The sequence below is a fragment of the Staurois parvus genome, unplaced genomic scaffold (assembly GCF_062004578.1).
Source record: "Staurois parvus isolate SC_StPar_1 unplaced genomic scaffold, SC_StPar_1.0 ptg000129l, whole genome shotgun sequence".
Lineage (NCBI taxonomy): Eukaryota > Metazoa > Chordata > Amphibia > Anura > Ranidae > Staurois > Staurois parvus.
The window spans coordinates 5475286-5619464 of record NW_028317925.1 but is presented as its reverse complement, the minus strand read 5'-3'; the positions used below and the strand labels follow the sequence as shown (position 1 = coordinate 5619464).

At 40.0% G+C, this 144179-nt stretch overlaps 1 protein-coding gene and 1 long non-coding RNA gene across 4 annotated transcripts; one reads left to right on the top strand and one right to left on the bottom strand.

The window, feature by feature from the left end:
• Window positions 1–40312: 40312 nt before the first annotated feature.
• On the bottom strand, window positions 40313–95934 carry GNB1L (G protein subunit beta 1 like). 3 transcript variants are annotated; one of them, XM_089672477.1, is made up of 8 exons: window positions 95775–95870; window positions 93757–94020; window positions 91873–92001; window positions 83526–83651; window positions 74525–74681; window positions 60279–60374; window positions 46189–46404; window positions 40313–41953 (listed from the first exon to the last, which is right to left on the bottom strand). In XM_089672477.1, exons 3-8 carry the CDS (start codon window positions 91980–91982, stop codon window positions 41687–41689), a joined length of 972 nt encoding a protein of 323 aa, XP_089528603.1. In that variant the 5' UTR covers window positions 91983–92001; window positions 93757–94020; window positions 95775–95870; the 3' UTR covers window positions 40313–41686. The 3 variants fall into 3 exon arrangements, with proteins under 3 accessions (XP_089528603.1, XP_089528604.1, XP_089528605.1); XM_089672478.1 differs by lacking the exon at window positions 93757–94020 and having other exon boundaries at window positions 95837–95934; XM_089672479.1 differs by lacking the exon at window positions 93757–94020 and having other exon boundaries at window positions 95775–95880.
• LOC149466465 (uncharacterized) lies at window positions 95924–106118 on the top strand. The gene is made up of 2 exons (XR_016312064.1): window positions 95924–97029; window positions 102847–106118. It is a non-coding gene; the product is annotated as an uncharacterized LOC149466465 (long non-coding RNA).
• The last annotated feature ends 38061 nt before the right edge of the window (window positions 106119–144179 follow it).

The following is a 144179-nucleotide window of genomic DNA, read 5'->3' as shown; positions in this document are numbered from 1 at the left end:
GCGCACTGTGCGCTCAGCATGCGCTGAGTTGCTGTTGTTCCCAGTTGCTTCCACTTTGTTATAATACCACTAATAGTTGACTGTGGAGCTACTAAGAATGACCCATTCTTTCATACATGTTTGTAGAAGCAGTATGTATGCCTAGGTGCTTGAATTTATACACCTGTGGCCAAGGAGGTGATAGGAATACCTAAATCCAATGATTTAGAGGAGTGTCTCAATACTTTTGGAAATATAGTGTATATAACATGCCTTTAGTTGCATTTACAACAGATATTGAGAAGCCTTGGTTAATGACTGTTAACTCTAAATTTTAAACCATGCTGAGTATGCACATCAAAATGCATGTAAATACCCAAGGGAAACAAAATTTACACATGAGAGCGCATCTGCCTCATGTTACAAAAAAAGACCCTGAATATATATAGGCATCGTCACTGGGAGAATATAGGAAAATCTATCACAGTGTTAATGCAAAGTTCCAGATTGTGGTTTCCAAGCAGAGAAAACTGTGTTTTCAGCTTTCTCTGGGTTCTGTGGTACTTGATCAAACTTTCAATCCTGTGTCTGGGTTTTGCCAGATGCCTGCAACTTGTCTGAGGTGCATAGGTGTGCAGGAGTGTTATACAGTATGTACAGGTCTGAGAAAAGCTCAGTGCTGTGGTCAGTTTGGAGACCTCTCCCACTGTGGGAGACGGAAGGTCTCAACCCAGGGTCAGAGCAGCCAGAAGCCAAGACACAGTGGGTCTCATCAAGGAGTTAGAGGTGTCCCAGCCAGAAGCCGGGAGACAGCAGGTCTCAGTTCCAGGAGTGAGGTCGGCTCTTATCAGGATGTCAGGAGAACCCCAATCCATAGGCCTGAGGTGGACTGTGCAGCAGGGTGCTGCGACTAAAGGCTAGAGAGCCAAGTGTTCCAAGAGAGCTGGACAATACAGTCAAAGGGACTGGTGCTGCCAACAAGTGAGCCAGGTGGCTTGATATTTTCATTTGTGTATAATGTGTGGAAAAACCCTTGCATTGCCAATCGATGTATACATGAACTTTCGATTTATTTGAATAAAAGTGGGCTGCCATGCCACAAAATACAGTTTTGGACTGGTGCAACTAATTGTAAATGCACCTGCAGCTTGAGTTTAATCTCCCCAAATCCCACAATATATATCTATATACAGTCAGGTCCATAAATATTGGGACATCTACACAATTCTAACATTTTTGGCTCTATACACCACCACAATGGATTTGAAATGAAACGAACAAGATGTGCTTTAACTGCAGACTGTCAGCTTTAATTTGAGGGTATTTACATCCAAATCAGGTGAACAGTGTAGGAATTACAACAGTGTGCCTCCCACTTGTTAAGGGACCAAATGACTGTATCTATATAGGACCTTAAAGTAGTATTAAACCCTCAGTGTTTTTTTTATTTTAATACATTGAGCACAATTAATTAAACATTCCACGAGTAAGCTTTTTGTTAAAACTCTTGCCCAAGCACTTTCAGTTTACAACTTTCAACTTGCTGCTGGCTCTTGCTCAATCAGTGCTGCTTCCCTTAATTTACAGTCTATATAGGAAATAGGTAACGGTGGACAGTGTAGTCTTGAGTCAGTCTGTTAGTTTGGAGAAGGATGGGGGGGAGGAACAGGGGAGCTCCTTGCCATCCTGAGCTATGAGACTGAGGGTTTCCTTTCAATAGATTTTTATTGAAAAATTTTTGTTTTTAGAAGATACAGTGGCAACCACAGTCATGTATACAGGTAGGAGTGTGAAATCAATGATTGACAAATCAAATGTGGTTGTGCATAAAACTATAAAACCTTAACAAATGTCAAGATAATTGTCATTGCAGAAGATACAGTAATCATGTCATAACAATGAAACAGTATGGATAACAAAAATATAACCATACGCCTGTAACAAGAGAGCATTGGTGAGGGAGATAAATGTGTATAAAATACCCTGTGCTAGGGATCAAACAAAAGAGCATGTAAGAACAAACCAAAAATCGTCCCTGCTGGAGAGACAAGTCAAAGAAAAGAAAGAAAAAAAGGGGGTGGGAAGAGAAATTAAAGGAGCATGAAAAGAGTAACCAAAGGAGGACGTCAGGAGCACCCGAGCCTGAGCTGTAGGGTCTCTGTATTTATAGAGATGTAAAATTGTCTGTTGATATAGAAGAATGGGCATATTGGATCCATGGAGTCCATATTTTAAGGAATTTTTCATGGGTATCCAAAAGAATACTGGAAAGCTTTTAATTGACGAAAAAGAAGTCTAGGCGGTGGTGAACTTCTATAAAGGGTATGAACTGTTGTTTCCAAGCTTTCACTATGGTTTGTGTTGCTGCCAATAGTACATAGATAGCCAGTTTAATTTGGTGAGGCCCGGGGGTCTCAAGTGTAGAAGGACATGCCACGGGTCCCTTGGGAAGGGACAGGTACTGTAAATAAACAGTGTAAGAGCTTAAGTACCTTTGTCCAGAATCGGGAGAGCATAGGACACGTCCACCACGTATGGAGGACATCTCCCACGGTAGGGCATCCCCAGAAACAGGTGCCGGAGGCTGATGGATGAAGGTGTGCCAGGCGGGATGGGACCAGATACCACCTCGTGACACTTTTGAAGGTTGATTCAATAGTAAGGATAATGATAGAGCAGGTAGTCAAGGTAGTCCAAATTTGAGTACATGAGTACAATCATATGCGCAAACACAAATAAAAAAAAAAGGGGGAGGAAAAATAGGAGGTCGCTGTCCATCCAAGTGGGGCCAAAGATAAAAGTGGTAGTGGGGTGTTTAGCTCTTAAGGTCTAAAGCGGTGTGGTAGGTAAAACTGTGAGTTGGCCTTACAGTAAGGCCTTACTACTGAGCCCGTTGAGATTAAAAATTTGGAAGACTTAATAGGGTCCCCATGGATGGCAATAAGCTCCCAAACAATGAAAAATATAATAACATGTAAAGCAGAAAGCAAAAATACAGAATAACCTTCATAAACATGCATAATAGCTAGTATGTCTAAAACAATGGAACTGTCCTTGAACACCCTGGAGGTGGGTATATGGGGTCCAAAAATGGTGAACCAGCCCCAAAAAAGAGGAAGGAGCAAAAATATGAAAGTGATTCAATCTTTGTCCGGGACATCAGGTCTGGAGGTTGATCTGGTTTGCCTTGACATGGGGTGTTGTCTTCGAGGCAAAGGTTCCCAGAGAGGGGTGAGATGAGGAGACTTGTGGGAGGAGGATTGGAAGGTCTGTGAACGGTGGAATCTGCCATTTGCAGATAGACTGTCATTAGAGGAGTCGTCCAATTGGGACATGAGTTCCCGGGATGAGCGTGGATGTTCAGGTGAAGGTTGGGGAGTAGCCATTTTGGATGAAGGCAGCAGTGGCTGAGGTCTTGGAGGAGCCCGCAGACGTTTGGTTGGTTTGGCCGGAGTAGCGGTAGAGTATTTCCCCATGGACCTGGAACAGACTACCAGCACTTGGAAGGAGGGCATTCCAAAAGCAGAGGTGGTTGGTAGCAAGGATAGTTCCAATAAGTTTCAAAACCTACAGAGCTAAAAAGAAAGGGCTCAGAGACAAAAACCCTCCGCGCAGGGTAGGGCAGAAGCCAAAAAGTGTTACGAGCCATATGTAGAGGGCCCCCAAAATGATGGGGGAGGGCAGTACCTGACAACAAGGTCACCCTCAGGTCAAACAGTGGGACCTGGCAGGGAAAGTAGGGCTAAAATCCTCAATACAGTCCCATGGTGGATATGGTGACAAAGGCTCCCCTGGATTTGCAGGGGGTACTCCCTGCCAAGACTCACGGAGGGCAGATTATAGGCAGAGATCTAAGGTGGGGCACAAACAAGCCCAGGTTGTAGCAGGAGGGCAGAAGATCACAGACAAGGGGAGCAGGCAGGATAATGCCGGCTTGTGAATGGACGCTTCCTTATGGTGGCAAAAATGTCCATTTCTTCCCACCAGTGCAGGGATATTGAGATCAGGAGTGCAGCAGACTACAATAGATCTTCGGTAGCTCACAGTGGAGATAGGGTACAGTCCTGGAGAGCACAGCCTATGTGTCAGCTGATCCAGTGTGGCTGCAGGGTACCAAGGAACTTGATGGCCAGCGTGGAGGCGGGAGACAGATGTGATGTAGGGCCAGTCCATGCCAGCTCAGGCCGCACCAGCTGGGTAGAGAGTAGGAGCCCGACAAACCAAGATGGGCCAGGTGGATGCCCAGGCTGTCAGAGAGACTGCGAGTGGAGGTGGGAAGGGTGTATTCCTCCTTACCGTGAGATGTCAACCGCCGTTTCCCCCGCTCAAGGGGAAGTAACGCTGGTGGCAGGAGAGTTCCGGGAACCAAAGGCCGATGGCACAGCCATCAGAGGTGGCTGAATGACCCAGACAAGTTCACGAGGAGCCAGCGGTGTTGAGGGAAGGATACAAGGTGTCAGACTCTATTCTGGAGGACAATAGAATATGTAGTACACCCGGGCGGCGAGGAGCTGGTTCAATGTGCGGCCATCTTTGTCACCTGCTCAACAGTCCCCCCCAAGACTGAGTGTTTCAATTGATGCACACAGTGTAGGGAGACACAGTACTAGTCACTGCATGAAAAGATGGCTCCAAAGGATGCTGCAAGAGAAAGGAACCACCCTCAAACAGGAAACCTGAGGCAGCGGTCATGGCACCAGCTTAAACAGGAAAGTTGGTGAGCATTACAAGTTCAAAAAGCTGCATAATCAGTAAGTCATTAAAATGATTGTAAACCCTCACCTTGTAAAACAACCAATTTAGTTTAAAATAGAAATGAAAGGCAGAACATTTTTGTATAGATATAAAAAAACGTAGCTAGCGGAGGAGAAACAGCAACACACTGAACTTCCCAGTGAATGGCTATGCAAGGAGGGCGGGGGGTGTTATCAGAAGTCTGACCATTGGAGGAGATCAGGCTGAGTTCCCAGCACAGCTAGAGTACTGATCATGCTGTGCTCTCCTGCCTAGTGTGGTCAGTTTTTATATCAGGAATATGAAATTTTGAGCTTATATATTCATTAAGGCCTCATGCACATAGGATTTTTGATGCTGCTGTTAGGGGTATCTCACATTTTTTTTTATGTTACCCTATGTGTTCATGCACATGAAAGTGAGAGTGTCCATGCATTTAGATGAATTCAGAGGCAGGAGGGTTTAGAGGCAGAAAAAAATCCTCACTGCCATCATGCCCAGGAGGATCAGCGTTTTTGCAGAAAAAATGCTTGATGTTTGTAAACGTGTCTAAATGTTCCTTAATGTAGTTGCATTTAACAATTAAGAGTTAATTTGTTTCAATGGCCAATCTATTCTGCCCAGTTAAATGAATAAATGCCCAAGAGCACGACACACCTAAGCACGTCTAAATGGCTTATACACATTTAAATCGTGAAGCAATTTTTTCTGACAAAATGCTGCTGCCAGGAGGAAAGGAGTCTAGAAGAGATGGTCAAACATTCAGTGTGCATGAGGTCTCAATCAGCTGCTGAAAGTGCTTAAAAACCGAGGGTTTAATATCACTTTAGGATTCTCAAGTAACTTTTTGGACACTGCTATACACACTTATATTTCTAGCAAACCTTTGCATAAAAACAGAATATTGCAATGCATGTTCAAATTGGCCAATTGTTTCAAATCCCTCTCTGGCCAGTCCCTACTCTACTACACAAAATGCCAAACAATGACTTGCTCATAGAATACTTTAATTTTCATATAGTGCCAATATGGGGTAGACAGTTGGAAGAGAGCAACAGACCCAAGTCTAGCAATGGATTTCACTTGGACGTAGCAATTGCAGCTCCAGGTGCTTTATCAGCCCACAACATTCAGGAAAAATAAACAGGAGTTTTATTATTTTATTTATTTATTTCAGGTACTTATATGCAGCGCTTTACACATATATATTGTACATTAACATCAGTCCCTAACCTTTAAGGGGCGTACAATCTAAGGTCCCTAACTCACATTCATACATACACATACTAGGGTCAATTTAGACAGGAGCCAATTAACCCACCAGCATGTCTTTGGAGTGTGGGAGGAAACCAGAACCCATGCAGGCACAGGGAGAATATGCAAACTCCAGGCAGGTGGTGCCGTGGCTGGTATTTTTTTTTTTCATTAAATGCACACAGTGATGAAAGCACACCAGTGCCAAGAAGGAGAAATGGGAGCAGCACCTGCATATTGTGGTGCAAGGAGCGCCACCTGGACAGGTGCCTGCTAAAATCAAGTGCTTACCTGGTCTTACAGTAGAATATCTCAGATCGGCTTCTGTTGGAAGGCCAGCTGTACACATGGTCCCTATGTTGGTCCGTTCCTGCTGAACCAACTGATATTCGGACCGTGTATACCCAGCTTTTGGAGCCTATTATTCATCTATGAATACAACACACATGTAAGCTGCCATATACAAGGTTGGATTACTGACTATAGGCAGCAGAAGACCTCTACTACTGACAATCTAGAATGAAATTCAGTTGGATAGGTAAGACAACCTTGTCTAATCACAATTGTCTCCTCTCAAATAAGCTGCCACCACAGATATCTGTCTGAATGCTTTCCTCTAAGCTCCATAAGCATAAGGACAACACCAAAGTTCCCCAGCATTCAGCCCCACAAGTCATGGCTAGAGTAGAAATAAAGACCACACTGTACAGAGGCACCATGATGCTGGTACGTTGCTTTCCCATATATTTTGTTTTTATTTCCAATATATGAGCAGATTTGTGCAAACTGAGGCCTTCATTACAAGTGCATGTATACTCAAAATGTTTTTTTTTTTAGTTTTGGATAGTGCAGAGAAGAATCAAAACCCCTGTTACGTTTTACTGCAATTTGTAAATTAATTTACATCAATTTCTCCTTACTGTTCCAGGTAGAACCTTATCTCCAGAATTAAGGAAATTCTCCAACAACAACAATGCAGACAGAAGTAAATTTATTTTAGGTTAGGTAAGAGAATAATAGAACGCCTGTCAGTTTTTAAGGTTGTCTGTTTTACCGTTAACGTTTTTCCCTCACTATCTGTCTGGTCAAGAATTTGCCCCCAGATCAAGAAGTGAGGGAACATCTCTTTAACGGAACCCTGGATAGCAGTATAACCGGCATGGATTCTAATATTTCCTTATTCTATTAAAATTAAAAAAAAAATGTTTGGGCTGTATTTACTCTTTTTTATTTTAAATTGAGTGATTTTTATTGCAAGGTTTTTGTATATAAAAAAACAAAGTTACAAACGATCCCGTTCACAGCATACAGATGCAGAGATGTAATATTCCATATAGCATTCCAGTACACTTCAGATAACAGCAGTCATTGCGACGGCTATACATAAACCACAAAATATAGAAATTTTAAATGTTTGGCGAATCTGGACGGGTTATGATTTAAAAACATATAATATATCCATACAATCTGTATCAAAAATGTACAGTATAGTATTAAGGAGATATACAGGATAGGTTAGCCATGAAGACCATAGCTTATGAAACCTTTTGGGACATCCCTATGCTGTTCGGCCAATTGTTTTCTTTCATGAATGTTATTAACGGCCTGCTCCCATTGCAGGAATGTTTGTGGTGTGGGAGACAGCCATTTTTGAGCCACTAATTTGCAAGTTCAAAAGAATAGTACAATTACTCTTTAATTGAATCTTATTATCAGGCTAACAAGAATGGGATCTGAAAATATGCTGTGATTTGTATATCCAGTTCAGCTTTTTGGACATACTACATACGTCCAAAGATTGAACCTTTAATTACAAGCTGATGGCTACAGTAGCAGCCATCAGCTTGTGTGTTTCTTTGTTCAGCCAGCTGCTGGCTTCAAAGTGAAAGTGATGCAGCAGCTCCATAGCTGCCAAGTTGGCAGTGCGGTGCCTCCGCCCCTCCCGCTGGTGGCCCCACGCCTCCTGTGGTTTCCGGGATCTCTGCTCTTACCGGAGCCTGGGAACAAAACCACTGGGAGAGAGAGCGTTGTGAGACCAAAGCAAATCCATGTCTCGATCTCACATGCAAACAATGAAACTGGAAGTGATGTCACTTCCAGTTTAAGATGCACAATTTCCTGAACAGTACACCCAGGGCACACATTTAACCAAGCCAATCTGTGACCCAGGGCACACATCTAACCAAGCCAATCTGTGATTAGTTAGATCAGTGGTCTCTAAACTATGGCCCAGGGACCGGATGCGGCCCTTTCCTTGCCCTTATCCGGCCCTTGGCGAACTTTTTTTCCTACTGATACAAGACACTATTCCTCTTACTGACACCAGCAAGAGGGCATGATTCCTGCTACTGACATCAACAACAAGCACTATTCCTCCCATTGACACCTACGATGAGGCACTATTCCTCCCATTTACATCAACAATTTTGTACTATTCCTCTCACTGAAACAAACCATGAGGCACTAATCCTCCCACTGACACTAACAATGGGGAACTAATTTTCCCACTGACACCAATGATGGGGCACTATTTCTCCAACTTACACCAAGAATAGGGCACTATTCCTCCCCCTAATGCCAAAGATACATTGTTAACTCCCAAAGATGCAGGACAATTTCTACTCCCAATGACCACAGTCCGGCCCTCCTAAAGTCTGTAAGCCAGTAAACTGGCCCTTGGTTTAGAAACTTTGGAGACCCCTGAGTTAGATGGCGTGAGGGGCAGGGGAGATATTGGAGTCTATTAGACCCCGTGGGGTTTATTTACTAAAGCTGGAGAGTGCAAAATCAGGCTCACTTCTGCACAGAAACCAATCAGCTTCTAACCTCAGCTTGTTCAGTTAAGCTTTGGCAATAAAACCTGAAAGCTGATTGGTTTCTATGCAGAAGTGAGCCTGATTTTGCACTCTCCAGCTTTAGTAAATAAACCCCCTAATGTCTCTATAAAAAGTACCTGTCATCTGCCCAATTTTATCACATAGGGGTTTGTAAACCGCGATCGCACCAACACGTGTAATATATCTCAGTGAACGTCAGAGTGAGACTAATTCTAGCACAACAGCTCCTAGTTAACTCTAAACTGATGAGCTGTAAACTCTTTTAAAGCGTCACCTATGGTGATTTTTGGACATTGTCGTTTTTGGTGATATCAAGGGCACACTCAATTTTAAGACATGGGATGTTTGGTATCTATTTACTCGATGCAAACTCATATTTTATATTTTAGCCAAAAATGGGTATTCTATTGTGTGTTTTTGCACACTTTATTATATTTTTTTCCTGAAAATTTGCATTTAATAAACAGTTGCGCAAATATCATGTGACATAAAAATGTGCAACTATCACCTTTGTATTCTACATGGCCTCTGCTTTCAGAAAATATATAATGTTTTGGGGGTTTAAGTCATTTTAATGCCAAAAATTTAAATTTTTACATGTATGAGAAAAACAAAAACAAAATTGTTCTGTAGCCTATAGATATAGTGTATGACTGCTATCGCTGTTCATTTCTCTAATTAACTGTAAAACGTCCTTACCATTTGTCTGTTTGTCATGGCAAAAGCATGCAATTGTATGCCTGAAGCTGCATAACAAGCCATCTCCTGACAGCCAGATCATCCCTGATCGTGTTAACACATCAAACTGTCCTCTGGTCTAGGGCCACTTTTATGAGTCATAAATTACGCTACTTGAATTTTTTTAATGATAAACATATAATGAATGCCAAGTCCATATAAAAGATATATTTTTCAGGACTATATATTTTTTGAGGAATCTCTGTTTCTAAGTCCCCTATTCCAACCATGGAACATCAAACCATGTCCAGAAGTCTAACTTTCCTACCACTCTTTCTGTAGAGTAAGATTGAATAAAATTAATAAATATGAAAAAACACAAAAAAATTTAAAAAATAGTATGAAAAAAAAAAAACAAAAAAACAACAGACCATAATGACCACAGCAGAAAACAGACCCGTGAATTCAGACACTAAGCTCTTGGCACAAAGTCACCTAGAGATATTAGAAGTCAGCTGATGATTTAACTGAAATATCATTTTTGGCTGAGCTGGAGTTTTAATCCTAGTCACAATGGAAAATATGTATTAGAAGAAATATAGCAAAGAATAAACCAGAAACATGACCTTGACTAGATGTGTATTTTTCTAGAGGATATTTTAATAGCAATGGGGTCCATAAAATATAATTGCTATGCATGATTTAAAGTGGAACTCTGTCCAAATTTTTTTATCTAACCACAGGTAGCAGAGAGAAGGGTTATGACCTATGTCTGCTTATTTTTTCTTGCTGCCTGTGAAAAAATAAGCTTATTTTTTCAGCAGTTTTACACTTAGAAATAAAAGAGAAACTTAAAATCGTATACCAGAATAGGAGCTGAAGGCAAATCTTCTAAAGGGAATACTGCTCACTTTGATGAGATTTCCTCTCACTTCTTGTTGTGTCTTTGGGACAGGAAGTGAGCAGCAATCTCCCCAATAGGAACATGAATAGTAATAAAATGCTTACAAAGGTTGTCATATTTCCCTGTTTTACCCAAACCTAGAAAAAAGTCCAGAAAAAGAACTGTACATTTGAAATCTGCATGTTTACATTTGAACACCTATAAAGTGTATGTATAGCCAAACCTTTTTTTCAGTTTTAAATAGAGTATGAAAGAATTAGAACTCCATTCTGTCTTTATTGCTTTCTGTGTCCTCAATGAAGAGATTCGACCTCTGTATTTTACCTGGTGGTGGACCAGAAAGTGATGGGAATTCAAAATGGTACAGTAGTCATCTGCTGAAGTAGGGTAAATCTTTCAATGAGGTCACCTGTTCCAGTAACACAGCTAAAGAGGGAATACTCTTAATTTTTTTAGAGATTTTCTCTCACTTCCTGTTGCATCTCAAGGGCAGGAAGTGATAGGGAAACCTCCCCAACAGGAGAAAAACAACAAAATTAGGCTTATAGAGGATCTCACCCTTCCCTATTCTAATCAAAATGTAAAAAAAATTGACTATAAGTACATTTAAATATTGGCCCTTGAAATATGAATTAATAGCTATATACAGTTGTGTTCAAAATAATAGCAGTCAGACATCACTAACCTGATCAATCACTGTTTTTGGTAGAAATTATATTTCTACATGGCAAATAATTTATTAGCAGGTGTAGTAGAGTAATGGAAATCCAACAGACCCAACAGTCATGACATGCATGCTGCTGATTCTGTGTAATTGAATCACTAATTGAAAGGGGCATGTTCAAAATAATAGCAGTGTGGAGTTCTATTAGTGAGGTCATTCATTCTTTGAAAAACAGGTGGCAATTATTGCCTTTATTTAAGGAAGGAAGGCAGCAAATGTTGTACATGCTGGTTACAGTGCATTTCTCTCTGAAATTCTGAGGAAAATGGGTCGTTCCAGACATTGTTCAGAAGAACAGCGTACCTTGATTAAAAAGTTGATTGGAGAGGGGAAAACATATAAAGAAGTACAGAAAATGAAAGGCTGCTCAGCTAAAATGATCGCAAATGCTTTAAAATGGCCACCAAATCCTGAAAGACGTGGAAGAAAGCGAAAAACTACCATTCGAAATGGATAGAATGGCCAAAATGGCAAGGACTCAGCCAACAATCAGCTCCAGGAAGATCAAAGAAGGTCTAAAGTTACCTGTGAGTACTGTTACAATTAGAAGATGCCTATGTGAAGAAAAGCTATCTGCAAGAAGCCCCCGCAAAGTCCCACTGTTGAAAAAAAGACGTGCTGAAGAGGTTACAATTTGCCAAAGAGCACATTGACTAGCCTAAAGAGAAATGGCGCAACATTTTGTGGACTGATGAAAGTAAGATTGTTGTTTTTGGGTCTAGTGGCCGGAGACAGTTTGTCAGACGACCCCCAAACACTGAATTCAAGCCACAGTACACTGAAGACAGTGCAGCATGGTTGTGCAAGCATCATGATATGGGGATGTTTCTCATACTACGGTGTTGGGCCTATTTATCGCATACCAGGGATCATGGATCAGTTTGAATACATCAGAATACTTGAAGAGGTCATGCTGCCTTATGCTGAAGAGGAAATGCCCTTGAAATGGGTGTTCCAACAAGACAACGACCCCAAACACACCAGTAAACGTGCAACATCTTGGTTCCAGACCAACAAGATTTACGTTATGGAGTGGCCAGCCCAATCCCCGGATCTTAATCCAATAGAAAACTTGTGGGGTGACATAAAAAATGCAGTTTTTGAGGCAAAACCAAGAAATAGAGAAGAACTGTGGAATGTAGTCCAATCATCCTGGGCTGGAATACCTGTTCACAGGGGCCAGAAGTTGGTTGACTCCATGCAACACAGATGTACAGCAGTTCTCAGAAACAGTGCTTATACAACTAAATATTAATTAAGTGATTCAAAGGAAAGCAAAATCTTCAAACATTTTTCAGTTTATATAGTGAATGTTTGAGTTTGTAAAGAAGAATACAAACACTGCTATTTTTTTGAAGTCTAATATTCACTTTTCTTCAATTTTTTTAGAGGAACAACACAAATTTGATATATTTTTCTTCATGTTTTGATTTGGAATAGAATGTGTAGTGTTCCCAATGCATTTGTGTGTATGGAAATAAAAGCTATTAGAAGGATTTTGAGCTTTATTCACTTTTTTCAACACACTGCTATTATTTTGAACACAACTGTATATTGCATCGATCTACATGTAACCATGGCCCATTGTCAATGACTATGCTTTATAAAGAGATCCTAACACCTGACTATTCAACTTTGAGACTATTTTCAGTATGCTTTAAAAACATCTTGAGTTTGATTTAGCAAAATACAGGAAACAAAACCTTAGCAACCAACCAGCTTTTAACAGATTAGTATATTTATACACATTATTGGACTACTACATATTGCTGGCAGCTGCTGTTGATATGTTAGTTTTCTTTATACTAGAACATAAAACAACGCCAATAAACTATTTAGATCATTTTTGAAATTAGTGGAATCAGTAGTGAATCATATGTTTGTTGAGCATAGATTGATCTCATCATGCTTGAGGTACACCAAATTATTGTTTTGTGCAGTTTAGTTATGTAACAATGAGAACTCTTTTATATTAAGGCATGTTTTAATGCTATAAAATGCAAAAAACCTTGGCATAAAAGAAATTTTCCATGTCAGTTTTTGCTTTAGCTAGAGGAACGTGTCACGCTGTTCCCTGTTTGTAAACATTTCCAGTAGAAAGTAGGATATTTTAACTCACTGTACGTCCTTCCTTATTTGCTGTATTAGAAATAGGGGCTCACTAATTAAAAACAGAGACTTGGGGACCACCCAACTTGGATATTGCAACCCCCTCTGGGGAGGTCACAACCCCAGCTTTAAGAACCAGCGGGCGATGACATACGATCCTGGAATATTTTTTCCATAATCTCACTGCATGTTCATCTAGGAATGGTGGGGCTGCGTGCGCTGTGTTCACAGAGAGCAACATATGCTTTTCAGGAAGCCAAAAACCTTTCAGGACTCATTTGATGGATAAGAAAAAAATCTGTCTAAAGTTAAAAACCTGCCTTGCATCTCTGGCATATTATTGTATGTCATATAAATAAACAACAAACAGCAGCCACAAAATCGATTCTTTTTGAAACAATATTTCTTAAGACTTAAAATGCTCAATTATTTAAAATATTTAGTTTGTTTGTCTAAATAATGCAACTGCAAAGACCTATTTATCATACTGAAAATATTGTCTACATTAGAGGAAAATAAAAAGATTATGAACAAATGCAAGTTTATTGCATCAAAAAATAATGCAGTACAGTGCATCAATAAGAGATCATTAACTTACCCAACGGTAAGCATACTGGCCTGGGCTTCAGGAGAATGAAACAGTTTGTGAGTACAAAGGCCATGGCCATTTAGAAGGAAGGAATTTTAAGAACTCTCTCTGTATATTTTGACTAGAAACTAATGCCCAGTTGACAAGCTCTACCAGTTTTGGATCCTTCTTTTTCTCTTCCATCCCCCCACCCTTACGCCACATCTTTGGCAGGAAACTCTGCAGTCCTACAAGCCAAACCTAGCCTGCTCTCAGCGCCTAAATGATTAATGAACCTACAGGACAAGGCTTTTTAAAGAAATGTTTTTCTACCCATCAAGCACTACCACTGCAAAAAAACATTATTATAGGGAGTGGAGACAAGCCCTAGGTAGTCCTGCTTTCTAAACAAGTGTCTAATGTAATGTTTGGGATATATGTATGAATGAGTGTATGTACACTTTGTATATACATTTTATGTGTGTGTGTATATATGTGTATGTATACAATCAATATGATATACAAACACACACATACACTTATATTACACACAGGAAAATAAATAAAATGTCACAGGTTCTTCATAAATATATTTGCAAGTGCACAGTTAACTCAATTCCCACAATTGTTTTGGATTGGCTTAAGGCATGGGAACAGATCCACCAAAAATAGCGTAAACTGTGAAACATTAGTATTTGGGAATCATAAAATGTATAAAAAAGGTGGTTTTTCAATATATTTAAAGGTGTTGTGTTATATCATTGTAAAAAGAAAATCTATTTTTGCCATTACAGTATTTTTTTTTTTTTGCTTTAGCCTGACAGCCATCTGTAATATTCATATCAGGTTGTACAAAAATGAGTCTAGGGCAAATAATCTGCAAACCCAAAATATTGGTGGGGTATTAATGATATGGGCCTTTAACACTAGTCCTAGCAGTTCAACTGCAGTCAAGCTAACAGCAACCATGGGATGGGGGAGATTTAATCACCAGGCTACTGCATAGCAAAGAAGACATACAGTATCAAGGGATAGGGCCTGGCTCTCACTCAACCCAGAAGAAAAAAATTACATTTAAGACAATAATCTTTAAAAAAGATAAATTCCCTTCAGAAATTCTGAAGTATTTCATTAAGTACAGTGTATACAATGTTCAAATATGCACTGAGACAGCATCTGAACAAAATATTCTCATTAGACCTCTGCTTTGGTATTGGTACAGCAATCCCAAATGCTGCTCTGCTTACAACTTCAGGCTGTTTTACAATTTCCATTTTTACCTGTAAATTACGTGTCTAAACATTCAGTCTGTTGCAGAATAGTGGCTGAATGGCACCATTTGCCTGTTTTAGTGACTATGTTCTTACCTGATGATTTGCTACTTTGCTTTGGTGTTCAGTCTGCTTGACTTCTGTCGCCACTGGGCATTACCTAGACTTCATGCCTTACAGGAGCCCAGACCTACATGGATGGCCCAAAGAAGCCTGTTACATTCTGTGAAAACAATGTATTCCAATCTGGCAGGAAAAGACTACTGTGTCTATATAATGGCAAAATAATGTTTAAGATGCTCTTGAGAATTTCTTGAACTGTTATGAAAGTTGACATTTAAAAAATCAAATGACTGTACAGTGAAAAGCTGACCTTTTTATCAATGAGCTGTGTTTGAGTCTTTTATGTACTGTATGTATTTATACATGTCAGCTGTGTAGAAACTTACAGTACTCATAGTAAGGGCTAAAATAAGCCACACATTATTATTATTATACAGTATTTATATAGCGCTAAAAGGTTTGCTCAGCGCTGTACATTATAGTGGGGGACAGAACATGAGACAATACAGTAACAAAACAAAACACGAGGGGGTCAAGGGCCCTGCTCTTTCGAGCTTACAATCTAGGAGGGAGGCAATTGTCTTGCTGTATTTAGATCAAATTTGCCTATTGTCACTTTATTTTAGACATAATGCTGTTGGCTTATTGTATTTATAATTTTTTTGATACAACCAATTCTTCAACCTCTCATTTTAAATTTGATGTCTACCAATATTTTATATATTCATTTTAAAATAGAAACTGTTTGGAACAGAATCAAAATGATAATGAAGAATAGCTCAGTAGTGGCATCTGTGATTGGGTCTCTTTTCCAAGGGGCTGGACTCCCTCTGCTGCCATCTGCATCTGAGCAGAGAGGTGCTGGTGGACATCCTACTGAGTCGAGATATGCAGAGTCAAGGCAGATCATAGCAATTAACTCAACATCCCCTGAACTTATTCATGTGACACCACAGATCACATGATAAAGCATACACTGGAGGAACGTGACTGCAAAAAGGCTCAAAGAAGATTGCACAGCTCTGCTCTGTGGGATATGGCTGACAGGTAGGCCAAGACGTGTACTCTAGCCCAAACATTTGCAGCTATGCCAAACACACTGGAGAGGGAACACTACGACTAAGCCCCACTACAAAGCAAAATGCATCAGAGGGAAATAGTCTGTGGGATGTTACATCCATTTTTTAAATACAGTTACTTGAAAGCTGAGCAGATTTTTGGTGTGCAGCCTTGATTGCCTGTTTGCTATGGCGTGATCAACAATAATGAAAATAAACAGGATCATTACTTATAAAACAAAGTGCAGTATTCTAATAACAAGCATTCATCTTTAAATGATTCATACAGTAGCAGTGCACTTATACTGTATGCACTCCCCATGTCTGGATTGATTTTTATTAAAGGCACTGGAACAGCCCAAGACACAAGGTTAAGTTATCCGGCTTCTGTCTGAACTGGTTGTTTTGTGTGTATGAGATGTGAATTTTCTATGTAAAGTGAAGGAGTACGCTGCCTTACATTAGAAGGTGGTGGGACACACAGGGATAACTCTACCACTGGAAGCCTGAAAGCAACAGCAATCAACCAAAACTACCTGACACTCCCAGTCAATATCCCCACAGCTCTGGTGAGTTGGAAGTTTGTGGAGCCATACGTTGGTTCCCCTTGGACATTGGAACCATTTTCATACTTGAAATTAACTGGCTATGACAAAAAACATCTAATGTCTATGAATACCTTTAGAAATATGATTAAAATGAACTGGTTATGTTCCCATCAGTAGTGTAACTTTAGCTATAGCAGCATACTTGGATGTTATGGGTCCTAAGAGTGAGAAGTGGGCCCCGCTACAGAGGCTGTCTCAATTCCAGATGATATTTTTTGAGATGCATAGGATCATGCTGTTCTTAGTCACAGATCTCTTTTGCATTCCCCTTATCTGTCATTAGATGTATTGCCTATACAGCATCTGATCATCCTGGCCAGAACGTTGATATTACCAAGCATGCCTAACAGTCTTTCTGAGGCTGAAATACCCCAGAGAGTCTTCCCAGCTCTAAAGTGATAAGATATTTGAGACTTGTAATTCTGAAAATTGCCACAGATTAAAGAACTTTGTATTACGTTTATAGAGTAACTTTAACACTTGTTCAACACTTGTTGTCTGAGTAGGTAAAAGGGGTGGGATGACTTAGAATTTACATCAAAACCCTAAGATTTTATACTCCAACAAAGAGGGGTTGATGCCAAAAAATGACTGTAAGTTACTGAGAATCTAACTGTGGGATCCCTGTAGAAGCTGGAGATCATTGTAGTAGTATCCGCTACTTCAGTGATTGCCACCATCTTCCAGGATCCATGCTCCTGTCAGGTGAATGACAGGGGCACAATTCACAGAATGCCTTGCAATTTCTCAATACATGCAAGGAGTTCTCTGGTGGTGTGGTGAGGTCATGATGTCCACCTAGACCCATCAGAGAACACTTTGTATTCATTAAGAAGAATGCAAGACGTTCTGAGAATAGCGCTCGTGCCCAATGAGCTGACCCCTGTGTCCACAGCATTTACTACTACAGTGATATCCAGCTTTCACAGGCATCCAACAGGTATGGAATATGCATACTTAAATTGTTCCAAACAGGACCAATGGAACTATGCTAAAAAATCCACACCTGAAATTTAGCTTTAAGTTTAAAAGTGAATTTCCTGCACTGCTGTTCTACTCCAGCAAAATCTATTCATATCACTGATCCCTAGTAGTGTATGGAATACGTTTACAACTCTCCTTATGTCTGTACTTGATTTAGATATACTTTTTGTTTAATTACACTATTGCCCCAAATGACATTGCCAGGTGTCACAGAGAGAGGTCATTGGGGGAGGGGTCTCATGATTTATAATGACACCCCTGTTTCCCACTTTGTAAAAAAGGATAATCTACATTTACAAAAAAAAACCCATTATTAATGTCTGCTTTTAATATATGACTAATGTAAGACAAGTACATGAAAAGAAAAGGCTCTACACACAATTTCAAGAACATAAACATTTCAGTACTATAAAGATATAAATTAGACTGCAGCACTACATGGCACCTTTTGGCTCATTAATTTGATAGATGTCCTTACTAGCCAATTGGAAAATGTGTAAGCCGGGAGAGGGCAGGGTCAGCTCTTGAAACTAACAAGAGGTGTTTACATTTGCATATTACAGTGACCTGGAACCTAGTCACCTAGGGCACTACAGGAGACCTCCAAAGCTGTGTGCTTACATCGTAGTTCTGGAACCATTATTATGGTACTGACAGGTTTACTTCAAGAAAAATGATAGCCTTGAAATGGACCTCCCCTCACAAACGGAAAAAAATATAAGTCAATTAAAAAGATTGAGTTTAAAATGCTGGACTGGAAACTGGTTTCTCCCTGCAAAGTAGATTTTCTGGTAATATTTTTTTAAACATTATGAAGAACTTTTTTTTAAAGTTTGTTTTAGCAATAGACATACCACTATGACTATATGTAAACACATATGCACACACATTTTTTAACATTCCTTTTATTATTATAAATGCATATGTGTTAAGTATTACATTATAGTACAAGCTGCATGATGAAAAGCACATTTCTATGAAAACATTGTTTCATGTGCTAATTAGTAAACGTCTATAAACTATACTCATTTGAAATAAAAAAAACCAGCATGCCTGGGGAGTGACAGGCTTAATTTATCATACAGCTCCCATAACTCAGGTCATGCAGAATAACAGAGTGAGTCAGCACCACCCATTCCAGATGCATAGAGCACAGTAACTGCCCAGTGCTTTACATGAACTTTCAAACCCAAGTCAAAGCCTATACAGTTTCTATTAGTAACTGAAATGAAATCTAGTTGAATTTTTAAATACGCATTTAAAACTGGAGAGGTGTAATACCAGTCTTCATCAGTGAGCATTTTCCTAACAGAATATACTTTCCGAAACCAAGGGGCTCTGGACACTCCTTTCATTTGAGCATAAAGCCCCAGATATTGACAAGTCCTACAGTGAAATGAATGGAATCCATGCCATGCATGCATGTGGGGCACAATTATCATCTGGGAAGACTTTGAAGAAAATGCTGTGCAGTAACAGGCAAGGACATACCATCATCATTGGAGAACTGCCAATCAGGTATGTCCTATTAAGGGATACTTTATATGGGAATAGCAGAATCTAATTTTGGTGAATTTGGAGACAAATATGGAGGCTGCTATTGCTTTCTGAAAAAGCTAGCTGCCTGGCTATATCTGGATTCAATAATTTTGGGTAATTGACTCAGACCAAGCATGATCAGATCAGCATTTAACTGTCAAATACCAGAGACTGTGTAGGCAGTAGAAGCTCTGTCTCTTGATGGCTAAATGACTAGCAGTGGGGCTCAATCTTCACTATGTGAAATGTAAAGACCTTTTATACAGCCTGGGCTTGGATCCAAGGAGCTCCAATTTGAATCAAATGGTAGACACCACAAGGTACCAGAACTTTAGAACTGCTATTACCATGGACATATTTTAGGACTGGTTAGAATCACTTTAAATAAAACGTCTGGCACAGAGAAAGCTCTTAAGATCAATGGGTGGCAATGAGAACCATACCTTTACTATGCCTTTCTCCAGTAAAGAAATGGAGGAGAGGAGACCACACACAACAGAGCAGACAATTCAGGCAGGTATAGAAACCCACAGTCTACAAGAAACTTTTTTATTTCACGTTTCTTATATTCAGCAATGTGGACATCCATATTTTCTTTCTTTCAAGCCAAGTCAAATAATGTTTTTTAAATATCTGATTTAATGTGTATGTGATAAAAACAAGAATTTGATGATTAGATGAATAAACAAAGACTAATCCTCAATTATTGCTACATGTAATAAGCAGTACCTGCAATTTTGCATTTATGTAAAAAGGAATTTCATTAACGCCTATGGGCTGCAGGGCTTTAGCTAGCCATACACATGGCAGTTTTCAGTCAATTTTAACCACCTTCCAACCAATGAAAATTTCAAATATGATCAAAAGTAATTACTGGAAACTAAACAATATACAACCTATGAGTTTGACTGACCACCAAAATTACTCTCTATATTTTTATATACAGTTGTGTTCAAAATAATAGCAGTCAGACATCACTAACCTGATCAATCACTGTTTTTGGTAGAAATTATATTTCTACATGGCAAATAATTTATTAGCAGGTGTAGTAGAGTATTAGAAATCCAACAGACCCAACAGTCATGACATGCATGCTGCTGATTCTGTGTAATTGAATCACTAATTGAAAGGGGCATGTTCAAAATAATAGTAGTGTGGAGTTCTATTAGTGAGGTCATTCATTCTTTGAAAAACAGGTGGCAATTATTGCCCTTATTTAAGGAAGGAAGGCAGCAAATATTGTACATGCTGGTTACAGTGTATTTCTCTCTGAAATTCTGAGGAAAATGGGTCGTTCCAGACATTGTTCAGAAGAACAGCGTACCTTGATTAAAAAGTTGATTGGAGAGGGGAAAACATATAAAGAAGTACAGAAAATGATACGCTGCTCAGCTAAAATGATCGCAAATGCTTTAAAATGGCAACCAAAACCTGAAAGACGTGGAAAAAAGCGAAAAACTACCATTCGAATGGATAGAAGAATAGCCAAAATGGCAAGGACTCAGCCAACAATCAGCTCCAGGAAGATCAAAGAAGGTCTAAAGTTACCTGTGAGTACTGTTACAATTAGAAGACACCTATGTGAAGCCAAACTATCTGCAAGAAGCCCCCGCAAAGTCCCACTGTTGAAAAAAGATGTGCTGAAGAGGTTACAATTTGCCAAAGAGCACACTGACTGGCCTAAAGAGAAATGGCGCACCATTTTGTGGACTGATGAAAGTAAGATTGTTCTTTTTGGGTCTAGTGGCCGGAGACAGTTTGTCAAACGACCCCCAAACACTGAATTCAAGCCACAGTACACTGTGAAGACAGTGAAGCATGGTTGCGCAAGCATCATGATATGGGGATGTTTCTCATACTACGGTGTTGGGTCTATTTATCGCATACCAGGGATCATGGATCAGTTTGAATACATCAGAATACTTGAAGAGGTCATGCTGCCTTATGCTGAAGAGGAAATGCCCTTGAAATGGGTGTTCCAACAAGACAACGACCCCAAACACACCAGTAAACATGCAACATCTTGGTTCCAGACCAACAAGATTGACGTTATGGAGTGGCCAGCCCAATCCCCGGATCTTAATCCAATAGAAAACTTGTGGGGTGACATCAAAAATGCAGTTTCTGAGGCAAAACCAAGAAATAGAGAAGAACTGTGGAATGCAGTCCAATCATCCTGGGCTGGAATACCTGTTCACAGGTGCCAGAAGTTGGTTGACTCCATGCAGCACAGATGTACAGCAGTTCTCAGAAACAGTGGTTATGCAACTAAATATTCATTAATTGATTCAAAGGAAAGCAAAATCTTCAAACATTTTTCAGTTTATATAGTGAATGTTTGAGTTTGTAAAGAAGAATACAAACACTGCTATTTTTTTTGAACAGTCTAATATTCACTTTTCTTCAATTTTTTAGAGGAACAACACAAATTTGATATATTTTTCTTCATGTTTTGATTTGGAATAGAATATGTAGTGTTCCCAAAGCATTTGTGTGTATGGAAATAAAAGCTATTAGAAGGATTTTAAGCTTTATTCACTTTTGTTGAATAGAAAGTATCAATGAATACACCAAACAAATCCATTTTACACAGGTCTCTCCTAGCTTTGCCATTTTAAGTCACGGGATATGTAACATGTTGGAACATAGCTCATGATCCAAAGCACACAACGTCATCTGTAAAACATGGTGGAGGCAGTGTGATGGCATGGGCATACATGGCTTCCAGCAACACTGGGCCATTGGTGTTTATTGATGATGTAAGAGAAGACAGAAGCAGCCAAATGAATTCTGCAGTGTTTAGAGATATATTGTCAGCCCAGATTCAGCCAAATGCACCAAAGTTGATTGGACGGCGCTTCACAGTACAGGTGGACAATGATCCAAAACAGAGTGCAAAAGCAACCCAGGAGCTTTTGAAGGAAAAGAAGTGGAATATTATGCAATGGCCGAGTCAGTCACCTGATCTCAACCCAATTGAGCATGCATTTCACTTGCTGAAGGCAAAACTGAAGGGAAAATGCTCCACAAACAAAGAACAACTGAAGACAGCTGCAGTTAGAGCCTGGCAAAGCATCAGAAAGGAGGAATTCCTAAACCCTTCCTCCAATTTGGATGTACATACCCTCAAATTAAACCTGAGAGTGCGCACTTTCAGCCCATATCCATTATATAACTATAGCTTGAATATGTTTTGGTAAATACCTGAAAAATCTAAAATTGTGCCTGTGTCCAAATATATATGGACCTAACTGTATATGTGATTTTGCGCACCATGTGCCGCCCTGTAGCAGTATTTCTGCTATAGGGTGGTCGGGAATCGGTTAACCTATTAGCATTACCGGTATCTGCTCCATTGTTCAAGGAGGAACAGGATGACCACTGCCAGAGCCCTACAAAATTACTTCCTGATAAATACCTGAAAAAAACTAAAATTGTGCCTGTGTCCATATATGGGTGATGATTATTTTGCAGAGGTCAAAACAGACAGAGAGAATGACTAAAAAAGATTGGAGTGTAAAATATTATTCCATTCTTGGTTATCATCACAATACCAGCAACCTATTCTCTTTTCTGAACAATAATTGGAAACTGCTTATATGTCTATAAAATGTATGTTTGCTGTCCCTGAGATATTCAAGGTGAACTACTTACAATGCACAAGTAATACGTGAAGAATATTTGAAGATACAACTTAGACTGACATTACTAGTGTAACAAAATTGTTGTATTTAATATAGGAACATACAGATCTTATGAGCAAATCCTCCTCTATTGTATATGGGATGTTATCTCTTGCCATCAGCATTTCTGGGTGCAAAGGACTGCAAACCTAGCACTGTGATGGCGTCTGAGGCCGCTAGTTACCTCTGCTGATGTCATGCTCTTCTGGAACCTGGGTTCATCTGCTGGACATCCAAATATTAAGTGTCTACATCACATAAGCAGTGAGATGGAAACCCGAAGAAAAACCCATGCAGAAAAGAAACAGAAGAGAAGACTCAGGGCTGGAGCTCCACATCACATTACACTGGGAAAAGATAGTGACAGTAGTCAGCATTTTTTTTTTGTTCAGCAGATTGGCAAGATTCCTCTGGGGTAAAAAGGTTAAAAAAATTAATAAAACTCTAGTTTTAGAGGAAAAAAAGCAACATCATACAAGGGACGTTCAAGTCAAACCAGAACTTTTAATGTTCTAGGGATGCTAGAGTGGCGATACTACATGCAGTAGTAAGTGGCAAGTGTGTTCTATTACCGATAGGCAGTGCACATGTCGCGAACCAGTCCAGGGACCGTTAATCCAGATGGCAGACAACAGCATTGGTGCATGCATGGAACAATGTTTGGTGATGAAAATACTCAGCCGGAGTAAAACACTTGAATTCTGTAAACCTTTTAAAGATGGCCATACGTGTCAGCGACGATCTTGGCCGTAGTGGCTCCCAGCCCACAGCAGTCATTTCTGTGAACATTCAGTGCGTTGAAAGCCTGATCCTTCTTAATCGATGCATAACCTGTCATGAAATTGCACAAGAAACATTTCAGCACTGATGATGAAGTCAGGCAGGCTGTCCTAGGATGGTTCAGGCGTACAATCTTTCTATGCTGAAGCTTTCCAGGCATTAGTTAAACACTGGGATAAGTGTATAAATGTAGCAGGGGAGTATGTTGAAAAATTTCTACATTTAGTTTCCATTCCTTGAAACTTGTTCTTTTATAATATAAACTCAAAAGTCTGGGTTTGGCACCCCTCATTTATTACTAGTACATAGTAAATAGTTTTAAACCAATATTATTGGCTGTGGAGACTAGAGCAAAGTGATCTTTTTTAGAGATGACAGTTTTCCTCAGGAATTCTAAAGTAAAGGCAAATATTCTATATGTTTTTATATTCATCTTATATAACTAGTATTATGACTACGTTCAATTTATACTTTTGAATTTGACATAGTAAGTAGATAAACTCAGGGAACGTACAGTATATATATATCAGTGAATGTGAGATCACCAAACATTTACTGCAGGTGAATCAATCACTGTAATTTAAAATACATGCACCAGGTAGATACACCAGTAGTTTGGTAAATGTCTGTATAAGAATCTAAAAATATCTTCTTATACTTTTTTTGTACATGTTGTTCTGTAAAACTAAATAGTACACTGCTCAAAAAAATTAAAGGAATACTTTGAAAACACATCAGATCTCAATGGGGAGAATATCATGCTGGATATCTCTACTGATGTGGACTGGGTAATGTGTTAGGAACGTAAGGATGCCCCATCGTTTGATGGAAATTAAAATTGTCAAAGACACCCGAAAATCAAAGTGAAAAAATTATGCAGCAGGCTAGTCCATTTTGCTGAAATTTCATTGCAGCAACTCAAAATGGTACTCAGTAGTCTGTATGGCCCCAACATGCTTGTATGCATGCCTGACAACATCGGGGCATGTTCCTAATGAGACAACAGATGATGTCTCATTTCCTCCCAGATCTGGACCAGGGCATCACTGACATCCTGGACAGTCTGAGGTGCAACCTGGCCTCCTCGGATGGACTGAAACATGATATCCCAGAGGTGTTCTATTGAATTTAGGTCAGGCGAGCATTGGGGCCATTTAATGGTATCAATTCCTTCATCCTCCAGGAACTGCCTGCATACTCTCACCAGGTCGGGCATTGTCGTGCACCAGGAGGAACCCAGGACCCACCGCACCAGCGTAGGATCTGACAATGGGTCCAAGGATTTCATCCCGATACGTAATGGGAATCAGGGTGCCATTGTCTAGCTTGTAAAGGTCTATGCGTCCCTCCATGGATATGCCTCCCAAGACCATCACTGACCCCACCACCAAAACGGTCATGCTGAACGATGTTGCAGGCAGCATAACGTTCTCCACAGCTTCTCCAGACCCTTTCATGTCTGTCACATGTGCTCAGGGTGAACCTTCTCTCATCTTTGAAAAGCACAGGGCGCGAGTGGCAGACCTGCCAATTCTGGTGTTCAATGGCAAATGCCAATCGAGCTCTATGGTGCCGGGCAGTGAGTACAGGGCCCACTAGAGGATGTCGGATTCTCAGGCCACCCTCATTAAGTCTGTTTCTGATTGTTTGGTCAGAGACATTCACACCAGTGGTCTGCTGGAAGTCGAATTGTAGGGCTCTGGCAGTGCTCATACTGTTCCTCCTTGCACAAAAGAGCATATACCGATCCTGCTGATGGGTTAAGGACTTTCTACGGTCATGTACAGCTCTCCTACAGTAACTGCCTGTCTCCTGGCATCTCCTCTATGCTCTTGAGACTGTGCTGAGAGACATAGCATATCTGGCAACAGCATGTATTGATGTACCATCCTGGAGGAGTTAGACTGCCTGTGCAACCTCTGCAGGGTCCAGGTATCGGCCCTAGCCAAATGCAAAACTAGTGAAAAACAATCAGAAAGATGAGTAGGGAAACAAATGTCAGTGGCATCCACCTGTAAAACCATTCCTGTTTTGGGGGGTTGTCTCATTGTTGCCCATCTTTTGCACCTTTTGTTAATTTCATTAACATCAAAGCAGCTGAACTGATTAACAACCCCCTTTGTTACTTAACTGACCAGATCAATATAACAGGGGTTTAAATGACTTGATGCTATACTCTGATTAAAAAGTGTTCCTTTAATTTTTTTGAGCAGTGTATAATAATACATTATTGATAGTAATGTCCCTCGCACATGACAAAAGTCAGTTTGACTGACTCTGTCCAACTAAATGGATAAGTGATTGAAGCATTATTCTGAAAATAGGACAGCTGAATTCCTCTCTGGTCTGTTTCTAGGAAGCAGGAAGTCAAAGGACAGCACCAAAATACAGATTGTTACACCAAAATGTTCTGATTGTTATTCAAAAGGACGAAGTAGATTTTGACTTTTTATTTCAAACAAACTGTAGAAGAACATTCCGCACCTCACTGGTTACAGGAAGGTTCAACATTTTATGTCCCTTGAGGTTGTATGCACTCAACATGAGCACCATGTGTTGGGCAAAAAACAGCAAAATGGAAGACCATTTCTTGCCACACACAAATCAAATTCTTGGTAGTAATTGAATTCACAGCTTCAACGTTTTGACATCTCAAATCTTGAAGAGAAGCAGGCATAGGTGGGGGGCAAACTCACTTTCTTTTATGTACCCCCACAGGTAAACAAAATCTCAGGTGGTAGGGTCTGGTGACCTGGGAGGCCACAGAAGATGAACAAGATCTTGTTGTCCACCTCTTTCAACCTATCAACCTGGAATGATGTCCTCAGATAATGCTGGACCTCCAAGTGGAAGTGAGGCGGGGGAACCATCTTCCATGAAAATGAAGTCATTTGAATATTTTTAAAAGTGGGGAAACAACCAGTTTTATAGCATGTCCATATATGACAATCCTGTCACAGTTTGTTCGGCAGAAAGAAAGGTCCATAATGTTTGCTTACAGAAATGGCACAAAACACATTCAGTTTCAGTGAGTCTCTTTCATGTTTGATGACTATGCAAGGATTTTCACCGCCGCTGTCTGGCAATATACTTCTAGGCGGGCTTTAAATTTTGAAACGTCTTCTATCCAGTGATATTCCTTACAGTTTGTTTGAAATAAAAAATTAAAATCTCTCCCAGCTTTTTGAATAACCCTGTACAATAGAAGGGCATTTATCAGGAAAATCAATTGCACAATTAGATGCAAATCAGATTCAAATTCACTTCACAATGTCTCTGTGGCAGTTTGTGTCTATTTGCCACCCCTGCACCTAGAAAAATGGGAGGCCAACTATGGCAGATTTGCAAAAGTCTGCAACAGATTCATCACTGTAGATTAGACATACGGTATTTTAAATCTAAAGAAAACATAAGTAATAAGTGGACAGGGCCAGGGTTTATTCTGTCATAGTCAGGGGCGGACTGACCATTCGAGCAAACGGGCACTGCCCGAGGTCAGTAGGGGGCCCCATAAAATGCCCCTGGTACCTTTTATAGGCTTTTTTGGGTGTGTTTTGAGTGTGGGCAAGGACACAGGACCCCATGATCCCCAATTGCCCGGGGGCCCCATGAGTTGTCAGTCCACCCCTGGTCATAGTATTTCTTTAGAGAAGCAAAGAGAGGAATTTATGATTGACTGTAACCTTGTAATAAATCTTTAATCAAGGGAGTCACTGGATTCATGGGAAATGCAGTCATCTTTTTTTTTCCTGCAGTCTTCATTGGTATACAGTACAGTCAGATGCTACTCTATCTATATGATACACTATGCTACTTAGAATAGCACCACCTGTATTTAACTATCTATAAAGTGGTCGTAAACCTCAGACATAAAACCTTAACAGAGCATATCCCTCTATAGTGTGTTCTTGTCTCAATCCAGAGCACTAACTGTCATTTTGTTCCTGTACTGTCAGCATGAGGTGCTTCTGAAGAGTTTTCCTGACACCAAGAGAAAAATAGTGACAGAGGAGGGCACAGGCTGTGACTGACAGCCTCAGCTCTATTACTGTGTGCCATGTGAAAGGGGTGTGTCCCATCCCTTCAACCAGCCCCCAGCTTGTCATTGAGTTCTGCAGTGTATAACTTCAGCTCTTCGCCCTTTTTTCTGGAAGCTCAGACAACCTGTATACATTCAGTACTTTGAATGACTGTAGAGAAGAGATGATGTGGGATAAACAGGTACAACTTATGTGGGATAATTTGTTTCATCTCTGTGTATCACCTGAGGCCAGTCACTTCACTGTGTACATGTAAGGGTTTACAGCCACTTTAACCACCTCCCGCCCGCCATATAGTAATATGACAGACGCAAGGTGGTTCACTCGTTCTGGGAGGACGTCAGATGACGTCCTCCCATTCTAATCACGCATGCGCGGCTCCAGGAGCGAGCAGCGCGGTGATCGGCGGTGCGCTGTGTCCCTCGGACACCGCGGATCACCGATCAACGGAAAGAGCCGAAGATGTTGGCTTGGTCATGTGATCAGCTGTGTCCAATCAAAGCTGATCACATGTAAACAGGTAAATGCCGGTTATCGGCATTTCTCTCCCCACGAGCTGTCACGCTGACAGCTCGTGAGGAGAGGAGAGCCGGTATTCGGCATTCTTCAGAGGGGACATCTACACAGCTCATCAGAGCACTGCCCTGATGATCTGTGTAGCCCCAGCAGCGCCACCTGTCAGTGTCCATCAGTGCCAGCTCTCAGTGCTCATCCATGCCACCTGCCAGTGCCCATCAGTGCCACATCAATGCCAGATATCAGTGCCCATCTGAGCTGCCTTTCAGTGTCACCCATCAGTGCCAGTCAGTGCCTCCTATCAATGCCAGTCAGTGCCACCTATCAGTGCTGCCAATCAGTGCTACCTATCAGTGCCGCCTAACAGTGCCAGTCAGTGCTGCCTATCAGTGCCACCTATCAGTGCCATATACGAGTGCTGCCTTTCAGTGCCCATCAGTGATGCCTGTCAATGCCCATCAGTGCCACCTACCAGTGCCTATCAGTGTCCATCAGTGCAGCCTATCAGTGCCCATCAATTCAGCCTCATTAGTGCACATCAGTGAAGGAGAAAAATCACTTATTTACAAAAGTTTATAACAAAAACTAAGAAAAAACTTTTTTTTCAAAATTTTCAGTGGTTTTTAGTTTGTTTAAGAAAAAATAAAAAAGCCAGAGGTGATTAAATACCACCAAAATAAAGCTCTATCTGTCACAAAAAAATGATAAAAATTTCATATGGGTACAGTGTTGCATGACTGCGCAATTGTCATTCAAAGTGCAACAGCGCTGAAAGCTGGAAATTGGCCTGGGCAGGAAGGGGGTATAAGTGCCCCGTAGGCTAGGGGTTAAATTAAATCTTTGTTGAGTGAACTATGGTGTTGTGTTCAGTATAGTGCAACACGTGTTTTATTATGCACGGTTGTTTAAACTGAAGTATACAATGACAGTTATTTTAAGACACAGTTATGATGGTTTTTGCATTGACTTAAGCTGTATTATTGTTTGACCTTTTTGTTGTTGGTATGATTATGACAAAATATAGAACACTTTTCTAGAGCATTTTTTTCTGTATAGCAGCATACAGGAGGGCTAACCCATTGCTTTCACAAGTTTAAAGAGCAAAACTGTTATAACTGACTATAAATCCTTAGCACTATTTTTTTTAATTCAGCACAGATAATTCTTTATGGTGCTAGTTGAGGAAAGACAGTTTACAACAGATGCACCCTACAGATAGCACAATTTAACAATTCCATTTAGTGGGCTGCCAAGCCTGCATGCCATTAAAAGCATGGATGATGGCCACGTTTTTGAGCAGAACAAGGACAGTATGAATTGTTCTGAAAATAGCCCAGGTAAGGATGGGATCAGCCAAAAAAAGACATATGATGACTGAAATTATGATTGACACATTTCTGCAATTTCAAAAAGAGGAATTTTAAAGTCTAAGGGGAAAAATGTTTTAAATAATTTTCATATTTTTTTAGATACACTAACAAATTGAAGCCAGACTCCAACTAACACTTTATTAACAGTTTATTATTTATTTGTCTCAATTCTCTATGGTTACATCTGCAGGAAAGCTTGTTCTTTTGAAAAATAAAAGACTCACTGGGGGAGATTTACTAAAACTGGAGCACTCATAATCTGGTGCAGTTGTTTATGGTAGCCAATCAGCTTCTAACTTCAGCTTGTTCAATTAAGCTTTGGAAATAAAACCTGGAAGTTGATTGGTTTCTGTGCAGAGTAGCACCAGATTTTGCACTGTTCAGTTTTAGTAAATCCCCCACTAGGTAGATTACCAGGTTAAAATAAAGAAAGCCTAAACAAATAAACACAATACAGTCATCACATCTACTAAATGGTAAAATGCAATGTAATACGTTTTTAAAAGATAATAAAAAGATTATTGTTTTTGACCATTTGCCAGAGGATTTATCTGTCTAAAACCTTGGATGTCAGAGGATCAAACAGGAATTTAAAGTTTCTACCATTTCCGGATTGTCTAGGTACTAAGCGATACTGGGGTAAATTTACAAAAACAGCTTCTAAAATCAGCTTCTAACTTCAGCTTGTTCAATTAAGCTTTGACAATAAAAGATTATTCGTTTCTTTGCAGAGCTGCACCATGCAGTTTTAGTAAATAACCCCCACCGTGTATTATAGACCTTCCAGTGTCTACTTGGTATATGTATTGCTTATGTTCTCAGACTCATAAGGTACAAGTGCTTACCATGTGACTTTTAATCCAAACAAATCTTTGTACTTTTTTTTTGTGTGAAAACAATACAATTATTGCAAAAGAAGATTCTAGTTTACAAATGTTTACCCCTATCAGCCAATTACAGTGGGGATCGAAAATTTGGGCACCCCAGCTAAAAATTTGTATTAATGTGCATAAAGAAGCCAAGGAAAGATGGAAAAATCTCCAAAAGGCATCAAATTACAGATTAGACATTCTTATATGTCAACAAACCTTAGATTTTATTTCCATCATTTACACTTTCAAAATAACAGAAAACAAAAAAATGGCGTCTGCAAAAGTTTGGTCACCCTGCAGAATTTATAGCATGCACTGCCCCCTTTGCAAAGCTGAGACCTGCCAGTGTCATGGATTGTTCTCAATCATCGTCTGGGAAGACCAGGTGATGTCAATCTCAAAGGTTTTAAATGCCCAGACTCATCTGACCTTGCCCCAACAATCAGCACCATGGGTTCTTCTAAGTTGTCTAGAAAACTGAAACTGAAAATAGTTGACGCTCACAATGCTGGAGAAGGCTCTAAGAAGATAGCAAAGCGTTTTCAGATGTCAATATCCTCTGTTCGGAATGTAATTAAGAAATGGCAGTCATCAGGAACAGTGGAAGTTAAAGCAAGATCTGGAAGACCAAGAAAAATATCAGACAGAACAGCTCGCAGGATTGTGAGAAAAACAATTCAAAACCCCCGTTTGACTGCACGATCCCTCCAGAAAGATCTGGCAGACACTGGAGTTGTGGTACACTATTCCACTATAAAGAGATACTTGTACAAATATGGTCTTCATGGAAGAGTCATCAGAAGAAAACCTCTTCTACGTCCTCACCACAAAAATCATCGTTTGAACTTTGCAAATGAACGTATAGACAAGCCTGATGCATTTTGGAAACAAGTTCTGTGGACCGATGAGGTTAAAATTGAACTTTTTGGCTGGAATGAGCAAAGGTACGTTTGGAGAAGAAGGGGCACAGAATTTAATAAAAATAACCTCTGTCCAACTGTTAAGCATGGGGTTGGATCAATCATGCTTTGGGGTTGTGTTGCAGCCAGTGGCACAGGGAACATCTCACGAGTAGAAGGAAAAATGGATTCAATAAAATTTCAGCAAATTTTGGATGGTGACTTGATGCCATCTGTGAAAAAGCTGAAGTTAAAGAGAGGATGGCTTCTACAAATGGATAATGATCCTAAACACACCTCGAAATCCACAGGGGATTACATCAAGAGGCGTAAACTGAAGGTTTTGCCATGGCCTTCACAATCTCCTGACCTCAACATAATTGAAAATCTATGGATAGACCTTAAAAGAGCAGTGCGTGACAGACAGCCCAGAAATCTCAAAGAACTGGAAGACTTTTGTAAGGAAGAATGGGCAAAGATACCTCAAACAAGAATTGAAAGACTCTTGGCTGGCTACAAAAAGCGTTTACAAGCTGTGATACTTGCCAAAGGGGGCAGTACAAGATATTAACTCTGCAGGGTGCCCAAACTTTTGCAGACGCCATTTTTTTGTTTTCTGTTATTTTGAAAGTGTAAATGATGGAAATAAAATCTAACTTTTGCTGACATATTATAAGAATGTCTAATCTGTAATTTGATGCCTTTTGGAGATTTTTCCATCTTTCCTTGGCTTCTTTATGCACATTAATACAAATTTTTAGCTGGGGTGACCAAACTTTCGATCCCCACTGTAGTCGGCAGATGTCTGCCCCAAAAACATTTCCTTCAGCCCAGTTAAGATGGATCAGTTAAACTTAAATTGAGAGGGATCTTTAGCATTCGGTAACATTAAACCCCACACAGAAGATGTTGAGATTAGAGTTGGGCTTGATGTTCAAGTCGAACATAAGTTTGATTCAATCATCGGCTGTTTGTGTGCTTGGTGAACACATGAACGGTAAGGGCGTTCAGCGAGCTATTTGCCCGCCATGTCCCACAATGCACTGCGCCCTGACAGTGCATTGTGATTGGCCAAAACTATGCACCTGAACACAAGTCAGGTACAATGCTTTGGCCAATCACAGAGAATGATGATGTCACATGGGGTGGGGCCACAGTGTGACGTCAACCGGCACAGCTGTCAGACGGTGGGAGCCAGCGTCAGGAGCGGAGCATTTTGTTTTCTTTTTTCAAGTTGGTTGTGGCAGCAGGCATCGTGTTTGATGCTGGATCTACTTTGGTGGATATTTTTTACATTTTTGTTTTTCATAAATGACTTATCAAAGACTGCATTCTGTAATTTTTTACACTATACTCTTTTTTTGTGTGTGTGAATGAGTAGCGGTACCACATACTCATTCACATGGGGGGGGGGGGGGGGTAGGATCTGGGGGCCAATTGTTAAAGGGAGCTTCCAGATTCCTATAAGCCCCCTGCTCATAGACCCTCACAACATGGGGACAACGTGCTTTGGGGGAGAGCCCCCCTGTCCCAAAGCACCCCCATGTTGAGGGCATGTGGCCTGGTGTGGTGCTCATCCCCCCCTTTTCCTGACCTGCCAGGCTGCATGCTCTGTAAGGGTCTGGCATGGAATTTGGGAAGACCCAAAGGGCTTGGCACTGATGGGGGGGGACCCCATGCCGGTTTAAAAAAAAAGTAATTGCCAGCAATTCTTTTTACATTCAGCTGTCAGCGAGGAACCCTGCTGACAGCTGAAACATTAAAGAATGTTTTCACTACTAAAATACTGCTGACTTAATAATATAACTCATGCAGTATATTAGAAGCTGTGTGGTACATACTCGGATGTGATAAGATACCTTTTAGTGAATTGTCCCCTCTATTCGAAGTTCACAGTCTAACTTTCGTTCGGTTCGAATGTTTGACCGCGAACCAAACAAGGGGGTGTTCGGCCCATCACTAGTTCAGATGTTCAAAAGATTTATACAGCAGAACTTAAAGAGGAACCAAACACATTGATTTAATTGTTTATCAAAACATTTACATTTCAAGGTGTGCTGTGAATGATGACTGTCACAGCAGCTTGTACTCTCAACTGAACTGTCAATCCATCCAATGGCTGGTGTTACTGATCACATGCACAGCCCCACAGCAATTACAGATGAAACAAAGGCTAAGAAGGCTTCCTCGGCTGTAAAGGATTGGGGGGTTTAGTTCCACTTTAAGAGAAATATATCATTCAAGGTCTATTAAAGAGTGATAACATTTGTTGACAGAGAATAACCAAATAGATATTTTGGAACTAATATTATATCCTTCTCAGTAGCTCAGCATAGAAATTTGTCCATTCACAACAGAATACAGAAATTGGGTGTTGATTTACTAAAGGCAAATGGGCTGTTGATTGAACAAAGGAATTTTCCCTTACATAAGTGAATGCGGTGAACATTCACTTTGCACAGAACACCCTATCAGGTGCCAGGAAAATACAAAAAAAACCCAGTATTTTTGCTTGCACATGATTGGTTGATAGAGGTCAGCAGAACAACACCTCATTCGTCCCTTGCAAAGTGAGCCTATATGCCTTTAGTAAATCAACTCCTTGTGGATAGAGGCATCAATTCTTTGTCACATCCCTGTGGCCTGGATGTGAATGCTGAACAGAAAAAAGCTGGACCTTTGGGTGTCCAAGCTTTTATGCTATTTCAGCTAAGTGGAAGTTATTTTGTTTTTGTTTAGCCACCTCAATACCGGACACATTCGCCCCCTTCCTTCCCAGGTCAAATTTCAGCTTTCAGTGCTCTCAGGCTTTGAATGACAGTTACTCAGTCATACAACACTGTGCTCAAAAGAAATTTTTATAATTTTTTGAGACAAAATATAGCTTTCTTTTGGTGGTAATCACCACTGTTTTTTTAACTTTTTGCTATATACAGTCAGATCCATAAATATTGGGACATCGACACAATTCTAAAATTTTTGGCTCTATACACCACCACAATAGATTTGAAATGAAATGAACAAGATGTGCTTTAACTGCATACTGTCAGCTTTAATTTGAGGGTATTTACATCCAAATCAGGTGAACAGTGTAGGAATTACAACAGTTTGCATATGTGCCTCCCACTTGTTAAGGGAGCAAAAGTAATGGGACAGAATAATAATCATAAATAAAACTTTCACTTTTTAATACTTGGGTGCAAATCCTTTGCAGTCAATTACAGCCTGAAGTCTGGAACGCATAGACATCACCAGACGTTGGGTTTCATCCCTGGTGATGCTCTGCCAGGCCTCTACTGCAACTGTCTTCAGTTCCTGCTTGTTCTTGGAGCATTTTCCCTTCAGTTTTGTCTTCAGCAAGTGAAATGCATGCTCAATCGGATTCAGGTCAGGTGATTGACTTGGCCATTGCATAACATTCCACTTCTTTCCCTTAAAAAACTCTTTGGTTGCTTTTGCAGTGTGCTTTGGGTCATTGTCCATCTGCACTGTGAAGCGTCGTCCAATGAGTTCTGAAGCATTTGGCTGAATATGAGCAGATAATATTGCCCGAAACACTTCAGAATTCATCCTGCTGCTTTTGTCAGCAGTCACATCATCAATAAATACAAGAGAACCAGTTCCATTGGCAGCCATACATGCCCATGCCATGACACTACCAACACCATGCTTCACTGATGAGGTGGTATGCTTAGGATCATGAGCAGTTCGTTTCCTTCTCCATACTCTTCTCTTCCCATCACTCTGGTACAAGTTGATCTTGGTCTCATCTGTCCATAGGATTTTGTTCCAGAACTGTGAAGGCTTTTTTACATGTCGTTTGGCAAACTCTAATCTGGCCTTCCTGTTTTTGAGGCTCACCAATGGTTTACATCTTGTGGTGAACCCTCTGTATTCACTCTGGTGAAGTCTTCTCTTGATTGTTGACTTTGACACACATACACCTACCTCCTGGAGAGTGGTCTTGATCTGGCCAACTGTTGTGAAGGGTGTTTTCTTCACCAGGGAAAGAATTCTTCGGTCATCCACCACAGTTGTTTTCCGTGGTCTTCCGGGTCTTTTGGTGTTGCTGAGCTCACCGGTGCGTTCCTTCTTTTTAAGAATGTTCCAAACAGTTTTTTTGGCCACGCCTAATGTTTTTGCTATCTCTCTGATGGGTTTGTTTTGTTTTTCAGCTTAATAGTGGCTTGCTTTACTGATAGTGACAGCTCTTTGGATCCCATCTTGAGAGTTGACAGCAACAGATTAAAAATGCAAATAGCACACTTGAAATGAACTCTGGACCTTTTATCTGCTCATTGTAATTGGGATAATGTGGGAATAACACACACCTGGCCATGGAACAGCTGAGAAGCCAATGTGTCCCATTACTTTTGGTCCCTTAACAAGTGGGAGGCACATATGCAAACTGTTGTAATTCCTACACCAATCACCTGATTTGGATGTAAATACCCTTAAATTAAAGTTGACAGTCTGCAGTTAAAGCACATCTTGTTTGTTTCATTTCAAATCCATTGTGGTGGTGTATAGAGCCAAAAATGTTAGAATTGTGTCGATGTCCCAATATTTATGGACCTGACTGTAAATGAACCCCCCCCCCCCCCCCCCCCAAGGTTTTCTTAGTTTCTTTTTTAAAAATTTGCAAATAATCGTTCTGCATAAATTTAGGACAATATTTTTTCTGCTACATTTCTTTGGTAAAAATAACTCAAATCATTGAATATTATTTAGTCTTTGTGAAAGTTATAGAGTCTACAAACTTTGGTACATACAGTATATGAAAATTGATCAGTCCTGATGTACTCCACTGCTTGAGGACTTAAAATAACAGGGAGCAAAAGTTGGTGGGGTGTAAAACAAAAAAAAAATGTCACAGCACATTAAATTGGGATTTGCATTAGCTGTAGTAATAGTATAGATATCCAAAACAAGCATTATACTAGTGTGCAAGCACATTTAAGGCCCTTTCACACAATGCTGCTCTGCTCCATTCAGCGGCCATTTTGTTGAAGCCAATGTGGTGTCAATACACGGAGGCCATCTTCCCAAAGGTAAACTAATAGAAAGTGACTGGCAGCCATATTTTGTAAGGTATTTTAGATTCTGGCAGCCATTTTAAAGGAGTCCACAACCCGCATTTGGAACACCATTTCTAGGGGACAATGAAAATACGGCGGACATATTCTTATGGCTAAAAATGAAAGAAAATGGCCACTATCCCATTAGATTCAATTCCATATTTAAGGACTGTCTGTCTACCCGGCTATTCTCCCTTAGGAAGTCACATGACTGTGATGGAGCAGAGGTAGATGCAGACTGGAAGTGACACAATAGGAAGCGTGCACTGGTATTTCATGTGATTTTACTGCGATTTTAAAGTTATTTCACTGCAAATATGGCTGCATAAATATAAAGGAGATTTAAAGGGACCGCAGAATACGACTCACAAGGAGGAGTCCGAGTGGGCAGGAGGCTTTGGTGTGTCTAAACAAAGGAACTGGGAGACCCTGGTGGCCGTATAAATATATGATCTGATATCTTATATTGGAGGTGAGAGTTCTAGGAGCACAGTTGTGGCATGTGTGGCATTTTATAGGAGTGGTCTACTACCAATGTGGGAAATTAATATCAGGAAACACTGAATTGAGTCACCATACACTTGATGCGATTTTGGTTTAAAGTAGAGACTGATTCGTGATTTCTTTGCACAGTGTTTGTATATACTGCATAATCTGTTTACACCATATTGGTAATAGTACTGTATGTATAAGCATTTGCTTGTATTTACTTTTATGATTTGACCATTGTGGAGATTACAGATGTGCATAGAGGAAAACTTTGTTCCATTTTGTTTCTGATTCGTTCGTTAAATTAATAATTTTGTTTCAACATATTCGCTATGTTAGCATGATTCGTTTTCAGAATTTGCTTCGTACATTCAGATTTGTTTTGTATATTCTTTTTTTTTTCAAATCAATTCTAAATTAAAATTTCAGAAGATGACTATATTAGTTCTATTCTATTTTTTTAATTCTATTCTATTATTTTATTTTCTATTATTTTATATTCCATTCTTTTCCTTTATTTCCTCTTCTAGTTTGTTTTATTCTATTCTATTCTATTCTATTCTATACCTTTATTTTCTATTCTATTCTGTTTTATACTCTTTTCTATTCGGTTTTATTCTATTCTATTATTTTCTATTTTATTCTATAAACCAGTCAAAGTAGGAAAAATTCACTTTTTATACCTTGCTGTATTTATTGCAATATGTTTCCATTACAAATCAAATTTCAAATTCTAATTCATTCTCAAATCCAAATTTGAATAATTAGTTTAATTATAAATTATTTCTGCTTCATTGAAATTCGCTACTATTGTGATTCGAAAATTTTGATACATCCGAATCATGAAAATTTTGTTACAATGATTTTGTTATTATGAATTTTGATTCGTAACAAAAAAATTGCACGTCTAGTGGTGATTGTTTTCTCTTATCTTTTATTGTGTATTCACATTATTTATGTATTTTACACAGATTGTTGAGTCATCTGGCATCTAAACAGCACAGCAGCACTATGTTTTGGGTATTTATCAATTTTAATTGCGAGAACACAATTGGTGTTAGCAGCAGCTGGATAAAGTGGTCAATTTGAGGTTTATATTCATTTCACACTTTATTGGTAGCGCAGGAGTTACACGTTTTAGAACTTTTCTAAAAGATTTGCTTTGAGATTTACGGTGTTCCTTTCTCATAGACACACAAGACTCCTCCACAGATATCATATGCAGCATCTCATAAATGTGCAGAAGCTACCAACACAAGAAAGGCTCAGAAGGATGATGCTGGCAAAATGTTGGTAAAATGAGAACTGTCTGATACATAATTCCTAGATGATGGCTCCTCTCAGCAGGTGTATCAGAATAAGCTTTTGGACTGTCTTCTCAGTCATATTTTAAAGCCCCAAGAAAACCTCTTCATTTCAAATACAGATTTATGACAGCCAGCCACATTCTTATAATAAACAAAGAAGCAGTCTATGGGAAACTTGGTTAACAGTTTCAGATGTCGAAGACAGTTTTTCAAATTAAAAAAAAAAAGTGGTACTGGTAACAAAATTCTGGTAGTCACATTACCTTCAACAGAATTTCTTATTTAGACTGTTGATATTCGGAATCATAAACATGACTTAACTAAAGCCAGACATCATTTTAATAAAACTAAAACATCAAGGTTCACAAAACATTTGTATCATATGCCACCATTTATCCCAAGAAATAATAATTACACATTACATTCACTCATTACTATATACAGTATATGCAGTAAGGGATATAATGATGTCAAACATTATCTGTCAAGTATGGCAAATTCCTTTTTTTTTTTTTTTACAAAATATATTTAAACAATACATCTGATAATCTGGTATTTTGTATATGAGCTTCCTATGTGCTATGGAAACCCAGACGTTATTTTAGTAAAACTAAAACATCTAGGTTTGCTCATAACACAACGTATACCACCATTTATCCCAAGGAATATTGATTTAAAATTATATTTACACATTCCAAGCATGGCAAATTTGTAAATTTTATAAATTATATTTAAACAATACATCTGGTATTTTATATATGTGTTTCCTATGTGCTATAGAAATGTGTTTCAGAAAGCAGAACATAAGCAGTAAAACAAATACTTATTATTACTTTGTTGCTTCTACTATTGTCACTGTAGATTATTTCATGTTTTTTATTATTTTTAAACAATTATGCCACTGTTTTAACCTTAATTTCATTCAAGCACATACTGCATCATGATAGATACTTGATAACTATGTCCGTTGTGATTTTCGGTTTTATTTGCAAGCAACATTTACATCATGGCCTACATCATGATCTACATCATGGCCAATACTGTTCATGTGAACATCAAATTTGGTGTATCTGATTCACTTGGAACAAGATATATACATTTATTATATACACAAACCAGTGCACAACTATTCTTCACAGATCTTCATATATTCTCACCAGAATCTTCCCAATAATAATGCGTGTTTTTTCATATAATCTTCTCTATCGCTTCTCTTGATCATCTACTTGACTGCTCCCAATCTCCAACACAAAAAACAAATATAGTGTAGTAATTCCACACATATTATGATATTATTATTATAATACAGGATTATATAGCTTCAACTGTTTGTGCAGTGCTTTGAAGGTAGACATTACAGTTACAAAACAATTTGGTCCAAGAGGAAACAGAGGGCCCTGCTCGTTAGAGCTTACAATCTAGGAGGAAGGGCTGAGTGATACAAAAGGTAATAGCTGTGGGGGGAAGAGCTGATGGAGGAAATATATGGTGGTTTACTAGGTAGAAGCAGGATAGACTTCTTTAAAGAGAAAGGTTTTCAGGGATCGTCTAAAGGTGGATAGATTAGGAGATAGCCGGACAGATTGGAGTAGGGAGTTCCATAGGATGGGAGAAGTTCTGGAGGCGAGCATGGGAGGAGGTTACACGGAAACTAGAGAGCAGAAGGTCTTGGGAGGATCGATGATACCCGTGTATAAATACAGAACACTTTCTGAGTTGTATCCACCACTATCCACACTGGTTACTATTACCCTTACAGGGTGAAAATGTGCATAAAACTCTCCATCAATATGACTTGTCCTCTTAATTTAAAGTGCAACCATGCACCATCCACCTACAATGTGCAAATGAATCCACTTGCTCTTCTCTTCCCCTTTAGGCATCCACAGTGTAATCTTCACTCTGTTTTCTCCTCACCCATTCATAAACTCTCAAACGCCGTATAAAAGCAAACATACGAGCCCGTAGTGCAGTAGTGTAAAATGACCAATTTATTGTTAAAATTGCGCTTACATGAAAGAAAAGGACAAACAACCTGTACCAAAATGGCCACCGTAGCACTTCCTGTTACGTCTGACGTCACATACGTTGTCAAATTTACTTCCTCATAGGCAGTAGACACATTTTTGCTTCTGCATAAATGTTTTTCTTAGATTTTTTTTGTATTTGATTGGGGTCAACACTGTATTGTATTGTATTGGTTGCCATTTTTTAAAATACAATTTTTAGATACAGTAATTACAGTCATCAATGGACCACTATTGTTTTATTTTTTGTAATAAACAGGAAACGTTTGGGGCAAGGTATATACACGGAACAGATTACACTGGCAGTGATGATTTATTGATTATTTAAATTGTAAATGGAACACTTTGGGGAACAAATAATAGTAATGATGTGAAAAATATAACATTTAATTGCTGAAAATATTCACACAACATTTAGAGAATATTGCAATGCTGAGAATTTCCCCTAGTGAGAAGATCCACCTGTATAAGTAATCTTTTCTTGGCTGGGACCTTACAACAGGCTTATATTTAGGGATAAATGAAGTATTTACATATATGAAAACATGCTATCCTGACATTAGTGTGGGACGATCCAACATCTTAACTGTCAGAGAAGAGAAGCAGTAAAAGTCTTCACCATAGTTATATTTTTAAATAGTACAAACTTATTGTACTCAAACTATTTTCTAGTTTACCATCAAATAAGCTTAGTCTGCTCAACACAAGCCTCAATAAATCGGCACAAACATGTAGACTTTTTGGAATAAAGCAATATACCAGTCAATGCACCTGCTTGTAAAACTAGACAATTATTCTGGTCAGTTTACATGTGAATACCTCAAAATGTAGAAATATAAACAAACATAAATAAATGCAGGGCTTTGAATGCACTGGAAAAATCTATGGAAGAATAATTAGTTAAAAAATGTTTTGAAGTAATAATTACTCATTAGGTAATAATTGTTCTTTATTTGATGTTCCCAACATTGGACATCAAATAAATAGCAACAAACTCCTATCAGCATGGCTTAAATACCAGGCAAAGATATGCAAACAGAGTTCAGGCATGTATCAGGAGGCATGGTTGTAACAGAGAAAGGTCTATAGGCTAGGAAAATGCAGTCATATGTATTGAGCTAAGGCATCTTTAGTTGCACATGAAGGATGTTTTGCTGCAAAGAAAAACTTCTTTACTGATATGTTGCTACATGAAACTTAAGGACTTTATCATCCTTATCCATCCAAAAATACAGGACTCAACACCGCTTAGCTGTTGTAGTTTTAGTGATTTGCTGAAACTCTATTTTACTAAATATATTGGTGAAGCAGTTGTCTATGTTTCTGAATATATTGACCATATACTAATACGATGATCTTTTGATCCAGCAGCCAGCAGTCGTTCTTCAGGTATAATATGGTCTGAAAAAGCCACACAGTGCACACTTGCTGAATGGTACTGGAGAACAGCTAATGGCTTCATCTTCTTCCATCCAAAAATGCGAACGCGGAAGTCCCAACCTGCAGTTGCCAGGATCTTCCTGTCTTGCCTCAATGCGACATCAGCAATGCCTGGATTGATGATTTCCTGGGCTTTACAGGTCTCAATATCAGAATAAAATGTTAAGGATCAAAAAGCTTAACACAATACTACATAGCAGTAATTAACTCAAAGATGTCATGTAAATCAGTATATGTTAACCATATAAGTAACAGCTTGTAATACCCCTTCATTACCACACTATTTTTCAATTTTCAGAGCTGACAATTACTGTCACTGTACCAAATTAATTTTATGTCAAGAAAGAGAAAAAAATAATAGAATGGACTATTAGGCATCATAAAGATATTCACACAGCACAAATAAAATAATTAAATCTTATTGAACAAACGTCATTACAAAACAAAGTCTATTATATATTTATGTCGTGTGTATTTTATAATAGTCTTTGTTTTTTAATTACTTTTGTGCAAGGAAAATTATTTTATTTGTGCTGTATGAATATCTTTACGGTGCCTAAAAAGTCAAATCCATTATTTTTTCTTTTTCTTGCATACCTGTTGAAGGATGTGGCAACGTGTTATTGAGGAGTATGGATTGACTATAGGCTTTAATATAATTTTATTTCATTTTTTGAGAAAGATATAGCTTTCTTTTTGTGATATTTAACCACTTCAATACCGGCACCTTTACCCCCTTCCTGCCCAGGCCAATTTTCAGTTTTCAGTGCTCTCACAATTGGAATGACAATTGCACGGTCATACAACGCTGTACCCAAATTCTAATTTTTTTCACACAACTACAGGTTTCTTCTGGTGGTATTTAATCATCACTGGGTTTTTTATTATTTGCTAAATTAACAAAAAAATACTGAAAATTTTGAAAACCCCCCCCACATTTTTCTTTGTTTCTGTGGAGGGCCAATCTAATTTCTTGAGGCCCAAAAATGTCAGGACAGTACAGACATCACCCAAATGACCCCTTTTTGCAAAGTAGACAGACTGAGGTATGGCAAGTTTTTTGAAGTTGTAATGATTTGTCAGAATTTTTTTGGGAAAAATTAAATTAAATTTTTTTTTTCACAAATTTTTTCTTTTTTTTTTTTTTTTTTACTGCCACCAGTGCAGTACAGCTTCATCATATAGCTGGTATGGAAGTGATCAGGCACACTGACTGGTGAGAGTACGATAGGAAAAAAACCATTAACATTTTTTTTGTATTAAATTTTTTTCTTTTTTCTTTACGATTTTTTTTCCATAACACACTGTGAACACTGTGTGTAGTATAATGTTACCATAGTAACATTTAACAACTCTGGCGAAGTGATCAGTATTTTTTTTTTTTGCTTATAGCAAATCATTTCTTAGCTATAAACAAGCATTTAACTGAATGAAATCGATTCATTCAGGTTTTTGTTGTGATTAGCTGTGATTGGTCACAGCTTAACACATGGCACAGATGGGCTGTGATTTGCCTATTCTGTACATGTGATCACTGTGACCAATCACAGCTACTGACTCAATTGTATACAATGGATGGCATGAAAGGAAGCCATCCATTGTTTACAATTATCATGTGACCTGCTGTGATTAGTCACAGCGGTCATATGGTACCGGCAACGGCCCAGTACATAGATCTGTCATCAGGTGTGTCCGAGGTACATAGCCGGTGACAGATCTTGCCACAGCGCAGCCCCACGGTCACGCACGAGGCTCGATCTGGAAGGACGTCATATGACGCTCACCTGGATAGATAAGAGTCCCTACCAATAGAAAAATGACATCCTGCACGGCCTCAGGTAATAATCACTGGGTTTTTTTAAATTTTACTATACAAGGGAAAAAACACCAATCAAAATGCCAGGACAATACGAATGCCAGGACAGTACGAAATCCCCCCAAAATGGCCCCTTTTTGGTTCTCACTTTTGCCATGATTTTTTGGAAATGAAGAAGCATTCTGCTATTGAGAGGGCTAAGCACAGAGCTTGGGAATGGTGTACTAGACACATTAAAGTTCAGGTCATACACTGTGAAGGAGAAATTGAAGTGGTTAAGATAATAAACAAAATTAAAGCAATAATCCCCCTGCGCTTTATATGGACCTATAAACCTTAATAAGCTGCTAACACCCAATCCTATACCTATAGGTGCATAAACACAAGATACTTAAATAAAATGGTGTAACGCTAAAATAAGCGCCGATAGCATATGAACAAATATATAATCATATAAATGATAAATAAAATGGTGATTAGATCCTTCAGGGATACCGTAACAGGATGGAGATGAAGAGGTTAAAATTCAGATGTGCAGGATAAGGGAAATTAAGGATATAACATGTGTAGGAGAAGAGGGGGATATGCAAAAAAAAAAAATCTCTGTGTCAGTGATACAGAATAAATGGATCTGCAGCTGAAGATCCATTCATTCCTTCCCCATCAACAAGAACTTTATCTTTCTCCTTCCCTGTTGTAAGAGGAAGGGGAGGGATCAACATTGTAAGCAAAAGCATGTAATCGCTGTAATGATCAATTGAAGCAATCACATGCCCAGCCCCACTGTTTTAAGACCCTGGTAGAAAGGGGGTTAAGTAGGCACACTGCGACTTTATCTTGGAAAGTCTTGCTGCAAAGATTACAAATAGTGAGCTTTTGGCTATTATGAAACGTAAACAATTTACTTCCTCTGTTTAATTCTTTCCTATGATATTCAGATATATCCTAACTTTGTGACATTATTTTTTTTAAAAGTATAATATTATACACATAAACAAAGCCATGTACTGAATATTACAAGCCTTCTAATACATTGTTTTCCCATTAATATACTCAACGGCATGTAATGCTTATTAGAAAGTATTTATTTATTTTCATAATGTAACTGCAGTTGGACTGCAGCCCAGGGTTCTGTTGCTGAAGTGACTATACACAAGCATGCCAATTGGAACATGAGAGGAGCGAGCCACTGTGCTCATTTCCACATGATGTCATTAGCTCAGGTACCTGGAATGTAACATTCCACACATCTGCTTTGCATTATTAATGGATGAGTGGGAAAGGAAACCTGAAATCATTCACTATCCCTATCATTTATGTGGGAGGCACATCTATTTATTTTATTAATGCTCACTAAATACCATTTAGGGAAATACATTAGATAGCACATGGAAATGATCAAATGTCAAAACTGTCGAAAAGTGTTCAAAAGCCAACACATACTATCAAACTACTACCAAACACTATGAAAAGAAGAAAAGAAAAAAAACACATATCAAAACGTATATACAATTTAACAAAATATACCATTCATGAGAATGAACCATCCCTATATAATGACTGATAGTAGTGTAACAACTGTACTGTCAGCCTTACAAGCTTTAAAGTAAAAGCAAAGCCAATATTTGTTTAAATATTTGGGACAGTATGATGATATGTTGCTTTCACTGCTGGGGAGTTTCAGCATTTGTCTTGACAATGACCACTGTCATTAGAATAGACAGTGAGGGTAAATATGTCAATGGGGACACCTGTTCATGTAACAACTGAACAACCGTCCAAGAGAGAAATTTACTCTCACCTACTGTTATGTCCAGGAGACAGGAGGTGAAGGAAGATCTATCCAATGGGCTGAACCCCCCCCCCCCAAAAAAAACCCAAAAACCCAGGGTTTTAACCCATCTTACTAAAAAAGTTTGGGCTTCAGATATACTTGGTGGACATTTCTCCAAAGCCTTATAGCTATCCAATATTGCAAAGTAAAATCTTAAACTAAACTAAGTTTCATTTAGCAAAATTTATTTTAGGTTCCACATAAAATTTAATTAGATTTGGGCTTCATTGTTTTGATTTAATACATATTTGCTTTTCTGTTCATTTCACTTTATGGTAGGATCAAAATTCTAATCTTTTTTTTATTACACTTCAATTGATCAATTTTTATCTGCATGCTGCAAAATAAATGAACTTAATACATATTCGGCATACCACAATGTTTTAATCCCACAGAAAAATATGGAATTATTTTTGAACCAAACATCAACCTTTTTTGTTCCTTATTGGGCTGATTACAAAGAGATTGAAATTTACTACTAATTCTCACAGCTTGATTTTTTATATAGAATTATACAAGCACCTTTTGAACCTTCATGGGTTAAAACAAAAAAGATAAACAAAGCAAACAGTGATACTGTATTATTTAAGGCACTCACTCAGAACTATGATGTTGTAAGCAGTCAATGATGAATTGACAAAGGGCTGCTAACTTTAAACATTATTGTAGCAGCAGAACAAGTGTTGTATGGTAGAATGGGTAAACCAGATGGGATGGTAGTTCTTACCTTGAGGTTCTGCTGCTCGTCAAGAGCCCAAACACTCAGTGTTTTTTCAGAGGATCCCGATACCCCCTTGGAATTCATGAAGTCAAAGTCAAGGCTCATAATAGGTTCCTTGTGGCACATAATTCTGCTCATTAATTTTTGTTCAAGGACATTCCAGAGGACAACAGAACCATCTTCATATCCAACAATCAACAAGGGACTGGACCCTGACTTGGGCTATTGAACAAATAAAAACAAAAATGAATGAAGAGTATAAAGTAGTACAAAGAAATGGAAGTGCACCTCCAAACAGATAAACTGAAAAGGTTAAAGCTGAAGTCTTTCAGACAACTATTAAAAACATTGTGTTAGGTTTGTCTTGTTTTCCCCAGTCAGCTGGTGTACCAGAATATGCCTTGCTGTGTCTAAGGATTCTCCAGTCTGGCCCATGCTCCTCACCCTTGGCTATCGGTGTAAAGCAAGTCAGTATGGCGATGCATGCTAGTGGAGGAAGCTAAGAACTGTGTTCTCTGGCTGTTCCCTCTTTTAAAAATATGTCCATTGACTGAAGCAAGGAAAATAGGAAGTTTCATTGGCAGTACTGTTTTCAGTCAGGAATCTCTTACAATCATATAAAGAACATCCATATCATTAGCTAGCTGAAAATGCTGATGAGATAAGTATTCTGGGAAACCACAGTGGCATCACAAACAAGAACTGCTGCTACATCTTTTCTTGTGACACACATTTTGAAAAAATAATGAGACCACTCTTTAAATAGTTTATATGTTTATCTTAATCAAGTCATATCTACTGCTCAATGGTGAAATAAACTCTGTTTGTTTATCCTGGTATTAAGCTTACAAAATATCCCATTGCTTGCTTCAGAAACACCATCAAGCATATAAAACACAATTATCCATTGTTACCTAAAACAAGAATAATGTGAATAGATATTTCACTAAAAAGTATCTCACTATTTCTGATGTTTGCTATAATTATTCCAATGTGTCTACTGAGACAATTCTTAAGATGAACTTAGAATTAATAGCGACTGTGTTTTGCAAAAATAAGTATGGCGATCCTTTCTTCAAAATAAATACTTCTATTGAGGGGTAAACATAGTCTTGGTCACTACTGTAACCAATAAGATATCATGTGATTAATGATGCCAAAGGTCAAAGGCCATGACATGATGACCAGACACCTCATTTATTTTAGCCTCTGAAATAACTCAAAGGAGATGGAACCTTGGTGGATAGTGTGTCACATTTCAGAGAAAAGGATTCATCATCTCACCAGAGTGAATTATAATAACCAGTCAGACAGGAACTGGTCAAGCCAGGATAAATATCCCTAGGGAACGTCAGGTTTAAACCCTCAATCTGTTGTACTATAACTGTCATACACTCAGCAGAGCTATAGAATGAATTGGATAGAGTGATGTATTCAGAGAAATTGCACTGTCATTTATTTAACTTACATGATGATTTTTCATTCACAACTGGTCAAGTGCCACAATGTCTAAATGGCAACAACTTGATAGTGTAATACAAAGGACAAAGATTGTGATATCAAAACAAGGTGAAGAAAAGCAGAACACAATATTGTACTTTTCCAGATGACTTATTAAAAACGGTGGTATACTATGTATACTGATACATGGAGAAGAAGACCCTTTGAGGAGACTACTTTGTAAAAAAAAAAACGTGTTCCCCTTTCTACATCTGACTGTTCTTGTTTTCAGCATTAGTTGGTATTTTTTTTTTTTTTCATATTTGTGTGTATTCTGCACTATAGAGTTTTTATCGTTCTGTATTCAAACAAATTTGCTGAGAGGTTGAGAAGCAAAAATAAATAAATAAATAGATTGACGATTCTCTGGGCTTTAATGCAAGGAGTATGCAGGTAGGAGAAGAAAGCAGAATGGCAGAGATATAGAGATGATGGGAGGGTGACTGTAAGTGAAAATTAAACTGCAGCAGAGGAAGATCTGGTCCCCTCCCCGCTGTGGTGAAGAGCTGCGTAGAGTTCATCTTTAACTATAAACACCCATGCACCATCTCAGGTTTCACCTATCTTTTAGGCCTGGTTCACACAAGTGCGATTTCTGATGTGACTTGAGCTACACAGAATCACTTGACAATGGAAATTACATTCTCAGTGGTGCCCGTTCACATCAATGCAGCACATCAAGATGCGCTTTTAAAAAGGCTCCTATGCTACTTTGATGCAATTGCAGCGTGATGTTGGTCCCATAGACCTCAATGGAAACATACCAAAAACTCATTAACATGCTTTTTTTTACATGTTTATATGTTTTTAGGGTCCTTAACAACCAGCATTCAGTCTCCTTCACCATCTGAAAATGCAATAATATCAAAGAATGCAACAAAATGACACTACATAATTGCACTGAAAAATCTGATCAAATTAAAACTGCACTAGTGTGAATCTAGCCCAGCCTTTTTCAACCAAGGTGCTTCAGGTTTCTTCAGGGGTGCCTTGGCAAAATGCCTATAAATTACCCAAACATTGTATTTAAGCCAGCAGATGGACGAAGCCTTCCTTTTGGTTACACTAAGCCACAGGATTTCATCTTACATCATTACAAATTTCTAGCCACAAGCGTCCTAACAGCCAGTGATCAGTTGACAAGAAGGATGTTGGACCCCTATACAGTATCCTTGTTTGCCCTTCCCTTGCCCCTCTCCATCAGCACTGGCGTCACATTAGCTGATTGAGGGAGAGAAAAGCTGGAATACTAGTCAGTACCAGTGTGCAAAGGTGTATTTGCTTTGGAAGAATGAATTACCTCTAATGTTGTGTCCTACATGTGTCTAGGTTGCTGTTTTATGTAAAACTATTCATTTAGTTTTTTACATTTTAAAATGGGGTGCCTTGAGATTGTGTATAATTTTAAAGGGTGCTTTGACTAAAAATAGGTTTAGTAACACTGATCTAGCCTTAATCCCTAATACTTTACCTTCCCCTTAAAATTAAACATTTAAAGCTGATCTCCACCTTTTGATATACTTTACATAGTTTGTTTTGGCCAGCTTGGCCCAAATGAACTACGTCCCTCAATGACCCGTGAGGCCTCTGGATGTGCAGTATAAACTGTATGTAGCTGTGGCTACATACAGCATATCGCACTGTGTTCTGGGTGTGAGCTAAAACTTCCAGTCTCAGACCCAAAACACAGCAGAGTCTATCACAACGGTGCTCAGCCATTCAGAGTAAGCAATGTATGCTAGTGAACTCATGTGGGTTTGCTCCCAAGCCACAATGTTTGCATCTATTGATACAGCTCAGCCTCTTCCCTTGCTTTCTCCTCCCAGGCTGTGATTGACAGCAGCAGGAGTCAATGGCTTCCGCTGCTTCTGAGCCTCCTCTAAAAGATGTGCACGAGAGCCTTGGCTCTCAGGGGACTTTACTTTCTCATTGGCTGGAACAACAGTGGGAGCCATTGGCAGAGCAAGCCTGCTTGGGTGCCCTCAGAGCAAGCTGCTTGCTCTGGGGGCATCCTGCAGGATAGAGGGGCAAGGAGCACCGGCAGGAAACCCGAGAAGAGGAGGATCGGGTCTGCTCTGTGCAAATCCACTGTACAGAGCAGGTAAGTATGACATATTTGTTATTTTAAAGAAAAATAATTTCCTTTAATATGTTCACATCCTTTCAAAGGATGTCTTAGGGCTTGTTCACCCAGGATGTGTTAGGGCTACACTGGCAGTTATTTCAAGAGCAGCCCCAAGTCACAGACAAGGCAAAATACATTGTTTACTATGGTTACATAGTTAGTCTGGCCGAAAAAGTCCATCCAGTTCAACCAATAGAAAGTAAAAAAATGTATACAAACCTATACTCACAGTTGATCCAAAGGGAGGCAAAAAAAACAGTAAAGCATGATCCAATTTGCTCCTGCAGGGGAAAAAATTCCTTCCTGATCACCCAAGAGGCAATCGGATATTCCCTGGACAAACCTTACCCATGAATGTTAGTATCCAGTTATGTTATGTGTATTTACAACAGAATCCAAGTCTTTTTATAACGTAATCTACTGAGCTGGTCAGAACCAGTTCTTGAGGGAGTCTATTCCACCTTTTTACAGCTATCACTGTGAAAAAACCTTTATCTATTTGAAGATTAACCACTTCCCGACCGGCCGTTGTATATAAACGGCCGGACGGTGGCACTGCAGGGTCGGGTGGCCGTCTATAAACGGCCTCCCCGCACCCTGCTTGTGCGCGCTCCCTGGGAGCGCGCAGCACCGCGATCCGGTGCCCGCTGTGTCCTCCGGACACAGTGAAACACCGATCGTCGGGCGGGACCTCTGTACGAGGTCCCGATCATGTGATCACTGATTGGCCAATCAGTGATCACATGCAAAGTAGTAAGGAAGATGTCACTTCTGACATCATTGCTTACTATGTGTGAAATCTGTGAATGAGCACAGAGGTCACATGGTACAAGGCTATTCACAAAAGCCTTGTACCATGTGACAAGCTGTGACCAATCACAGCTCACTCAGTTCTTCTCAATGAGTGCAAGAATGCACACAGAGAGAAAGAGAAATGATTGCTTTTACATCCTATCAGTGTAAAAAAATAAAATAAAAATCTTCATCACCCCTCACAAGTAGTACAGTGTCACCATGGTGACACTGTACTGCTAGGGTGACAGTATGTAAAAAAATAAATAAATAAATAAATAAAAAATAATAATATAAAAAAATAAAATAAAAATGTAAAAAAAATGTTTAAAAATTATAATTTTTGCTTATAAACTAATTTGGATTTTTTTTTTTTTTTACTAAAAAGATAAACGGAATAAATTTTGGCTAAGATTTATGATGAAATATTATTTATTTGCAAAATTTTATTAAAAAAACACTTTTTTTCAAAATTTTTGGACATTTCATTTACATAGCAAAAAAAATACAAATCCCAGTGGTGAATAAATACCACCAAAATAAAGCTTTATCTATCTCAAAAAAATGGTAAAAAATTCATTTGGGTACAGTGTTGCATGACCGCGCAATTGTCATTCAAAGTGTGATAGCGCTAAAAGCTGAAAATTGCCCTGGTCAGGAAGGGGGTAAAAGTGTACGGTCTGGAAGTGGTTAAAGCTTTTCCTCCAGACTTAAAGAGTACCCCATTGTCCTTTGTGATGACCTTAAAGTATGTATTTATACATGTTGATCATATAATTTTGTAAAGCGCTGCGCAAACTGTTTGGTGCTATATAAATCCTGTTTAACCACTTGCCAACCGCGATATAGTCGAATGATGGCTACAGCGCGGTTGTCCAGTTCTGAGAGGCTGTCATATGACATCCTCCCGGAACGCGCCTTCCTGCACGCCCCCAGCGATCTCTGTGATCGCTGTGTCCTACGGGCACAGCTGATCACATGATGTAGTAAAAGGCCAATAACAGTGGCCTTTTACAAGGTGATCAGCTGTGTCCAACGACACAGCAGATCACCGGGTAAATGTAGTTTCCGGTTATCCACTGCACTTTCCTCACGCTGTCAAAATATAAACAAAGAAAACCTTTTTTTTTGTTAAACTTTGCTATTTTTTAGTTTATAGTGCAAAAAAATAAAACACCCAGTGGCGATTAAATACCACCAAAAGAAAGCTCTATTTGTGTGAAAAAAATGCTAAAACTTTCATATGAGTACAATGTTGCACGACCGCGCAATTGTCATTCAAAGGGCAACAGCAATGAAAGCTGAAAATTGACCTGGGCAGGAAGGGGGTATAAGTGCCCAGTAGGCAAGTGGTTAATAATAATATCCCTCCTTAACCGTTTCAATACCGTGCAAATTTACACCTTCCTGCCCAGGCCAGTTTTCAGGTTTCAGCGCTCTCACACTTTGAATGACAATTGCGCGGTCATACAACATTGTACCCAAACTAAAATTTGATCATTTTCTTCACACAACTAGAGCTTTCTTTTGGTGGCATTTAATCACCGCTGGGGTTTTTATTTTTTGCTAAATTAACAAAAAAAGACCAAAAATTTTGAAAAAAAAACACATTTTTCTTTGTTTCTGTTATAAAAGTTTACAAATAAATAATTGTTCTTTATAAATTTAGGCCGAGATGTATTCTGCTACATGTCTTTGGTGAAAATAACCCAAATTAGGATGTATTTTTTAGTTTGTAGGAAAGTTATAGAGTTCACAAACTATGGTATATATCTGAATATTGATCAATCCTGAAGTACTGACAGCCAATCTAATATCTTGAGGTCCAAGAATGTCAGAATAGTACAGATATCCCCAAATGACCCCTTTTTGCAGAGTAGACAGTCCGACGTACTTCATAAGAGGCATGGCGAGTTTTTTGAAGTTGTATTTTTTTGTCATAATTTTTCGGAAAATGAAAAAATTAAAAAAAATTATTTTCACTATTTTTTTTTGTACAGCGTCATCATATAACTGGCATGGCGGTGAACAGCGACACTGACTGGTGACAGTATGAAAAAAAAAAATATTTTTTTTTTTATTATTTTTTTTTTATTTTTTTATTATATTTAATTTTTTATTACATTTTTTTTTATTTTTTTTCATATTTTACTATGACCAAAATAGTACAATGTTACCATAGTAACACTGTACTACTTTGGGGAAGTGATCAGTATTTTTTTTTTACACAATTTGCTTATAGCAAAGAATTACTTTGCTATAAGCAAGCATTTACCTGAATGAAATCGATTCATTCAGCTTTTTTTTTTTTTTTTTGTGCTTAGCTGTGATTTGGTCACAGCTAATCACATGACATGTGCATGTGATTAGCTGTGACCATTCACAGCTAGGCACTAGTATACAATGGATGGCATCATGAATGAAGCCATCCATTGTATACAACTGTCATGTGACCTGCTGTGATTGGTCACAGCAGGTCACATGGTACCGGCAACGGGAGCCGGTACTCGGATCTGTCATCGGCCGTGTCCGAGGTGCACGGGCGGTGACAGATCACACTGCTGCGTCGCTCTGCAACCACGCAAACCGCGCATGTGCGGGAGCACGCCAAATGGCGTGCACCCGGAAAGCTGCAGCGCTTTTCAAGCCGCCAAACGGCCATTGGCCGGGCGGCAAATGGTTAATCTCAAGAGAGAATTAATTCAGTTCCGCTAATCTTTCCTCATAGCTGAGTTCCCCCATGCCTCTTATCAGTTTGGTTGCCCTTCCCTGCAGTTTCTCCAGTTCCCCAATGTTCTTTTTGTGAATTGGTGCCCAAAAGTGAACTGCATATTCCAGATGAGCTCTTACTAATGATTTGTATAGGAGTAAAATGATCTTTCTCTCTCTCTCTCTCTCTCTCTCTCTGGAGTCTATACCTCTCTCAGTACAAGAGAAGTTCAAACTGCATCCAATCTGCAAATATCTGAACGGGCACTTACTGCTGTTCAGAGACTCTGGGCTCCAGCAAAATGGCAGACTCCGGCAAGAAGAAACAGAAACAATAGGGTTAGGGACTGATGTGAATGTACAATATATACAGTGGGGATCAAAAGTTTGGGCACCACAGCTAACAATTTGTATTAATGTGCATAAAGAAGCCAAGGAAAGATGGAAAAATCTCCAAAAGGCAACAAATTACAGATTAGACATTCTTATAATATATCAACAAAAGTTAGATTTTATTTCCATCATTTACACTTTCAAAATAACAGAAAACCAAAAAATGGCGTCTGCAAAAGTTTGGGCACCCTGCAGAATTAATATCTTGTACTGCCCCCTTTGGCAAGTATCACAGCTTGTAAACACTTTTTGTAGCCAGCCAAGAGTCTTTCAATTCTTGTTTGAGGTATCTTTGCCCATTCTTCCTTACAGAAGTCTTCCAGTTCTTTGAGATTTCTGGGCTGTCTGTCACGCACTGCTCTTTTAAGGTCTATCCATAGATTTTCAATTATGTTGAGGTCAGGAGATTGTGATGGCCATGGCAAAACCTTCAGTTTACGCCTCTTGATGTAATCCCCGGTGTGTTTAGGATCATTATCCATTTGTAGAAGCCATCCTCTCTTTAACTTCAGCTTTTTCACAGATGGCATCAAGTTACCATCCAAAATTTGCTGAAATTTTATTGAATCCATTTTTCCTTCTACTCGTGAGATGTTCCCTGTGCCAATGGCTGCAACACAACCCCAAAGCATGATTGATCCAACCCCATGCTTAACAGTTGGACAGAGGTTCTTTTCATTAAATTCTGTGCCCCTTCTTCTCCAAACGTACCTTTGCTCATTCCAGCCAAAAAGTTCAATTTTAACCTCATCGGTCCACAGAACTTGTTTCCAAAATGCATCAGGCTTGTCTATATGTTCATTTGCAAAGTTCAAACGATGATTTTTGTGGTGAGGACGTAGAAGAGGTTTTCTTCTGATGACTCTTCTATGAAGACCATATTTGTACAAGTATCTCTTTATAGTGGAATAGTGTACCACAACTCCAGTGTCTGCCAGATCTTTCTGGAGGGATCGTGCAGTCAAACGGGGGTTTTGAATTGTTTTTCTCACAATCCTGCGAGCTGTTCTGTCTGATATTTTTCTTGGTCTTCCAGAACTTGCTTTAACTTCCACTGTTCCTGATGACTGCCATTTCTTAATTACATTCCGAACAGAGGATATTGACATCTGAAAATGCTTTGCTATCTTCTTATAGCCTTCTCCAGGTTTGTGAGTGTCAACTATTTTCAGTTTCAGTTTTCTAGACAACTACTTAGAAGAACCCATGGTGCTGATTGTTGGGGCAAGGTTAGATGAGTCTGGGCATTTAAAACCTTTGAGATTGACATCACCTGGTCTTCCCAGACGATGATTGAGAACAATCCATGACACTGGCAGGTCTCAGCTTTGCAAAGGGGGCAGTGCATGCTATAAATTCTGCAGGGTGACCAAACTTTTGCAGACGCCATTTTTTTGTTTTCTGTTATTTTGAAAGTGTAAATGATGGAAATAAAATCTAACTTTTGTTGACATATTATAAGAATGTCTAATCTGTAATTTGATGCCTTTTGGAGATTTTTCCATCTTTCCTTGGCTTCCTTATTTGATACTACTGCATTTTCAGATGGGGAAGGAGACTGAATGCTGGTTGTTAAGGAGCCTTAACAACTTGTAAAAACATATCAAAAACGTAAAAAAAAAGCATATTAATGAGTTTTTTGTATGTTTTCATTGACGTCTATGGGGCCAACATCACGCTGCAATTGCATCAAAGTTGCAAAGGAGCCTTTTTCAAAAACGCATCTTGATGTGCTGCATTGATGTGAACGGGCACCACTGTGAATGTAATTTCCATTGTCATGTGATTCTGTGTAGCTCAAGTCACATCAGAAATCGCACTTGTGTGAACCAGGCCTAAAAGATAGGTGAAACCTGAGATAGTGCATGGGTGTTTATAGTTAAAGATGAACTCTAGGCAAACAACTAAATACACAGATATAATACATATTAGGGGGCTGCCAAAGGATTTGTACAGTATATCTGTCCATTTAGTACTATGATTTATGCAGCTCTGTACCACAGCGGGGAGGGGACCAGATCTTCCTCTGCTGTAGTTTCACTTTCACTTACAGTCACCCTCCCATCATCTCTATGTCTCTGCCATTCTGCTTTCTTCTCCTACCTGCATACTCCTTGCATTAAAGAAACCCTAACTAGCTCCTTATTATTATTATACAGGATTTATATAGCGCCAACAGTTTACTCAGCACATTACAATATAAAGGGAGACAATACAGCAACAATACAGTTCAATACAAGAGGGATAGTAAGGCCCTGCTCCTTGTGCTGTTTCTTCCTTGCCCTCTCTGAGATCTGCTGTACATATTGTACAGTAGACTGCAAGAGAGTAATACTAAGTGAGATTCAGATAGTCACACTGCTTGCTGAATAAAAAAGTACATTTAAGGCCCATTTACATTTTGAGTTGAGTTAACATGCATTATGTCAAGCATTAACTTGCTCTGTATTCAGGCAGCTAATTGAATCAATGGGCTGCAAATGCATCAACGTTTTCCCCAAAAAACAGATGAGCTACAAATGTTTTTCTTCCATGCATGTGTGTTGCTTTTGTGCATTGGAGGTAAGATTCATAATGAATGGCACTGCAATGCAGCAAAGCAACACAATGTATGCATGTAAATGGTCCCTTTATGATCTATTTATGGAGTACACAGTTGTGTTCATTTGTGCATTTTACATCTCTCTGGAGTTTAGCTTTATATTCACATTTCTTTTCAACAACGTAAGCCACTTGTTATGTTGATACAAGATATGGGAAGGGGTATAGTGACAGAACTTGGAAGCTATAAAATGAAAATGTTTTTATTTTCTTTTTTTAATTTACAGGCATGTATGTATGTGTTCTATGTGTTTTACTTTTCTTTTTTTTCTCCAATTACTCATTCACATTATGAGGTTCTGTACTGTTTCAAGAGATTACCTGTTGTGTTTATCTCCCTGTATCTGTCAACATTACTGTTTGTATGTTTTAACATGACAACACATTTTCAGCAACATAAAAAATCATGTATTATATAGAGCTGTGAAATCATGTTTGTCACCTGATTCCCTTCTATAGCTTACAATTTTACAAGAAATACCTCGAGGTCATAAAGCTGTCAACAGCATATTCACAAAACATCATGTACTTCACAATTTGTACTTCACAATATGTAATTATATAGAGGCTTTCCTTATCTGAACGATTACATAGAGTGTAAAACAATAAATCAGATGCTCAAAATTAAAAAAAAACATACTAGTATAAAAATGATTTATTCAGTACTGTTTAAACAGTGCCATTTCATTTTCCTCCTTGTTCACAATATCTAGGACACTACACTAAACAGTATTTTAGTTGAACCAACCAACAATATGACATAATTATAATACAGGGGAATATTTAGAAAGCTATTTATAAAGGTAGCAATTGATTAATTCATAACTTTTTCAACACCAACCACCAACTTTTTAAACACCTGTCAGAAGAATCACTTTCTTTATAGACCATAAAGCCCTTATTAAAATAGAAAGAAAATGAGCCCAAAGTGCAGCTACCAGTCAGTCATTTTATGGAAAAATGTTCCTCCATTTAGCCAATTTGGTTCCTAGCTTAAAGCCCAACTATTGGTTTAAATCAGATACATAAACTTCAGGTTTCTCAAAACAAATGGTATTCAGTGTTCTATAGTTAGTTTTCTTTAGAAAGCATTCACAGAAGTCTGACACTCCCCCAGTGAATCAGAGCCTGAGTGCACCAATCAACAAGAAGCATGAGCTTTGCAAACTGCAGAGCTTTGGGTCAGACTTAAAAGGGGGCATGTTGGGACTCTGCAAAGGGACCATGGCCTCCATGAGGACCAATGGCCCTTCCCTCCAGCATGCTGGAAGGGAATAGGATTTTCTACTCAGGCTGTGACTCCTTTCTTAGGAAAATAAACTATAAGGCCTTATTCACACCATACGTGCAGAAATATTGATGAAAGCTGAAAAGCAGATTTCACTTGCAGACATCAATTTACCTCAGTATTCATGTGCGCTTCAATGAGTTTTATAGACATTGCAGATTCCTGCGTAGAAAAAAATCTGCACATGATACTAGTGCTGTAGTGTGAACAGGGCACATAGAGAACAATTGATTTTGTTGTCCCCATGCAAACTGCGTGCAGAAAAACTGACAGCTCTGCACCATGGTGTGAGCATAACACACAAAACACTGCGCAAATTCTATATATTAATAAAAATAAAACTTGCCTATATGCACCCATTCAGAAGACAAGTTACATGGGAATGTCAATGCAACTGAGGACAGGCATGCTGTATGTCTCATCATATGTCAGCTACTTATCACTGTTCAGGATAACATTACTAAAATTTGGTTGCTTCAAGGGAACCATAAAAAAAAAATGGAAATGATCTGACTGGGGCCCCACCAAATACTAACATTTTCTGTTGCTGATGATCAGACTTATGCAGCAGTGAGAAGTTAAAGTGGAAGCTTAGTCAAAACCTAACTAACGCTAAACTTACTCCCTGCCACACTCTAAGCCTATTCCATCTAGCTCTGTAAAGAAAAAAACCCGCTATACTTACCTATTCTGCAGCCAGTCCGGTCTGGTCTCCAGCGGCGGTTGCTGTGTGCAGGAGAAAACTGACGACTGGGAAATCCCGGGGAAGTGACGTGACCCATAGAGTTACTATGGGGCTTCCATTGTCAGCTGCTTCTCCTGCACATCCCACATACTGAAGCCGCCGCTGACAGCTCAGTGTGGGACCGGAGTGGCTGTAGAACAGATAAGTATAGTGATTTTCTTCCTTACAGGGCTAGATAGGTTAGACTTAGAATGTGGCAGAGAGCAGGTTTAGAGTTAGTTAGGTTTTTACTAAACGTCCCCTTTAACTGTTTTTTGTCCTCCTTATAGCAGAAGTACTGCTACAGGGCGGCACGGGTGTGCAAAATCATGTCTATGTACCTGATCTTACATTTCCTGGTAGGGGGCACACGCTACTCACGCCGCCATTCGCGCCCGTGGCTGTCAATCACCGGGTCCCGGCCGGTGATTACTCGCTGGCGCCCAGTGATTGCCAAACAGCTCTGACGGGGGGAGAACGGTTTGCAAACAAAACACTTCTCTCCTCTGTCAGCTCCAACACACTGCTTTGCATGGCTGTGCATAGCAAAGCCATGCAAAGCAGTGTGCTTACAGTGAAGCACAAACACAGCACACTGTTATAAACGGCACGCAGCACACAGTTAACCCTTTGATTGCCCCACATGTTAACCCCTTCCTGCCCAGTGCCATTAGTACAGTGTCAGTGCTTTTTAGTAGCACTGATCACTGTATTGGTGTCACTGGGGATGTCAGTGACACCAAGTCAGTTCCCCCCAGTGTCAGAATGCCCGCCACAGTGCTGCAGTCCCGCTATAAGTCGCTGATCGCCACCATTACTAGTAAAAATACATTTTTAAAAAAAATCCCAGTATCTATACCGCCATTTGTAAATGCTATAACTTTCATATAAACCAATTAATTTACACATATTGGGATTTTTTTTAGCAAAGACATGTCGCAGAATACATTTTGGTCTAAATTTATGACAAAATTTGAGTTTTAAAAATTTTTTTACTGGACATGTTTAATAACAAAAAGTTAAAAGTAATGTTTTTTTTCTCAAAATTGACGGTCTTTTATTTTTCTATAGCGCACAGGAGATCAAATATCACGGACAAAAATTTAATTTGGGTGCAGAGTTGCATGACCATGCAACTGTCAGTTAAAGTAGCTCCATAATGCAAAAAATGGCCTGGTCAGGAAGGGGGGTGAATCCTCAGGATGGCAAGCGGATAATAATCCACAACACAGCAGAAAAGTAACAACAGAATGTCCCAGACAGAAAAAAAAAAAAAAATCAGTATTTTAATAAAAAGCGATTTTATCACAAATTCAGTGAAATGTAGTGATTGATCTAAAAAATGTAGGCAAGACTACCCAAAATGTACATATAAATGCTGTACCAAGGTAGAGCTTATAATAGTTGTGCTAATAAAGGAAATTCAGCCTATTACTAAATAAAAAAACAATTTAACTAAATAAATACTTTACTAATACTAAATACTTTGAATGTGAATGTGGAACACTTACACTACTCGCGCCCTAATTGGAACCCATTGGGACTCTCCCTAATAGGAACCCCTGTGAGTCAGCTGTTTTTAAAGTTTTAAAGAAGCAGCTCCAAAGGCTTTAGTGGTATCTAAAGTTCTCTTTTCAGCCACTGAAAATAATGAGTTCCCTAAAAAGGAACGTAGTTATATAGCACCTCATATGTGTCCTTTTTTACTGTAAAAAAATTGTAGGCTCCAAGTAAGGACACCAAGGACACATGGGGGGCACACAGAAAGATTCCCACACATATGTTGAAAGCAAAAAATGGCTTTAAAGATCCAGCAACTAAAGTAACAGACTAATTAGAAAGCTACATCCTAATCTACAAAAACAACTTACGTATGCGGTTTTCTTCTTGTAAAGCACCGTGGGAGAAGTTATTTTATATATAAAATAAAACTTAAATATGGTAATAAAATTAGAACTGCTAACCTGCCACAGTTTAATGCACATCACCATTCCACACTTGTCTGCAACTGGGTCCATGCAGCCTATTATTTTTTTGGATGCCAGGTCGATAACCTGAACCTGTTCAAAATAAGGAAAAAAATAGACTTAAAGGCACTTATTACATAAAAACTGTAATATAAGTACAGTAATGCAGTAAATGGAATTACTTTTACCAGAAATAAAATTATATATATGTCTTCATAAAATGGGAAAACTAGCAAAGTATGATTTGCAGTTATTCCTAGTTAGTTTTTATTAATGCTAAAATTCACAGTTAAAATTTTAAATAATACTAATTCATTTTTATTAACTTCTCCATCCCTTTTTTTACTTGTATGTTAAGTTTAAAAAATAGTTTTTGTGGCATCAACAAAAGGAGGGGCACTTAGGTAGCCTCACCTTAGGATATTGTCATGAATGAAGAATAGGAGAGGCACTGATTTCACTGTGGCTCCCCACTCAGCTTGTGGCCCTTGGGCCTCTTGACATTAAGCATCACTGTTTTATCGCAATTTAAAAATGTCCTTTATTGTGAAAGCTTTTTTATTCTTATAGGAACAGTGCTTTCATCTTGTATTTTTTTTTTTTTCAGACAACTGGAAAGGTGATATATTGCCAAAAGTAATGGCACACCCCTCCAAATCAATGGATTCAGGTGTTCCAATCACTTCCATGGCCACAGATGTATAAATTCAAGCACCTAGGCATGCAGACTGCTTCTACAAACATTTGTGAAAGAATGGGTCGCTCTCAGTAGGAGCTCAGTGAATTCAAGCGTGGTACTGTGATAGGTTGCCACCTGTGCAATAAGACCATCTGCAAAATTTTCTTGCTACAAAATAATATTCCATGGTCAAAGTGAAAGCAAGTGGGAACTACCACAACTCAGCCACGAAGTGGTAGGCCACGTAAAATGACAGAGCGGGGTCAGCTGAAGCGCACAGTGCGCAGAAGTCACCAACTGTCTGCAGAGTCAATAGCTAAGACCTCCAAACTTCATGTGGCCTTCAGAGTTATCACAACAATGCGTAGAGAGCTTCATGGAAAGGCTTTCTACGGCCGAGCAGCTGCATCCAAGCCTTACATCACCAAGTGCAATGCAAAGCGTCGGATACAGTGGTGTAAAGCACGCCACTACTGTACTCTGTAGCAGTGGAGACCTGTTCTATGGAGTGACGAATCACGCTTCTCTGTCTGGCAATCCGATGGACGTGTCTGGGTTTGCCGATTGCCAGGAGAACTGTACTTTCCTGACTTCATTGTGCCAAGTGTAAAGTTTGGTGGAGGGGGGATTATGGTGTGGGGTTGTTTTTCAGGGGTTGGGCTTGGCCCCTTAGTTCCCATGAAGGGAACTCTTAAGGCAGTGGTTCTCAACCTTTCTAATGCCGCGACCCTTTAATACAGTTCCTCATGTTGTGGTGACCCCCAACCATAAAATTATTTTCGTTGCTACTTCATAACTGTAATTTTGCAGTGGGAGGAGTAGTGCCATGTCATTGGTGTCAGTGGAAGGAGTAGTGCCCCATCACTGATGTCAGTGGGATGAATAGTGCCCCATCGTTGGTATCAGTGGGAGGAATAGTGCCCCATCACTGGTGTCAGTGGGAGGAATAGTGCCCCATCACTGATGTCAGTGGGATGCATAGTGCCCCATCGTTGGTATCAGTGGGAGGAATAGTGCCCCATCACTGATGTCAGTGGGAGGAATAGTGCCCCATCACTGGTGTCAATGGGAGGAATAGTGCCCCATCACTGGTGTCAGTGGGAGGAATAGTGCCCCATCACTGGTGTCAGTGGGAGGAATAGTGCCCCATCGTTGGTGTCAGTGGGAGGAATAGTGCCCCATCGTTGGTGTCAGTGGGAGGAATAGTGCCCCATCGTTGGTGTCAGTGGGAGGAATAGTGCCCCATCGTTGGTGTCAGTGGGAAAAATAGTGCCCCATCGTTGGAGTCAGTGGGAGGAATAGTGCCCCATCATTGGTGTCAGTGGGAGGAATAGTGCCCCATCATTGGTGTCAGTGGGAGGAGTAGTGCCCCATCATTGGTGTCAGTGGGGGGAGTAGTGCCCCATCATTGGTGTCAGTGGGGGGAGTAGTGCTCCATCACTGGTGTCAGTGGGGGGAGTAGTGCTCCATCACTGGTGTCAGTGGGGGGAGTAGTGCCCCATCACTGGTGTCAGTGGGGGGAGTAGTGCTCCATCACTGGTGTCAGTGGGAGGAATAGTGCCACATCATTGGTGTCAGTGGGAGGAATAGTGCCCCATCATTGGTGTCAGTGGGGGGAGTAGTGCCCCATCATTGGTGTCAGTGGGGGGAGTAGTGCCCCATCATTGGTGTCAGTGGGAGGAATAGTGCCCCATCACTGGTGTCAGTGGGGGGAGTAGTGCCCCATCACTGGTGTCAGTGGGAGTAGTGCCCCATCACTGGTGTCAGTGGGAGTAGTGCTCCATCACTGGTGTCAGTGGGAGGAATAGTGCCACATCATTGGTGTCAGTGGGAGGAATAGTGCCCCATCATTGGTGTCAGTGGGAGGAATAGTGCCCCATCATTGATGTCAGTGTGGTGGAGGGGAGAATAGTGCCCCATCATTGGGGTCAGGGGGGGGGGGGAAATAGTGTCCCATCGTTGGTGTCAGTGGAGGGAGGAATAGTGCCCCATCATTGGTGTCAGTGGGAGGAATAGTGCCCCATCATTGATGTCAGTGTGGTGGAGGGGAGAATAGTGCCCCATCATTGGGGTCAGGGGGGGGGGAAATAGTGCCCCATCGTTGGTGTCAGTGGGGGGAGGAATAGTGCCCCATCGTTGGTGTCAGTGGGGGGAGGAATAGTGCCCCATCGTTGGTGTCAGTGGGGGGAGGAATAGTGCCCCATCGTTGGTGTCAGTGGGGGGAGGAATACTGCCCCATCGTTGGTGTCAGTGGGGGGAGGAATAGTGCCCCATCGTTGGTGTCAGTGGGGGGAGGAATAGTGCCCCATCGTTGGTGTCAGTGGGGGGAGGAATAGTGCCACATCGTTGGTGTCAGTGGGGGGAGGAATAGTGCCACATCGTTGGTGTCAGTGGGGGGAGGAATAGTGCCCCATCGTTGGTGTCAGTTGGGGGAGGAATAGTGCCCCATCGTTGGTGTCAGTGGGGGGAGGAATAGTGCCCCATCGTTGGTGTCAGTGGGGGGAGGAATAGTGCCCCATCGTTGGTGTCAGTGGGGGGAGGAATAGTGCCCCATCGTTGGTATTAGTGACACAAATAATGGGGCACTATTCCTCCCACTGACACCAATGATACTTACTTTGCTGACCCCTGCTCCAGCCTGGGCTCGCTCTCTCACTTACCTGTCAGCTGTCTTCCTTCTCTGGCCGCTCTCCTCTTCACTCGCTCCGGCAGCTCCCTCGGTCTTCTTTGATGTACGCGTGCTGCCGCTCGGCTCCTCCTCTCCAAGCTCCACCTCCTCGCTGGTGATTGGCCGCCTGTGTGCCTCTCCTGAGCTACAGTTCCGGTGGCCAATCAGCGGCGAGGAGGCGGAGCTGCTGAGCGATCCCGGAGGTGTGGCCAGGTGACAGGAGCAGCGTATCATCCCGCCCACACATCGCCGGAGACAGGAGCGGTGTCTCGGTTCCTAAGACCATCGGAAATATGTGTTTTCCGATTGTCTTAGGCGACCCCTGGGAAATGGTCGTTCGATCCCCAAAGGGGTCGCGACCCCCAGGTTGAGAACCGCTGTCTTAAGGCGTCAGCATACCAAGATATTTTGAACAATTTCATGCTTCCAACTTTGTGGCACCAGTGTACAAAGCAAGGTCCATAAAGACCCATGAATGAGCGAGTTTGAGGAGGAGGAAGCTGACTACCCTGCACAGAGTCCTGACCTCAACATGACAGAACACCTTTGGGATAAATTAGAGTGGAGACTGCAACCAGTGTAGAGTTGCAGCTTTAAAGCATAACCACAGGCGAACCTTATTTAGTTCTGAAAAGAGTGGACAGGGATTAGGGATTACAACACCTATAAGCTTTTATTTTAGGAAGATTCACCCTCTGTATTTGTCCTGTTTACCATTATCATTGAAGGTGAACGTAAAAGAAAATCCCAAATTTTGAGCTGTCCCCAGAAAAGTAATAGAGGGGAAAACTTCCAATGGGGATACTAGTTCTAGTAACTTGGGGGCTTAAGGGATTCCCTTAATTTGCAGGAATTTCTAATCACTACCTGTTCTGACTATGGAATAGGAAGTGAACGTATAACTCCCCAATGGAACACAGATGACAAAAAAAACTGACAGAGGTTATAATCCTCCCTTGCTCTATCCAAAATGAAAAAATTACCCATAGTACTACTTTAATTGAAGAGTATTTAAGAAAAGTATAGTATGAGCTGCTGTTATAAAGTCCCTCCATTTGCAGCAGCTGAAAAACTAACACAACCATCAAATGTTATTCTAAAAGAACAATACAGGAAGTAACATGGTATTTTAGATTTCCTCTTAGTTCCAGGTTCAAATACAGATGTATATTTCAAAATAATAAAGGAGAATGTTAAGTAGTAGAGGTGAGTATAACCAAGTATTTGTATCTGCATTTTAATGTAAAAATTGACATTAAAATGGTAATAAAGTGGTAAAGTAGAACAAAAGGCAAAACTTTTTTTTAATGTTTTGGATAAGCAATGGGGGTTATATTTCAAAACAAAGAAATATGTAAGTGGGACTTTTTTCCATATGCCACCAGGAGTGAGGAAAGCCAAAGGGAAAATAGTTAACTAAAATAACTATATTCTCTTTGGCTTTCCTCACTCCTGGTGGCATATGGAAAAAAGTCCCACTTACATATTTCCTTACTTTGTAATTTCATAAGCAATTGCACAAATATTGTGCAATAAAAAAATTGCAGCTAATATCTTTTAGTCTACAAAGCCTCTACTTTCAGAAACTATCAGTGCTTGATTGCTAATTGGTTTTAAGTAATTTTCTAGCCAATAATTCAGATTATAACATGTGAGAAAAATAAAACTACCGTATTTTTCGCTCCATAAGACGCCCCTGACCATAAGACGCACCTATGTTTTAGAGGAGGAAAACAAGAAAAAAAAATATTCTGAACCAATGGACTGCAGACACAGTGCAGGAGATGATCAGAGACTGCGGACATAGTACAGGGAATGACCAGAGACTGCGGACACAGTACAGGAGATGACCAGAGACTGCGGACACAGTACAGGAGATGACCAGAGACTGCGGACACAGTACAGGAGATGACCAGAGACTGCGGACACAGTACAGGAGATGACCAGAGACTGCGGACACAGTACAGGGGATGACCAGAGACTGCGGACACAGTACAGGGGATGACCAGAGACTGCGGACACAGTGCAGGAGATGACCAGAGACTGCGGACACAGTGCAGGAGATGACCAGAGACTGCGGACACAGTGCAGGAGATGACCAGAGACTGCGGACACAGTACAGGGGATGACCAGAGACTGCGGACACAGTACAGGGGATGACCAGAGACTGCGGACACACTACAGGAGATGACCAGAGACTGCGGACACAGTGCAGGAGATGACCAGAGACTGCGGACACAGTACAGGAGATGACCAGAGACTGCGGACACAGTACAGGGGATAACTAGAGACTGCGGACACAGTACAGGGGATGACCAGAGACTGCGGACACAGTACAGGGGATAACTAGAGACTGCGGACACAGTACAGGGGATGACCAGAGACTGCGGACACAGTGCAGGGGATGACCAGAGACTGCGGACACAGTGCAGGGGATGACCAGAGACTGCGGACACAGTGCAGGGGATGACCAGAGACTGCGGACATAGTACAGGAGATGACCAGAGACTGTGGACATAGTACAGGGGATGACCAGAGACTGCATACAGTGCAGGGGATGACCAGAGACTGCAGACAGTGCAGGGGATGACCAGAGACTGCAGACAATGCAGGGAATGACCAGAGACTGCAGACAGTGCAGGGAATGACCAGAGACTGCTGACCTTTGGGGAGGGAGGGGGAGCGGGTACCTGAATTTGACAGGTACCCGCTCCCACTTCCGCGGTGTTGTCCTTCCTTCATTCTTCCCGGGCCGGCTTCTGTGACAGCCGGGTGCCCACTGCGCATGCGCGAGAAGCGCTGCGCTTTGTGAATGGCCCGGCGCCTTCTGGGACCTGTCATGTGTCCCAGAAGACACCGGACCATTCACAAAGCGCAGCACATGCGCAGTGGGCACCCGGCTGTCACAGAAGCCAGCGCGGGAAGACTGTGCAGCGCTGGAGTGAGGAACAGGTAAGGCCCTGCAGGAGAGAACAGCTGAGCGGCCGGCCCGGTATTCTGACATGGTGGCGGCAGAAATACCGGACCGGCCGCTTTATATTCGCTCCATAAGACGCACTGACATTTTCCCCCCTTTTTTGGGGGGAAGAAAGTGCGTCTTATGGAGCGAAAAATACGGTAATTGCTTCTGTCCCAAAGTGGTTAAGAAAACAACAAACCAATAAAAGTCTAACACATTTTAAAGAGGATCTTTAGTCAGTTTTTAAAAAATTAAAGGTCAGCAGCTACAAATACTGTAGCTCAGCGTTTCTCAACCGGGGTGTTGCCTGAGGTCCTCAGGGGTGCCATGGCATTGTGCTTGAAAAAACTGTCAAATCCGACCGAACTTCCACTTTGCCGAATATCACGACACCAACAGCACGGCCAGCACAGTGCAGTGCAAAGTAGTGGTGGGGGAGGCAGCTTTCTGAATCTTGAGCTCTCGGCCTCCCCCTACAGGACAATACCCGGCCAGCACCACCCACAGCTGCGTGGATTGTAATAGAAAAATGATCTGCCCTGAAACTTTGGTGAGTGGAAAGCGTTATGCAGAGAAAGTGCAGTGCATATGTATGCTAACAGGGGGTTGCGGAGTGTGGAGCTGAGCAGAAAGAGAAGTGTGGAGCTGAACAGAGGGGGGGAGTGGAGGTAAGCAGAGAGGGGTTTGGGGCATGGAGGTAGGCAGAGAAGGGGGTGTGGAGGTGAGCAAAGAGGGGTCTGACGTGTGGAGGTGAGTAGAAAGAGGATTTTTGGGTGTGGAGGTGAGCAGAGAGGGAGTTTTGGGGTGTGGAGGTGAGCAGAGAGGGGGTTTTGGGGTGTGGAGGTGAGCAGAAAGGGGGATTTGGGGTGTGGAGGTGAGAAGAGGGGGGGTTTGGGTACAGAGGTGAGCAGAGAGTGCAATGTGGATGTGACCAGAGAAGGGGTTTAGAGTACAGAGGTGAGCAGAGATCGGGTTTTGGGATATGGAGGAAAGCAATGAGGGGGGTTCGGGGTACTAAGGTAAAAAGAGAGGGGGGATTGCAGTGCAGAGGTCAGCAGAAAAGTTTTGGGGTGCAGAGATCAGCAGAGGGATAGGGGTCCAAAGGTGGGCAGAGTTGGATTAGGGTGCAGAGGTTAGCAGAGAGGGGAATGTGCAGTGCGATTTTGCAGCCCATTCATTTAAATGGGCTGCAAATCGCACTGGAGTGCAGAAAAAGCAGTGCATGCACTACTTTTAAAAAATGCTCCTGCAATACCATGCAATCTGGTGCCTTCAAAAACAATGCATTTGCAATCTGTGTTTGGGGTTCCGTTAACAATGCATTGGCACCTGCATGTAAATCTCAATGCAATCACCTGCAGTGGGGGAAAAACACACGTGCCTTTACTGGGGTGCTTTGAGAATAAAAATAATATTCTAGATCACCCTAACTAGAAAAACACTGCTGTAGCTGTTGACTATTAATAAAGAGACACTTACCGGTCCAGGGATCCAGCGCTGTCCTCAGCTGGGCTGGTTTTTCATGTCTCTGGCATGGCCATATTTACTGTGGCAAACCGGCTGTTTGTGAAACACTGTAGCTTCACAGCTAACTCTCCACTGCACATGCGCGAGTCGTGCTGTGCTCTGTGAATGGTCCTTCAGCCTAATAATGCAACCTGTGATGTGTCCTAGATGGCTGCAAGCATGGAAGAAGAGGAGGGAAAGAGGCGATTCCAATGGACATGGGAGTTGATACCTGCTAGAAATAGGTTAAAAAAATGCTAAAAGTGGAAGAGGAAGGGGAGGAGGAAGATTAGTGGTGTGAAGTTCCACTTTAAGTAGTTATAGCAAAATTTTTTTTTCTTTTGGAAAAAATGGTTTAAACTGTATGAATAAATACTGAGCCATGTAAGCACTCTTGGCAGTTTTATATGGTTTGTTCCAATCCCTCTGTCACTTTTGCTGGACAGCTTGGTTATTAACAAAGTGGAAAACCAACAGATCCTACTGGCATGAGCAACAGGTAACACAACTATTGATTTTGCCTACAGTCCCACTTCAAGCTAAAACACTGCAATAATGTTCAGAAATGTGCACTTACTGAAAATATGCCATGCTTTCCCTTTAACTAAATTTCATCTCTTTATCCATTAAACAGGAGCCAGGACATTTTAAGTGTAAACTCAAATTGGCCCTACTAATTAAGTAAAATGATTGCTAATATTGCCAGAGGCTTCTGGTGTCCCAGTATGGCTGCAATAGACAAAGTAAGGGCCCGCCCTTTCACAAATTAATAAACTTTATATGCATTTGATGACATAACCATAGGATGTAGTGTAACTCATAAATGCAACTATGAGCAGATAAACTCCTGCCTATATCACATAAACAAGGCTAAAAGTAATAATTTATTATTCAACAGCCAGGCCTAAAGACTTCCTGAGAGCAGATGTAAATCACCATTTTAAAAAGTGTTTGGGCCCTTAAAGGATAAGTTGACTTTTCATAACATGTTACACTCATATTCAGGGTGTAATATGTTATGAATGCACTGGTCCCCGCTCCCCCGCTTTGACAGTTAGCGGGGATCTTTTTTCCCCCTTGCTAGCTGTCAAATGTTTAAAAAACTGCGCCCAAGTGGGGCTCCACCCACCCGACCTTGTCACTCATTCACTATGATCTGCGAATGAAAAACTACAAGTCCCGACAGCCTTAGTGACTGTCGGCTTGTAGTTCTCAATGAACTACCACAACACTGTGGAGCGCCGTGGTAGTTCACTGAGTCTTCCTGTCAATATATCTGCTTGCCCATACATCCCCTATGGGTAAGCAGATATACTAACAGATCTGTAGGTGACATGCATGGCACCAGTGATCTGCTGATCGCTGGTGCCATGCTTTACAGCAATGCTTTAATGCTTTGCAAACAAAAAATAATAAATGCACATTTTTTTACCTGCAAAACAAATGTGCATTTATTATTTTTTGTATATAGGTGAACTTATCCTTAAACACCCATGTACAGTACATACAGAAACACATATTCATGATGCACATTACTGCAGGTTTCATATATACTTCCACTTTTAATGTTTATTTACAAAGTGTTCAGAAGTAAGGAATTATGGAGAAATGTTCATGTTTTGACAGCAGTTGATTATTTTATTAAGGTAGCATTGAATTGATCAGAAATGATAGCTCCTACATTAAAAAAGGCTAGATCCTCCTGCGCTCTTATTTAGGGCAGAAACAATGTATAAATATATAATGTAAATGAAATAAAATTAAATTAAATAAGACAGCAGCTAGCATCCTATCCTATACCATATAGGTCTAAAATCAGATAATCACGCGAATGCCGTCGACACGTTACGTGATCTCGTGACTTCATTAGGACATCGCGATTGGTTGACCGCACTTCCATATAAAGGCCGGGAGTCGCACCAATCAGGAGTATTGGGCGGCGCTCCCACCGCCATTTTATTGTAGCACATAAACTCCGGACATATAATGTATATATATGAAAGACAAAAGCCGCACCACCATAAAGGTGAAAAACGGCACTCCGATGGTCAATGTACTGCAGCACATCCAGGGAAATAATGACATGACCTAGGAAATGCGGTCGACCAATCGCGATGTCCTGATGAAGTTACGAGATCACGGGACGCAACGCATCAACGGCATTCGTGTGCGGCGCACTTCCGGCGTGGCGCCATTTTTGAATTCTATAAGTGCTTTTTCTTCATGCAGTATACCTTGCACATTGGATTCTACCTTGACTACAGCTGTACACATTGCTCATTGGATTCTACTTTGATAGATTCAAGCTACATTTATGTGAGTGCACTTCTGGTTCTTTATTATATGCCATTAAACAGTATTACACTATGGGATTGTGTTCTCTCTCTGTTCTATGGGCATATGATCTATGGTACCTATATGAGTGCTAAGCTGCCTGGTGACTGGTCCAGTGGAGTGATGAGGACCTATTACCTGTGACATCATCTGGTTATTAAAGGGGTACCTTGAGGATCCAGAGCAGAGGTTTATTTGCTTTGTGGCCCTGCAGGGTCATGACATGGAGGTGAAAGGCCATTGCAGCCATTCCTTTTGGGTTCACAAGGAGGTTGGTTAGACATCCACATCGTGCATAAATAAGAAGATCACCACACCATTTATGGACTTGTTTTACACTTTATATGTTTATATGATATGTGTTTCACATGGTGTTTTTTTCTGATCCCATAGCAGGGACTCACATTTGTATTTTCATTGTGTCCCTAATAGGACGCCTGGGAGTCTCCATGTTTGAATGGACACAGCGTGTGCCCCCATTGCAAGCTCCTTGCTATGGGGGAACCCAACAGATGGGAGGGGCCAGGAGAGCCTGCAGGGACCTGAGAAGTGGAGGATCCGGGCTGCTGTGTGCAAAACCACTGCATATTGCAGGTAAGTATAGACATGTTTGTTATTTTTAGAAAAAAAAGTTAAGCCCTTATTATCGCTTTAAGCATTAGCTCAGAGAGTTTACCATTAGGACAAAGAAAAAATTACTGTTGAAAGTGGATCTCTGTAGTCATCTGTAAATAATATTTTATAAATCAGTAATTTCAAGCAGTAACAGTCATTAACAACATTGGTAATGTAATAGCTAGATTTCTAAATCAATTTAACGGCAACTTAATTAAAAAATGTATCAATGTATCAATTTCCAAACTCTAAAAATGCTAAAGTATACCAAGCAATGCGAAATAACAACATTTTGGTATATTTTCTTTAAGAAAGCACGATACAAGCATTTTTTGTGTATCTACCATAGATTTTAATGACCGTGCTTCAAAGATAACTGTATTTTTAGTCCTCTACAAGGTGTCCCTAAAGTCTGGACACATAGGAAATATCACTATACAGTTGCAAGAAAAAGTATGTGAACCCCTTGGGATTACGTGGAGTTTTGCATGAATTGGGCATAAAATGTGCTCTGAACGTCATCTAAGTCACAACAACAGAAGAACACAGTCTGCTGAACATAATACTACACAAACAATAGATGTTGCCATGGTTTAATTGCACATAACATGTAAACATTCACAGTGCAGGGAGGAAAAAGTATGTGAGGCCCTAGCTTAATGACTTCTCCCAGAGCTAATTGGAGCCAGGAGTGAGCCAACCTTGACTCCAATCAGTGTGATGATATTGGATGTGTTTCTGACAGCTGTCCTGCCCTTAAAAAACACACACCTGTTTTGGGTTTACTGGTATGAAGAAGCACTGTCTGATGTGAACCATGCCTCGCAGAAAAGAGCTCTCAGAAGACCTACGATGAATTGTTGACTTGCATGAAGCTGGAAAGGGTTACAAAAGTATCTCCAAAAGCCTTGATGTTCATGTGTCCACGGTAAGACAGACTGTCTACAAATGGAGAAAGTTTAGCACTGTTGCTACTCTCCCTAGGCGTGGTCGTCCTGTAAAAATGACTGCAAGAGCACAGCGCAGAATGCTGCATGAGGTAAAGAAGAATCCCAGAGTGTCAGCTAAAGACCTACAGAAATCTCTGGCACATGCTAACATTTTTGTTGACACATCTACAATAAGGAAAACATTAAACAAGAATGGAGTACATGGGAGGACACCACGGAGGAAGCCATTGCTGTCCAAAAGGAATATTGCAGCACGTTTGAAGTTTGCAAAAGAGCACCTGGATGTTCCACAGCACTACTGGCAAAATATACTGTGGACAGATGAAACCAAGATTGAGTTGTTTGGGAAGAACACACAACACTATGTGTGGAGAAAAAAAGGCACAGCACATCAACATTAAAACCTCATCCCCACTGTAAAACATGGCGGAGGGAGCATCATGGTTTGGGGCTGCTTTGCTGCCTCAGGGCCTGGACGGATTGTTGTCATTGATGGGAAAATGAATTCCAGAGTTTATCAAGACATTTTGCAGGAAAACGTACGACCATCTGTCCGCCAACTGAAGCTCCGCAGAGGATGGGTGATGCAACAGGACAATGACCCAAAGCATACAAGTAATTCAACAAAACAATGGCTGCAACAGCACAGAATATGTCTTCTGGAGTGGCCCAGTCAGAGTCCTGACCTCAACTCGATTGAAATGCTGTGGCATGACCTTAAGAGAGCGATTCACACCAGACATCCCAAGAATATTGCTACACTGAAACAGTTTTGTGAAGAGGATTGGTCCAAAATTACTCCAGATCGTTGTGCAGGTCTGATCTGCGACTACAGGAAACGTTTGGTTGAGGTTATTGCTGCCAAAGGAGGGTCAACCAGTTATTAAGTCCAAAGGTTCGCATACTTTTTCCTCCCTGCACTGTGAATGTTTACATGTTATGTGCAATTAAACCATGGCAACATCTAATGTTTGTGTAGTATTATGTTCAGCAGACTGTGTTCTTCTATTGTTGTGAGTTAGATGACGTTCAGAGCACATTTTATGCCCAATTCATGCAAAACTCCACGTAATCCCAAGGGGTTCACATACTTTTTCTTGCAACTGTATGTGTGTGTATATGTGTGTAAAATATGTTACTCTATACACTCACCAGACCTTACCCCCTTAACTTCTTTTTTTAGGATATGCTAAAGGAGAAGGTGTCCTCCACGAAAATCACAGATATGAATCACCTGAAGGAAAGCATCATGAACAAATGTGCTCAAATTTATAGAAATGTGGACTTACTGCATTGGGTTCATGTGAATCAAAGCACATGGAAGTTTACATAACAAATGGTGGAAATCACATTGAAGATGTTAATGATTAATATTTCAATGAAATAAAATGTTGAAAAAACTATTGAAATGTACTGAAAATATGCATTTGCCTTTGTGTCCAAACTTTAAGGACACCCTGTAGTTCCAGCAATGCCCAAACCTCTCAATCTTATAACTATCTTTGGTACTCCATGATCCCTGCTGTACAGCCTGCTCGGAGATTCAAAGCCCTGTCTCTGATATTTCTGCCTCTGCCCATTAATTCCTATAGAAAGGCCATCCACTGCTGGGGCAACTAATACATTGCCTTTTGATATGAAAAAAACAGATTCACAAAGCACTGCTCTGCTAGAGGAAAAGGCTGTGTGGCTCCAAGCAGTCCACACATCGAAAATATTCTGGGAACAGAGATAGAGATAAGATTTGGGAAATGCTAAGGGCACATTTACAGCATAACTGCACCAGCAACTATTCTATCAGAAAACACTGTAGTGCGATATTCATGGAAAATCTAAGTAACGTTATCTACGGGTTCAGGGCAAAAACCTCTAACAGCACATATTCACCTTTTCTTTGCTCCCTCACACCATCCAACTGCATGGACAAAGCACATTAGTTTTAAAGAATATATAAACCCAACATTTCATATTCCTGATATGTGCCTGCCGTACCATGTACTTGGATAAAAAGGTTTCCTGTTCTGTTTGTATTGTTTCCTTTCTGTGAAATCCCTGGTGTTCTTGCCAGTCCCTCTGTTTTCCTGTTAAAAACTGACCACACTAAGCAGGGTAGTACAGTGTGGTCAATTTGTTGGCTGTGCTGTTAACTCTTCCAATGATCAAACTTCTGCTGGCAGGCCCCCCCCCCCCCTCCACACACACATCCTTTCACTGGGAAGGCAAGTGTGCTGCTGTTTCTTTTCCCCTAGCCACTTATGCAGTTTAGAACAGAGGGCATGTGATCACTTATAACAAAACGAAAAAAAGGTATTTATAATGTTTTTCTATACAGTATCTATACACAAATGTTGTACCTTTAATTTCTATTGTAAACTGAATAAGTTGTTTTAGGTGAAGGTTTACATATACTTTAAGGTTTGCTTTTATAATTACTAATTTGGTATAAAGGTAGGGAGGAGAAAGACCTTTTGCCCATTTTCACAATGAAAGTGCCGTTGTACTTTGAAAGATAACTAAATATATATTTCTTACCTGTGAGCTTTCTTTTCCTGGCATTGCTAGTAAACAATTCTCATTATTTAAAAATGAGCACTTGCAAAAACCAACACTATCCACAGCAATAGAGTCAGTAACTTCATTCCTTCCTTCTGCCAAATTCCAAGTGTGTATCTGCAGATCACGACCCTGGCTGAGAGAGAAGGAGGAAATTATTAATGAACTGACTGTATTATGATTATTTGCTGGAAAATTCTTGTCCAGCGTTACACGATTTAGAATTGACAACAGAAAACCCATATACTTCATATATAGTGGTATGCCTGCTAAATCAATTACATGGATGATTAGGATTCAAATATTATGTTTTACACATACTGTAAATGGCAGATATCAAGAGGAAGTGTTCTGGATAACACTCCCATTGCTACTGTCTGTCACATAACTAAATCTAAAACAGGTTGTTTTTATTGATACCCAAAACCTAACTTAATGTCTGTTGTTTTACTATATATTTGTACTCTTCATATTATAACAAAACAGCACCAATAGTAGAACCATATACTCTATAAGAGTAGAAATTCCACTACTACAGTCTTTCTGCTTGCTAACTTATTTTAATATTACCCACTTAAGGACCAGGCTTTTTCTGGTACTTTTTGTTCACATGTAACAATAATTTGTTTTTTCTAGAAAACAACTTAGAACCCCCAAACTTTATATATTGTTTTCAAGCAGAGGCCCTAGAGAATAAATTGGTGGATTTTGCAATTTTTTTAATCACACGGTATTTGAGCAGCAGTTTTTCAAACACAATTTTTTTGGGGAAAAAATACACTTTTTTGAAATATAATGCACAAAAAATACATAACCCATTTTTGTTTTGTAAAATAAAAGATAATGTTACGAGTAAATAGATACCAAACTTTTCACACTTTAAAATTGTGCACGCCCGTGTAATTGCGACAAACTATGTACATTTTACTATCCATAAGTGACGCTTTAAAAGCATTTGCAGGTTACCACTTTAGATGTACAGAGGAGGTCTGGTACTAGAATCACTGCCCATGATCTGACGTTTGTGGTGATACCTTACATGTGTGGGACAATCGCTGTTTGCGTGAGTGCGGGACCGAATTGTGCGTTCGCCTTTGCCTTTGGTGTGTGGGCATGGCAATTTTTTTTTTTACACTGTCATTTGCAAAATAAAATTGTATCACTTTTATTACTGTCACAAATAATGTAAACATCCCTTGTGACAGCAATTGGTCTGTGACAGGTACTCTTTATGGAGGTATCTGGGGTAAAAAAAATCCTAAAATCCCTCTTCTGCCCTTAAAAGCATTCAATCACAAGATCGGTGTGACTTAATGCTTTTATTTTATAAAAATGGTGCAACAGAGCAGAACAAAGCCAATCCGGTCTTTCTCCGGCTCCATGACCATCTGATGGCAGCACCAGCTGGTCGAGCAGGACTCCCGGTGGAACGGGAGATCCTGTGACAGCTGTGGAAGGCGAGTGGAGAGGGACATCCCCTCCCGCTGCTTGTAATAGCGATTGAGCGGCTAGAAAGAAAGCCGACCATCAGCTGCAATTAATGGTACTGACTTTAATGTAGAGTTCCACCACAATTTCAAACCAGCAGCTGGCTCAGACTCTCAGCATGCCCTGGAGAGCATGGTCCAGCTGCTCCTGCCATCTTCACAGCCCTGCGCTCCAGTAAGGGCTGGAGTGGTAGAGCAGAGAGCCGGTGACTGAGAGTCACCGGCTCTCTGCTCACTGAAGACAAAGAACTGAGCGATCTGCAGTCTTTGGTCTCTCAGTTCTCGGTTTTGAGGTAGTGGGGACCAATGCTGCCTTCACTGGGGTCAGTATGACTTTGTTTTTATTTCCCAAACATTTCTTCTAAAATACATCTAAAGGCTCTGGTTTAGCAGTCCAAACAAGTCTCAGATTAACTTACTATGTAATGCAACAGCCTCACAATTAAAAAATATACCTCCCTTTAGTCAGACACTCCCTTCTTTATTTGTGACCCACATTCCCCCGCCTCCCAGACACCTCCGATTAGCACACTCAGTTCTGCCAAGCAGAAAGCAGTGAGAAGGATTAGATGTGGCCAAGTGCTACGTCACAAGCTATAGGTTTGAGAATTAGCAGCAACAAGGCTCATATCCATGACCCTGCAACCTTTTCTCATCCCACTGTAGTGCTAGCAGTCACAGGCTATGGTAAAGACAATGCTGCTTTAAAGTGATTGTAAAGGCTCAAGGTTTTTTACTTTCATGCATTCTAAAAAACCTTCTGTGTACAGCATCATCCCCCAGCCCCCATACTTACCTAAACCACCTCTTGATCAAATGAAGTCCACGAGAGCCTTGGCTCTCTGGGGACTCTCCCTCCTGATTGGCTGAGACAGCAGCCATTGGCTCCTGCTGCTAGCAATCACAGCCAGTGAGCTTATCAGGAAAGAGAGGGGGCTGGGCTCTGTATGTGAATGGTCATGGCTTGGCTGCCCCCAGAGCAAGCTGCTTACTCTGGTACACTCAGCAGAAGGGAGGGGCCAGGAGCACTGCTGGGGGACCTGAGAAGAGAAGGATCGGGGCTGCTCTGTGCAAAACCACTGCACAGAGCAGGTAAGTATAACATGTTTGTTGTTTTTTTAAAAAACAAACACAAAAACCCCAAGATTTTATTATAATTTTAAATTCAGTAGCAGCGGTGTTGTCCCCCTGTCAGAGGAAGCTGGATGAAGTGTCTTCATTTGGGAGCCCACTTCTTCATCTTGGAGACACAAAAGGATGACAGCTGAATGGTCAGCAGAGTAAAACAAATCGCACTTTAGTCAATTGCCACAGGAACAGATGTCCTTACCTGTAGATTTTCCTTCACATCCTGTCCAGGTGACAACTGTGAATTTTCCCCTCGCTTTTTGTCCTGGTGACAACAGACATCAGCACAGAAAGCCAGAATGAATCTCCTCACCAGGGGAGACAACAAAAATCACATAGACGTTCTAACCCTTCTAAGCTCAAAAATAGTAAAAATGGCTACAGATTCACTTTAACAGTCCTGATAAACTAACAGGACAAGAGAAAAATAATATATAGTTATAAAAAAAAATGACATGTCCACCAACAATCACTTGGATCATTGGTATTCAAATACCACACTACCAGCACTGAGTTAATTTATCACCAATGTGTAAAACTGCTGAATAAGCATAGTTGACAGAAGATTCGTTGTTCGTGAAGAGTAATCTCTGCTACCATACGGACCATTAAACTAACATGATATTACAGAGGGGATATGATTTTGGTTGAAAGACAAATTGGGATCAGTGTCCATACTGTTAGGAGATGGTTTGGCACTGCCTCTTTCTAGAAATGTTGTTCCATTAAAAGTACTATTAAGATTAATATATAATAATGACACCCTGAAAAAGCATTTCCACAAATGGAAAGACACTAGGTTACAGCAGATAAGTTTCCGTGAAAAGTAATAACTTATTAATTGCCTTCAGGGTAAAATTACAAGAAATTGCAAGTACAGTTCACTTCTAGCCAACAGTTTTCATAAATCTGATCCAATGATTTGATGAAAGATAAAATGTAATGGTGGTTCTGCCCTAGACCAATTAGTTGGTTAAAGAGCCATGCAAAAAAAAAAAAAAAAAAAAAAAAAAAATCTCTAACAATCCAAGAGACACACAAGTGTTGCAGTAACTTCCCCAACAATAGTCTTTAAAACAAAAACCAATAACTTTAAAACAAACAGTTTATGCCTTACCTTAACAATGAATAAAATAATGTAATGCTGCATATTTTTGCCAGTGTTCTTTCCTCAAAGAGCTGATTAAATCTTGTGATGTGATCCCTGCTAATGACTTTGAGGACACAATATTATATTATAGACTGCATGTGTACCTCATCCCTGATAAGCAATTCAAAGAAAGAAAAAAGAAACACGATGGGACTTTACTGGTGCAGTAGCGGATAGACTTGTATACATAAATGTACATATTTATTTGAAATACATCTTGCAATGACATTGCAATGGCGCCATTGGAAAGCACATACGGCGGGTGGACTTTGATATTTTATTTTATTTATTTCAGGTACTTATATAGCACCGTCAATTTACGCAGCGCTTTACATATATATTGTACATTCTCATCAGTCCCTAACCCTCAAGGGGCGTACAATCTAAGGTCCCTAATTCATATTCATATACAAGGGCCAATTTAGACAGGATCCAAGTAACCTACCAGCATGTCTTTGGAGTGTGTGAGGAAACCGGAGTACCCAGAGGAAACCCACGCAGGTACAGGGAGAACATGCAAATTCCAGGCAGGAGGTACCATGGCTGGAATTCGAACCGACGTCCCTAGTACTGCCAGGCGGAAGTGCTAACCATTTAGCCACTGTGCTGCCCATGGAGTAATCTAGAGGAGCCACTGATTTGAAAGACATCTTGTATTGTTATATATGGTCATTTAAAGGAGCGGGTTTACATCACGCAATACTGAGGTCTGGCATTGGATCTTCCATGCACCCTCTATTGTTATACTGAGAGTATTAGATTATAGCTTGGAACATATCTATGGAATTTATCTTGTATGGATGAATCCACATATAAATATATCCGCTACTTGTCTTCTAACTAAGACACCATCTGATTGGGAACGTTATGAGGGGCTTTGGATCTGGATGCTCACTCGAGACTATTTTGTTAACTTCCTGTGTGGGTGCTGTTGCCCCACATCACCGCCTATGCTGATATCTAAGGCATTTGATCTCTTCGCCTCCAATCTCTGGATCCTGAAGAAGCTAACAAGCAAAACGTGTCGACCTTTGGAGAATATTATGCTATAGGAGATTATTCCGTTATGGTTTGAGCTGGTTAGCCATGTATTGTTTTTATACAATGTCATTGCAAGATGTATTTCAAATAAATATGTAAATTTATGTATACGAGTCTGTCCACTACTGTACCGGTAAAGTCACATCATGTTTCTTCTTTCTTTTTCTTTCTTTCAGGACACAGTACAGTTCTTTAGTAAAATGACATTTTCCAACATGCAATATAAAACAATCTAAACATTTTAAGACCTTGGAGTTGATTTACTAAAGGCAAATAGGCTGTCTACTTTGCAAGGGCATTTCCACTTTACAAGTGAATTGTACCTTTGCTTAGTGACGGAGGTGAAAATTCACTTTGCAAAGGATACCCAATCAGGTGCAAGAAAAAAAAGGGAAAATTATCTTGCAAAGTGAACAGGCCTTTAATAAATCAACCCCTATACGTCAGTAAGAACCAAAGAAGTCCCATTCCAGATGCTCTCTAAGCTCACACATCATTCTCTCTGGCCAGATCCTGCAGTAGCTCTCTGAAATAAAAGCCTACCGGAATAAACTAGAGCACAATTTAAACTTCTTTACATCACTACAGCTTCCAAACAGGTGATTTCTAAAGCTTGGAGGACACCCAGCCTATATTTTGTTGAAATGAAACAAAAGGGTAATGCAAGCTATGATTCACAGCAAGATAAAGGCTACCATATTATATTGCATTCCTAAACACCTAAAAATCTGACACCATTGGGTTGAGAATGTGTTACCCCCAAACTTTGACCAGTCACTATTGGAACCATGAAGCTTTACTCAGTCTCGACCCATTGACTATACAGATGTGGATAGTCCACATATATGTATAGTCATATGTACATGACTATATATATGTGGATCGGCTTGGATGGGAGTGACTCCGACACCCCCCTCTCTTCCAGTCTCTTTTCTTTCTTCTAATTTTTTAGCATGGTAATTTTGTCTACTCTACACTCTATACAGAATAGTTATTGGTGTTTCACGTTCAATCTGTCCCAAGAAGGTTGAGGTCCACTTTTTTTTAATGTACTTTGATTGCTCGTTCCAAGCACATACTGGTTGAATGTCTTTGTGATGGCTAGTTTGCAATTCTTGGAACATCTTAACTTTTATGTTGTGATCAGAGTGTACAACATAATACAGTTTTTGTACACTTCCTTTCTATTTCAATAAACATATTGGACAAGAAGAATCAAAGAAGACCCATAACTCAAGAACTTAGTATACATCAGGCAAAAATATGTATACCTGGACCTGTGAACAAATAGGGTACTTTCTGAAATATACATACCCTGGAACAGTGTTTCCTCATTTAGAGAACCAGTGCGTAGCTACAGATATGGCAAAACCAGCAGCATGTAGTTGAGCCTTGTCTTATGCTTCCAAAAAATTTAATCAAATGAATGTAATACAAAGTCCAATTGTTCACTTAGCTTTGAGGAGGTTGTGTTTTCTATCTCATTGATCTGTTGCTCTAGAATATGTCAGGTGAAGTTATACATTAATTGGGCATCCAAGTCTGTGGTTTTCAGGAACCTGTGGCTGTCAGGAACCAATGTTTACCAACCAACCATGTTTAGCCAGGTATACTAGGACTATAAAAGGAATATGTTTCATTGTCTCTCACTGAAAAATAAAGTAATGATGGTAAAATTCTGACTAATGTGCTACTTAAACTATTTTTAAAGCAAGGAAGATTTAGAAAAGCTGAGCACATTGTAAGCTATCAGCTTACATTTTCGCATGGTTTGGACTCCACTTTCTGTACACCACAAGTAAATAAGTGCTTCTGAGAGAGACTTTTTAAAAATATAAAATAAAATGTTATACTAGGCAATTCATTTTTCAGGTTGCTTCAGTTGATCTATATGTTTAATGTAAAGCGAAAGTACAGGAAAAACGTAAAACACAGTTTAAATGGGCAAAGGATTTCTAATTCTGTTCAGCCAATCTGTGATCTGGGCATCCCTACCAGACATAACAGGCAGCTACATCCCCTCTGCAGCAGACAGCTTGGTCAAGAAAACACCCCTGCCAGTGATTGGACAATAAATCAGCAGCAGCACACTCATGAGGTCATCCCTTTGTTCATTATGATTTGGACAGCACATAGCATAACTGGCTACTATTGCTGCTCCCCCCCTCTATTTCTCTCTACTCAAAAGAGCAGTTAGTCTAATCCCCTTGAAGTACATTTTTATATTACTGGAGAGTATAATGGGACTTTCTTTCTCATTGCACTTTTCTTCAAGTAGTGCACAACAATAATGGTCCAAAAAAAAAAAAAACAGTGAATGCCCCCAGACCCTGACTTTGTTTGAAAGTAGAACACCTGAGTATTTTTTAAAATAACATCTTATTCTACAAAACCACTGAGTTAGCCTTTAAACAGATGTAGATACAATTATAAAATTGCATCATTATCTCTATATATGTTAGGAGCGGTGTAATGTGATATACTGCATTGCAATATGTAATATTTCCCAAGATAACTGGCATAATAGGTAGCAGCTCATTGGCAAAATATACAGAAGTTTATGCCAAGTAATTACAACAGTAGCGAGACAGCCATCCTAGACTGTATCTACCCTGGCTCCAAAAAACTATAAGGCGGCCACCAGGAGCTTACTCATAATTATCTGGCCATTTCTTGCCAGCACACTGGGAGTTATCTATAAATACTAAATACCAGAACACAAAATACTATTATACAAGGTGCATACAAGAATAATTTCAAAACTTTCGATCATAAAATGGTCCACAAGAAGGTTATCTCTCAAATAAAAATTGAGCAAAATTAGAAATATTTACTTAAATAGGTTGTCATATCCTGTAAAAGAATATTGATTCCATGAATTTAACATGACTACCATAAGGCAAACAAGTGCTCCAAGTGGTCTCTAAGTATGCTGGCACTGTTAATGATACTGATTGTTGCAACCTTTATGCTTTCCAGATGGACGTTTGAAAAATGCAAACCTCTTTTTAATGCCCTGCAGTTTTCACTGCCTAAGAACACATACACCCAATATACAGTATAAATGTTCAAACTTGTAATATGCTCCTACTAGCAATATTGTTAATAATAAAGTCTTGCATATGCAGACCCAGAATGCCACTTGATACACACATAGGGGTTTGTTTACTAAAGGCAAATACAGTGTTCACTTTGCAAAGACTACCCAATCACATGCAAAGAAAAAAAATATATATATTTGCTTGCACATGATTTGATGATGGAAGTCAGCAGTGTTTCACCTCATTCACAAAGCTCTGTAGAAAATTCCCTTGCAAAGTGAGAATTCTATTTGCCTTTAGTAAATCAACCCCATAGTTTTCAATCACCTAGCTATTACATCATACACTAAGGTACAGGTTCAGAAATGCTCGCAATGTGAACTGATTTTAATAAATAAAATACAGAAAAACGAAATTGCACTCACATACATGCTTACCATCAGGAATATAGACATAAGCCAAACCGCATACTTTGTCCTCAGCTTGGTTGTCAGTATAAACCACAGCCCAGAGTCTGTGCAAGAAAGTTCTGACAGGTTGCAGGTCTAAATACTCCATTTATTAGCCCCAGTTCACTAGAAAACAGAATTCTGTTTTGAAACTATGGCAGAAAAAGGGGGCATGACCTGGGACAAGGTATTCTCAATTCCATCAATCACGGCTAAGTACCTTGATACGGGAGAATTGGAAATTATCTTTAAGTAGGAAATCACAGTCCTAATTTTCTGGTGGTAAATGTGAAGGATTTAGTCATGTGCGTAATTGTTGCTATGGTGGAAATGGGGCTCAGAAACCAAACCTTTTTTCATTTTGTGAATGTGCATGTAAATGTTAACCATTGCAGAATGGTGGATTCACTCTGGAGTCTTGCACTGCTTGCACCCTGTTAGATTTGGGTGAAAAAAAAAAAAAAAAACACCGAAAAAACCCCCCAGAAATCTAAAGAATTGTTTACACAGTCTATAACAAGAAAATATTTATAAACCTATCTTCCTTGTTTACATGAATGTTTTTAAACAATCTATGGCATACCCTAGAGGAAGGAATTATCCAAACAGAATTATGTACAGTAGTGAAGAAACAGTACCTATAGTTGCCAGAAAAAGGAAAAATGGGTTGTAGGGTTTTATTACCTCATCAGACAGTCTTTGCTGGGAAGAGTATGAATCCAGTAAACTGATTTGCCATCATGTCCATTTAGTACAGCGTCTGTTCTTCGTGTATTTACATTCCAAACATGAATTAACCCACTGGATGACCTGGTCATAAAAATCATATCTTCAGTTAGGCATGTTTTAAATATTATAGTGGGACAAATTATACAATACGTGGTTCCTTGCCCTAAGAAAAATCACAGGCTGGGATTTTTTAGTGTTCTTAGCAAGTATCTGCACATATATGTAAATAGTATTTATCTGATTATCTGAATTTAGGAATAATGATGGATCCCAAAACTTGGGCCCTTCGCCTTTAGCTGACCCTTGGGCACAATTTATCCCACTAACACGAACAATGGGGCACTAGCCTTCTTACCGACACCAAATGACAGGGCATTATTCCTATCACTGACACCACTAATGCTATTCCTACCTCTGACATCAATGACTGAGAACTCTTCCTCCTGCTGACACCAACAATGGGGGTACTATTCCTCCACTTACATCAATGATACGTTTCCTCCCACTGACATCAATGACTGAGCACTATTCCTCCCTCTGACACAAACAATGGGGGTACTATTATTCCCACTTATACCCTTAAAACCCTGCAGTTGAGTCACGGTTTTACCACCTGCAATCCCTACCCCCTTTAGCTAGTAGAAATAAGCCCCTGTTGTTTTTAGTGGGTGCTACTGCCTGCCAATCGCAACCTATTCAAGTAAAGGGGGCCATTCTACCAGTGACCTGCTACTGCATGCTTCTGTGGGGTTCAAGAGGTTAAAGCAGGTGGTGAGAAAGCAACACAACGCAGCCTGCTTTAACCCCTTGTTTGCTGTACTGCACAAGGTTGCGGGGCATTTGCAGAGCAGCCTCTTTCACTTGAATGGTTCACTTAGCAGGTGCTACACCCACCAACCATACAGGACATATAACCCTTGCTGCGGCTGCGATATGTGTATACCCCTAGCCACTGCAGCTAAAGGGGATGCGGTTGGGGCAGGGGTGGTAAAAAAAAGCATCTTAACTATGAGGTTTTACTGCCCCCTAAACGACAAATGTAAACAAAACCTTACTGTTCTGAGCCCCCTATAAGACCCCCTTTCACACTGATGTGCTGTGGTTTACCGCCACCGTGGGTGCAGTGCACCTGCGACTTTCATGGGTTTACTGCGCTTTGCCAGTAGACTTCTATTATATCCTGCAGGTGTGGTGCACTTTCTGAAAGTGCACCAAAACTCTTGCATTCAGAAGTCTATGGCTAAACACAGTTAATCTGCTGGAAAGCTGCGGGTACACTGCACTGCAGTGCACACGCGGAGTGGGTAATCTACAGCGCATCAGTGTGAAAGCAGCCCTATACTATTATGCCCAGTGTATTGCTTTATACTGACCAGAATGTCTCTTTTTTCCTGCTGCTGGCACCACTATGGAGACCGCTAGCTGGGATAAGAGGTGGAGTGCAGCTGGTATCAGTCTGCATGGGACAGGAGCCAGCACTACAGAGGAGGCATCAGCTTATCTGGCTCTTGCTCCCTACTACAGTTCGAACTATAAAAGTAGTCCCTCTGCATTAACTAAACAACAAATAACCCACGCTATTATATCCTCAAAAATACTGTGCATAAAACTTAAATATATAAACAATGAGAGTCTCTTCTGCTTCTGTTCGGTATATATTTGATGACAAGCAGAGTACATTGGCAGGTTAAGCCTTTTCAAATAACAGCTATAGATCCAGTGCTTTACAAGAAGGAATCCTGGAAACATCTCACCAGAGAAAAGTGTTTATTGACTCTTAAGCCCACAAAGTAGGTGTCCAACTCATCTGGTGAGTTAGGAGTGCATGAGGTAGGGGACACAGAGCACAACTGATTGACATCGCTTTGAGCCCGGGACACTGTCTTTGGAAGATATAAGCATGGAACACAGAGCACAGGGCATGTAGATTTATATTGGAATGTGCTGTGTTTTCAGTTATTAGTCTCTCTGAATTCCACTCTGTTTCATGTTCTGTGATGGCAGGTCAGCAAGCCCAGACCACAATCTACCAATTACCTGGCCACAATCTACTGGTAGATCATGATTTACGGGTTGCTTACCCCTGGAGTACAAAATACTTCCAGAAATGTCATTTTCTGCTTGTGTCAAGTCAACTTTTAGGCATCCTCTGCAACAAAAATTTTATTTTTGATGAGATACTCGGCTACGTAACTACTTGAAGATGAACTGGACACCACTCTCAAACACAGACCCCCTACATGCAATGCCCCTTGGTCTCATGGTCTCACACACTTTGTTTCAGAAGCTGCTTATATACTTTTTTGCTTTGGTATTTTTGTAAATCGCATATAAAATAACTAGAAGCAACCACTAAAAATGACATATATTTATTGAACTACTGGTAAATTTATTTTCATTTTTAAAACTTCCTGTAGGTGATTATTCAGAATCCTCCTTCTTAAAATAAATGTCCCTTCACAACAGCTTAAGTCTTTCACTGCCAGGTGCATACGGTGTACGGACCTACAACACTGCTTCCAGTTGGCCAGGTCCTTACGCCGTACGGACTTGCATTCCTCCTTCTGCTGTAGGGCTCATGGTGACCATGAATTTAAATCAGAACTGTTCATCAGACTCTGCTGAACAAACCAATAGTCCTGATCAGCGGATGAGAATCTACTGATCAGAACTATTGAACTAAATGTGACCCCCCACCAGGCGCTGCTGCTGCCGCCTCTGAGATTCCTCCGCCGCTTCACCCACCTCCACATACCTTGCCATGGATGAAATGGCACCCCCTGTTGCCTCTTTAAATTCCCCCTACTCTCCTGCACTGGCTCCAGCAGCACCAATACCCCCTCCCACCACCACCGATCCTGCTGGCATTTATTGATGGTGGATTCCCTGCAGCTGCTGGCTTTAGATGCTGCAGGGGAGCCACAGCAAAATAGAATATAGAAATCCAGCAACTGGGGGCTGTTCCAACCCTCCCCCCCTCCAGTCGATCCTCCACTCACCCTATCCTGGGCACCCCCTCCATGTTGTTCTGCTAGCTGGCTCTCCCTCCTCTCCCTCCCGCTGGTTGCAGCTTCTGCTGGGGAAACCAAAGATGTCAGGGTGGAGATCGGTGTGTACGGTGGAAGGGGGATTTAGTAAACGTGTTTACCAGCCCCCTTCCTTTCCTTGAATGGACATAGTGAGCAGTCAGTACTGATTGCTCCTGTGCCCATTCATCACTGGAGAACAGTAAAGATTCCCCCAGAAAAAAGTACAAAATATTGAAAGAAATAAAAAAAAAACATAGTAAGGCCTTGTTCACACAGGGCATACTACAGTGTAACCCCTGCAAGACTGTGTTTACCTGCACAGGGATGTACAGGTGTTCCGTGCATCCCTGTGCATGCAGTCCCAATGATGTCATTTGTTTCTGCACAAACACAGCCGTTGCTCCCAAAATGACATCCGTGTGGGTCTGGGTGCATGTCCCTGAACTCACAGTGTCTGCATTCGGTTCGGCTGTGTACCCACACAGATGTGAGCTTGGGAGCAGTGGCTGTGCCCATGCAGCCGCTGCATCCCAACTGACATGAATCGGACTGCCTGCCTGGGACCGCATGGAATACCTGGGCATCCCCACATAGGTAAACACTTTAGTACGCCACATGTAAACGAGGCCTAGCAATTTAGCAAGCATTTTGTAAGTTATGTTGTGTTTGCTCACTAATAATGAACTATTGCTGGGCCCAAAAATCAGTAGCACATTTGTGTATTCTATCGGTCATGTGCTTTCAGAAAATGTATGGTTTAGGAGGTCTTTTACAAACTCTGAAAGCTGTATGTGAAAAATTATAACCTCAGATTTTTGTTTTTATTCTGTTTATTAATGTTTTCAATAAAAACACAGAACACTTAGTCAGGATGTGATAACCTCAGATTTTTAAAGTAAATTGTTTTTTATTTAAAAAAGGCGTAATTTAAAATGTACACATATTTGTTATTTATTAACTCAATACAGTTTCAGCTTTTATATTTAGGAGGGTTTTATCACAAATTTTGTAAGTTTGCCATGTATGTATCCACTAATAATGATTTTAGTGTATTTTTAGTGAAAATAGCGAATTGATCAGCAACAGATCTTTTCATTTTACAGATCATGTGCTTTCAGAAAATGTATGGTTTGGGGGGGGTCTTTTAAAAACTCTGAAAGTTGTAAGTGAAATGTGGTAACCTGCAGATTTTGAGTAAATTGTTTTTATTTACAGTTTTGCGCACCTTCCGCTTTCACCTTTTCATGTAAAGATGCAATTTAAAATTTACAAATATTTGTTATTTATTAACTCATGAAAGTTTGAAAAGCATGAAATTGATAAACATTTGCGCAACTATTGCGAGGCCTACAAAATTAGTAGCACAGTTTTTTTATTCTATAGGTCATGCACTTTTGGAAAATGTATGGTTTGGGGGGGGGGGGTGTCTTTTACGAACTATAAAAGCTGAAAGGAAAAATTAAAAAAAAATGGAAAAACAGCAAAAAATGGTCTGGCCACCTGAGTTTAAATGTGGAGCTCAGGGCCTGGCAATGAAAGGGTTAAACCAAAATCAAACCCAAAAGCAAACATTTATTATATTGCAAATGATTAATTCCTAGATGCGATGGCTGCATTAGTTTTCTTTTTTTAGGCTTTCTTCCTTCTATTTTTATCTAGTGACCTGGCCAGTACGTCTGCTGTTTTTCAAAAGAACAAGCTCTCTTCCAGATGTATCAGTTAAAGGGATGAGACAAACAATTCAACACTGGCAGGGTTACTTACAATGTTCACTTTTACTTATGTAAAACCTTTATCCCAAATGGGGAAAAAACTGTTTGCTGTAACTACTTATAAAATGTTAGCTGGAATTTGGCTTCAGTTTGGTAGTGTATCTAAATCTGCTAATATATCTAACACTTCCCTCCCCCAGGCTAACAATGCTGCTATCCAAATGTGCCCTGTGGTCCTCCAGCCAGAGAGGGGGAACTCTATACTATAAGAGGTGTTTCACTGTCCATATCACCAAGTGAAAACAGAGGTGAAAAAAGCATAACAAAAAATAAAACTAATGCAGTCACCATGTTTGGTGAGCTGCAATACATTAAATTTTTGGTCTTAGGATTTAATACCACTTACAGTAGTTGCAAACCTTTAACATGAAAAATGAATAAAGTATGCTTCACTGAATAGGGTATACCAGTTTATGGAGAGCTCTATAGACACTTTACCCTTAGGACAAATTTATCATGTCAAAGAGAGACATTTATAATGAAGAGCAGAGGTTGCTATCTGCTATATATTTCAATGTTAGTTTAAACTTGGGCTTGCATTTTACATTTTTTTTATTCATTAAAATGCAAACCAGTTTGTGGATCCTGTGGGGTCTCACAGAGTTCTCTCTGCTTAAAGGTTATCTAAATCCCCCCCAAAATTATTCATATATTGCAGCTTAACCAATTCTTAGATGTGGTGGCTGCATTTGTTTTCTATGTTTTCAACTTCTTTAAGCAGACCAAGCTGTCCATCAAAAGTGTCAGTTAGAGGGAAGGAAAAAGAAGCTGTAGTTATTGGGAGTTGGGCTTTAACTTGTTAGTCACCTATGTAATGCCCATTTAAATCTACTAGTCCATCTAAAACTATGTTCTCCACAGACTGAAAATTCTGCTGTCCGGGGTGGCCAAAATGCATTCCAAACACACTGAAAACATGCGGACATGCATATGTAGAAATGCACAGTGCAGAGATTGCTGTATAAATGAGAACTTAGTAGCACAATGGTCTTGGTAAGGCCATTCCCCCACAACAGTCATGACAGATATGTTCAATCAACTAGTGCATCACAATTACAGTTCCAGCACAGAACTGTCAATTTATTACTGGACATTCACGTGTCTCAGTAATTAAGAAATACATATTTTTAGACATAGTTGTTTCTTATTTCCACTGCCTCACTACCGAGAACTCATTTTCTTCAGGCAATGTCAATTACATTACATTACATTTCCTCCTCATGCCCATGAGTGCTGTAAAAGAGAACGAGACCTGTAACATCAACACTAGCTAAAAGAGAATCCCAGTCAGTAATAAAAAAAGAGTGATCTTATATAACTAAACCATAGCAACTTGGTATTTCCTTCTGCTAAATACAGTACATAGACCACTGAGGTGTAGGAGGCTGAAAACCCATAGAACTCAATGCCTTTTCTGCCACACAGTACATCCACAAATAAACTGCAGACAGAGATCAGTAACTATTCATACAGCTTATTTAACCTGCAGTATTTGCTGTAAGACTGTACTTTGCTCCAGTATGACTAAAGATTCATGCACAGAGCCATAAGGGGGCTGTACAGCATGCAAGAGCACACAGAACCTATGAAAAATCTACCCCCGGATCTACAGCTGCTGTGTACAGCCACTAAGTTCCAGGATGCAGCTGTACATGGGTATGTGTTGGCACTTGCGTAAACACACAAATGAGCGCTTAGGGTTGTATGCACTGTTAATTCTGATGCCAAAATTCAATTTACCCATAGTCCTTTGACTAAAATGCCATTTTAGTTTTAGTCGTATTTTAGTCACCTGAATTGTTTTAGTTGTGTTTTAGTCAACTAAAATCTCAAGTACTCTTTTGGCAAACTGTATTGGCTGAGAGATGCAGGCTCCCTCTGTTTGCCCGATGCCTGGGAGTTCTGGAATAATACCCTGCAAACCACAAAAGAGGAACTGCTCCATTGGACTTGTGTCTATCTGGATGTGACGTGGTGAGTGTTTTATCTCCCAGCAAAGTAGCAGTGCTTAGCAGTGTTTAAAATAACAGCCTCCCTAGACCAACCAGTACTCTGCCCTGTGCACTCCCTCACTCCCATTTACTTCCCCATCCCCAAAGTATAATGCACCCTACCCTGTGCCCTCCCTCACTCCCATTTACTTCCCCATCCTCACTTGCAGGTTTCCTAACATCCCTAAAGTATAATGCATCCTGCCCTGTGCAATCTCTCACTCCCATTTATTCCCCCATTCCCACTTGCAGCCTGGCATTACAGCAAATAGAGTTGACAAATAGAGTTGACAGTTTTTTTTTTTTAAATATTTTAAAGTTACATTTCTGTTTGTCAAACAGCAATATTTCTGTTTTTTTATGAAACTTGTTTTTATTTATAAAGACAGTTTTTATTAAAATGGCTACATTTGTGGGCTGTAGTGCATGTTCAAACCTTAATATCATAAATAAAACAATTTTAAAGCAGGAGTATATACTGAGTTTGGAAATTCTAGAGAAATGCTCAAATAATGCACTACAATTTAACTAAACCCATTAGATTTTAGTCAACTAACTGAAAACTTAAATAGATTTTTATCATAGTTTTCATCAATTGACTTAATTCTAATTTTATTTTCATTTAGTTTTTGTCTTTGAAAACATGCAGCTGATGAAACCTATGAGAAAATAAATATCTTTGTCAGCGAAATTAACACTGGTTGTATGTCTCTATGTGTATTTATGCAAGTGCCGAGATATGCCAGCATATAGCAGGTTCTGCTCTTGCACGCTGTACAGTCCACTTGTGGCCATGTGCATGAGCTCTAATGAGTACCATGTCTAAATGGATTCATACTATGATACACATTCTACTCAGCAGTCCTTGGAAACGGTTTAAGTGTTCGGACACATCAAGTTTGACTTTGAAATCGTGCAGCTTCCTTTGAAGTCACATGATTTCAAAGTCGGATGTCAGTGGGACTTCAGGTGCGACTTGAAAGACATCTGTGGGACTTCATGCACAAGTATCTATGCAAATCGCATCTGAATTTGCAAAAAGTAGTGCATGCACTACATTCAAAATCGTTGCGACTCAAAGTCGGAATTGCACTGATATGACTGCTTCAATTACAGACAATAGGGTGCAACTTGTCATTCGATTTGACAGTATCAAAGTGTATGACAAGTCGCACCAGTATGACCGGGGTCTTAAAATGGAACCAAACCCTTCTATCATTTACAGCTACAGAAACTGACATATTGGCCTCTGTTTGATCTGCAGTTAGCATGATGTTACACGTGATCAGTTATGACACCAGTCATTTGAAGGCTTGATAGATCAATTGAGAGCACAAGCATCCATGACAGCTATCATTCACAGCATGCTTAGAAGGTAACTGCTTTGGGAATTAACCTGTTGAGTTTGTTCCACTTTAAAAAATCTGACAATGAAGTATACCTGTGTATACATTTAGGAATAACAGTGCATAATAACATAGACCATATATACATATTATATGAAACTTACCCAGAGAAAAGAAGGGGTGGACATGCTTTATGAACTCTGCAGTGAAAGTGAAGGCTATTGACTTCTGCACCAATTCCTCGAAGGTCAAATTTTGGATCCGGTGAAGTCATTATAAATACTAAATTCTACCTAATAATACATATAAAAAAGGTAAGTGCTGTTTGTATCACATGTCATACATTCCACATGCGTGAGATAAATATATGTTTAATTGATTTGCTGGATAGCATTGCTGGATTCAGATATCAGGAGCCTAATAGTGGTGTTAAAGGCTCTGCTTTAAAAAAAAAAAAAAAAAAAAAGAAAAGAAAAAAAAACTTTATACTTATCTGCTCTGCGCAATGGTTTTTCACAGAGCAGTCATGATCGTCTTCTTCTCAGGTCCCCCACTGATCTTGGCTCCTCCCCCTTGACCAGTGCCCCCAATAGAAAGCCGCTTGCTATGGGGGCACTGCTGTGTGCTCGTTCCCAATCCCAGCTCTATGCGTCCATAAGACATATAGAGCGGCGGCTTGGCCCCACCCCCTGCTCTCTCCTAATTGGCTCACTGGCTGTGATTGACAGCTGTGGGAGCCAATGACCAGCTGAGGCTCCTGTGCACATTGCTGGATTAAAAGGGGGCTCAGGTGAGTATGGTGGGGTGCTGAAGGGGGAGCTGCACACAGGTTTTTTTACCTTCAGCCTTCACAAACACTTAAAGGCTGTACTTCCAGCTCTGGAAAGCAGTAAAACCTGACAGGAATTCTATACCGCCCCACTCATGCCAAACATTTATGCTTGTGTTAGTTCAACTGTACCAGAAACCTGCCTGTGCAGATAAGGGGTGTCTCTGACTAAAATTAAATAATGTCCTTGCTATAGGTGTATACCATTTATGTACCTCATGAAGCCTGACTGGAATACTCCTAGGCCTAGTCATTACTGCTCATCTCCACCATCACAGGAGTGAGCTTTCACTCTGAAACAAAGCCCCTCACAGTAGCATCCGAGAGATTACTCCTGTGGGGGTGGAGGTGAGCTCTAACATGTAGGCCTCACCTAGCAACACCCTGGGAGTTTTCCAGTCAGGCTTCAGGAGATACGGTGGACATAAAAGTCTACACACCCCTGTTAAAGTGTCAGGTTTCTGTGATGTAAAAAAATTAGACAAAGATACATAATTTCAGAAATTATGGAAGAAAGGAAGAAAAAATAAAAAACTAAAATAATATGTTGCATAAGTGTGCACACCCTTTGCCCACTCTTCCTTGCAAAAACACTCCAAATCTGTCAGATTATGAGGGCATCTCCTGTGCACAGGCCTCTTCAGATCACCCTACAGATTATCGGATTCAGGTCTGGGCTCTGGCTGGACCATTCCAAAACTTTAATCTTCTTCTGGTGAAGCCATTCCTTTGTTGATTTGGATGTATGCTTTGGGTCGTTGTCATGCTGAAAGATGAAGTTCCTCTTCATGTTCAGCTTTCTAGCAGAATCCTGAAGGTTTTGTGCCAATATTGACTGGTATTTGGAACTGTTCATAATTCCCTCTACCTTGACTAAGGCCCCAGTTCCAGCTGAAGAAGAACAGCCCCAAAGCATGATGCTGCCACCACCATGCTTCACTGTGGGTATGGTGTTCATTTGGTGATGTGCAGTGTTGTTTTTGTACCAAACATATCTTTTGGAATTATGGCCAAAAAGTTCAACCTTGGTTTCATCAGACCAGAACACATTTTCCCAAATGCTTTTGGGAGACTTCAGATGTGTTTTTGCAAAATTTAGCCGGGCTTGGATGTTTTTCTTCGTAAGAAAAGGCTTCCGTCTTGCCACTCTACCCCATAGCCCAGACATAAGAAGAATACAGGAGATTGTTGTCACATGTACCACACAGTCAGTACTTACCAGATATTCCTGCAGCTCCTTTAATGTTGCTGTAGGCCTCATGGCAGCCTCCCAGGCCAGTTTTCTTCTTGTCTTTTCATCAATTTTGGAAAGACGTCCAGTTCTTGGTAATGTTGCGCCATATTTTCTCCACTTGATGATGACTGTGTTCTATGGTATATCTAATGCCTTGTAAATTCTTTTGTACCCTTCTCGTGACTGATACCTCTTAAACAATGGGATTCCTCTGATGCTTTGGAAGCTCTCTGCGGACCATGGATTTTGCTGTAGGATGTGACTAAGAAAATGTCAGTTTGTTTTTCAATCGAGTTGTACAGTTTATAGGTCACATTAAATGGTGGAAAAAGTTCTGAAATGATTTATCTTTGTCTCATTTTTTTACATTGCAGAAACCTGACATTTTAACAGGGGTGTGTGGACTTTTCATATCCACTGTACGTAAACGGCCAACACCTATAACAAGGACATTATTTAACTTTAGTCAGAGCTGCACAGTTTGGTGTCACCTACAGACATCCCTTATCTGCACAGGAAGCTTTTTGGTAAAGGTGAACTATCCCTTTAACCATACAGACAAGGTAAGAGGGGTGCAGCCCAGTGGCTAAATGGTTAACACTTCCACCTGGCAGCACTAGGGTCGTTGGTTCAAATCCCAACCACAGCACCACCTGCCTGAAGTTTGCATGTTCTCCCTGTATGGGCTTCCTCCTACACTCCAAAGACATGCTGGTAGGTTAATTGGATCCTGTCTAAATTGTCCCTAGTATGTGTATGTATGAATGTGAGTTAGGGACTTTAGATTGTAAGCTCCTTGACGGTCAGGGACTGATGTGAATGTACAATATATAAAAATAAAGCACTGCATAAATTGACAGCACTATATATGTACCTGTAATAAATAAAAGCAAATGTGTGAAGTTCCTCTTTACAATCAGTTTGAAATGGTATAGGCTCTGTTCACACTGGGGAAATGCGCTGTTCCCACAACACTGCACAGTACTTGGGATGGTGTGATCACCCTGATTAAGGTGTCCTGTTATGAAACAGAGATCAGCGGCAATCCCAAGGATCGTTGCTGATCTCTGATCGTTAGTGGTTTAGGAAACAGATGATCAGCGGAGAACATGTTCTCCGCTGATCATCTCAGCACACAGATGGCCAGTATATAAAGGAGCGATGTCAGCCCTTCACTGGTGATCTGTGTTCTCCCTCCAGATTCTCCAGCCCAGAGGTAGAGAATCGGGGGAACCGCAAAAGAAGCAGCGATAGTATACTGATCTCTTACTGTAATCTCCCAAGATTATAGTAAAAGCAGCCTTTTTCCAGTGTTCAAAGCATTTGTAAATAGCTTCTCTCTTCATTTGGAGAAGTGATCTACACTGCTTCATAAAAAGGAATTCAGAGAACTCTCTCCTCTGACAATGCTGGAGAACTGAGCAGCGGTCATTTACTACTGCATGATAAAAGGACACCTATACCCCACTGATGGAGGCATACTGTAAAACAATGGTGCAGGTCACATTTTCCGCCCTGAGCTGTATGACTGCTCCATTCATTTTGAATGAGTTCCCTTACACAGTGCATACTGCTGTGCACAAAAAACACTGGAAATGCATAAAGCTAGCCTTACGGTTCCTTAACTGGGGCAGCGTGGAGTTGGGCTTTATCTGCAGTGGAGAAAAGGGAGGTGACCAGAATAGCTGTGCTGTTTAGCAGAGCAGTGTAAATCCCTGAACTGGATGGACAGCCATACAGATCCTTTGCCAGGTAAACCAGCCCAATACATGTATTCCATCTGTGTATAATGCTGGTAGTCTGGTGTGTATCTTTCCTGTATCAAGCTATAGGGAACAGCTGACACAATGAACCCCCAAGCTTCATACGAATCTAGATTAGCGGGGAGGAGCCTGTGGAACCGCTAAATGTTCTATATAGGTGCCTCTATTAATAGCCCACACTGGGACACCCGTATAGAAAGGATTGGAACTGAGAAAAACAAGAAAGAAAGCAAAAACTACCTTCCTATCACAGCACGAGGGACGAGGATTGCTCCGCCCACTCTAAGACTCGTCATAACTACCTGACCATGTCGCCCAGCTACACCATCCACAGCGACCAAGACTCCACACACTTCCGGATCGGCGCTACTTCCCACGTGATCGGTCATGTGGCCTGTGATGTCAGCGCTATCTGGGACCAGACTGGGGATGTTTGTGGAAACGGGAGGTGTGACGAGGAGGATGGTAGGGACTGAGTGTAGGGAGGGACATATGTGTCATTGTGTACATGTGGTAAAGGTAACGAAGTGTAGGGAAGCACGGGGACTGAGCTGTGGACATTAGAGAAGGTGTGGAGGAAGCAGAAGTGAATCATTGGGGTTCACAGGAGATGAGGGATTGTGCCCGATCATACCAATGCGATTTGCAAATTGAAATCGCATCTAATGTGAGTCATTATTTAACATTGTGCGACTTGTGATGATTTTCAATGATTTCTTGCAATTTGCAGTGTGATTTCCATGATATTCTATGGATGTGACAACAAAACTAGAAAACATAATGCAAGATCTACTTTAGAAATCGCACTGCAGCAAGTTGTACATGTTAGGATGCTGACATTCACATCAGGAGCGGACTGACCATTCGAGCACTCTGGCACTGCCCGAGGGCCCTGGGGTCAGTAGGGGGCCCCAGTGGATGCCCCTGGTACCTTTTTTCATAGGCTTTTTTGGGTGTGGTTTGAGTGTGACGAGGACACAGGGTCCCCGTGATCCCCTATTGCCCAGGGGCCCCATGAGTTGTCAGTCCACCCCTGATTCACATTTATTCGCTGTAATGTCCAGTGCGATTTCCATTCCCAAATCGCACTATGACCAGGCACTGAATGTCAGTGTTTTGACGTGTGATTTTCTGCAGCATGATTTCTAAAGTTAGTAGTTCTTGCATGACTTTTTCTGCAGTTTTACTGTGATTTTACATACATAGAATCTCATAGAAATCGCACTGCAAACTGCAAGAAATCGTTGAAAATCTTCACAAGTAGCAATAAAGTCTTGAGAAATCGTTCCTGAAATTACACACAAATTGCACGATTTTAAATTGTGGCGGTGTGGCCCAGTAAACATGAGGCACAGAATTTGTATGAGCTCCAGGAAGGTGATTATGTTCCCCTCCATTCCTGTATGACCTGCTGCACACGTGCGGTGCTTATTTAACCGTTTTCTGACCATCTCACATAGGGGTATGGCAGCAGAGCGGATCATGTATCTGATAGGTACAAAATGCAAATTGATTAGATACTTGTGAGCCACTAGAAGTTTTCTTGCTTTTAGAGCAATTCCGTGTGTAAAAAATTTTTTGTAAATAATAAATTATGTGAACTGCTAATTAATTAATTACGTGCTTAACTAGATATTAGATCGCCATGGTACTTATTACACCCTCTCCAGGTGTATGGATGTTAACTTAATATATCAGTATTGTACCGCGCGTACAGAAGCTCAATAAACAATTGTTACCCAGGATAAGACACTATGTTTCTTGTTTCCCCTTCTCTGTATGTATCGGCTATGGAGGAATAAGTCACGCAGCTAGAGGAGAAAGTTCTTATTGAGAAAGCTGTATTGAGGAGGAAGGAGAGAGAGGTTCATGCCATGAACATTGACCTACAACGCAGATTAGATTGAACTACAATACCATCTCAATTCGTATGAACTGAACTGTCATTCCCATTTTTAATTTTTTCTAATTTTTTCATTTTTATTTTATTTTTCTTATTTCACTTTTATTAGTGTTTTGCACTCATTTATAAATATTAATTGGTTTTTTTTAATTTATATATTTATATTAATTATGGATTCAAGTATTATGGATTTAGAATATTATTGAATTATTGGTGTTACACTTCAGCTATTTATAATTTATCATAGCACTCATAGTTATATATATATTGGAGCGCGGTACAATACTGATATATTAAGTTAACATCCATACACCTGGAGAGGGTGTAATAAGTACCATGGCGATCTAATATCTAGTTAAGCACGTAATTAATTAATTAGCAGTTCACATAATTTATTATTTAAAAAAATTTTTTACACACGGAATTAATTGCTCTAAAAGCAAGAAAACTTCTAGTGGCTCACAAGTATCTAATCAATTTGCATTTTGTACTTATATATCTCACTTATTTGTTTGTAGACGCAATGGAGGTTTTCAATTTTTTAGAAAATAGACACATTGATATAGATAACATTTTTCAAGGTGAGGAGAAAATAGATGTTAATATACATAATTTATTCAGGAAGATAACGCACATTATGGAGAAAAAGTTAAATGTATGGTGGGATATGACCACTTTAGAAAAATATCTGAAAGAAAAAATTATACCAAAAAAATTGAGATGGGACATTCCTATAGCTGATGGATTGTTAGAGGAAGATGTGATAGAATGGTTCAACTTTTTTAGTGAGAAGAGTATGGAACTGATATTGTTCCTAATAAAAAGAAGGCAGAGAAAAATGCGAAAGTTAGAAAATATATTAAAGGAATACAGGGAGAAAATAGTAACACATAAAGAACATCCGGATTTTAATAAATACATGATAGAATTAGGAAAAAATGTGAAAAATAAGGATTTGGAGATTCAGAATAGGAAGAAGAAAAAATACCAGAAAGTAACGCAAGAATATAATTTGAAACAAATATATAAATGGCAACAGCCAGATATTGTAGAAGGAACAAAATCAACAGATAGTACTCCAGCTAAGAATCATAAAAATAACAAATTGACAACTAAAAAAACCTTAAATTTTGTCAATAATTCATCCAAAGAAGTACACCAACATACACCCAAAATACCACTGAAAAAAATACCGATGCAACAACAAGAACAAATGACTTTACCATCACAATTATCAAAAAAACCACTTACATTGCAACAGGTTAGAGAAGAACCTAACAATAAAAAGAGTTGTGCACAATACCCCAATAATGATTATAGGGGCCAAACACCATACTATTATCAAAACAGAGGCCCACCACCATACCAACCAATAAGAGGTAGACCATACTACAGAAATAGAAACAGAGGTTACAACTATAGAGGACACCAAAATTTATTACCATCAAGGCCAGAACCATTACAATCAAGGTAGAAATTATGGGCCAAATTACAGAAATGAATATAGGAATGATAATACATATGCATATACATCAGAATATGTAAATAACAATCAGATGAGAAATACACCACAATCATTTAATGTTCCCCTATCAAATGGGTATTCTCCATTAGAATCAGAAGAATCATATACGCCTCTACCAAACCCTTTTTTAGAGTTGAATCAACACCCAGTAGAAGTAAAACAAAACATTGCAGAAAGAGGGGAAACAGAGGAGGAAGAAAACACAAACAAAAAAAGGAGAGTGTAAAAGGGGAAGGAATTTTCAATTTGAGCGGAACACCCCTTAAACAAGAAGAAATATACGCACTAGACCAGGGCTTAAAGTTTGCTCCAAATAAAGGATTGAATAAATTTGAAATGTACGTAAGTTTACAAAAATTCATAAGAAAATTAAATATTAAAAAATATTATGCTCAAAATCCGATAGAACATAATCAAGTGGCTAAAATATCAAAATATCAACACAGTGATCTTAAAAATAAATCTGTTTTCAACCCCAAATCCAGTGATAACACATATATAACAACTTTTAAAAAACTAGTAACAGGAGATCTAGAAAAACTGAAAATACAAAAGTATAAGCAAGATTATAACCTTGAGAAAGGTATAAAAAGCCTCAAGGAGAGAAAAAACATAGTAATTAGGCCGGCAGACAAGGGGGGTGGTATAGTTATATTATCGAAAACTTTCTATGAACAATCTATGGAGGAAATGTTAAAAGATGAAAGCACATATCAGGAGCTTAAGAATAATCCAAATAAAGAGTATAAAAAAGAGCTAATAAAGTTAGTAAATTATGGAAATAAAAAGCACATATTAAATGAGAAAGAGGCAAAGTATCTGGTGCCAACAGTATGTAAACTACCCATAATATACTCAATACCAAAAATCCTGTGAATCCCCCAATCAGACCCATAATAAATGGGATAGATTCTTTAACGGCAAGGATGGGAGAATATATAGATCAATATTTGCAGCCATTAGTGGTACAAACGCAGGCATATTTGAAGGATACTAGACATGTTATTAAACTGATGCAAAACCTACCACTCACTGATGATAGTATATTAAGTACAGCGGATGTCACCTCATTGTACACAAACATAGACCATGATGGGGCAATAAAAGCAGCTAAGTGGGCATTGGATAAGTACTCTGATTTGCATAAAAGGCAGAAAAAATACCTCATCAAATGTCTAACATTCTGTCTCAAACACAATTTTTTTTTGGTATAATAAGAAGTATTATTTACAAATCAAAGGAGTAGCAATGGGGGCACGTTTTGCCCCTAGTATAGCAAATTTATATATGGCACAATGGGAGGAGGACACAATATTTAAAAATCAAAAACAAGAACTCATAGCATACTATCGTTTTATAGATGACATCATTCTAGTATGGAGAGGAGATGATATATCACTAGAGCAATTCTATACAGAATTAAATAAGAACCATAACAACATAACACTTAGCTGGAATAGCAGTGATACAATGATCAATTTTTTAGATATATGGCTAGTAAAAGAAGGATCATCTATCTCTACAAAAAATTACTTTAAAAACACAGATAGAAATTCATATATACCCACCCATAGTTGCCATCATAAGGCATGGATAAAGAACATCCCTAGAGGGCAGTTCACAAGACTGAGACGCAATTGTACACATGATATAGATTATCAGGAACAGAGTGACATCCTTGTAAAGAGATTCATTAACAAAGGGTACAAAAAAAGAGTATATAGGTGAAGAAAGAGATAGGGTAGGTGCATTAGATAGAAGTAAATTACTAACAAAAAGTCAGAATAATAACAATATGGATAATGCCATGACTATCATAATGCCATATAATAAGCAATATAAAGATGTGCAAAAAATAATTAAAAAATATTGGGACATATTGAAACTGGATAAAGATCTGAAAGATAACATTCTGGATAACCCAAGATTCATATACAAAAAAGCTCCCAACATTAGAGACAAGGTAGTAAAGAACATATTAGATCCCCCTAAACAAAATTTACTTTCGTTCTTTCAGGGTATTGGTTTTTATAAATGTGGAAGATGCTATAGTTGTACTAGAACAAAGAATAATCCCAGAAATAGACTGCATTTCACTAATTCAATAAGTGGAAAAATATTCAAGATAAATCAATTTATATCATGTGACACCAAGGGGGTAATATATGCACTAAAATGTCCGTGCAATAAAATTTATATAGGAAGAACAAAACGCATGCTAAAAGAAAGAATAAAAGAGCATGTTAGAAATATTTCAAAAGGATTTAAATATCACAATGTATCGTTACACTTTAAATTATATCATGGTCAGAAAACAGAAGGACTAGAATTTTGGGGAATAGAAAAGCATAAGGCACACTGGAGATGGGATAATCTTATCAGAGAAATTAGTAAGAAAGAATCCCAGTGGATTTACCAAATTAATTCTTTGCATCCGTTGGGACTAAATAAGGAATTTGATCTAGCTTGTTTCCTGAGTGATTATTGACACTATTATGTAATAAGGAGCATAAGAATATATTTCTTATATAGAGTAGAATATTATGGGGGAGATACAGATGTAGTACTAATAAACGTTAATTAAAAAATAATTTTAAGGTAATGTTGGTGCTATAAGCACGTATAATACAACATTTAATTAATAGGTTTTTTTCCATTTTAATTTTTAATTTTAAATTTTTTATATTATTAAATTTTTTTTTTTTTTTTTAGTTTTATTTTTTATTTTTTATATTTTTTTTAGTTTATTTTATTGTTATTGTTATTTTTATTTTAATCATTTTCAGAAATTTTTAATAAATTAGTTATTGTTAAACTAATATTTTTACTTCAATTTTCTATTAAAAATGTATATTAAGGTATTTAAATGTTTAATATGGAGATACAGTATGAAAATTGTGGATAATATAGAAATGATCACGATAACCTTTATGGTGATGTAATAGTACAAAAGGTATGAGATTGCAATCCTAATTGTGAAGGGTGTGTGTGGAAGCATTCGGTATGCAGCCGGAGGATGATGAGGCGCACTACGTGTTTATATATAATAGTGTTAACAATAAGACATAATTTGGACTCCTAAAATATGGAGGGGGTATTAAGAACGTATAGATCACAGCAAAAATGGCGCCGGTAGGATATATATAACCTCAGTGCAGGATGACATGTAAAACTACATCCCCCAGAGGAAGCTACGAGTCCCTGTAGCGTAACGCGTAGGGGAGGGGCGGTGACGTCATCACGCATCCACAGAGGAACGGCGAGTATATCGAGTGAACACACACACACCTGCAAGGCTGTTTGCAGGAGGATTTGGATACATTATATACAAAGCGCTACTTTTACTTATACCATGTGAGTGGGAGATTAGAAGCTCAATAAACAATTGTTACCCAGGATAAGACACTATGTTTCTTGTTTCCCCTTCTCTGTATGTATCGGCTATGGAGGAATAAGTCACGCAGCTAGAGGAGAAAGTTCTTATTGAGAAAGCTGTATTGAGGAGAAAGGAGAGGAGGAAGGAGAGAGAGGTTCATGCCATGAACATTGACCTACAACGCAGATTAGATTGAACTACAATACCATCTCAATTCGTATGAACTGAACTGTCATTCCCATTTTAAATTTTTTCTAATTTTTTCATTTTTTTCATTTTTATTTTATTTTTCTTATTTCACTTTTATTAGTGTTTTGCACTCATGTATAAATATTAATTGGTTTTTTTTTAATTTATATATTTATATTAATTATGGATTCAAGTATTATGGATTTAGAATATTATTGAATTATTGGTGTTACACTTCAGCTATTTATAATTTATCATAGCACTCATAGTTATATATATTGGAGCGCGGTACAATACTGATATATTATGTATCTGATAGGTGATCCTGCTCTTCTGGGTAGGGTGCACGTGCGCATACACCCGCCACCCTGGCTGCACTGTGATTAGTCACAGCACAAGACAATCAGCAGGTCCCGGCCAATGATTGCTGGCTGGGACCTGTTGATCAGCAAAGGGGAAGACAGGACAGAGCTCTGTGAATGTAAACTACACAGAGCTCTGTTCTGTCAGCAAGGATGTGCCGGTTTTCGTTTCCCTTAGTGAAAACCGCACACAGTGAATGCACTAAACACTGTTAGGCACAGGGTTAACCCTTTGATTGCCCCTAGATCAGAGGTGTCAAACTAGTGGCCCTTCAGCTGTTGTGAAACTGCGAGTCCCATCATGACTCTGCCTTTGGGAGTCATGCTTGTAACTGTCAATCTTGCAATGCCTCATGGGACTTGTAGTTTGGCAACAGCTGAAGGGCTGCCAGTTTGACACCTGTGCCCTAGATGTTAGCCCCTTCCCAGTCAGTGTAATTGTCACAGTGTCCATGTATATTATTAGCACTTACCACAGTATTAGTGTCACTGGTTCCCACAAAGTATCAGTGTCAGGTTGCCCACCCTACTGTCACAGTCATGCTATAAGTCGCTGATCATGTTACTAGCATTAAAAAAAAAAATAATTACAGTATATATAGCATAATTTGTAGAGGCTGTACCTGTCGCAAACGTGTGCACCAGAGGCAGGACGCAGCCTCCATTTTGTTAAGAATCTCCATTTTCTCCCCTCATACTTTCCCCCCTCCCTCTCTGAGAAGCACAGTGACATATGGCAGCGTGTGTGTGTGTGTGTGTGTGTGTGTGTGTGAAAAGTCACAGGCCAGAGCCCAGCAGGGAGGCTATGAGCTGTAGGACCCCCAAGGGAGCTGAGGCCTCACTGTCCAAAGAACCTGTAAAATGTAGCACCTCGTAAAAGCTACAGCAAGCCTTCCCAGGAGTTCAAAGACATCCCAAGGAAGGCGGGAACACCTAACACTTTTAAAAATCCATTTTTCCCCTATGTCTCATATCTTGGAATATGAGAGACTTACATAAAAACCAGGCATATCGTCAGATTGGCCACGAGGAGGCGAACAGTTTGATGGGTTACTCTTTGTGGTTGGAATACATAGGCAGAAAAGTAGATCTTGTGAACCATTCAGTGTAGAGTTTCCTAATTCTTATCTAATCAATCCTCAGACGTGTCTGCATAATCTACCTGTGAGTGGAATGTCACTTGTGCATAGGAAAAGTTATGAGCAAAATATGAGTTATGAGAGAATCTGGCTCTAGTTGAGGTATCCGCCTGACGATCCCTCCCTAAACAGGACATTGGTCCTTGACTTCAGAGACACCCCCTGCTAGGGAACAACAAAATGGGCTGTCAGGCCTAAGAGAGCTAAGTTGAAAAATTCTCCCTTTTAACATCAGGACCACCTGGGGAGACCCGTGCCCTTTTGCTCTGAAACTTGATCTGCTAACCCAGGACTTTGGCAAGTACTTTAACCCTTTAACCTCTCCCTGTTATCTCTTTGCTCTGCTGTTCTCTGTATATATATATATATATATATATATATTGGTTACATCTTTGTTCTCTAAATATTTTTATTGCACCCCTTTTTGACTTTACAGTAATAAATCTTTCCTTCTGAAAGTGTTGAACTGTTTCTATAGTTCTTAATTGCAATTTAAGAATTCCTGCCTCTAAAAAGAGCGCTACTGTTTGTTTAACCCGCTGTATAACCGGCCTGCAGTGACCGTGTTATACAGACGATTACCTCAACCATTATAGCGTTATTGCGGATATCGCCAAGTTTCCTCTTTGTACAAAAAGGAGGTGGTGGCAGTGTGAAGGGTTGATTGCGTAGTCATTAAATAATAGTGCAGCACTAAAATGATGATTCAAATAATAACCACAGGTGAAATAAATAAGCAATAAATATGAGCGTACTATGAGTATTAATAAATATAGATATAAGAACATATGATGAGTATCAATCCTGAACAATAAAATATCATAGGGCAAAATAATTTGTGATGATGAATAAATAGTGCCTATAAAGTCCTCAGAGCTTCAAACGGTGCCAGTGCTGGTATTAGCGGAAGAAATGCACACTCACCGGATGCGCAATAAGAATGCGCGTTTTGATATATTATCCTGATGTCATCAAGGTAATCATCTAGACCAGTAGGCAGAAACAAGGGCTCCCTCTCAGGGTGGATGGATCCTGGGACTTTAGATGTTGATGTTCCAGGGATGTCCAGAGTTCCCCTTAAGGGATATGTGGGTGCAGCTCACAAGGGTTAACAGGAGGCTCCCTCTCTAGAGGCAATGGGCTGGGGCTGGGCGTCTAAAGGATTAAATGCTCCCCACGGGTCAAAACGGAAGAATGCCCATAGTGTAGTAAGTTGAATAAAACATTTATTAGTAGAACAACAAGGATGCATCCAGAAGTAAACATAAAATTCAATAGGACTAACGCGTAAGGAGGAGCCTACTCACGCCATGACGTCACACCGTCGGAGCATCGTGGAGCTCTGGCGGCCATCTCTATTCAGGGACGGTTAGTCCTATTGAATTTTATGTTTTCTTCTGGATGCATCCTTGTTGTTGTACTAATTCCAGAAGATATGATTGGTGCAGAAACAACATTGCACATCACCAAAAGAACACCATACCCACAGTGAAGCATGGTAGTGGCAGCATCATACTTTGGGGCTGTTTTTCTTCAGCTGGAACTGGGGCCTTAGTCAAGGTAGAGGGAATTATGAACAGTTCCAAATACCAGTCAATATCAGCACAAAACCTTCAGGCATTTGCTAGAAAGCTGAACATAAAGAAGAACTTCATCTTTCAGCATAACGGACCAAAGCATACATCCAAATCAACAAAGGAATGGCTTCACCAGAAGAAGATTAAAGTTTTGGAATGGCCCAGCCAGAGCCCAGACCTGAATCCAATTGAAAATCTGGGGGGTGATCTGAAGAGGGCTGTGCACAGGAGATGTCCTTGCAAAAACACTCCAAATCTGTCAGATTGCAAGTAAGAGTGGGCAAATATTGCCAAGTCAAGATGTGCCATGCTGATAGACTCATACCCAAAAAGACTGAGTGCTGGAATAAAATCAAAAGGTGCTTCAACAAAGGATAAGTTTAAGGGTGTGCACACTTGTGCAACCATACTATTTTACCTTTTTTTTTCCCTTCACCTAAAAGATTTCAGTTTGTTCAACTGAGTTGTACAGTTTATAGGTTACATTAAAAGGTGGAAAAAGTTCTGAAACAATTTCTTTGTGTCATTTGTTTTTACATCACAGATACCTGACACTTTAACAGGGGTGTGTAGACTTCTTATATCCACTGTAGTTATAAAGTCAAATATCCTTATTTGCATACTCATTCCATGTAAGGGACAAACGGAGGGAAACGGTGACAGCAGTAAAACTGGCATTTGCAGACCCTCAACCTCGTTGCTTTGCTTCAATTTAATGGGTGCAGCCTTGTTTTCATTTCTCTACATGAAAGGAATAATCAGCTTGCAGAGATTTTATTTTCCCATGTGTAGGAAATCCTCCTATAATAATGAGGCTAGTGATCTTCTTTTGTTCTCCTAGGTAAGCTCTACCTGGCCCAGTCCTTGAGACTTTAGGGTAGATTTACTAAAACTGGAGCACCCAGAATCTGCTGCAGCTGTGCATGGTAGCCAGTCAGCTTCTAACTTCAGCTTGTTCAGCTAACCAGTTGTGGACTGACCCATGCAGATAGACTGCTGCAAGGTGGCCGCTCTGCCTTGGATCACATATCTGATATGTGATCTGGTTATTCCGGGTAGGAGGAGCATACGCTCCACCACAGCTTTGTTACAGCTCAAGCTGATCAGCGGGTCCCATCCAATCGGCAGAAAGGATTACAGGAGAGAGCTCTGTGGTTATAAACAGCACAGAGTTCTGTCCTGACAGTAGTGATGTGCCGGCTTTGTGTCCCTGCAAAGTAGGGAATAAAAAACAGCACATCCCTTAGTAAAATCAGCACACAGTAAACATTTTACACTTGTTAAGCACACAGGCAACCATTTGTTGTTAACCCCTTCCCAGCCATTAGTTTAGTGTCAGTATGTATATTATTAGCACTGATCATTGTATTAGTTTCACTTGTAATGTCAGTTTCCACAAAGTGTCAGATTGCCTGCTGTGCTCTCACAGTCCCGCTACAAGTCTCTGATCGCAGCCATTACTAGTATATATTAAAAAAAAAAAATTCCAGTATATACACTTTAGTTTGTAGGCACTATAACTTTCATGCAACCAATTGTACGCTTCTTGAGATCAAAGACATGTAGCAGAATACATTTTGGCAAATATGTATGAAATTAATTTTTTTTTTGGATATGTCTTGTGGCAGAAAGTACAAAATATTATTTGTTTTTTTTAAATTGTCAGTCTTTTTTTAATTTATATCACAACAAAATAAAAAACCTTGGTGATCAAATACAACCAAAAGGAAGCTCAATTTGTGTGAGAAAAATTATATCAATTTTGTTTGGGTACAGTATTGCATGACCACGCAATTTTGTGAAAAAACTTATACAATATACACCTATAACCTCATGTGCTGCTAGCATGCAATGTGTTCCCACATAGATAAAAAAATGTATCAATACAAAATGCTGTGCATAGTACATATATACACACACACTGCAATGAATGTGCACTTACATAATTTTTTTTAAACTACAGTGGTATATTATATCCAAAGTGCTTGTGACTACTTCTGTGTAGCACAATACATCATAAAAGTCCCATATATTCCACGATGACTTATGTGACCAAATACATTAACTCCGCTGTATTCTTGTGCAAAAAAACTCTTGTGACACCCCTTGGTTCTCCTCCACCTTCCGACACAATTATGCGCTCACCTTTATGTTTGACCCATATTGACAGGTCAAACCTCACCTTTTACCCGGGCAGGTATATAAACTTTAAAGTACCTCTTCCTCCCACTCTTTGCCAACAACCTTTGCTAAATCCACTCCATTCTCCGCAGTCATGTAGAGAAAAAATGTTAAATATAGTGTAGTATGTTCAATACAAAAACAGCCTTTTATTAAAATTGAATGCACTCACAGTAAAATGTGTCCTACTGGGACACTACAGTAGATACTCATTGATAGTTATCTCCAGCGTTTTTTTGTCACTTGCAAAATGGCGGCACGTAGACTTCCAGTTTTTGCGGCTTGACATCATCGGCCCACCCTACGCGTTACGTCACAACACATTACTTCATCAGGAGTGAACTCCATATTGGGAAACTACGTAGTTCTTTCTGGCGAATGTGAGTGGTGGGTAGAATTTGATGTATTTATTTACTTATTACAGGTACTTATATAGCACATTCAATTTATGCTGCACTTATATATTGTACATTCCATATATATTGTACATTCCTGTACATGGACGCCCTCTCAGAACTAGCTGACCGCCCCAGAAGCTGTCTTTTGGCTATAGCGTGGTTGGGAACTGGTTAATCTGAACAATCTTGAAGTTCGTAAACTTACATTGTGAAGAGCACACATTTACTTGATTTCTGACATGTATTCACTATGCCCTGTAAATGTGCTCTGCTTGTGTCACAGAATTCAGAGAGCCTGCCTTCTGAACTACAGAGGTGCTGAGGGGAGGAATATTAGGAAGTCAGTACAGAAATCACAGCTTACAGGCAGCAATGTACCATGGGATATGTAGTCCTTAGAAATTTAAAGTACACAGCGAAGAAAAAGCTACTAAGCATGTAGGGAACCCAATAAATTGTGGAAAACTGACAGGCAGCACTCACAACATGAAAGGAGATTTTTCAAGTAATTTTTTATTGGATTGACAAATAAAACTTTTGTTTGCACGGGTATTACAGTGCTTATGTTATAAAATGAAAGTGTATCTGGTGACTATAGAGCTCCTTTAGCCAACAGGTAGAGTTAAAGCAGGACCACAGTACATCACACTGTGCAGCAATGCCACAAGATGATTATGTAAAAAATCAATGGTGTCCAGTCATGTGCCTTCACTAATTAGTGCAGATCCTGGATCTCTGGTATGTGCTGCTCCTAGTGCTACATTTCTTAATTTGTTACACTCTTGCCTCAGGAACAGCACTAACAGTACTCTGATTCATTCTGCCTGAAATAATTAATCTAACGCTATGCGCTTGAGAATTGGAGGGGTCTATAACAGAATGTCAGATGCCTGACAGAGAGATCTTGGTGAAGAGGTCCTGTATGGCCTTGGAATGTTGAACTGACACTGTGATGCAATCTCTTCAATAAACATTTGGACCATTGATTACGAATCCAGGGTGTACTAGCGGCATATGTATATTAGCTAGCTAGAGGTTGAACCCTCAACCCTCCATATGCATTGCTATTACTATGCGTTTCCAGGCAAGACTGGGATACCAACCTTCATCAAACATCGGTTCAGTTCACAAATTAATAGTTATGGAGACCTCACGTGTAAGCATTCCACTTTTACATACTAAAGTCCAATATTCACACATTTTAAAGCTCAAACCTATAACTCTTCTTAATATTTAATTTTTTGCTATCAAATTGTGTTTTCATAACCATACAGTAATGGCTAAGTTAAAATAATCCTTTGACACAACAGTTTATTTTACAGTCATGGCCAAAAATATTGGCACCCCTGCTTTTGGAGTGAGAGACAAAAATCCAAATCTGACACATTACATGCACAACCCCAAAAATGGACTGGACAAAATTATTGGCACCTTCTACAAAGTGTAAGAAATAGCTGCATTCCAAGTTTGTGATGCTCCTGTAATTTGTTCCTGTGTCCACTGTGCACCATATTGTCAAGAAGGTTACAGCTCATGGCACTGTAGCTAATCTCCCTGGACGTGGACGAAAGAGAAAAAAATTATCAAAGATTGCAACAAAGGATTGTTCAAATGGAGGATAAAGAACCTCGATCAACTTCCAGACAAATTCAAGCTGACCTTCAGGCACAGGGTACAACTGTGTCAGCTCACACGAAGTGGTGCATTATCTTACAGAAATGCAGGGATGCCAATATGACTGTATGTACACATTTTATATTGTGCATTACTTGTTAGATTTTGTTGAGATCTAAAGAATGCATTTTATTGAGAATATAGAAGAAGTAAAATATTGCCTGTATATTTATAGCTTCTGGACATTCTGAGGCACCAGCAAAAGCAATGCAGACCAGTGAATTTAGGACTCTTGATATCCATTCTTGTTCTGGTGCTGTGGCTCAGGAGGTCCTGAATGTCAGCCACTGAAGCAGAAAATGAAAGTCTCCGTACTTCCTTAGTATAGGTTTCGTTTAAATATCTCTAGAACACTTGTAAGGAGGACAGGCTCTACTGGTATTGGTAGCGGCACACCATACACAAGGCAGGGACACCCAGGGACAGTCTAAGCGAGTTTGTCCTGTACTTTTTATTCACAAAGAGAGCCAACAAATACAGTTTCCATATAAGAGGGTACAGCAAGTCCCTACCATAAAATAAACAAAACATCTCCTCATTAGAACCGTTAACTAAACTCAAGTCAGTTCCTGACTAACAGCATGCCCCCTGATGGGTTTCCAAAAACAAAACAGGCAGCTCTTGTACCTTTGTAGTGTTCTTCCAACGGACACCCTTTTCACTCAGAGACTGAGAGCCCTGAACCTCAGTCAGCTCACCTATGTAAAGGCCTGTGCACAGTTGTGACTAATAACAATGTCTGGCTGTTTGGTGAGATGTTGACCTAGGAATGTAGGCTTTAGTCCACCTCTAGCTCAACAAACCCTCTTGGCTCCAGGACCCAAACAGAACTTAAGATTCTGAGACAGCAAAAAGTTTTCTTTCTCCATATTCATTATAAACCCTACAAGTCCTACGGGATTTCCTTGCTTAGTCCCTGGCCTCTGTTCTACCTAAAGTTTAAAGTCTCGTAGAGCAAAAAAAAAATCTTGTGACCTTTGCATTTTTCCCTTGTTCAAAGCTATCCAATGTAGTGGACAATGGACTGTAATCATTAGGAAATGTCTGTCCAAAAGGTAGTACCTGGCTTAGTTTCCAGTTGTGGTATGCTACTTAGGTATACTTCATTCCTGAATGAAGTGGGGGTGGTAACACTGGTTCCTTATACGATAGTGGTTTCAGCTCTTAAAAGCTCTTGCTGCTAAATTATTCCATTCACCATGGTGGACCTTTTGATGAGATAAATTAGTGGAGATGCTATAGTAGCAAAGTTAGGTACAAACCTCCGGTAGTATCCTGAAATCCCTAGAAAGGTTCTAATGTGTTTTTTACAGTGGCTGGGGCCATCTTTTAATTGCTTCATTCTTGTCCATTAGAGGCTTTATGACCCTCATCCCAATTTTGTAGCCTGAATACTGGGATTCTTCCAGGACCATTTGTGCATTTTTTTGGATTGGCTTTTAACTATGGCCTAGTAAATGGAATCTGTATCCGCCTGAACCATCTGTAGGTAGGAATTCTAGTCAAAAATAAAAAATGACAAAAATCATTTAGATATGCTAAAGCATATACTTTGTGAGGCTTGAAGATGTGGTCCATCATTCTTTGGGATAAGGCTTGGGTCCTATTTAAGCCAAAAGCGAGAACTGTATACTAGTACAGCCATTCTAGTGTTGCAAAAGCTTTTCTTTGCCCTGTCTTTTAAGTTAATGTACCAATATTCTTTAGTAAGATGGAGGGTGGTAATGTACCTTGCTGGATCAAACCTTTCTATCAATTCATCCACCCATGGCACAGGATAAGCATCAAATTTGGACATTGCATTTAGTTTCCAGAAGTTGTTGCAGAAAATCAGACTGCCAGCTGGCTTAGGGATGAGCATTAGAGGACTTAACCACACATATATTCAAGGTGCATTCAAGTCAAAACAGGACTTTTAAAAGGGATGCTAGTGTGGCAGTACTACACGCAGTAATAGGTGGCAAGTGTGTCCTATTACTGATAGGCGGCGCACAAGTCACGGGCCAGTCCAAAAACCATTATTCAAGATGGCAGACAACAGTGTTCGTGCATGCATGGAACAGCATGTGGTGATGAAGTTTCTTGTGAATGAAGGCATAAAACCTGCAGATATCTACAGAAGACTACAAGCACAGTACTGTGATTAGATTCTCAGCCACAGTAAGACATTTGCATGGTGTAACACTGAAATATAACCCAATTCCCTACCAGAAGAAAAACTACTAGGATTTTCAAGATACCACATCATATATAAAAAATTCAATATATTTATTGTACAAAAGTAATACAATTTAAAGACAACAAACATTGAGATATTGTTAAAAACAATACCATATAATATGTCAGCCATTCCCATTTGCTTCCTATAATGGTGATGGGGGGAAAAAAAAACCTTTTGGGCAGTCATCTCTGATTTGTTTCACAGGACAAGCCTGCTTGTTCAGCAAGATCTGGCATATATTTTTCTTTTGCAGAAAACCATATGGCTTACAGGCAGTTTTCAGATATAAAGAGCCACAAATAGCATACTTACTGGGGGGCCTGGATCATTCCAAAAAAATTATTAGAATCCAATATTTACACGCATCAGAAGGCAGACCAGTGCCCCTAAATGAAGTACCACAAACTTTGTTAGAAAAATAATGGAACAATTGCCATCATTCTCCAAAAAGTCACCCAGGGTTCTTTTATCTGCCTCCTAATGGATCCCGGTAATCTTGTGGTCCAAAGATCATGCCATGTGTTTTGGTGGGTCAAGCTATATGGGCCGTATGGGTTCCCAGGCCCACAGCACTCATTTCTGTGAACATTCAGTGCGTGGAACACCTGATCCTGGATAATCAACGCATAACCGCGAAATTGCATGACTAATCTTTCTGTGGGATCAGTGAACACAATGATGACGAAGTGAAGCAGGCTGTCCTAGGATGGTTCAGGCGTACTGACAAATATTTCTATGTGGAAGTTTTCCAGGCATTAGTTAAACGCTGGGATAAATCTAGCAGGGGAGTATGTATAAAATAAATGCAGTTTCCAGTCCTTGAAATTTATTTTGTTTTATAAACTCAAAAGTCCCAGTTTGCCTTGAACACCTCTTGTAACATTTTCTGTATCTCTGGTGAAATGGGTTTTCTCTGAACTCCAGGTTCAGGGGGTTTTAACTTTACTTTATGGTAAACATACAGTAATTCCCCAGCCCCCTGCTTAAAGTGGTAGTAAACTTGGAAATAGAAATATAGGCCCCCTTCAGGTATATGTTATAATGTGCTGGTATATAAAATCAAAAAAGTTGGAAGTGCTTGTGAGCTACTATGGTAAATGACAATTGTGCTAAATAGATCAATTAAGTAAATAAAATAAACACACACTTGGTTCGCTGACACTCAACACCAACTCATGAATAGTGCTTATAACTAAATATATACAGTCAGGTCCATAAATATTGGGACATCGACACAATTCTAACATTTTTGGCTCTATACACCACCACAATGGATTTAAAATGAAACGAACAAGATGTGCTTTAACTGCAGACTGGCAGCTTTAATTTGAGGGTATTTACACACAAATCGAGTGAATGGAGTAGGAATTAAAACAGTTTGCATATGTGCCTCCCACTTGTTAAGGGACCAAAAGTAATGGGACAGAATAATAATCATAAATCAAACTTTCACTTTTTAATACTTGGTTGCAAATCCTTTGCAGTCAATTACAGCCTGAAGTCTGGAACGCATAGACATCACCAGACGCTGGGTTTCATCCCTGGTGATGCTCTGCCAGGCCTCTACTGCAACTCTCTTCAGTTCCTGCTTGTTCTTGGGGCATTTTCCTTTCAGTTTTGTCTTCAGCAAGTGAAATGCTTGCTCAATCGGATTCAGGTCAGGTGCTTGACTTGGCCATTGCATAACATTCCACTTCTTTCCCTTAAAAAACTCTTTGGTTGCTTTTGCAGTATGCTTTGGGTCATTGTCCATCTGCACTGTGAAGCGGCGTCCAATTAGTTCTGAAGCATTTGGCTGAATATGAGCAGATAATATTGCCCGAAACACTTCAGAATTCATACTACTGCTTTTGTCAGCAGTCACATCATCAAAAAATACAAGAGAACCAGTTCCATTGGCAGCCATACATGCCCACGCCATGACACTACCACCACCATGCTTCACTGATGAGGTGGTATGCTTAGGATCATGAGCAGTTCCTTTCCTTCTCCATACTCTTCTCTTCCCATCACTCTGGTACAAGTTGATCTTGGTCTCATCTGTCCATAGGATGTTGTTCCAGAACTGTGAAGGCTTTTTTAGATGTCGTTTGGCAAACTCTAATCTGGCCTTCCTGTTTTTGAGGCTCACCAATGGTTTACATCTTGTGGTGAACCCTCTGTATTCACTCTGGTGAAGTCTTCTCCTGATTGTTGACTTTGACACACATACACCTACCTCCTGGAGAGTGTTCTTGATCTGGCCAACTGTTGTGAAGGGTGTTTTCTTCACTAGGGAAAGAATTCTTCGGTCATCCACCGCAGTGGTTTTCCGTGGTCTTCCGGGTCTTTTGGTGTTGCTGAGCTCACCGGTGTGTTCCTTCTTTTTAAGAATGTTCCAAACAGTTGTTTTGGCCACGCCTAATGTTTTTGTGTGTTTTAATGTTTTTGCTATCTCTCTGATGGGTTTGTTTTGTTTTTTCAGCCTAATGATGGCTTGCTTCACTGATAGTGACAGTGGATCTCATCTTGAGAGTTGACAGCAACAGATTCGAAATGCAAATCGCACACTTGAAATGAACTCTGGACCTTTTATCTTCTCATTGTAATTGGGATAATGAGGGAATAACACACACCTGGCCATGGAACAGCTGAGAAGCCAATTGTCCCATTACTTTTGGTCCCTTAACAAGTGGGAGGCACATATGCAAACTGTTGTAATTCCTACACTGTTCACCTGATTTGGTTGTAAATACCCTCAAATTAAAGCTGACAGTCTGCAGTTAAAGCACATCTTGTTCTTTTCATTTCAAATCCATTATGGTGATGTATAGAGCCAAAAATGTTAGAATTATGTTGATGTCCCAATATTTATAGACCTGACTGTACTACAAGAAATTGTGCCGTGCTCCTGTGATTAATATTCAAAAACTAATCATGTGATCCATCATCGAAAAGAATATAATAAATTAATATATATATATAAACGTAAATAAAAATATTGAGCTATAAGTGTATGATATATCATCAAAAGTAATCTAATTGATATCTGTGAAAATTTATTTTTAAGACCACCACATTAAATAAAAGCAATAAATATATATGTAAAGTGTCCTCTTTGTGTACTTATTCTGAAAATCCAGCATTAATAAATGGATTGGGTGCAATTTTCCTGTGCGCTCACCTCAATTTTAGCCTAACTGATTATTAGGCTAAAATAGCTTTTTGTCCTATAAGGACAGATGAAAACTTTTTCCTGCGCCAGAAATCCTTCTCAGATAATGGATGGAATGTTGTAATATTATTATTATTCCACCTGGGGTCTCTCCAGTAAGCTGATCCCTGTGTTGGATATGGATGGATGGATATCTCCCTTTCTCCTCCAGGGGTCTACTCCTTCCTTTTTCTCCTCTCTCCAGTGCTCCAAATTAATAGTATCAAAAAAGAAGAGAAAAGATAGTGCCTTATCCTCTTTAGCCTTTTATTAGTTAAATGATACATTATTCCACTCACATTTATTCAATATAAAACAAGCTTTTTAGAATGGTAGAAAACCTCTGTGTGTGCTCAGCACACTTCCTATAGTCACCGTTAGATCCAGACAGCGCCGTGATGTCACGTGGCTTCATCAGGGGGATGTGATAGGACAACACAACACTCATTGCCTTTATATAGGTCTCTCGGGCGCCATTTTATTGTAGACGGCAAGGGCGTGGCCATCTTATTGGGGTCTAAATATATCCTTGAGCTACACACGCTGTGCAGCTGTGACGATTTAATGTTTATATATTACTGTGCTATATGTCACTATTCACTGTCGGTCTGGTAATTGCTATGCAGTTTATCACAAAGGTTGTCCACCCTTGCTTAAATTAACATATCAGTTTAAAAACTATATATGCACCTACAATTATCGCCTATATTAATAATGTCAGTAATTATAAAAATGTCACACTAAAATCAGTTATAATTACAATCATAAATAGGCAAAATTAACTCAGTCGATACTAATTTTATAGACGGTCCTATCACACCCCCCTGATGAAGCCACGTGACCCGGCACAATGCGTAGGGGAGGGGCTCTGACGTCACGGCGCTGTCTGTTGATATATGGATCCGTTTCAAAACCATTTCTCCTCTTTTAGCTTCATAAGCTAATATTAGGCCAAATCTCTTAAAAGAAGCAAGAAATTAGTGGCAAAATGAAAGCCAAAAGTTATCTTCCATTTCATCAACATATAACTGATCATTGCTTAGAAAAATGTTGATAAAAAACACTCCATTAAAAAAATCCGGAATATCGGGTAAATCATCTATGAAGATATGACTTCAGAAGAATTCCTTCACACATAAGCTTTGTATATATGCATAAAAAATGCAGCAAGAAACTCTATTAATTATAATATAATATATTACACCATATAAGGCTAGGTTCACATCTATGCAGGTGCAGGACTGCATGTAGATTGCATGGTTTCTCCCTCCAACAGCAAAAATGTGCTGCTGTTATCAGATTCGTGCGGGTATCTTAATGGCACTCCCATGCACTGGAAACCCCACTGCATTTTCCTGTGCTGGGAGCTACTTAGCACTATGTGGTTCCCCTGCATCTGCAATATCAGACTTTTTCCCTGCATTTTCCATAGGTGCAGCAGTACATTCAAATGAATGGGCTGCTGTGCCTACGCAAACACAGCTTCAGGGAAACCAACATAGTGTGAACTTAGGCTGGCCATACACTACACAATTTTCTGTCCAGTTTCTGCCCAATTTCCTTTAGATTTACCTTCAACTATAGAATGCAAGAGCCTGCCTAATTGATACAATTTAGGTGTTGTTAGTTTTCACCTCCTAATATATGGTTTTTGGTAAATTTAAACCAGAAATCTCAAGAAAGTTGTATAATGTATGACCAGCCTTAGCCAATATAATCAAACCATGAAGGTCACTTTAGTATAGGTTATGCAATTCATGATAGCAAAAGTTCCATTGAAAATAGATTCTTTACAAAGCACACAATTAGCTGCAACTCTGCTTTAGACCAAATACAATTGTTTAGTGGTGTTATTATATTAGAGACCACTGGTAAATGTACTTTGGACAGTAGGTGTGACAGCATCAAAAATATGTACAGCAGATTTTGAAATTGAAACAACAGAATTATCCATCTGAACTAGTGAATGTAGTGTGATACAGCAGTGTTGCTGTGGGTAATAAACATACATTTGAACAATCAATAATAGTGACCAGTTGTATAGCATATAATGGATGCAAAGGTGCAAATAACGTTCAAACTTGTATGGTCTCACCAAATGCCAGGATGCAGTCCAATGTCTCACATCATCAATGTTCTCATATATACCTCAGGTAGCATTTTAGATCTTTGAATAAAATATGTTTTAGTAATCTAGGTTAGCGATAACTTTTAAGCACTTTTTTTGTATTCCTTTTTCTAGCAATAAAAACCTACAGAAACCTTCCTCTACTTTATCCAAAAGAAAATTAATTTTTTGAATGGAATTTAAGTGGATGACATTGCTTGAAAACATAGAGAGCGTAACAATGATGTATCTATATCTATAGATTTAAATAACTGATAAAAAGTGTTTTCTTTTTTAGTTTTTGAATCATTATATTCTGACAAACAGGGCCGGATTAACATAGGGGCTATTGTTATTGTTTCCATATTGTACCTTAATTATTCTCGCCCCCCATATGTGTGTGTATGAGGATGTATGAGCTTTTTAATTTGGTGAAGTGCTCCGTGTTTGTGTGTTTATTTGTGCAACACATAATTATTTTTCTAATAAAGACCTTTTGATTAAGCTGCATGGTCCCATATGAAACTGTCTTTCTGGGGGAACCCTTTTCCCTATGCACGTGTGTATTGACTATGGGTTTCGGTGACCAAACCCACTTATCTACTGCAATTCTTCTGGGTGAGTCAGCAATCATTTGGTAGCCGATATGAATATAGGGTAACCATTGTATTAAAATCCCTTGCATACCAGCTGTTTTGGCTCTTGGTATACCTCTTTTAAGCTTTTTTGGTTTGAAATCAGCTGATCGTCTGTGTCTAATCACACAAAACAAAAACACAGAACTCTGTGTACTGCAAACAGCGATCTGGCTGCTTCTTCTACTTGAACAGCATGGTGAAAAAAACAGACAGACATGTAAGTAAAAGCAGTACACAGTTTACCCTTCGATTGCCCCTAAGACATTAACCCCTCTCCAGCGAGTGTCATTAGTACAGTGACAGTGTACATTATTAGCACTGATCACTGTATTACTGTCACTATTGATGTAAGTGTTAGTTTATCTCCTAGGCAGCCTCAGCTAGTGCCAGATTGCTCACCACACTATCACAGTCCCACTATAAGTCGCTTATCACTGCCATTACCAGTATAGCATCATAGCTGCATAAATTCCAGTAATACCGTAGTTTGTAGACGCTGTAGTTTTTGCACAAACCAATTAAAATACACTTGTTGGGAGTTTTTTTTACCAAGGACATATAGCAGAATACATTTTGGCCTAAACTTATGAAGAAATTTGTTATTTTTTATTGGATATGTTTTATAACAGAAAGTATAAAATACTGTTTTATTTTCCAAAATTGTTTCTCTTCTTTTCCTTTATAGATTATAAAGTAAAAAACACAGTGATAATCAAATACCACCAAAAGAAAGCTCTATTTGTGTGAAACAAATTATAAAATTTAATTTGCATACAATGTTGCATGACCATGCAATTGCCAGTTAAATTAGTAAAGTGCTGAATAGCACAAAAATGCTCTGGTCATGAAGGGGGTAAATCCTTCTGGAGGCCAAGTGGTTAATGACAGGCATTGGGCGAGCAGTCTTAACAGAAGACTGGTATTTGGCTTACGTAGTGTTGTGTGCCTCTGAGGCTGCGCCCTTCCACCTCACCCCAGGGCGGGCCGCGCACACTGAATTGGGCCTGCGCCCTTTCACTTAGGGCTCACACCAATGAAAGCCCGGCAAATTAAATGACAGGCTTCCATAGTGTTATGCCTGCGCGACTGCCCCCTTTCAAGTTTGGGCGACGCCAGCACAGGCTTCTGGAAATGCAGAAGGGTGGCTAGCAAGTGGAGATCTGGTGATATGACGTTACTTATGTCATATTGCCATATCCCTGTGACTCCTAATCTGCTTCACTGCCACCATAAAAAGGCCCACTAAAATCCTCAGCACCAGGCCCATGATGCTTTTAACACGGCCCTGCTGGCAAAGGGTGTTTACTAATATTCTGTCTGCTGTTTATATACAAAACCTCATATAAAAACACAGGTAAATCATTCTGTAACTTGCACTAGTGTCCTCCAGAGCGGCGGGGGGGGGGGTTGGGGCAAGTCCTATACCCATACCCATGCTTCCTAATAGCCAAATCTTTTGATTTGGATGTTCAGCACACAAACTATTCTTCCAGAGTGAAGTATGAATAAGGACATGATCATATGACCGCATGTCTGTGCAGATGTGGTTGTCATGAGGGTGTTTCTTCAAAACTTTCTGATTAAGCAGGGAAAATATTGCTTGTACTTGGCTGCACTGTTGTCTGTAGTTGCTGCAATACTTATGCTATTCCGAATGGTCTGAACATGAGGCAGTGAAAACACAGGCCAATGTCTTCACCCAATTCCAGCACACTTTTTCTCAAAGGTAAGGGTATGACAGAAAACCATGAAGAGGCTGGCTGCCTAGGTACACATAAGGAGCCCAAGATGACAAAGGTGGCCTCTTGCACAAGTCCCATCGAAGAAGTGGAGAAAGGGACTGCTAGGGCAGTGGAAGGGCGGAGGTGCCAAGAAGCTGCAGCAGTGAATTTGAGCTTGGAAACACATAAGTCCTTCTATTGGCAGTATGGAGTCAGGTCACAAGCCATGTTCAGCAGCAGCTAGGCAAACGGTGCAGGATTGGGATCAAGTTCAAGGTCAGGAACAGGCAGGAGTCAGCAACGTTCTGGTGGCGAGGTACCAAGTCAGGAGGCAGAATCATGGTCAGAAGACCAAGCCATGGCTGATAAGACAGGAGAGCAGCGGATATAACAGGCAGGGGTGATCAAAGTAAAGTGTAAGGTGTAGACAGGTCAGGAACATGGTAAGCAGACCTTCAGGAACTTGGAATACAGGAACAAGGGCACTGAAGCCAGGCATACCTTAGGTTTTACCACTTAAGCTCTGGAAGGTTTTAAGCCCTTCATGAACAAGGTCATTTTTTGCTACTCAGGACTGCGTTATTTTAACTGCAACACTTTTGGTGGTATTTGATCACCACTGGGTTTTTTATTTATTATAATATAAACGAAAAAGGACCAAAAAAACCCTAACCTTTTCTTCTTTTGTTATAAAACATATCCAATAAAAAAATCAAATGTCTTCATAAATTAGGTCACAATGTATTCTGCTGGTAAAAAAAAATTCCAGTAAGTGTATATTAATTGATTTGTGTGAAAGTCATTGCATCTACAATCTATGGTATATAAATTTGAAAATTGATCACTTCTTATGTACTGATGGCCAATCTCATTTTTTGAGGCCCTTAAAACACCAGGACAGAACAAATGCCCCCAAATTTGCCCGTTTTAAAAAGTAGACAGTCTAAAGCAGTGGTTCTTAACCTGGGTTCGATCGAACCCCAGGGGTTCGGTGAGTCAGTCTCGGGGGTTCGGCGGAGGTGACCCACACCCGACTCATATGATTTGTGATGACATGCCCCGCTTGTCCATCATTGGCTGCAGGTGGTCACGCAACATCGCTTAGCCCAGTGGTCGGCAAGCTTGTGTGCCGGGCGCCCGCTCCCCTCCCTCCTCTCGGGCGGCAGGGACTCAAATGCAATGATTGGCCAGTCTCGCTGCCACTCACATCCTGATAGCCAGTGATTGGCTGTCAGGATGTGTGTAGGCGGGGCAGCGTGACGAACTTGAGAGGAGCTAGGCTCCTCTCACAGTCCGCCCTGAAGACCGGAACGGCGCGGGAATACAGCGAGAGGAACGCGCGGAGCAAAGGTAAGTGAATTGACACAGGGGGGACTTGGGGACTTAATATGGGGGATGAATTAATATGGGGAATGAATTACTATAGGGGGGATGAATTACTATATGGGGGATGAATTACTATATGGGGGATGAATTATTATATGGGGGATGAATTACTATATGGGGGATGTATTACTATATGGGGGATGAATTACTATATGGGGGATGAATTACTATATGGGGGATGTATTACTAGGGGGGATGAATTACTATATGGGGGATGAATTACTATATGGGGGATGTATTACTATATGGGGGATGAATTACTATATGGGGGATGTATTACTATGGGGGATGAATTACTATATGGGGGATGAATTACTATGGGGGATGAATTACTATATGGGGGATGAATTACTATATGGGGAAGGAATTACTATAGGGGGGATGAATTACTATATGGGGGATGAATTACTATATGGGGGGATGAATTACTATATGGGGGATGAATTACTATGAGGGATGAATTACTATGGGGGATGAATTACTATATGGGGGATGAATTACTATATGGGGGATGAATTACTATAGGGGGGATGAATTACTATATGGGGGATGAATTACTATATGGGGGATGTATTACTATATGGGGGATGTATTACTATATGGGGGATGAATTACTATATGGGGGATGAATTACTATATGGGGGATGTATTACTAGGGGGGATAAATTACTATATGGGGGATGAATTATTATATGGGGGATGAATTACTATATGGGGGATGTATTACTATATGGGGGATGTATTACTATATGGGGGATGAATTACTATATGGGGGATGAATTACTATATGGGGGATGTATTACTATGGGGGATGAATTACTATATGGGGGATGAATTACTATGGGGGATGAATTACTATATGGGGGATGAATTACTATATGGGGAAGGAATTACTATAGGGGGGATGAATTACTATATGGGGGATGAATTACTATATGGGGGGATGAATTACTATGGGGGATGAATTACTATATGGGGGATGAATTACTATGGGGGATGAATTACTATATGGGGGATGAATTACTATGGGGGATGAATTACTATATGGGGGATGAATTACTATATGGGGGATGAATTACTATGGGGGATGAATTTTCATACCGTTTGTTACAACATATCTTTGCGAGCAATCCTTTTCGAGGATGCTGGACATAAAGACGAAGAAAAGGAACAGACTTTGTTGCGAAAATGACATGAGAGTGGCACTTGCCAAGGTAATGCCGCGCATTTCTGAACTGGCCTCTGAAAGACAACAGCAGAAGTCACACTGATTTGCGGTAAATATTCATTATTTTGTTTTTGTGTGAAAATCATGTTTTAATGGTTTTGTTCTTTGTTCTTAATGGTTTTGTTCATTTTGTGCACCTATGTATAAATATATACCTATGTTTTGAATTTTAAAAATCATATTTTATTTTTCCAATTAAGAAGGGTTCGGTGAATGCGCATATGAAACTGGTGGGGTTCAGTACCTCCAAAAAGGTTAAGAACCACTGGTCTAAAGTATTTAGTAAGAGGCATGACGAGTTTTTGGAATTTTTTGTTAAAATTTTTTGGAAAATGAAGATATTAAATAAATTTTTTTTTTTTTAAATTTATTTTTTTTACATACTGTCACCAGCACATTACAGTTTCATCATATGGCTGGTGTGGTGGTGATCAGGGACACTGAATGGTGACAAAAAAAAAACTGGAGAAAAAAAGATTGCAATTACAATGATGAACATTGTAACAGGAATGCTTTGAACTGAGTTTAATTCATAACAGCTGCAATTACTAGTGATCTATGATTGACTATAGCTAATCACATGGTACAGGGTGCTGTGATTGGCCCAGGTACCATGTGATAGCTGTGGGCCAACCACAGCTCACTGGTAAAGGAAGCAGAGCTCTTATGAATGAGAATCAAAGCGGCCCAGTACCAGGAGCTGCAATCCACTGTGTCTGGTGGACATATCAGTTGCAAAGCCCGCTCCTAAACCTGTGCAGGCTGGATGATGTACATGTATATCAACCAGCCTGCACATGCTGCCCGTCCACACTAAATGTACAGTGGGCAGTTGGCAAATGGGTAAATAAGCAGCCATGCGACAGGATCTGTGGTTGCGCTTGTGCTTGTGCGTATAAGGCCAGTGCATGCTCATGCGCATGCACATTCACAGCATAAAAATGAGCACTTGCTGCATGAGATCCCTGAAAAGATCACTTGCATGCTCCTTGGAGTTGCCCACATCAGTTTGGGCTTCTGATTTTGATCGGCTGCTATAGTTGGCAGCATTTTGCCTGGCTAAAATGCTGAACCTTTTGCATCAATACTTTGACTTATCGATAGGTCTTTGTCACAAACTTGGGGCTGCAAGAAAGTCATTGCCCAGAGAACTCTGTGTTTTATTGTGTTTTTAAGTTATCCAGAAGGAGCTAGTCACTGGTTGACTTTTATGCCCATCCGGACTTCCATCTAGCCTGGGCACTCCATCAGCGCTTCACCAAGTCCTACCCACATTTGCATAGAACTGTATAGTGGCTAGGGCCATTAGGTATACCCAAAAGCCAAAAGAACTATCATTGTAACATATGGCTTTCTATATATAATGTATTCCATTGTGGGTACCGGACTGTCTGGGGTAGGCATTGTGTATGATAATGTGATTAGCTCTTATCTGATGGATTTCTGTATAAATTCAGTGTGTTTCTCTAATAAAGCAGTTCTTGTTTACTCCAGTTCTAGTCTAATTCTTTGGGGTAGCTACAGCTATAGTCACTTGCCTCGTGTTTTACAGCTTGAGAAGCAGCTTCTTGGTGGAGATACCCAGTTGGGATGTCAGGAGTCCATCGCAGTCTTCTTTACACTTATTATGGGAAAGTGACTTAATGCATTGGAGCCAGTGGGACCATAAAAAATCCAGTCAACTGGTGTCCTTATAAAGAGATCAGACCACATGTTGCTCTTATAACAGGATTATTTTAAAACAAAATACTACTACAAGCATTTTTAAGAATACATGTACTTTAATACAATTGCCTTATAAATGTTCTCCTTTTCCTCATCATCTCCCCAAGCTTAATCTGTTCTCACATCTCTGAGCTCTTGTGTATGGTACGGATCTGCACAGCCATTGTTGCAGGAGACTGCACAAGCTATACTTCTGAGCTTGTGTGAACTTATCTCTAATCATTTATATGGAGAGGCTGTCTATTATGCATCCCAACAGTGGAATACCTCTACAAAAGTTGAATTGAGATTTTTCCACAAGCTGGGCTGGGTAACGACTGCAGTGACAGTTATATGGCTCCCAGCTAACTGCATGAAAGAGATCTTGGTGGAGCGAGAACAGATAAACATAAGAAATTAGGGGTTTCTGTGAAGGGGTCATATAAAGGATGACTGAATTGAAAGTTTTGGATTAAGTGGGGGAATGTTTCATTAACCACCGAGTCTTTATTGATTGGGAGATGTGCCAATTACAAATAACAGACAGAGTTCCACTTTAATCTCATCCTTGCTGTTTCTGAATTATCAGAGACTTAGGGTTAGAATTTCAATAGCCCTTATTACTTGGCCAACTCAGAGAGCCCTAGAGAACTTGTCTAATCATTGACACAAATTAGATAGGGTGTTTATTTACTGTACAGAAACTGAGCAGAGTAGAAAAAGATATTTGAAACCAAAGCACCCATGTGTTACATTAACCCAGCAGCAAAGAAGCCATGTGTTTGCTTTATCTGGCAACATAATACTAGCATGGTCAGTGAAATGGAGAAAAAGCAACACACCATTGGCAGCAAACAGGAACAAGAGCCAATAGATGATATAATTTTGTTTCAGGAGACCCCAGAACAATAGTACTTTCCGTGCAAAACTCATCGGAAACTTGTTTTTCTTTCCTTTTTCCAGTCTGGGTACTATGCACAAAACAGCCACTGATCTAGTCAGAGTCCAAATGAAAAGCCGTTATAATGATTTTTCAAGGGAGTTTGCCAGCAAACATATGGATTTCATTGCCACTTGTACTGTTTCAGCCAGTAAAACAAATGCAATTAATCAATATGTAAAAGTCATAAATTAACATAAGCATTAATCATTCTAATATGTAAAAGGCCTGCATTAACATAAACATTCATCATTCTTACTCCATATGTGTCAGGCTGCAGTCTGTTTTTTAATCAGTGTTTTTGTCTGTCATTTTTACCCTTTGGCAACCAGTTAGTTGACCATTCCTCACATAGCAAGACTTCCTCTGCTTATAACATCTTCATTCAAATGATGTTTTTAAAAATTACATGTAATTTGTGAGCCTTGTCCAAGTTTTGGTGCTCATGTATGCCTTTTCAAGCAGATGACACATACAAATTATTTGTAATCGGGATGCTATTTTTTGGATTGCCACTTAAGTGCTGTGGCCTTTACAATATTTTGCCTTAAAGTGTATTTTCACTATCGTGGTCAGATTAGGATAACACCTACTTTATATTTGTTACATTCCCCATTCACATAGCATAACATAAAATATTTAAAATTTTCAATTTATGTTCTGTTCTGGACCCTCCTTCAAGGGAAAAAAAAAATCATACATAGTCCTCTTTGTTTATGAGGTGGCTGTGCAGCTGTGTTTACTACAATAAACTCTGTCTGTACTCTGCAGGCATCTTCATTATCAATTGTTGCTAGATTTGAACACATCTGGGATGTATGACATTATTTTGGCCTAGGCAAGAAATAAAGAAGGAACTGAAAAGTAAAAAAGTAGTTTAAAACAAGTATGTATAATTATTTTATTTATTACAGGTACTTATATAGCGCCATCAATTTATGCAGCACTTTACATATATATTGTACATTCACATCAGTCCCTAACCCTCAAGGGGCGTACAATCTAAAGTCCCTAACTCACATTCATACATACACATACTAGGGCCAATTTAGACAGGAGCCAATTAACCTACCAGCATGTCTTTGGAGTGTGAGAGGAAGCCGGAGTACCCAGAGGAAACCCACACAGGCACAGGGAGAACATGCAAACTCCAGGCAGGTGGTGCCGTGGTTGGGATTCGAACCGACGACCCGAGTACTGCCAGGCGGAAGTGCTAACCATTTAGCCACTGTGCTGCCCATATAATAGACCTTCCTATCAATTTACTAATGCTAGCAGCACAAGGATTAAAAATAATTGATTAAGAGTGTTCAGTTCCGCTTTGTGAAACGACAGTATAAAAAACACTTAGGTTCCCAAGAGTAGAACAAAATAGAATGAAGTCTAAGAGTCAATGAAAAAAACGTCCGCTTTGATAAAAGTCACAAATTTTATTATACCCAGGCTAACAATCAGAGCTCCAGGCGTGTCATAAAATAAAGGATGAAGGTAAATTCCATAGCTGTGCTTGAAAGGTAGACTTCCATATCCCTAGTATGATGGAATAGTGCAAGGGAAAACAATAATGCCAGGTTGGAAGGAACTGCAAGGGCCGTGTGTTTCCCAGCAGGGAACTCTGGTGTGGAGACCGATAGATCTGGGTGGGGGCCTGGCGCACCAGAATTGACGTACCAGAAGTCGTCAAAGCACTGAATCCAAGGAACCACACTGGAGTAGACCATGAGGGGTACATAGCAGTCACATGTGTACTGGTGGGCTGCGTTAGCCCCAGGCTTCCATCTCTTGGATTCTCCAACAGTGAAGTTTGGCTGCTCCTTCACAACACTGTCTTTTGTAGCAGCTCCTATTGCATTGCATATAATAAAGAATAGAAAAACTTTCATAAAGACCACAGCATGTGTGCGAACCTGCAAATTCAAATGCAGAAGAATCCTCAGGAGTTCTAAGATATTGCGTATGTGATGGATCGCCTGTCACCTCGATTGGGTGATTCTGTCAGAGAACTGCTTCCTCACCACTGGGACACTGGACCAAGGTATTATACCTGGGAATTGCAGCCAAGACTAGGTGACACTAGTTGAGGTGCAAAAACTGGAAATACAGGTTTTTATAACTTCAGAAATAGGGCAGTTCCCATATGAACAATAAAACCAAATATTACACATTGGGATAAACATCCCATACTGATGAGGTAAGAGCTTGATCCTAAACAGTGCAAATGGTAAACAGTACAGTCAACAGCTAACCGTGATCTAATTAACAGTAAGCTAATTAACAGCCAAGCACCCAGACAATGCTTTGTTTAATCAGGGACTATATTGTGTTGTTCTCTATGTTCGAGTCGAACCCAAGTTCAACTCGAACATAGACCATTCGTGTGTTCGCTGAACACACAAACGGTACAGTTCACTGACAGTGAATTATGATTCGTCAAAGTAACCACAGGTCAGGTGCATTGCTTTGGCCAATCACAATACAGGATGACATCACAAGGGGGAGGGGTGACTGTCATGTGGCAGAGCTGTCAGACAGCTAGGAGCCAGCGTTGCGAGCAGAGCGGGTTTTCTCTTTCTTTTTTTTTCGGGTAGCAGCAGCGGGCATCGTGATTGACATTGGATCTACTTTGGGGGTATATTTTTTTACTTTTATTTTTAATAAAGGACTTGTCAAAGACTGTCTCTTGTTTTTTTACACTACACTTTTTTTTGTGAATGGGTAGCGGTACCATGTGCCGCATACTCATTCACATGGTGGGGGGGGCGGGATCCAGATTTTGATAAACCCACCACCTGCAGACCCCCATAAGCACCGGCCATAGTTGTGGGAAAGAGGCCCTTGTCTCCATCAACAAAGCACCCCCCTTTGTTAAGGGCATGTGGCCTGGTATGTTTCAGGAGGGGGGGGCGCTCACTCGTCCCCCCCCCCTTTCCTGACCTGCTGGGCTGCATGCTCGGATAAGGGTCTGGTATGGATTTTGGGGGGAAACCGCACACCATTTTTTAAAAATTTTTGACGTGGGGGTTCCCCTCAAAATCCATACCAAACCTGAAGGGCTTGGTATGGATGGGAGGTGGGACCCTACACCATTTTTTAAAATTTCTTTTAATTTTCGGACAATGCCGACAATTCTTTTTACATTCAGCTGTCAGCGGGAAACCCCACTGACAGCCGAAACAATAATCAATGTTTCACTACTAAAATACTGCATGACTTAATAATATAACTCATGCAGTATTTTAGTAACTGAGTGGTATCTTACCACATACTCAGATGTGGTAAGATAGCGCTCAGTAAATTGTTCATGTTCGAAGTTCATGGTCCAACATTCTGTAGGTTTGATTGTTCGACCGCAAACCAAGCAGCGGGGGGGGGGGGGTGTTCGGCCCATCACTAATCAGGGAGCCCACTGCAGACAGCCCGACAATAAGCCCACTCCTGTATACACAAAGTACATTACACATGCTGTCTTTCAGGTGTTTGCTTTCACTTGTATAATCTGTCCATCATAAGACAAAACAATATTCCAACAGTCTGAAAAAGTGGAATTCATCTATCTTCATAGATTTCTTGAGGGAGATTGTTGATAAATATTTCTGTCCCAAGTTGAAGTGTATTTTGATGATTACAAACGGAATTACACTATATCCTTTTCATATACCATTTACACATCTGTGGAGCATGAGTACTATGAGTACTATGGAGTACTTCCAATAAAGCCATGATGACATCTAGGAGAAGCATTTATGAAGCTGTGATGACATCATAAAGAGTGTTACTCAGGCTGGGAAGGCGTTCTTTGGAGCTATATGAATATTCTCCTTGTGATTTTAAGGCATGTTTTTATGGTATTTTGGTAAGGGTATTTACTCCTTACACTTTAGAAGTTCACACCGTTTTGTCACTTGGATTATGTGACTCACAATCACGGTTGTTACACAGTGTTCATCTTCACTTATATGGTCATGCTTGATTTGAAGTCGCACAGTGCATATTGTTTCAGAGATATTGGTATTTATTTATATATTTTTTTTATAAAGTTAATGCACTATATGAGTTTTTCTTTTTTTGAGGTTCACATTTTCCTTTGGAGCCAATTGGAGGGCTCGGTAACAAAGATTTGAGAATTTTCCATATTGGAATCAGAGTTGGGAAGGACTTTAATTTTTGGACACGAGTGAATTATTTTAATTTTATTTTTATCCTATTTTATTTGTGTTTTTGTAAACTATATGGATTTTCACATTTTGTATTTATTTATTTTATATTGCAGTATGTTTTGAAGAAGTTGAAGTTTGAGAAGTTGAAGAGCTTCTCCAACCCAGTCTGCAGGAGGGCCCCATATTTCCTCTGACTATTAACCTGTATAAAAATAATATTACACCTTTCCATCCACTCCAGAAGGGAATCTGTATTGTCTTTACTGAGAGAAGTAATCCAAGCCTCTCTTTCAGCGTTCATCACGTTGTGCATCATTAGAGGATGATCTGCTCTCTCCATGGGCCATAATCAGTGGGTAGAACGCTAGCCCCTAATTCCCTCCAAAATCCTCTGTCCTGGTTGGGTCTGTCACAGCATATATTATCCAAGCCCCAAATCTATACAAATGTAGCTCCAGTGCTCCTAGATTTTGAACATCACCCAAAATACAGTATATATGTGCATTTATTCCTTGGAACCATAATATTATTAACCTCTGTTGACTGAATGTATAAATTCAGCTTCCGCCTATAGATCATCTGTATATTTCTCAAAGTTGGCTTCTGATGGGTCCTCACAGTAGCATTCTTCTAGCTACCTCAACAGTTCTGCAGTATATTGCCAATATAATATGTTCTGGCATTCAATAGTGACCTTTTCTTTTTGAGAAATGTACGCAGGGAATAGAAGAATAGAGCAAAAGTTGGTAAACACTAAATAAACTGAAATGAAAAACAAAAGAAATAGACACCTTATCATTCATACTATACCTGCTGGTACTGGACTCTTCATCTCAATACCAGATTCTGATGTGATGTCATTTCTGACCTCCTGTAGCAGCAGCTGACCCGTTGTTTTTAAATCTGATGCTTCTATCATTTCCATTCCCTTCAGTCTAAACATATCTTTATGAACATGGGAAATTGTGGGAAAAACAGTAAATGGCCCCCCTTCCTTCCCTTCCTCCCCCCTCCCTTTTTATCTCTCCTCATTCTTTTTTTCTACCTTGCCGTACTTATGGCCTCCTCTGAGGGTGAGGAAGAACTGGACTTGTTGCGGGAACCTTTCCCTCTCTAACCCTACCCCATCCCCTTCCCTAAAACCAGCGGTGGAAACTGCTGAGTCTGGTTAATTTTTGCAATTGTTACAGCATAAGATTTCCTTTTTTGAAACGTTTGACTATTTTTTCTTATTTGGTATTTGGATACAGTTTACAACATTTTTATAGCGAATATACTTGTTTTTTTAATTGAAATTTATTAATAAATAAATCAAAATGTGCTGTGCTATTTTTATTTATTTTTTACACTTGGTTAGGGGGGTAGTGCACTAATTCTTGTTTATATAATTGAATTTAATTGCATTTGCATCCAATTTAATTGCATTTAATTGAATGTAATTGTTTTCTAATTGAGTTTTAGTTAATTTTTTTGTTCATTTCTGTAGCACTATATTAGAGAGAACATTGAACCATCCACATTGGACCTGTCCCCCAAACGAGCAGTTTAATGTCTTTCTCACAGTCCTATATACACCTACTGCTATAGGGCCAATTTTTGCCAAAAAGTAAATCTACCACTACACTGTAGGAATTCTATAGTGACACAGATTGTACATACAGTCATGGCCAAAAATATTGGCACCCCTGCATTTCTGTCAGATAATGCACCACTTCGTCCAGAAAATTATTGCAATTACAAATGTTTAGGTATTCTCATGTTTATTTCTTTTGTTTGTATTGGTATGACACAAAAAAGTGGTGCAACAAAAAGCCAAATCTGACACATTACACGCAAAACCCAAAAAATGGACTGAACAAAATTATTCGCACCCTCAATTTAATATTTGGTAGCACACCCCTTAGAAAAATAACTCAAACCAATTGCTTCCTGTAACCATCTATAAGTATCTTACAGCTCTCTACTGGAATTTTGGATCACTCTTCTTTTGCCAACTGCTCCAGGTCTCTCAGGTCGGAAGAGTTCCTTTTCCCAACTGCTGTTTCTAGATCTCTCCACAGGTGATCTATGGGATTGAGATTTGGACTCATTGCTGGCCAGTTCAGTACTCTCCAGCGCTTTGTCTTAAACCATTTCTGGGTGCTTTTTTTATTTTTCTGTGTCAGCATTGGGGTCCTCCTGGGTCTCCTACTATAACGTACCTTTTCATTCAGATGATGACGTATAGTGTGTGCTGACATAGTTGTACCCTGTGCCTGATGATCAGCTTGAATTTTTTTGGAAGTTGATCGAGGTTCTTTAACCATCATTCGAACAATCCTTCATTGCAATCTTTCATCAATTTTTCTCTTTTGTCCATGTCCAGGGAGATTAGCTACAGTGCCATGGGCTGTAAACTTATTGACAATGTTGCACACAGTGAACACAGGAACATTAAGAACTATGGAGATGGACTTGTAAACATGAGATTGTTCATGCTTTTCCACAATTTGTGTTCTCAAACCCTCAGATAATTTGTTGCTGTTCTTTCTCTTCTCCATGCTCCACGTGGCACACAGAGACAGAGGCTGAGTAAATATTTCACCATTTTAATTGGTTGCCAGTGTAATTTATATATTGTCAGCACCTGTTAATTGATACAGGTGAGTTTATTCACGAATTACAGGAGCATCACAAACTTGGAATGCAATTATTTCTTACAATTTTGAGAAGGTGCCAATAGTTTTGTCCAGTCCATTTTTGGAGTTTTGCGTGGAATGTGTCAGATTTGGCTTTTTGTTGCTCCACTTTTTTGTGTCATACCAATACAAACAAAAGAAATAAACATGAGAATGCCTAAACATTTGTAATTGCAACACTTTTCTGGGTGAAGTGGTGCATTGTCTGACAGAAATGCAGGGGTACCAGTATTTTGGACCATGACTGTACAAACACTGAGGAAGTGCCATCAAACCCAGGACCCAGAACAACAAAGCAAGTGTAATTAAATATTAGCCAATACATTACCACTCAAGGGTCCCAATAGGTTAGCTTCTATGTCTTGAATTGTAAGAACTTCGTTATTAACTTAGCAATGGTACCACTCAAAAATGTTAACTAATCTTTTTTACTTTCTTGACAAATGGTAAGTACAGTTCAAGTTCAATAAGACACATATTTTTTAAAGTAAGATGTTTTTAAAACATTTGGTTGCAGTTTCCCATAATAACAAAGTATATGTAGCTACTCAGTGAACACAAGCATTACACGCTTCATAAACCTTTTCAATTTAGCAGAAAACAGATAAGCTCACTGCCATTAACAGGTTGTTAAAAACTGATTTTACAGCTCACTTATCTTTAGCCATACACTTTCTACTACTGCAGATTTCTATTTTGCATCCTCATGACTTGAATACCTTAAAGAGAATGTATCATAATTGTATTTTCTTTCATTCTTTTCTCCAGCAGTGAAAAATAGCAACGTTTAGCTAGGTGCATATATAAAGTGCATATATAATTAATATTTTACATTTTTAGCCAGCAAGTGAAGCTATGAGTCATGAACCCCTGATTTCCACTTTATTCTTAAAAACATCCTGTTGCTTACAGACCTCAACAGCTTAAGAGGAAATTAGGTCACACATGTGAATTAGACAAAGGGAGACAAAAGGAAGAGAATGACTACTGTGCTGCCTCTTTAGTTATCTCATATTGTTTTTATACATACCAAACCATTTGTCATATACACTATCAATCAAAAAGTTTTTGAACACCCTAATTTTCCAGCTTTGTATTGAAATTTAAACAGTTCATTGATTAACCTGAAATGGAACAAAGGTAAGCGGTAAACTGCCAGAGGTTAAAAAAATGTTTAGGTTAACAAAAAAATGAAAAATAATGTACATTTCAGAGTTATACAAAAAGGGAAGGGAAGAAGTAACACACAGTTGATATGAAGCAATGTAAATAAATTAAGCCTTGAAAGTTTATGCCAACAATTCCTACAGGTGTCCCAACTTTTGCTGATTACTTACAGTCTCTCTGTCTGTATAAAAGCAGTGACGGAACATAGTGTGTTACTTCACCCTCTTCAGCAATATTTGGACAGTATTGTACTGCAGGAAGTAGTACAGGTATATTGCTCTCAAAATAGCAAGAAAAAGGAAAACAGACCGACCATTTCACTACACTTAAGAGTGTTGGTCTTTCCTTTAGAGAAAGTGCAAATAAAGCCAAGGTGTCAGTGAGTACAGTTTATTACGCCTTAAAAAGGCACTTGGAAACTGGAGGTAACTCTGACAGGAGGAGGTCTGGAAGCCACAACAGAATCAGAAGATGGGTTTCTGAGAGTCAACAGCTTGTGTGACAGGACAACACGTTAAAGCACAGCTTAACACTGATCAGAGTAAGCAAATCTCAGTTTCTACTGGGAAGAGAAGACTTTGAGCTGCAGGTTTGGCAGGCCGAATAGCTGTAAGAAATACATTGCTAAGATGGAAAAATAGGGAAAAGGGGCTTGCTTGGGCCATGAAGCACTGCCAGTGGACTACTGAAGACTGAAAGAAGGTCTTATGGACCGATGAATAAAAATTTGTGATCTTTGTTTCATCAAACAGGATTTTTGTATATGGTCAAGTATGTGAAAGGATTTTTTCTTGGTGTGTGACACCAAGGGGTTTATTTACTAAAGCTGGAGAGTCCAAAATCAGACTCGCTTCTGCATAGAAACCAATCAGCTTCCAGGTTTCATTGCCAAAGCTTCATTGAACAAGCTGAGGTTAGAAGCTGATTGGTTTCTATGCAGAAGGGAGTCTGATTTTGGACTCTCCAGCTTTAGTAAATAAACCCCCAATTGTCAAACATGAAGGAGGAAGCGTGATGGTGTGGGGCTCTTTTACTGGGTCCAGAGTTGGCGACAAAGTTGCAGCGCCATGCAATACCCTCTGGAATAATCCTAGTTGGTCAGGGTTTTATCCTACAGCAAGATAATGACCCAAAACATACCTCCAGGCTGTGTCAGAACTACCTTAGAAGAAAAGAACAAGACGGTAGGCTTTACAACATGGAATGGCCAGCACAGTCTCCAGACTTAGAACAACAAAGAGATGGTTTGGGATGAACTGGATAGAAGCGTAAAAGCAACCTACAAGTGCAACACATTTATGGAAACTTCTGCAACAGTGTTGGGAAGAACATTACGAACAATATTTGATTTCCATTGTAGTGTGAGTGTGTTTAGCTTTTATATCTGCAAAAGGTGGCTACTTCGCTGAGTCAAACATTTAGATTACATTTTGTTAAATAAAATTATTCCATGATTTCTTTTTTTCTATGTCCAATTGTTTATTTGTTCTATGCTTTATTTCAAAGTATATTGAGACATTAAACTGCTTACATGTAATAAAAACCCTGTAAAAATGGGGTTGTTCTAAAACTTTTTACTGGTAGTATACATGATGTTTATTTGTAAAACAAAGACTGTGTATATTTGTAAAAAAAAAAGATTTAAAACAGTATTAAAACATACTAAAACATATATGTTTAAAGGCACATAAAGCAAACCTAGACCTGTGGTCATACCACTCTTTTAAGCTGCTTTAATTGAAGAAGAACAGCAGGTACTTTCTGGTATGGGGAGAATGTGATTCCCATGTGACAGTACTAGTGCTTGGTAACTTGCATCGAGCACTGTTATGTGTGATAGGGAGAGACTTCTCAGCCCTATTTAAACACTTTCATATCACATGGGCCCAAGGTGCATGAAGCGCTCTTGCAGTTCCCCCCAAGAGGAGGGATCCGCAAGTGGACAGAGCAGTTAATCCATGCGCAGGTGGGGGAATTAACTGGAACTGATCTTCTATGTAGCTCTCACTGCAGCAACTAAAAGCTGGCATCTCCTCCTCCCTCCCGCCAGCTTTCAGCTGCTACAGGCACACAGATGGATGTTCAGGATGAAGAGCTGAAGGAAGGGGCCGGTAAATATGCCATTTACTAGCCCTTTGATTTTCTAAATGAACACAGTGAGTGATCGGTGCCATCAAAGAGTATGAATAAGGTTCAGGAGGGCAGAATTTTCAATATGAAGCCAAGATGAAGAACATGGGGACATGACCAAAATAACTGGAGGAAAGTTCAAAACTAATCTTAGAAAGTAGGATTTTACTAAAAGGGTAGTTAATGTTTGGTTTAGATTTCCAGCTGAAGTATTGAGTCTGTCAACAATAAATGGATTCAAGCATGCTTTTGGACAAACATACATTTATACTCAGACAAAAAAGTTAACAAAAATAAAACCCTAAAGCATATATAAATTTTATAAAATGGGTCAGACTCGATGGACCACTTGGTCTTTTTCATACTATCAATCTCTATGTTTCTCTACTTGGCCACATCGCAGTTGCAGCAACCGATTCATTTGAATTGGCTTCTGTACCTGCAAGTAATGCAGAGAAAGAACCCCCCAACTCTTTTTTAAAATGTGCTGATGGGAACTACATGGCACTGTGGCACCATATGGTTTTATGCAAGTGAAAATCCACTGCGTTTTCCGTGGTGTGTGGAGTGCCATTATGAATTAATGTCACCTCATACATCTGCTAGAATGCATAGAATATAAACTAATTTTTGCTAGAAAATATTTCTTAAAGAAAGCCTTGCTTGTTCCAAAAAGAGCTATAGGTATTTTTTTGGTATCACAAGCAATGACAAAATGATTCAAATTAAATCAATAGGACCATAGCTGAAATGTAAATTTATGTCTGGTGTATGCTGCAGCATATATTTATAATTATATCTGCACTTACAGTTTTATCTTAGTACCCCTGTAAAGTCTCATGAATGCCTGTTGAGCCTGCCAGTCCTGTAAGTTCTCTGAATACAGCTTCCTGTGAGTGCGTGACAACTGAGCTGCACTGCTCCTTAATTCAGAACAGTTGCCACTCTCATGTAGACTGTAGTCTAAACCTATTTGCACTACAGTGGGGTGAAAAATGTTGCAGGAAGCATGGCTAGTAGCATTGCCACTGCTATTTGACAAGTCTGTATCTTGTCATTCAGCTGTTGGCCAAGCCTAATCCTGCCCACCGCTTTCTGTATTGGCAGTACTGCCTTTGTTGCTGAAACCCTCCCATTGTGAGCTGTGAGGGGAGCATGTGAGCCACAAATAAAGGAAGATGTGGCTCAAGTGAGGGGAGATAAAGGACATATTTTTGTTTACTTAGAGATGTTTGTGCACCACATAGTATTCGGATCTGGCACTTATTTAGCCTGTCATTGAAGTGTCTGTAGTTGTATTTAAAGACATAGTTCTAGTTTGATACTGGAACTGTTCATATGGAAAAAATGTATTCCAATAAAAATAAACGTAGGCTGACACGTTTGGGAGATTTAATACTGGTACATGTTTTATTGTGTTTTATACTCACAAGCCAAATGTGTCTTCTTTAGCTTCAGTTCACATTTGAACCACTTTTTTATGAACATATTTTTAATTAGCCTTGCTGATCTAGTGAGCCATTACATATAGTTACATTTAAAAAAGGCACATGCCCATCAGGTTGAACTAATAAGAAAAAAAAAAAGTGGAACTTCAGTCAGAAAATGAAGTCCTGCTTGATCACTTCAGGATGATCCCTTTTGCTGGTATAGCTATGTAAAACATTAAAAATAAGTATCTATGCTGTTTAAAATCCTGTAATAAACTGTCTCACCCTGCTCTGCACATGCTCAGTTGCTCTCTAGTTTTAGGCACTGACGAATTTCGAGAGGTCAATCTGCTGACCGCTTTAAAGCAGAATTAAACCCCTGTAGCACCCTCCTAGTCAGCTAGGGGGAGCTAGACCTCAATTGTTAGCTAGGAGGACTGAGCAGCAGCCTGGGTGTGATAGTTGGCAGTGGTCAAATTGTGGTCAGAGCTGAGAGGCTCTGCAGACCAGCCCTCTGGAATTTCCCCCTGCTCTAGAGCTTTGGAGAAAGGTCTAGAAGCAGTAGGTGGATTTGTGGAGTGGCTAGTCTGTACTATTAGAGGATCCTCTACTGGCTAGCTCTCCAAAAGAGACTGTTTTGCTGTAAACATTTGTAAATAGTTCCAGGAAGTTGTCCCCGGTTTCTCAGTTCCATTGGGTATTCTGTACACCCCTAACACTATTATAGTTCAAATTCCCTAATAAAAATTAAACAACCAAAGCTCAAGGACTCCTGGATGTAAGACTATGTGGAATTGTGTGTTGCCTGTCTGTGCAGGACTATAGGGGGACCCAAATACTTTGCAACTCCTAAGAGGGTAGTGCTACACCTCCACCCCGCACACTATAACCTCCACAACACTCCGCTCCTTCAGCCTTGCTACCACTGAGGAGGTCACTAAGGTCTTCTCAGAATCCCGCCTCACCACTTGACCCTGTCCCCACACAACTCCTTCGGTCACCCTCCTCCTCCATCCTACGCTCCCTCACCCACATCTTCAATCTCTCCCTCTCTACTGGCGCATCCCCCCCCCAAAGCACGCGCACATCACCCCCATACTCAAAAAACCCTCCTGGACCCCACTGACCTGAACAACCTTAGACCCATCTCCCTGCTGCCATTTACTTCCAAGCTCCTTGAGCGCTTAGTCTACAATCGCCTAAGCGCCCACCTCACTGACAACAACCTCCTCGATCCACTGCAGTCTGGCTGCCGTCCCCTACACTCCACCGAAACCTCCCTACTCAAAATCACTAATGACCTGCTAACCGCCAAAGCTAATGGCCACTACTCAGTCCTCTTACTCCTTGACCTTTCCGCGGCCTTCGACACAGTCGACCCCCCCTCCTCCTTAACAAACTACACTCCCTCAGCATCAGAGACTCCGCTCTCTCCTGGCTCTCCTCCTATCTATCCCAACACTCCTTCAGCGTTACCTATAACGCTACCACCTCCCCCTCTCTGTTGGGGTCCCCCAAGGCTCGGTCCTCGGGCCCCTTCTCTTCTCCATCTACACCTCCTCCCTCGGCAAACTGATACACTCCCACGGCTTCAACTATCACCTCTATGCTGATGACACGCAAATTTACCTCTCCACCCCTCGCCTCACCCCTTCAGTCTCCACCCGTATCACCCACCTACTGAACGACTGGATGTCGCTCCATTTCCTCAAATTGAACCTTTCCAAAACCGAGCTCCTGATTTCCCCTCAGCCTGTGCCCCCCCCTCACCCTTTCCATCACGACCAACAACGCCACCATCAGTCCCACCCCACAAGCCAAAGTCCTAGGTGTCACTCTAGACTCAAACCTGTCCTTCCAACCCCATGTCCAATTGTTGGCAAACTCATGCAGGCTCTACCTCCGCAACATCTCCAAAATACGTTAGTTCCTAACCCCAGACACTACTAAACAACTCGTTCACTCCCTTATCTCACGTCTGGACTACTGCAACTCCCTTCTCACCGGCCTACCCCATCGCAGACTATCCCCGCTTCAGTCTATCCTGAACTCAGCGGCCAGACTCATCCACCTTACCAACCGCTTCTGCCACTCCCCTCTATCATTCCCTCCATTGGCTCCCGATTGCCCAACGCATTAAATTCAAACTACTAACACAGACATACAAAGCCATTCATAATGCTGCCCCAAACTACCTCACCAACCTGATAACCAAATACCACCCTACCCGTAATCTTCGCTCCTCACAAGACCTCATACTTTCTAGCTCCCTGCTCTCCACCTTCCACACCCGACTGCAGGACTTCTCCAGGACTTCCCCCATCCTCTGGAACTCACTACCCCAATCCATCAGACTATCACCTCCTCACCTTTAGGCGCACCCTGAAAACCCATCTCTTCAGGGAAGCCTACCCTGCCCTCACCTAACAGCCGATCTCCTCCACTCCTCCTACCACTCCATCCCCTACAGCCACTTCCTCCTGTACCACTATCCCCTCCCTCCTAGATTGTAAGCTCGAAAGAGCAGGGCCCTCGAACCCCTCGTGTATTGTTACTGTATTGTCTCATGTTCTGTCCCCCACTATAATGTACAGCGCTGAGCAAACCTTTTAGCGCTATATAAATACTGTATAATAATAATAATACAAATTTAATAATTTGACAGTTTGGTTGATAGCACAAGCATATGTTAGTTAGTAATCCCGGAATCCCAGGAATGTAACCGTTTTTTTAAACTATTAAGTCAAGGGGTTTAGTTCCACTTTCTGATTTACTGCTGCTCAGGGGCTCTGGACTTCAGCAAAATGACAGCCTCCAGCAAAAAGAAACAGGAGCAATGCTGGAGGCAATTTACAGCACACACTAATTTTGATATAATATAATATTTAATGTGAAATGTATGTTCCTTAGTAAAAAACTATTTCTTATTAAGTAGTTATGATTAAAGTTCCACTTTAATTAAACACATGCAGCCATAGAATTCTAAGCCAATCGTTCAACCAGAAGAATGCAATAAACCCTTATAAAAAAGAGGTCCAATTTATTATTTGCTACCACAGATAAAAAGTTCCTTCCTGGTACCTTAAAGTATAACTAAAGGCAACACTTATTTAGTACAGGTACTTACTGTATATAACGCCATCAATTTACATGCACTTTACATATACAGTATGTATTGGACATTCACATTAGTCCCTAACCCTCAAGGAGTGTTCAATCTAAGGTCCCTAACTCACATTCATACATACACATGCTAGAGCAAAATCAGACAGAAGCCAATTAACCTACCAGCATGTCTTTGGAGTCTGGGAGGAAACCAGAGTACCCGGAGGAAACCCACGCAGGCACAGGGAGAACATGCAAACTCCAGGCAGATGGTGCTATGGTTAGGATTCAAACCAGCAACCCTAGTACTACCAGGCAGAAGTGCTAACCATTTAGCCACTGTGCTGCCCTTTATGGACCTGCCCCTATTGTGTGCTCAGACTACCCTTGTTTGCACTGCCCCATGGCGTGCCCGGAGTATAGCTACCTGGACTGCCCCCTGAGGGCTTGAGCCATCGCTACCCGAACTAGACCCCACAGCCAAGGTCCCGCGGAGTCCCCGTGAGCCTGATGTTGTTCCTAGAAAGCTGTGTGGGAGCTGTGCTGAGATCAGACCCCACAGCCAAAGTCCCGCTGAGTCCCCGTGAGCCTGATGTTGTCCCTAGATAGCTGTGTGGAAGCTGTGCTGAGGTCAGACCCCGTAGCCAAGGTCCCGTTGAGTCCCCGTGAGCCTGATGTTGTCCCTAGAGAGCTGTGTGGGGGTTTTGCTGAGGTCAGACCCCATCGCCAAGGTCCCGTTGAGTCCCTGTGAGCCCGCTTACCGTGAGTGTCCCTACAAGCTGCATGTTGCGGAGTGCCATGAACTGTCCTGATTGAGTGCCTTTCATACTGTAGTTCAATAAAGCTTTGTGTGTTTACCATCTTTTTTGTGCGTTCTGTCCGGCCTACACTTCCGTCACAACCGCATTTTGAGTTGTCCCCAGAAAAGTAGTAGAGGGGAAATCTTCTGATTGGGTCACTAGTTCTGGCGACAATGGGGGACCCCAAGGGAGTCCCTTATTTTGCAGGGGCTTCCTCTTACTTACTGATTTGCTTATGCAACAGGAAGGAAAGGGAAATTTACCTAATGGGGCACAGATGGCAAAAAACATCGACAGGGGTTATATGCATCCCTTACTCCAAAATAAAAAAGGTTTTGCCTATAGTTTTACTTAAAGACAACCCAATATTCTCTGGATCCAAAATCTACATTTTTATTATACTATAAGTTGGAGTTCTATAATTAGTAAATGTAAATGACTGAAAAGATTTAGCAATGAAAAGAAAATGGGGCTACTGTACAGCAGATAACATTGTACAAGTTATTTTAAAATGGAAACATACTAGGCGTGTATCACCATAAAATGGTAATGCAAAAACTATTTGACTTTTTTTATGTTTGGAAGAAAAAATATCCTCCTGATACCTTAATACAATCAGATATTCCCTGGATCAACAATCTACGTACTTATTACTTAACCACATGCCGCACAGCCACTGTAGAAATACGACGGCAGGGCGGCACAGCTGGGCAAAACCACGTTTTAAAACGCGTGTTTGCAAAACAGGTAGGGGGCAGGCGCGAGGTGCGCCACCGCCCTATCTGTCCCACCGATCACGGCCGCGGATGTCAGTCGCCGGGTCACAGCTGTTTGTTACCGGCTGTGTCCCGCCGATTAGCGGCAATCACTGACAGAGAGCAGGGCTGCAGTAGCTCTGCTTTCTGTCAGTTCCCTGTCAGCTCCTGACATGCTGAGCCGGAGAGAAGAGTTTAATTCTCCCGATCAGCGTGTCCCCCCCCCCCGTGCAGTACACCCCCCCGCCCCCTAGTAAAACACTCCCCTCACACAGTTAACCCTTTCAGTAAATAAAGAAGTTAACCCCTTGCTCCCCAGTCCATTAGTACAGTGTCAGTGTTTTTTTTTTTGCACTGATCACTGTATTGGTGTCACTGGGGATGTCATAACAATTATGACAAATCACGACTTGAACTATCTTGCTTTGCCTGTAAAGAGTCTATCTCATATATTAGTTTCATCTTTTAAGTTGCATTACTGAAATAAATTAACTTTTGCACGATATTCTAATTTTTTGAGTTTCACCTGTAGAAGAAAGAAAGCCTAAAAAATAAAACTAATGCAGCCATCACATCTAAGAATCGGTAAGCTATAATTTTTAAAATGTTTGCTTTTGAATTGAATACTGCTTTAAAAATTAATAGCCACTTATATTCTAAGTTGGAATATTGTAACTCACATTTAAATTACTGAAAATAATACTGGGGCTATTGTACAGCAGATAACACTGTACAAGGTATTCTGAAATGGAAACAGGTATATATCATCCACTTGCCCTGCAGAGGATTTACCCCCCTTTCTGAGCAGGCCATTTTTTGCGATACAGCGCTGCATTATTTTAACTGACAATTGCACAGTCATGCAACGCTGCACCCAAAAGAAATTTATGTCATTTTTTCCCCACAAATAGAGCTTTCTTTTGGTGGTGTCTGATTGCCTCTGCATATTTATTTTCTGCGCTATAATCATAAAAAGACAGACAAGTTTGAGAAACAAACTATATTTTTGACTTTTTGCTATTAAACATGACCAGTGAAAAATTTGAAAAAATCTAATTTCATCATAAATTTAGGCCAAAATATATTCTGCTACATGGCTTTGTTAAAAAAAAATCCCAATACATGTAAATTAATTGGTTTACGTGAAAGTTATAGCATTTACAAATAGCAGTATAGATACTGGAATTTTTTTATTTTTTACTAGTAATGGCGGCGATCAGCGACTTATAGCGGGACTGTGGCGGGCATTCTGACACTGGGGGGAACTGACTTGGTGTCACTGACATCTCCAGTGACACCTATACAGTGATCAGTGCTAATTAAAAACATTGATACTGTACTAAAGGCACTGGGCAGGAAGGGGTTAACATCTGGGTCAATCAAAGGGTTAACTGTGTGCTGTTTCCCTATGTTGGCTGTGTGTGTTTCACTGTAAGATACTCGGCGATCACTGGGTGCCTGCGAGTAATCACCAGCTGGGACCCGGTGATTGACAGCCGAAGCCGCGAATGGCAGTGTGGGTAGGGTGCACATGCGCCCCTACCCGGAACTGCAAAATCATGTATATATATATATATATATGTGATTTTGCCACCCTGTAGCAGTATTTCTGCTATAGGGCATAGCGGAACCGGTTAATATAACACAATAACACAAAAACAGTATGACTTTTTGTGTTAAACATGATACTTTTATTTCCAACTGATTGTTCCATCAGTATAGAAACAGAGAAAGGGTGCACCGACCTGGTGCATTATCATTTAAAATATTTATTGAAGAAACTAAGTAAGTATCATACTCACAATAGACATAAAAACTGGCTAACGCGTTTCGAGGACACAACCTCTTCCTCAGAGCCAATCTTGGCTCTGAGGAAGAGGTTGTGTCCTCGAAACGTGTTAGCCAGTTGAACATACAGGGTTCCATCGTATGGACTCAGATGTTGTTTGGATCTTACATCTTGTTCAGTCTGACATGCCTGTGTTTTTATGTCTATTGTGGGTATGATACTTACTTTGTTTCTTCAATAAATATTTTAAATGATAATGTACTAGGTCGGTGTGCCCTTTCTCTGTTTCTCCATTTTTGCATCTAGTGTATTTGGACCACCCCGGTCTGTTGAGGGCAGCAAGCAGTGCATATTCCAGAAAATTCTAGAACATTCCTATTGGGTCTACTGAGTCCTTTCCTAGCGCAGGAGAAAAGTGTTTGTTGTGTTGGATGTTTCATCAGTGTGCCAGTGTTTAGGTAATGATATCTCTAAGAAAGTATAGTAAAAACCTAATCTCTAATACATTTCACACTCACACAAGGTTTAGTCATGCAGCTTGGCCCTATGACAAAGTGATGTAGAATTCAGGAGCCAGTCAGGCTAGTTATGGAGCCAGTAGGTGCTTTTCACAGGCTAGTAAAGGTGTACATCATTTACAGTAGCAGACACCACCTGCAGAAGAATAGGCTCCAGCAGCAATTGTTTAGCTGCGCTAATACTCTCCTGAAAATGATCTCGCCTGCCATTACCATATACTTAGATGAAAAAAAATTACCAGAGGAAGATTAATCTTTAAGATACAAATTTTCAGAAAGACACATACTGTATGGCTATATGAGAACCACGAGCAAGACGCTTGGAGAATCTTGTCCATAAAACACAAAGTCATTAATTCAAGCATGCAATATGCAATTTAAGAGTTTTATTAAATCGTTAAAAGACCTATAAAAATATAAGAAAAAAAGCAAAGTAAAGCTAATGACTTTTTATTGCCAAAAGATGACATTATTTGTCAACGATTTAAAATAAGCAAGCAATTAATGTAAACAATATTATTTGCAAACTAATTTATGCTTTGCACATATTTTCCCCATGACTCTCCCTTTAGTTTATTACTGCTCAGGCTAATTTATGCTTTTCTAATGACCCCATTATTCATTTAGTCTTGTATAATTCTCTGATATATATCT

Bases quoted from the DNA above. Each gene is read 5' to 3' on its own strand.
- GNB1L (XM_089672478.1), bottom strand. From the start codon at position 91,982: ATGACTTCACCGGATCCAAAATTTGACCTTCGAGGAATTGGTGCAGAA. The intron at 60,375-74,524 runs GTAAGAAATATA...TATTTTGAACAG, and splicing joins CAGGAAAAGAAAGCTCACAG to GTTCAGGTTATCGACCTGGC. The intron at 41,954-46,188 runs GTAAGAACTACC...TCTGATATTGAG, and splicing joins ACGAGCAGCAGAACCTCAAG to ACCTGTAAAGCCCAGGAAAT.